Genomic DNA, 124,207 nt, shown 5'->3' on the forward strand with positions numbered 1-124,207 from the left:
ATCCTTTTTTTTCTTCTCTCCTCTCCACTCCTTAAATCATTCCTTTCTTCCACCCATCCTTTTTTTTCTTTCCTCTTTCTCTCCTCTACTCTCCTTCCATCGTTCCGTCCTTCCTTCCATCCTTTATTTCCTCCCTCTTTCTTTTCTTTCCTCTCTTTTCTCTTCTCTCCTCTCCACTCCTTCCATCTTTCCCTCCTTCCAAACATCCTTTTTCCCTCTTTCTCTCCTTTTCTCTCTTCTCCTCCTCTCCCCTTCCATCTTCCCATCCTTCCATCTTTTCCTCTTTCCTTCCATCCCTCTTTTTTCCTCTCCTCTTCTATCCTCTCCTTCCGTCATTCCCTCCTTCCTTCCATCTTTTCTTTTAAATCCTCTCCTCCCTACTCCTCTCCTTCCATCATTCTCTCCTTCGTTCCATACTTTCTTTCCTCCCTCTTTCTTTCCTCTCCTCTCATCCTATCTTTCCCTCCTTCCTTCCATCTTTTCTTTCCTCTCCCCCCCTATCTACTCCGCTCCTTCCATCTTTCCCTCCTTCCAAACATCCTTTTTTTCCTCCCTCTTTCTCTCTTCTCCTCTCTTCTCCTCCCCTCTCCTTCCATCTTCCTCTCCTTGTATATTTTCCTCCTTTCTTCCATCCCTTTTTTCCTCTCCTTCCATCATTCTCTCCTTCCTTCCATCTTTTCTTTCCTCTCCTCTCTATTCCTCTCATTCCATCATTCTTTCCTTCGTTCCATCCTTTCTTTCCTCTCCTCTCGTTCATTCTTTCCCTCCCTCCTTCCTTCCATCTTTTCTTTCCTCTTGTCTTCTTTCCTCTTACTCCTCTCCTTTCATCATCCCCTCCTTCCCTCCCTCTTTCTTTCCTCTCCTCTCCTTCCATCCCTCCCTCCTTCCTTACATCCTTTCTTCTCTCCCTCTTTCCTCTCCCCATTTTATCTCCTCTCCTCTTCACTCCTTCCATCTTTCCCTCCTTCCATCCATCCTTTCTTCTCTCCCTCTTTCTCTCATCTCCTCTCCTTCCATCTTTCCCTCCTTCCATCCATCCTTTCTTCTCTCCCTCTTTCTCTCATCTCCTCTCCTTCCATCTTTCCCTCCTTCCATCCAACCTTTCTTTTCAACTTTTTTCTCTCCTCTCCATCCTTTATTTCCTCCCTCTTTCTTCCTCTCCTCTCCTTCCATCTTTCCCTCCTAACTTTCATCCTCTCTTTCTTCTCCTCTTCTTCCATCCATCTTTTTTTCCCTCCCTCTTCTCTCCTTTCCTTTCCTTGCATCTTCCTTTTTTCCTTCCATCCTTTCCTTTCTCCCTTTTTCTTTCCTCTCCTTCCACCTTTCCCTCCCCTTTTTCCTCCTTCTTCCTTGTCTTCTTTTTCCCTATATTTTACTGTCAGTGGCTTTACATGGAAGTAAACCCTACATGGATAAAGAAGTATAATAAACAGTTGCCATATGTTTCTTCATTGGGTTTCCTGAAGGTGACAACGGTGGACCTTACCTGCAAAAGTCAGATATGAGCTTTTGGTCAGAAATTCTGGCCATGTGTATGCTCCATTGGACTTTTGCTGGCGGAATTCCCGCCAGCAAAAGACTGAGAGCAGGTTCTCAATTTTTCAGTCGGAAGAAGTTGCAATCGGAAATTCTGATCGTCTGTATGAGTTCCGACGTGCAAAATTCTGAATGCTCAGAAACAATTCAACGCATGCTCTGAAGCATTGAACTTAATTTTCTCTGCTGATCGTAGTGTTGTACGTCACCGCGTTCTTGACAGTCCAAAGTTCAGAGAACTTTTGTGTGACTGTGTGTATGCAAGCCAAGCTTGGGTGGAATTCCGTCGGAAAAATCTTGGATGGTTTTTCCAACGGAATTCCGCTCAAGCTTGGCTTGCATATACACAGTCCCAAATTCCACTCGTGTATATGGGGCATCAGCCTATAGTCCATGGACATGGAAATACACTTCACTCAAAGGGCTATCAGGTTGCTGAATGAAAGGTGACAGTTCCGGTTCACCTACATGGATTCCTAAAGCAGGAATAGAGCGCAGTACAAAGAACTAATATAATAACAACTAATGACACCTTTATTGGAAAGCAATATCCACCTATATGAAACCTGGAAAGTAGCATAGCAGGGGGGGGGGGGAAGTTAACCCGAATGATGGAATTGCTGTCCTTCACTGTACAGTGATTGGCGGTGTATGATGCAGTGGTTAGCAATAGATTCAAGGGACCCACATATAGATGGAAGGAGCCAGCACCTTTGTTTCTGTAACCCGGCTTAGCCTGCTCACAAAGTGTTTACTTCTAGGTGAGGTCTTGTAGGCAATGCATTTTCAAAAGGGTTGATCCTCTTTGTTGAATCTACTGAGTGGGGTCAAGAAGCACAGACATAAACAGACACAGAGTTGGGACAAGAGGTGGGCAGGGTGGGCAATTTACCTGTGCATAGTGGAATTATATGAGGTGTGGGGGGGGGGGCCATGAGGAGGTTGGGGGAGGGATTTCTGTTGAGTGGGAGAATTTGGAGGGGCAGCAGGGGGTGAGAATTCTTCTAGGAGGGTACATTTTGGGGGGGGTGCTTGGAAAAGTGATTTTGGGAGGATTTGTGTTGGGAGGGGGGATGGAGAAGATGATTTGTGGTAGGAGGGGGATTTGAGGTGTTTGTGCTACAAGAGGTGATATGTTAGAATGGGAGGGATTTGTGCTAGCAGGGATGATCGGGATTGTATTTTTGCTAGGAGGGGAAATGTGTGTGAGTGTGTGTGTTGAGGGGGGGGGGGATTAGTGCTACGAGGGTAGGGGGATTTGGAGTAGTAGTAATGGATGTGTGCTAGGAAGGGGCATTTCAGCAGGGGGGTGGATTTTTCCTGGGAGAAGGGAGAATTTATGCTTGGGGGTAAGCATGCTGACACATAGGGGTGGATTTACTAAAACTGGAGAGAGCAGAATCTGGCAATGCTGTGCATAGTAGCCAATCAGCTTCTAAACTCAGCTTGTTCAATTAAGCTTTGGCAATAAAACCTGGACTCTGACTGGTTTCTATGCATAACTACACCATAATTCAGAGCCGTCTTAATAAATGGGCATCCCTGGGCACTGCCCAGGGGCACCAGGTACATGGGGGTCCCATAATAATCTTGCATTACATTGTACTTTCCAACTGTCCTGGATTTGCCAGGATAGTCACAATTTTTACTAAGCTGTCCCAAGATGACCATGTCTCGGGCAGCATCCTGGAACCTGTACTGTGCCCCTCCTGATCCCAGTACTGTGTCCTCCTGACCCCCCACCTGTGCTGAACCCTTGGTGTTGATTGGTTTTTGACTTATGACATGTTTTGTTATTATTATGTTATTGCTTAAAATTTATTTTATTGAAAGCACTAATAAATATACATGTTAAATTCAACTATTTATACTTTCATTCTTGAGGGCAGGTGCATCAATTGGGGAGGCTGGTAGGGGCCCCAGTGCAGTACTTTGTCCAGGGGCCCATGATGCTGTTAAGACGGCCCTGCCAGAGTTTGCTGGAATAAGTGATTACAACTTATTATCTCTTATTATCTATATAAGAATCTAGCCAATGCTGATGCAGTTAATAACAAATGATAACAACTGTACTAAAAAATAAAGATCACATTTATTTATACAGAAAAGAAGCTGGACATCAAATCAAATACAATGAAATGTAAAGTAAGTAGTGTGAGGGGGTTCGCTCGGTAGCGGGTGTGTGTGACTCCCTGGATGGGTTCACAACACAAAGTCAGGCACAGCAGACAGCGTTGTAGGTGCAAAAAACAAAAGATCCGGTTTATTTAGGCTACATGCAGTGATACATATAACAGCCAAACAAAATAAAACAAGAAAATAAATCCTGGTCAGCTTGACCTCTAACTACACACGTAGACTCCCTGTCTAACAACTGGGTGCAGCCTTGTGCTGCCCCAGTCCCTGTCCCTATTGTAGGGGTTTGCCACACAGGCGTTAACTCACCACACAGAACAGAACAGATCTCAGACTCCCCAGTCTATACACACAAAACTGGTTCCAGGATGGAGCATCTCCCTATGCATGCTGGGGTTTTTTGTAGAGGTCTTAATGAGCCCACTTACTTCAGCTGGGCTCATTAACTCTTCCCCTCTAATTGTAAAAGTCTGCATAAAGCCTGAATCTAGGACACACATATTTCCCATCCTGAATACAACCAGGTGATTTTACCTGCGTGCTGCCACAAACCCCCCCCTCTTGTTTCAACCTTGGGGTTGTAACACAAGCAGCCAGACACGCATGTATCCGAGACAAAGCATCCACATTCCCCATTTTAACACCAGGGCGATGCTTAACTGTAAAGTTAAATTCCTGTAGGGCCAGGAACCACCTATTTACCCTTCTATTGGTCTCCTTGTTTTGAGCCATCCACTTTAAAGGAGCGTGATCAGTCACCAGGTCAAAGTGCCTACCTAGCAGATAGTACCGAAGGGAATCTAGAGCCCACTTCACTGCTAAACATTCCTTCTCAATCGTGGAGTAATTTACCTCATGGGACTTTAACTTCCTGCTGAGGTAAATGACTGGGTGCTCTTCCCCGTTCCAGACCTGGGATAACACTGCTCCTAACCCAACGTCTGACGCATCAGTTTTTACAACAAAGTCCTTAGAGAAGTCTGGTGAGTACAACACTGGCTGGCTACATAAGGCTGTTTGCTATTCCAACCTCAGGAACTAAGCAATCAGGCTGTACTTGTGACAAAGTCTCTGCGACTAGGGATTCCCTATCCCTCCAGGCTTTCAGCAGATTGACGTGATAGATCTGCTCCGGCTTTCGCCTTCCTGGCTGTCTAACCCTGTAGTTCACCTCACTAATTTTTTCAATTACTTCATATGGACCTTGCCATTTGGCCAGAAATTTGCTTTCAACCGTAGGGACTAGCACCAAGACCCTATCCCCCGGAGAAAAAGTATGTGTCTTGGCCCCACGGTTGTACACTCTCTGCTGTGCTAACTGCGCTTGGGTTAAATGTTCCTTTACAATTGGCATTACCTGTGCAATTCTATCTTGCATCAGGGCGACGTGCTCAATCACGCTCCTGTGAGGAGAACTCTCATTTTCCCAAGTTTCCTTGGCGATATCCAGCAGCCCTCTTGGGTGTCTCCCATAGAGCAACTCGAAGGGTGAGAAACCCGTAGAGGATTGGGGTACCTCCCTAATGGCAAACATCAGATAGGGTATTAGACAATCCCAATTCTTTCCATCTCTATCCACCACCTTCTTTAACATTTGTTTTAGGGTTTTGTTGAATCTTTCAACCAACCCATCTGTTAGGGGGTGATACACAGATGTACGCAATTGCTTCACTTTGTACAACTTGCATAATTCTTTCATAACCCGGGACATAAAGGGTGTACCTTGGTCCGTAAGCAGTTCCTTACAAATACCCACGCGGCTAAAAACAAGGGATAGCTCTTTGGCTATGGTTTTGGCCGAGGTATTTCGAAGAGGAATTGCTTCCGGATAACGGGTGGCATAGTCCAATATAACCAAAATGTACTGATGCCCCCTAGCAGACTTCATTATCGGACCTACCAAATCCATTGCGATCCTCTCAAAGGGGACCTCAATGATAGGAAGAGGTACCAGTGGGTTACGGAAATGTGGCATAGGTGCCGACTTCTGACACACAGGGCAGGAGGAACAATACTTTTCTATTTCCTTCATGACCCCAGGCCAATAGAATCTCTGCAATACCCTCTCTCTGGTTTTCTCTGTCCCCAGATGACCTCCCAGAATGTGTCCATGAGCCAATTCTAACACCAACTTCCTGTAAGGTTTGGGCACTACAAGTTGCTCAATGGTTTCTTCTGCCCTTTGAGCCACTCAATATAGCAGGTCCCTTTCCATAGTGAAGTAAGGATAAGGGCAAGTCTTATCTGGGTTCACTAACTCGCCATCTATTTTCACCACATTTTCCCGTGCCTTTATTAGGGTGGGGTCTTTTAACTGTTCTGTGGCAAAATTTTCCCTGTGAACCTCAAGATCCGAAAACTCCACAGACGGCATGTTTTCATCTGAGGATGTTGGCTCCTCCCCAGTTTCTCGAGTTTCCCCCGCCAATACCGACAAGGGAAATTCAGGAGAGTCCTCACCACTCCCAGAGGAATTCTGGTCATCTTCCTGGTTTATAGGGGCACCAATGGGGGCCTCAGGACAATCCCAGAGTTCCCAGAATTTTGGAAAATCCCTTCCCACAATAGCATCATGTGGTAAGTGAGACACTAACCCCACCTGATGAGAGAGGTTACCTTTGGGGGTCTCAAAAAACACTGAAGTTACAGGATACTCTCGGGTGTCCCCATGCACACAAATAACAGCCACCCTGTTCTTCCCAGAGACCTCTGTAGTAACTAATTCAGCTTTTATCAATGTTACCAGGCTACCTGAATCCAGCAACACATCAACATGTCTACCATTAATACACATTTTACATAAATGTTTCTCAGGTCCCCGAATGGCAGTGCATGCAACTGTCGCAAACAGCGACTGACGTCTCTCCCTTATAAAGTCACATTGCATAGGCTCATCCACAACGGGGCAATTGGCTGCAATATGTCCCTCTTGCCGGCAGCGGTAGCAAATAATTTTTTTCGCTGCCTCTTGCAGCATGGGCTTCCTGGGCTGCTCCCGCCAGACCTTAGGTAGAACTCCCACCCTCTCACTCTCTCCACCCTCACCCCTTGGAGTCATCTTACCCGCCACTGGGGATGATCTGGTCTTAGGGGGGAAAGTCCGTGAGTCCCTGGAAGAGGTGGTCAAGTTCTCTGTAGCCAAGTACCTCTCAACCAGATCCACAAGTTTATCTGCATTTTCTGGGTCTCCATGGCTTACCCATTTTTGGATGGCAGTAGGAAGAGCTCTCAGGAAACGATCCATAACCACACGTTCCACAATGTTTGGTGCGGTCAAAATCTCTGGCTGCAGCCACTTCCTGCTCAGGTGAATGAGATCATACATTTGAGACCTGGGAGGTTTTCCAACCTGAAAAGTCCAGTTATGCACACGCTGAGCCCGGACTGCCAGGGTGACACCCAGCCGTGCCAATATTTCTGCTTTTAGCACCACATAGTCTTTTGCTTGGTCAGGCTCTAGGTCATAATAAGCTTTCTGCGATTCCCCAGTTAACAGAGGGGCCACCAGTCCAGCCCATTGCTCCTTAGGCCACTTTTCCCTTTCAGCAGTCCTTTCAAATGTGGTCAAAAACACCTCCGGATCATCCTCTCCAGTCATTTTTGTCAGTAAACGGCTCACACCAAAGGTTGCGGTATTATTGTACCCACTTGCTTCATTGGTCTGCGGACGTTGCTGTATCAATGTCTCTATTTGCTGTTGAAAATTCTGCTCTTGCTTCTGCAACAGGTCTATGAAGCGGGCTTCAGATTGCTGCTGGGCTTGTTGCTGAGCTTCCAAACTCTGCTGCAAAGTTGCATTTGTCTGCTGCTGATTTGCATTTGCCTGCTGCTGGGCTTCCAAACTCTGCTGCTGATTTGCATTTGCCTGCTGCTGGGCTTGTTGTTGAGCTGCAAGGCTCTTTTGTAAAGCTGCATTTGTTTGCTGCTGGTTTGCATTTGCTAGAGCCAGCTGTCTCAGTATCTCCTCCATGCTGGCCTTAACAACAAAAAAAAAAAAAAAAAAAAAACTGCCAAAATTCTCCACCAACTGTGAGGGGGTTCGCTCGGTAGCGGGTGTGTGTGACTCCCTGGATGGGTTCACAACACAAAGTCAGGCACAGCAGACAGCGTTGTAGGTGCAAAAAACAAAAGATCCGGTTTATTTAGGCTACATGCAGTGATACATATAACAGCCAAACAAAATAAAACAAGAAAATAAATCCTGGTCAGCTTGACCTCTAACTACACACGTAGACTCCCTGTCTAACAACTGGGTGCAGCCTTGTGCTGCCCCAGTCCCTGTCTCTATTGTAGGGGTTTGCCACACAGGCGTTAACTCACCGCACAGAACAGAACAGATCTCAGACTCCCCAGTCTATACACACAAAACTGGTTCCAGGATGGAGCATCTCCCTATGCATGCTGGGGTTTTTTGTAGAGGTCTTAATGAGCCCACTTACTTCAGCTGGGCTCATTAACTCTTCCCCTCTAATTGTAAAAGTCTGCATAAAGCCTGAATCTAGGGGACACATATTTCCCATCCTGAATACAACCAGGTGATTTTACCTGCCTGCTGCCACAGTAGTAATACAAAAAATAAATAATGTTACAATGTAAAAACAGAATGTTACCAATACAACTACAGGAAAGAAAGTTACTGAAAAAACAAACAAAGGATCACGGTGATACGTTACGTAGACCTCCTCGTCTGAGTTCAGAGTTCATTAATTATGCTACCGAATGGCCAGAGAAGAGGCTTTTGTCAGAAAGCTCCCCCAGATAAAGTTCCATAGCTGGTTTATGGTATCCTTTTGTTTCTCAGAATGTCCAAACAGTGTTCTGAAATTTTAGAGTTATACTATAGGTCAAAAGTTCACTGTAAGTCACATTATTAATAATGCCTATCGATAATGTCATCTGAAGCTAAAAATCATTGTAGGCCTCATATTTCCCCAGTGGTTTAGTTGTCTTAGTGGCTTATACCTTGCATCTTTGAGGTTCTTGGTTATAATCCAGCCAGGACACTATCTGCATTAGGGATGAGCTTCGAGTTTTGCCCGTTCGCCGAACAGCGAACAAATTGGGGTGTTTGCGACAAATTTGAAAAGCCACGGAACACCCTGTAAAAGTCTATGGGAGAAATCGAAAGTACTAATTTTAACCACTTCCCGACCAGCGCACGACGATGTACGTCGACAGAATGGCACGGGCAGGCATATTGGCGTACAGGTACATCCAATATTCAATGCCGCCCTGCCATCGGGAGCGCTGGTCGGGAACCCCCGTGAGTCCGGTCGCGGGACCCGCAGACTCGATCGCCGCGGGCATCCCCGCGATTGTCTCACGGAGCGGCCGAATGGAGGAAATGCTGTATAAACAACATTTCTCCATTCTGCCTAGCAACTAGTGACGCTGATCTCTGCTCCACGTGATTGGAGCAGAGATCAGTGTTCACTAAATGAAAGCCCAACCCCCCCTCCACAGTTAGTAACACACCCCTAGGAACTGGTTAACCCCTTCACTGCCAGTGTCATTTACACAGGAATCACTGCATTTATATAGCACTGATTACTGTATAAATGACAATGGTCCCAAAAATGTCCGATGGGTCCCCCACAATGTCGCAGTCACAATAAAAATCGCTGATCGCCGCCATTACTAGTAAAAAAAAAATAATAAAAAATTATTAATAAAAATGCTATAAAACTTTCCCTATTTTGTAAACGCTATAACTTTTGCGCAAACCAATCAATAATCGCTTATTGCGATTTTTTTTACCAAAAATATGTAGAAGAATACGTATCGGCCTAAACTGAGGGAAAAAAAAAGTTTTTTTTATATATTTTGGGGGATATTTATTATAACAAAAAGTTAAAAATAATGCGTTTTTTTCAAAATTGTTGCTCTATTTTTGTTTATAGCGCAAAAAATAAAAACCGCAGAAGTGATCAAATACCACCAAAAGAAAGTTCTATTTGTGGGAAAAAAAGGACGTCAATTTTGTTTGGGAGCCACGTCGCACGACCGCGCAATTGTCAGTTAAAGCGACGCAGTGCCGAATCGCAAAAAGTGGTCTGGTCTTTGACCAGCAAAATGGTCCAGTCTGCAAGTGGTTAAAGGCTTATATGCAAGTTATTGTCATAAAAAGTGTTTGGGGACCCGGGTCCTGCCCCTGGGGACATGTATCAATGCAAACATTTTTTTTTTAAAACAGCCGTTTTTTCGGGAGCAGTGATTTTAATTTTTAATTTTAATGCTTAAAGTAAAACAATAAAAGTGAAATATTCCCTTAAATTTCGAGCCTAGGGGGTGTGTATAGTATGCCTGTATCAAGATGCTGTATCAGATCAGGCAGCGATTGCAATTGGTTGCCAGAGGTTACAGCAGATCAATACTGCTTACTGACTGATTGCTAGAGGTTACAGCACTCCTTAAGGCTCACTGATTAGTTGCTAGAGGTTACAGCACATTTCTGCTTGTTGATTGGCTGCTAGAGATTACTGTACAGTAATACTGCTCACTGGTTGCTAGAGGTTACAGCACATCTTCTCCTCACTGCAGGGGGGCATGATATACCTATGAATGCTGCTTTTATTTACATATCAATGCCGTTGGCCTCAGCTATTTACATATGCATGTCACTGCTATTTACATATGAATGCCAGTATTTACATGTAAAAACAGGGTCTGCAGGTGAGTCATCTGTACACAACAATAGAGCAGAGCTGGGCAGCATTAGTAGCAGCACTTCACACTGAGATGTCAGGACACAGCACAGGACTAAAACTTCAAGGGACAAGGGAATGTAAACTGGGATAGTTGGCAAGTATGAGGCAGCTGCTTTGGGCCCCACAACAATGACAGGGCCCAGGGCAGCTGCCCCTTTTGCCCTGCCTTAAAGACGGCCCTGATAGTTGTCCCAATTGATTGATACACAATCCGCCAATTGATTGATATACAATCTACCAATTAACTGATATTCAATTCACTGGGCATCCCATATTTCCCTTACCCCATCCAAGTTAAATTTCCTAATAAAAATAACAAAAATAAGCACATGGATTGAGGAGTGAACGTTGGGCTGGGCAGGGTGACAGGTGGGCCACATCGTTTAGCGGCCCCTACGGGGGTACTGCTACATATTGTACATATTTGCATGGGGCCATTAAGCAAGACAAGTTGTTTCTATACTGACGTCCTTCATAATGACACATTTTCAGCTCCATAGAAATGTTGTATTAATAGACTTGTTTCCAATCAATTTCACAATCATCCTTTCTTTGAAGGAGCATCACTATTATGATTATGCAGTAGCTCATTCATACATACAGGTCAACAGACTCTTATTAAAATGTTCAATTTCAGAGGCTTTTAAAAGCAGGTTGAAGAGGTCTCGCTAATGCCTGGACTGTTTTGATGACCTAGTTGGAGAATCAAGCACAAACTCATTCTCAATAAGAACATTTCGAAATGACAGTTTAAATTCGGCGTGCGATATAGTTAAAGAAATACGATAACATGGTAAGGCAAGGCAGTGAGGTCATAGAATCAATAAACAACATTTACCATGCATCTTGTTCAATATTGTCTGTGTCATAGGTTTTACTTGAGGGTGGTATAGATGGGAAACTGTATTTAGACCAGGGGTAGGCAACCCCCGGTACTGGTGCCACAAGCGACTCTCAAAGCCTCTTTTGCCGGCATTCAACTCCCTCCCCATCAGTAGAGCAGCGCAGGGAAGTGTCAGAGAGACACTAATGCATTCCAATTTTAGAATTCCCCACACCACACCTGCACTGGGGGGGGGGGGGGGGCTTTAGCTGCGATCGTCAGCTTTTGTGATAGGGAAGAGATTCAGTACAGTTCTGTTGGGGGGGGGCAAGTCCCTGTTTCAAGGAGGAGGAGGACTGTCACTGGCCACTGCTAAAGCCAACCACAGTCCTGCTAGCCCTGTCCACCATCTGGGACGAAAATATCTCGCTTTGGTTGCCACTACCAATCTCAGAAGGAAGGGTTTTCCCTGTGATTGAGAGAACCCCAATCATGTGACAGTTTGTGGAATTACTGTTGAGCTTTTGGGAACTTTGTTGAAATTATTCCTGATTTATTCCTGAACCTTTGTGTCACTTACTACGGGAACCCCGAAACTCTGTGTCCCTTTAAGCCACAACCAGGGTTCAGTGCAATGAAAATCACACCCAACTTTTCCTGTGGCACAGAGCGCCACACTTTTTCTCAGCTGCGGGGGCCCAACTTATGATCCTGGACACAGGCCCACTGTTTTCAGAAAATACCCCTGAGCTCATCATTGTGCATCCATTCCATATTCTGGTATGTGTCTTCACATACATTACATACATCCCATAAATCACATACATCACATACATCCCATACATCCCATAAATCACATACATCACATATATCACATACATCACATACATCACATACATCCCATACATCCCATACATCCCATACATCACATACATCCCATAAATCACATACATCACATACATCACATATATCACATACATCACATACATCCCATACATCCCATAAATCACATACATCCCATAAATCACATACATCACATACATCACATATATCACATACATCCCATACATCCCATACATCCCATAACTCACATACATCCCATACATCCCATACATCCCATAACTCACATACATCACATACAAGCATGTGGGTTGGATGCGAAAGGTAGATCCGCAGGATGAGTGTGCCGGGACAGGTAGATGTGTCTCATCTCTGCTTCCTTTCACCACACTGCCTATCATAGATGAGAAGAGGGTACAGCTGTGGGGAAAACGAGCAGAAGGGGTTCAGAGGGGGGACAGAAAAGCAGAAGGTACAGCAGTGGGGCAGAAGTGCAGTTGTGGGACAGATGAGAAGGGGGTTCAATGGTGGGACAGAAAAGCAGAGGGGGTAGAGCAGTGGGGCAGATGTGAAAGGAGGAGTATTCGTGGGAGATGAGCAGGAGAAACAGAGGTGGGACAGAAGAGCAGAGAATAAAGAGGTGAGACGGATGTTCAGGAAGTACATTGGTGGGGCAGATGAGAAAGTGGGTTACAGTGGTGGGGCAGATGAGCAGATAGGTTCAGTGTTAGGACAGATGAGAAGGTGATTCAGTAGTGAGACAGAAGAGCATTGGGGTACGGCGGTGGAACAGATGTGCAGGGAGGTACAGTTGTGGGGCAGATGAGAAAAGGGGAATGTTGGTGGGGCACATGAGCAGGGGGTTACAGTGGTGGGAGACAGAAGAGCAGGGGGTTACAATGGTGGGACATATAAGCAGGGGGCACAGAGGTAGGGCGGATGAGCAGGGGGGGGGGGGGGCAGTGGTGAAACAGATTTGCAGGAGAGACACTAATTTGAGGTGTGGAGTTTCAGGAATTGGGACTGATCTGAGGCGTGAGAGTTCAGGGTGTTAATTTCTCACTACTACTCAAGTCGTTTAAAGCATTTACTTTATAAAAAAATCCTTTTCGTGATTGAGAGTGTGAAGTTGACTTTTTTTGTTATAAAATCGGTCCTCTCAATTTCTTTGAATATATTTGTTCGGCATACTGTGCTCAAAAGATTGCCTAACCCTGATCTAGACCCATGGAGGCAGAAGACCCAAGATGACTACATTCTCTCTCAACATCTTTTATGTGCCAAAAATGTGCTAATTTGCACTCATTATAGGTTAGCCCCTTTGCACCTAAGGGTAAAACAAATCTTAAAGCCTAAGCCCTATTTTGCAAGTTTGACATGCGTTAGTAAAACTGGACATATCATCACAACTACTTTGTGCATCCCATTGGATTATACTGCATTTTTTTCAGGACAAATTGGGCTTTCATTTGGTGGTAAATGGTAGTGGACATCTCCTGATTTATTTTTTATTATCTAATAACGCGTACACACGGGCGGACTGTATGGCGTACTTAGTCCGTCGAAACACATTTCAGCGGACAATCCGCTCGTGTGTGGGCTTCAGCGGACTTTTTCAGCGTGCAGTCCGGAGTACTAAGAATTTCGTTTTTTTCCAAATTCTGTCCGTCGTACTTTGGTTTCAGCGGACAATACAGTCGTCAGTAGGCTAGTTCGACAGACTAAGAATGGCACATGCCCAGAAAGGATTTACACGGCGGAAGGTTGCATTGCTGTGTCTTGAACTTCCTATTTCTAGTCCCGTCGTACGTGCTGTACACGTCATCGCGCAAGCTTTCGACGGACTGTTTGTGTATCCGTGTGTGGTCAAGTCCGTTCAGTCGAAAGTACGACGGACTGTCCGTCGGATTGTATGACGGACTAAGTACACCATACAATCCGCTCGTGTGTACGCGGCATTAGGAAAACTGGCCCAAAATAGTAAAAAAATAAACTTAAAAAAAAATGTAAAACTGTATATTTTTTGTTACTACCAAAACCTACCACCAAAGAACAACACAAAATAAATTCTCCTGCTCCTGACGTTCGCATCAATACCACATATGTGTATGTTAGTTGACGTTTATACTCGTAGTACAAATATTGCACATTTTGCTTTTTTTCTATCCTACCTAAAACACACCGACACTGATACTAAAATCCTGCCCCCCCCCAAAAAAAATACTGGTCCTGACCTTTGACCCTGACCTTGACCTTTGGCCTTGCCCTACACACTAATCATGGGGCTGACCTAGATTTTTTTTTTTTTATTATTATTATTATTTATTCAAGAGGAAGTAAACCCTGATGGGTTTACTTCCTCTTTTTTTCCCTGCAAAGGTAAAGCATAATGGACTACTATGCATCACATAGTAGCTCATTATGTGTCACTTACCTGACACAGGAGCCAGCGAAGTCGCCGCTGTCCCCTGTAGTCCGCCGCATCCATGTTGCTTGTGGCGTCTCGCAGCTCCGACGAATCACAGCGGCGCAACCGCAATGACGTCACTCCAGCGCATGCGCACGGGAGTCGCGCCTCGCAGCTCCGCCGCTGTCATACGGCGAAGCCGCGATGACGTCACTCCCGCGCATGCGCACGGGAGTCGACAAATTTGGCAAATCCATTCTTGGATTTGCCGCATTTAGTGCGCCTGCGCGCCGCTGTCTACGGCGCATGCGCCGTAGACAGCGGTGCCCATTTTCGGGCAAATATCTCCTAAACCATATAGGTTTAGGAGATATTGCTTGGACCTACAGGTAAGCCTTAATCTAGGCTTACCTATAGGTCCAAGTTGTTTGGAAGGGTTTACTTCCTCTTTAAGTCTACACACTTTTTTCTATATCTGCAAGGACAGAGAAAGATACAATGTATCTGTCATGTCCATTCACAGAGACAGAAAACACGGGGGCGGACTTCACGGTGACTTATCACTGTGAGACAATTAGAGGATATCACAGTGATCAGTTGACCCAGAATGGGACGGTCCAGGTCCCGATCGTTCCGGTGCACTCACAGCACAAAGGCCCACATGCAAATAAACCCAATCCAGTGGGGGCTGCATATTTGTGTAAGGTAGACATGAAGGGGTTAAAATCAAACCATGATTTGTAGGCACAATATATGATAGAAACTATAACTATATGGAGTTTAACCATACTGACTCCTGTCCTGAGTTGTCCCTTATTACTGGGTATGAGGACATCTATGGGCCAAAAAGGGAATTACAAGGGGCCAGCTTTGTACCCTATCCTACAAATGCACATACACTATATTACCAAGAGTATTGGGACACTTTGCTTTACACACATATGAACTTTAATGGCATCCTAGTCTTAACTCGTAGGGTTCACTTTTGGGTTGGGCCACCCTTTACAGCTATAACATCTTCAACTCTTCTGGGAAGACCGTCCACAATGTTTAGGAGTGTGTCTATGGGAAGGTTTGACCATTCTTCCAGAATCGCATTTGTGAGGTCAGGCGCTGATGTGGACGAGAAAGCCTGGCTGCAATCTCTGCTCTAATTCATAACAAAGGTGTTCTAACGTGTTGTGCAGGCCACTCAAGTTCCTCCACCCCAAACTCGCTCATCAATGTCTTTATGGACCTTGCTTTGTGCACTGGTCCAAATAATTTGGTGGAGGGGGGTTATGGTGTGGGGTTGTTCTTCAGGGGTTGGGCTTGGTCCCTTAGTTTCAGTAAAGGGGACTCTTAAGGCGTCAGCATACCAAGTCATTTTGAACAATTTCATGCTTCCAACTTTGTGGGAAAAGTTTGGGGATGGCCCCTTCCTGTTCCAACATGACTGCGCTCTAGTGCACACAGCAAAGTCCATAAAGAGTTTGGGACGGAGGAACTTGACTGGCCTGACCTCAACCTAATAGAACACCTTTGGGATGAATTAGAGTGGAGACTGTGAGCCAGGCCTTCTCATCCAATATCAGTGCCTGACCTCACAAATGTGCATCTGGAAGAATGGTCAAAGCTTCCCATGAACACACTCCTAAACCTTGTGGATGGCCTTCCCAGAGTTGAAGTTGTTAAAGCTGCAATGGATGGGCCAACACAATATTGAATCCTACGGACTAAAGACTGGGATGCAGGGGCGTTGCTAGGTGGCAAAAGGACCAGGGGCTTCAGCCCAGAGTCCAAGCCGGAAACAGGGGGGGGGGGGGGTCGGGTGTTGTACGCGACACAGGTTTTTTTTGGCTGGGCCGTGACACTGACGGTAGTGACTTACATACACTAACCTACCTACACTGACGGCAGTGACCTACCTACCTGACCTACCTACACTGACAATAGTGACCTACCTACCCTCACCTGCCTGACCTACATACACTGGACATATACATACACCAACGGTAGTGACCTACCTACACTGACCGACATACCTACACTGACATTTACCTACACTGACCTACCTACACTGACATTTACCTACACTGACCTACCTACACTGACATTTACCTACACTGACCTACCTACACTGACATTTACCTACACTGACTTACCTACACTGACATTAACACACACTGACATTAACACACACTGACCTTCCTACACTGACATTAACATACACTGACCTACCTACACTGACATTAACACACACTGACATTTACATACACTGACCTACCTACACTGACATTAACATACACTGACCTACCTACACTGACATTAACATACACTGACCTACCTACACTGACATTAACACACACTGACATTTACATACACTGACATTAACACACACTGACCTACCTACACTGACATTAACACACACTGACATTTACATACACTGACCTACCTACACTGACATTAACACACACTGACCTACCTACACTGACATTTATATACACTGACCTACCTACACTGACATTAACACACACTGGCCTACCTACACTGACCTACCTACACTGACATTTACATACACTGACCTACCTACACTGACATTAACACACACTGACCTACCTACACTGACATTTACATACACTGACCTACCTACACTGACATTAACACACACTGACATTTACATACACTGACCTACCTACACTGACATTTATATACACTGACCTACCTACACTGGCATTAACACACACTGGCCTACCTACACTGACCTACCTACACTGACATTTACCTACACTGACCTACCTACACTGACATTAACACACACTGACCTACCTACACTGACATTTACATACACTGACCTACCTACAGTGACCTACCTACACTGACATTAACATCATACACTGATCTGTCTGAGCCGTGGTGTCACAGCAGCCAGTCCTCAGAGGAGGAGCCGAGGAGGAGAGGAGAGCGGCTTGCCCGAGCCTTCTGGAGCCAACAGCGCCTATGATGGACGTCACACGTCCCGCTGTCCCCGCATTGGACCAGTGGGACGTCCATCATAGACATGCAGACTCCAGAAGGCGGGACCTGCTCTGGCACTCGGCCGCACTCGGCCATGCTCGGCCGCACTTGGCGGCGCTCAGGATCAGATTGGTCCCGGCGCTCTCGCCTACCCTGAAGAGCTGACACTCGGGGCTATAGGGGGACACATTCGGGGCTTCAGCCCCCTCCCACCCACCCCTTCCCGACGCCCCTGCTGGGATGCCATTAAAGTTCAAGTGTGTGTACAGGCAGGCGTCCAATATTTATGGTAATATAGTGTAGCTTCATGTTTTTCTCCTTCAAAGATCCTGAAAGTATAGGACAGCTTTGAATTTCTGATGGGATCAACAGGTATTTTTGCACTTTTTTTAACAGATATAACAAAATGCTTTCAGTGGTGTGTTTAGCCCCTTCATGACAGCCTTAAGCCTCGTACACACGATCGGATTTTCGTCAGGGAATTGTGTGATGACACACTGTTGGCCTAAAATCCGACTGTTAGTACGCTCCATCAGACAATTGTTGTCCAACTTTCCACCAACAAATGTCGGGTGGCAGGTTAGTCAATTTTCGGCGGACAACGGTCTGTTGTCAGATTTTCCTATCGTCTGTACACAAGTCCATCACACAAAAGTTTAAAGTACAAACACACATGCTCGGAATCAATGCTCACCAAACACGACATTAGCAGAAGGTGCCCAAAGGGTGGTGCTCAAGAGCTGAAAGTCCTTGTAGAGCATCACTACGTTCGTGTTTGTTGGCCAACAATTGTGTGCCGTTAGTATGTGAGACAAGCTCCCGGCACACGCCCTTCGGACAAAAGTTTGATGCTTTGTTGGCCAACAATCGGATTGTGTGTATGAGGCTTAACTCTTATATGGGGCACCATTGGAGGTTGGCCTTAATGTGGAAGTGCCACATGTATACTTTGCTGTGGAGACATAGTCAATCGGCTTCCCATGAAATGGGACCGTGCTGCCACTAACAGCTCAGTCAACTACTGATAATCGGGAAGCCGGTAGGGCGGACTTCTGATGATGTCATCACAGCGCAGCCAACACCAGTGTCACATGATCCCAAGTCCCTCCTACCAGCCTTGGGCTTTGAACATTATGGCCCATTTGAAAGGACCAGCTTCTCCATCATAAAAGGATGAGAACGGGAGGAAAATAGAAATGTTCATTGTTTGGGTTTGCCTACACTTCAAGGTCAGGAGTCAGTTTCGGGATTACGGTAAGATACTTAGTCTTACATCTTCCATATACATTACATTTTGAAGTGTGATGACTTCACTTTTTTTGCTGTTGTCACCTCATTTTTCACATCAAGCTTCTTAGCTCAGGCTCATCTGCTCCCTGAAGTACATTTCCATTTTTTTTTTTTTTTGAAGACTATAAATAGCAAACCGGAATGAAGCAGGATTTCTCTTTCGTTCATATCCCTTTATTTTTTTTTTCAGTTATTTGCTGTTTAAGATTTTTTCAGACCTATAATTAGGGATTCGGTTCACCGAAAACTGGCGATCGAACCCAGAGAATTGTTGATTCAGCAATTATTGATTCTCTTGAATATTTACAACTGGATCCGTCCTCTGGAAAATTGCGCAATTTAATATTTCAGGGTAATGACATTTTTTTGGAATGGCAGGATTTTCTCCAGTTTGAACACGTTTGGAGATATATATATTAATATATAAAGTATATATCTTTTTTTTAAATCCCATTTGCTGATTTGCCTGTTTTTCGAAATCACTAGCTCGAAGCAAGTTTGGACTGTGTGATGAGCAGAACAGAACGCAGAGAGAACATACCTAAAAATATTTCCCAATCTGCATGAAGATTGTCCTGCTTGCTATGTGAAGGCCTGGAGGGGTCCTTTGGCCTTTTAAAGTTAACCACTCGCCGACCAGCCGCTGTCATCAGCCTTCCAGCAAGTTCGGCTCGTTCCCACGAATCGCTGTCATTGTACGGCGGCAGGTCGGCTCGCTCCCGAAAATCGCCATCATTGTACGGCGGAAGGTCGCTCGCTCCCACAAATCGCCATCATTGTACGGCGGCAGGTCGCCCGCTCCCGAAAATCGGCATCATTGTACGGCGGCAGGTTGGCTTGTTCCCCACGAATCGCCGTCATTGTACGGCGGCAGGTCGGCTCGCTCTCGCAAATCGCCGTCATTGTACGGCAGCAGGTCGGCTCATTCCCCACGAATCACCATCATTGTGCGGCGGCAGGTCGCTCGCTCCCACAAATCGCCATCATTGTACGGCGGCAGGTCGCTCGCTCCCGAAAATCGTCATCATTGTACGGCGGCAGGTCGCTCGTTCCCCACGAATCGCCGTCATTGTATGGCGGCAGGTCGGCTCGCTCCCGCTAATCGCCGTCATTGTACGGCGGCAGGTCGGCTCGCTCCCGCGAATCGCCGTCACTGTACGGCGGCAGGTCGGCTCGTTCCCACGAATCGCCGTCATTGTACGGCGGCAGGTCGGCTTGTTCCCACGAAACGCCATCATTGTACGGCGGCAGATCGGCTCGTTCCCCACGAATTGCCGTCATTGTACGGCGGCAGGTCGCTCGCTCCCGAAAGTCGCCGTCATTGTACGGCGGCAGGTCGGCTCGCTCCCGCAAATCGCCGTCATTGTACGGCGGCAGGTCGGCTCGCTCCCGCGAATCGCCGTCATTGTACGGCGGCAGGTCGGCTCGCTCCCGCGAATCGCCGTCATTGTACGGCGGCAGGTCAGCTCGCTCCCGCGAATCGCCGTCATTGTACGGCGGCAGGTCGGCTCGTTCCCACGAATCGCCGTCATTGTACGGCGGCAGGTCGGCTTGTTTTCACGAATCGCCATCATTGTACGGCGGCAGATCGGCTCGTTCCCCACGAATTGCCGTCATTGTACGGCGGCAGGTCGCTCGCTCCCGAAAATCGCTGTCATTGTACGGCGGTAGGTCGGCTCATTCCCCACGAATCATCGTCATTGTACGGCGGCAGGTCGCTCGCTCACGCGAATCGCCGTCATTGTATGGTGGCGGGTCGGCTTGCTCCCGCGAATCGCTGTCATTGTACGGCGGCAGGTCGGTTCGTTCCTGCGAATCGCCATCATTGTATGGCAGCAGGTCGGCTCGTTCTTACAAATTGCCGTCATTGTACATCGGCTTGGGAGCTCTATTTTGAGGGCGCGCACACGCCACCAGGGGTGCGCATGTGCACCCACTGGCCAGCGGGGGGAGCCAATCAGTGGGTGGGGCGGACTTGATGTTACCCGCAGTGACTGAGCGGGGATCTGCCTGTGTAAACAAGGCAGATCTCCATTCTGACAGGGGAGATCACACCGATCCAGTCTTTCTGCTATGCAGGAAGACGGATCTGTGTGTTTCCCCAAGCAGCCCATCCCCCCATACAGTTAGAACACACCTTCAGGGAACACACTTGATCACCTCTGATGTTAACCCCTTCCCTGCCAGTGTGATCAGTACAATAACAGTGCATACTATTAGCATTGATCACTGTAATAATGTCACTGGTGTCAGAAACCGTGAAATCAGACGAGACAGAAGTACAGTTGAATCACACTTGTTTAATAATAAAAGTAAAAATAACAAACGTAGTCAAAACATAGCCAAAGTTCAGTAATTGGGACGGATAGTCAGCCAAGCCAGAAATCAGGGATCAATGTAATGAAACAGCAAGCAGGATCTGGAGCCAGAAGGGATGTCAGCAAAGTCAGTCTTTAAACAGGAACGCAGGAGCTAGTCTCTGTGATGTTGACCAAGGCGAAGGCAGGGATCCTCTGGACTGGGCGGCTTAAGTAGGCAGGACTGACGAGCAGGATATCATCAACAACTGAGTAACTGTGGAGAGAGATAGGAGCTGGCAATTAGCCGACAGTCTAAATGTCAGTTAGGTGTCCAATCTGTTTGCTGCAATGTCGCAGTCCTGCTATAAGTCGCTGATCACCAACCATACTAGTAAAAAAAAAATAATAATAATAAAATGCCATAAATCATTTTCCTATTTTGTAGACGCTATAACTTTTGCACAAACCAATCAATATACGCTTATTGCGATTTTTTTTTTTACCAAAATATTTTTTTTTTTTCAAAATTGTTGCTATTTTTTTGTTTATAGCACAAAAAATAAAAACCACAGAGGTGATCCAATACCACCAAAAGAAAGCTCTGCTTGTGGGAAAAAAAAGGACATCAGTTTTGTTTGGGTGCAATCTCGCACGACCGCGCAATTGTCAGTTAAAGCAACGCAGTGCCAAATCGCAAAAAAAATGGCCTGGTCATTCAGCACCCAAATCTTCCGGGGCTGAAGCAGTTAAAGTGTTACTAAAACCACACCAGTAAAATCAGTCTGTATATGCAGTAAAGCGTGCTTGTTATACTCCCTGTGGGACCTAAGGGGTTAATCCTCCGCATTGTGTAAAAAGGCTCCCCGTCGTCTTCTCTGATCCTCCCCTTCCCCTTCTTCTGCAGTCCCCAATCTATCCCCTGATAAAACAGAGCCTTGGGGACACTCTGTACATGCTCAGTTTGCTGTGTATTGCTAGATTTTTTTTTTTGTTTGTTTTTTTGGGGAGGGTGCATGTGATCAGCACAGGGCCAATTAGCACTGTCCAGACAGAGGGTCAGGGTTCATGCAGCCTCACAGGACAGTCATAGTAGAATGAAAACTACTTCTACAAGCTTGAACCAGACACTGATAGAAGTCACAAGACTGCTATATACTGCTGAAGAGGAAAGATATTTAGCACTTTATTTTTAGTAAAATTATTGCATTTCCATATGCTATGTACTGTGGGAGACCAGATATAGTGAATGCAGAGTCCTGGGGAGAGCAGAAATGGTGAATGGAGGGTCCTAGGGGGACCAGATATAGTGAATGCAGAGTCCTGGGGAGACCAGATATACTGAATGCAGACTCCTGGGGAGACCAGATATAGTGAATGCAGGTTCCTGGGGAGATCAGATATAGTGAATGCAGGCTCCTGGGGAGACCGAATATAGTGAATGCAGGTTCCTGGGGAGATCAGATATAGTGAATGCAGAGTCTTGGGGAGACCGGATACAGTGAATGCAGAGTTCTAGGGAGACCAGATATAGTGAATGCAGCTTCCTGTGGAGATCAGATATAGTGACTGCAGGCTCCTGGGGAGACTGAATATAGTGAATGCAGGCTCCTGGGGAGATCCGATATAGTGAATGCAGGGTCATGGGGAGACCAGATATAATGCATTCAGGCTCTTGGGGAGACCAGTTATAGTGAATGCAGACTCCTGGGGAGAACAGATGTAGTGAATGCAGAGTCCTGGGGAGACCAGATATAGTGAATGCAGGCTCCTGGGGAGACCAGATATAGTGAATGCAGAGTGCTAGGGAGATCAGATATAGTGAATGCAGGCTCCTGGGGAGACCAGGTATAGTGAATGCAGAGTCCTGGGGAGACCAGATATAGTGAATGCAGAGTCTTGGGGAGACCGGATACAGTGAATGCAGAGTTCTAGGGAGACCAGATTTAGTGAATGCAGCTTCCTGTGGAGACCAGATATAGTGACTGCAGGGTCCTGGGGAGACCAGATATAGTGAATGCAGAGTCCTAGGGAGACCAGATATAGTGAATGCAGCTTCCTGTGGAGACCAGATATAGTGACTGCAGGGTCCTGGGGAGACCAGATATAGTGAATGCAGGCTCCTGGGGAGACCAGATATAGTGAATGCAGGCTCCTGGAGAGACAAGATATAGTGAATGCAGAGTCCTAGGGAGACCAGATATAGTGAATGAAGGCTCCTGGGGAGACCAGGTATAGTGAATGCAGAGTCCTGGGGAGACCAGATATAGTGAATGAAGGCTCCTGGGGAGACCAGGTATAGTGAATGCAGAGTCCTGGGGAGACCAGATATAGTGAATGCAGAGTCTTGGGAAGACCGGATACAGTGAATGCAGAGTTCTAGGGAGACCAGATATAGTGAATGCAGCTTCCTGTGGAGACCAGATATAGTGACTGCAGGCTCCTGGGGAGACCAGATATAGTGACTGCAGGCTCCTGGGGAGACCGAATATAGTGAATGCAGGCTCCTGGGGAGATCAGATATAGTGACTGCAGGCTCCTGGGGAGACCGAATATAGTGAATGCAGGGTCCTGGGGAGACCAGATATAATGAATGGAGGCTCCTGGGAAGATCCGATATAGTGAATACAGGGTCATGGGGAGACCAGATATAATGCATTCAGGCTCTTGGGGAGACCAGTTATAGTGAATGCAGACTCCTGGGGAGACCAGATGTAGTGAATGCAGAGTCCTGGGGAGACCAGATATAATGCATTCAGGCTCCTGGGGAGACCAGAAATAGTGAATGCAGGGTCATGGGTTTACACTTTAATTTCTTAGTTTTCTAATCTTTTCCTTTCTTTGGAACTCTTCTCTTTAGTTAATTAAACTTTTTTTTTTTTTTTTTAAACGAAAGGTTGTTGATTTCCTTATCATTGGTGATTTTTCTTTCCTTTACCAGAGTTGTCCTATAAATGAGCATTTGATTTGTGCCTTTGGGCTCCGGCGCTCTTCTTTCTTCCTACAACTGGAGAGCGGAGTCAGAAGAGTTCTGTATTATTTGCAAAATCAATATCAACTCTTGGCTTGCGGAGGAAAATGCATTAATTAATACGAGTGGTAAGAGAAGAATTCGCCATTTGTTTGGGTGCTCTCTGTTGTTTTTTTTTCCTCTATGCAATGCCTGAGGAAACATTTGAACGTCTAAACAGACTGAATTGCTGCCGATAGTTTGGGTCCACCGAGCGATTAATGTAATTGTTCTACGGTTCAAGGAGCTCAGGGCTCATTAGCAATCAAGAGTCAACGAGTCAGGATAGTAGAGGGAAAAAATAATAATTGTTATTAAGGAGATCATGAAATTAATTCATGAAAGAAAAAACAAATATATATTTACTATATATTGTATATATATATATATATATATATATATATATATATATATATATATATATATATATATACACTATATTACCAAAAGTATTGGTACACCTGCCTTTACAGGCATTTGAAACTTTAATGGCATCTCAGTCTTAGTCCACAGGGTTCAGTATTGAGTTGGCCCACCCTTTGCAGCTAAAACAGCTTTAAGGCTGTCCACAAGGTTTAGGAGATGTGTCTATGGGAATTTTTGACCATTCCTCCAGAAGCACATTTGTGAGGTCAGGCATTGATGTTGGATGAGAGGGCCTGGCTCACAGTCTCTGCTCTAATTCATCCCAAAGGTGTTCTATCGGGTTGAGGTCAGGACTCTGTGCAGGCCAGTAAAGTTCCTCCACCCCAAACTTACCCAGTGCACTGGTGAGCAGTCGTGTTGGAACAGGAAGGGGCCGTCCCCAAACTATTCCCACAAAGTTGGGAGCATGGAATTGTCCAAAATGTCTTGGTATGCTGACACCTTAAGTGTTCCCGTCACTGGAACTAAGGAGCCAAGCCCAACCCCTGAAAAACAACCCCCACACCATAATCCCCCCTCCACCAAATGATTTGGACCACTGCACAAGGTGTGATGGTTACAAGAAAAGTTGGAGTTGTAGTTACTGGGAGAGTTATTTTTAGGATAGCAGAAGGGGTTAGTGTTATAGTCACATATAGAATTAGTGTTAGAGTTACAGGGAGGGTTAGAGTTAGGCTGCTTTCACACTGGGGCGGGAGCAGCGTCGGCGGTAAAGCGCCGCTATTTTTAGCGGCGCTTTACCGTCGTTTTAGCGGCGGTGTGCGGGCGCTAGCGGGGTGGTTTTAACCCCCGCTAGCGGCCGAAAAGGGGTTAAACCCGCCCGCAAAGCGCCGCTGCAGCGGCGCTTTGCCGGCGGTATTGCCGCGGTGTCCCGTTGATTTCAATGGGTAGGAGCGGTATAGGAGCGGTGAATACACCGCTCCTTCACCGCTGCAAAGATGCGGCTGGCAGGACTTTTTTCACCGTCCTGCCAGCGCATCGCTCCAGTGTGAAAGCCCTCCGGCTTTCACACTGGAGTTAAAGGGGCCGGTTTTTTTCAGGCGTTACACAGGCGCTATTTTTAGCGCTGTAACGCCTGAATACCGCCCCAGTGTGAAAGCAGCCTTAGGGTTACAGGAAGGTTAGGGTTGGGATTACAGGGAGGGTTAGTATCATGGTTACAGGGAGGGTTGGTGTTAGGGTTACATGGAGAGTCAGTGTAAAGTTAACAAGGAGGATTAGTGTTAGGGTTACAGGAAGGGTCAGTATAAGGACTAGGAGTGGATTATTGTTAGAATTACAGGGAGGGTTAGTGTTAGGGTCACTAGAAGGGTAAGTGTAAGTGTTACAAGGAGTGTTAGGGTTAGGGTTACCGGAAGGGTCAGCATAAGGGCTGCGGAAGGATTATCGTTAGAATTACAGGATGGGTTAGTGTTAGGGTCACAGGAAGGGTAAGTGTAAGTGTTACAAGGAGTGTTAGGGTTAGGGTTACAGGAAGAGTTAGTATAAGGGCTACGGAAGGATTAGTGTTAGAATTATAGTGAGGGTTAGTGTTAGGGTCACACGGAGAGTCAGTATAAGGGGTACAGGGACGGTTAGTGTTAGGGTTACAGGAATGGTCAGTGTAAGAGCTACAGGAGGATTAATGTTAGGGTCACATGGAGAGCCAGTGTTATTGTTACAGGGAGGGTTGGTGTTAGGGTTACAGGGAGGGTCAGTGTTAAGGGCTATGGGAGGATTATTGTTATAATTACAGGGGGTAGTGTTAGGGTTTCAGGGAGGGTTAGTGTTAGAGTCAAAGGGAAGGTCAGTGTACGGGTTACAGGGGGATTATTGTTAGGATTACAGGGAGGGTTGGTGTAAGTGTTATTGGATGATTACTGTTAGGCTTACAGGGAAGGTTAGCGTTAGGGTCACAGGGAGGACTAATGTTAGGGTTACAAGGAGGGTTAGTGTTAGGGTCACAGAGAGGGTCAGTGTAAGTGTTATGGGGGGATTACTGTTAGGCTTACAGGGAAGTTTAGTTAGGATCACAGGGAGGGTCAGTGTAAGGGTTATTGGGGGTTACTGGGGGTTACATGGATGGTTAGTTTTAGGGTTACAGGGATGGTTAGTATTAGGGTTGCAGGGAGGATAGGTGTTAGGGTTGCAGGGAGGATAGGTGTTAGGGTTACAGGGAGGGTCAGTGTAAGTATTACAAGAGGATTACTGTTAGAAGTACAGGGAGGGTAATGCCGCGTACACACGTTCGGATTTTCCGGCACACTAGATCCGATGGAATCAGTCTGTCAAACAATCCGATCGTGTGTGGGCTAATCCGATTGTTTTTAGTTTAAAAAATCCGATGGACCTGGAAATAGAACATGTTTCAAAACTGTCCGATGGACTCAATTCCTATCGGAAAAACTGTTCATCTGTGTGCTGGTCAGACGGACCAAATACGACGCAAGGGCAGCTATTGGCTACTTACTATTGAACTTCTTTTTTTAGTCCCGTCCTACGTCATCACGTTCAAAACAAACAGACTTTCGAACAGACTTAGTCTGTTCATGTGTGGCCAAGTCAGTTAGTTGGGAAAGTCCGGTGGAAATCCGCCGAAAGTCCGTCGAGAAGACCATCCGACCTAGTCCGTCAAAGTCCGGTCATGTGTACGCGCCATTAGTATTAGGGTTACTGGGAGGGTTAATGTTAGGGTTACTGGGAGGGATAAGGTTAGGGTTACTGGGAGGATTAAGGTTAGGGTTACTGGGAGGATTAAGGTTAGGGTTACTGGGAGGGATGGTGTTAGGGTTACTGTGAGGGTTAGCATTAGGGTTACTGGGAGGGTTAATGTTAGGGTTACTGGGAGGGTTAGCATTAGGGTTACTGGGAGGGTTAATATTAGGGTTACTGTGAGGGTTAGCATTAGGCCGCGTACACACGCGGGGACTGTTCGCTCAACTTTGTCCGCTGAACAGTGTTTCGGCGGACAGTCCGCTCGTGTGTGGGCTTTCAGCGGACAGTTTCAGCGGACAGTCTGCTGAACAAAGTTTTTCGGAAATTCCGAAAAACTGTCCGCTGAAACTTTGTTTCAGCGAACAGTCCCCTCGTGTGTAGGCTTGTTCGTCAAACTAAGTTCCGCGCATGCTCAGAAAGGATTTACACGCCGAAGTTTGCATTGCAGTGTATAGGACGTCGTTTTCTAGTCCCGTCGTACGTGCCGTTCACGTCATCGCGCACGGTTTCAGCGGACTGTTCGTTCGTCGTGTGTGGCCAAGTCCGTCCATGCTAATTTTGAGCGGACTGTCCGCTGAAACTGTTTGACGGACAAAGTTGAGCGAACAGTCCCTGCGTGTGTACGCGGCCTCAGGGTTACTGGGAGGATTAAGGTTAGGGTTACTGGGAGGGTTAGCGTTAGGGTTACTGGAAGGATTAGCATTAGGGTTGCTGGGAGGGTTAGCATTAGGGTTACTGGGAGGGTTAATGTTAGGGTTACTGGGAGGGTTAAGGTTAGGGTTACTGGGAAGGTTAATGTTAGGGTTACTGGGAGGGATAGCGGTAGGGTTACTGGTAGGGTTAGCATTAGGGTTGCTGGGAGGGTTAGCATTAGGGTTACTGGAAGGGTTAATGTTAGGGTAACTGGGAGGGTTAGCATTAGGGTTACTGTAAGGGTTAATGTTAGGGTTACTGGAAGGGTTAAGGTGAGGGTTACTGGGAGGGTTAGCGTTAGGGTTACTAGAAGGGTTAGTGTTAGGGTTACTGGGAGGGTTAGCATTAGGGTTACGGGGAGGGTTAATGTTAGGGTTACTGGGAGGGTTAAGGTTAGGGTTACTGGGAGGGTTGGTGTTAGGGTACTGGGAGGGTTAGCATTAGGATTACTGGGAGGGTTAATGTTAGGGTTACTGGGAGGGTTAAGGTTAGGGTTACTGGGGGGTTGGTGTTAGGGTTACTGGGAGGGTTAGTGTTAGGGTACTGGGAGGGTTAGCATTAGGATTACTGGGAGGGTTAAGGTTAGGGTTACTGGGCAGGTTAATGTTAGGGTTACTGGGAGGGTTAGCGTTAGGGTTACTGGAAGGGTTAGCGTTAGGGTTGCTGGGAGGGTTAGAGTAAAGCCGCGTACACACGGGCGGACTGTATGGCGTACTTAGTCGGTCATACAATCCGACGGACAGTCCGTCGTACTTTCGACTGAACGGACTTGACCACACACGGATGCACAAACAGTCCGTCGAAAGCTTGCGCGATGACGTGTACAGCACGTACGACGGGACTAGAAATAGGAAGTCCAATACACAGCAAAGCACCCTTCCACCGTGTAAATCCTTTCTGAGCATGTGCCATTCTTAGTCCGTCGAACTAGCATACTGACGAGCAGATTGTCCGCTGAAACCAAAGTATGACGGACAGAATTTCGAAAAATCCGAAATACTTAGTACGCCAGACTGCACGCTGAAAAAGTCCGCTGAAGCCCACACACGAGCGGACTGTCCGCTGAAATGTGTTTCGACGGACTAAGTACGCCATACAGTCCGCCTGTGTGTACGCGGCATTAGGGTTACTGGGAGGGTTAATGTTAGGGTTACTGGGAGGGTTAGCATTAGGGTTACTGGGAGGGTTAAGGTTAGGGTTACTGGGAGGGTTAGCGTTAGGGTTACTGGGAGGGTTAAGGTGAGGGTTACTGGGAGGGTTAGCGTTAGGGTTACTGGAAGGGTTAGCATTGGGGTTGCTGGGAGGGTTAGCATTGGGGTTGCTGGGAGGGTTAATGTTAGGGTTAGTGGAAGGGTTAGTGTTAGGTTTACTGGGAGGGTTAGCGTTAGGGTTACTGGGAGGGTTAGTGTTAGGGTACTGGGAGGGTTAGCATTAGGGTTACTGGGAGGGTTAATGTTAGGGTTACTGGGAGGATTAGCATTAGGATTACTGGGAGGGTTAATGTTAGGGTTACTGGGAGGGTTAAGGTGAGGGTTACTGGGAGGGTTGGTGTTAGGGTTACTGGGAGGGTTAGCATTAGTGTTACTTGGAGGGTTAATGTTAAGGTTACTGGGAGGATTAGCATTAGGATTACTGGGAGGGTTAATGTGAGGGTTACTGGGAGGGTTAAGGTTAGGGTTACTGGGAGGGTTAAGGTTAGGGTTACTGGAAGGGTTAGCATTAGGGTTGCTGGTAGGGTTAGCGTTAGGGTTACTGGGAGGGTTAATGTTATGGTTACTGGAAGGGTTAGCGTTAGGGTTACTGGGAGGGTTAGCATTAGGGTTACTGGGAGGGTTAGTGTTAGGGTTACTGGGAGGGTTAGCATTAGGGTTACTGGGAGGGTTGGTGTTAGGGTTGCTGGGAGGGATAGCATTAGGGTTACTGGGAGGGTTAATGTTATGGTTACTGGAAGGGTTAGCGTTAGGGTTACTGGGAGGGTTAAGGTTAGAGTTACTGGGAGGGTTAAGGTGGGGGTTACTGGGAGGGTTAGCGTTAGGGTTACTGGAAGTGTTAGCGTTAGGGTTACTGGAAGGGTTAGCGTTAGGGTTACTGGGAGGGTTAATGTTATGGTTACTGGAAGGGATAGCGTTAGGGTTACTGGGAGGGTTAGCATTAGGGTTACTGGGAGGGTTAGTGTTAGGGTTACTGGGAGGGTTAGCATTAGGGTTACTGGGAGGGTTAGTGCTAGGGTTACTGGGAGGGTTAATATTAGGTTTACTGGGAAGGTTAATGTTAGGGTTACTAGGAGGGTTAGTGTTAGGATTAGAGGGAGGGTTAGTGTTAGGGTTACTGGGAGGGTTAGCATTCGGGTTACTGGGTGGGTTAGTCTTAGAGTTACTGAGAGGGTAAGCGTTAGGTTTATTGGGAAGATTAGCATTAGGTTAAGTGGGATGGTTAGTGTTAGGGTTACTGGGTGGGTTAGCATTAGGGTTACTGGGAGGGTTAATGTTATGGTTACTGGAAGGGTTAGCGTTAGGGTTACTGGGAGGGTTAAGGTTAGAGTTACTGGGAGGGTTAAGGTGAGGGTTACTGGAAGTGTTAGCGTTAGGGTTACTGGAAGGGTTAGCGTTAGGGTTACTGGGAGGGTTAATGTTATGGTTACTGGAAGGGTTAGCGTTAGGGTTACTGGGAGGGTTAGCATTAGGGTTACTGGGAGGGTTAGTGTTAGGGTTACTGGGAGGGTTAGCATTAGGGTTACTGGGAGGGTTAGTGCTAGGGTTACTGGGAGGGTTAATATTAGGTTTACTGGGAAGGTTAATGTTAGGGTTACTAGGAGGGTTAGTGTTAGGATTAGAGGGAGGGTTAGTGTTAGGGTTACTGGGAGGGTTAGCATTCGGGTTACTGGGTGGGTTAGTCTTAGAGTCACTGGGAGGGTAAGCGTTAGGTTTATTGGGAAGATTAGCATTAGGTTAAGTGGGATGGTTAGTGTTAGGGCTACTGGGTGGGTTAGCATTAGGGTTACTGGGAGGGTTAATGTTAGGGTTACTGGGATGGTTAATGTTAGGGCCGGTTCACACAGGGGGCGATGCGAGGCGACACGACTTGCCGCGACCTGACAAGTCGCCCCCGTTCTGTACAATGGAACCGTTCTAAGAGGAGCGACTCGAGTCGCTCCGACTCAGAAAAAAGGTTCCTGTACTACTTTTGGGTGACCTCGGGGCGACTTGCATTGACTTCTATACAGAAGTCATTTGCAAGTCGCCGCTGAGGTTGCGGCGAGGCAAGTCGTGTCGCCTCGCATCGCCCCCTGTGTGAACCGAGCCTTAGGGTTACTGGGAGGGTTAAGGTTAGGGTTACTGGGAGGGTTAGCGTTAGGGTTACTGGGAGGGTTAAGGTTAGGGTTACTGGGAGGGTTAGCGTTAGGGTTACTGGGAGGGTTAAGGTTAGGGTTACTGGGAGGGTTAGCGTTAGGGTTACTGGGAATGTTAGTGTTAGGATTAGAGGGATGGTTAGTGTTAGGGTTACTGGGAGGGTTAGCATTCGGGTTACTGGGAGGGTTAGTGTTAGAGTCACTGGGAGGGTACTGTAAGCGTTAGGTTTATTGGAAAGGTTAGCATTAGGTTTACTGGGATGGTTAGTGTTAAGGTTACTGGGAGGGTTAGCATTAGGGTTACTGAGTGGGTTAGTGTTATACTGCTTTGCACACTGCTTTCAGTCTAACAGTATGAACACGCTAGCAGGAGAAGAGAGTTGACCTCCTCAGTGTGCCCCTGGTTCCTCATTGTCCATTTGCAGGCTGTGGTAGATCCTGTAACTCACGCAGTGTTAAAGGGAGGTCCAAGACCTGGCTGCGCAGTGTGATAGAAGCCCCAAACAAATCAAAAATTAAAAAAATTAATCCTTTGGCAGGTAAAGAAGCTCATGATTAGTATTTAGCTTGTGTTCAGCTTTAAGTGTGTTTTCCTAGAGAGACCAGCAAAGCCTGGTCAGTGGTCGGGGATCGCCGGTGAAGTGTCATCGTATTCTGATCGTATTCTGATCGTATTCTGATCATATTCTGATCGCATTCTGATCGTATTCTGATCATATTCTGATCGTATTCTGATCATATTCTGATCGTATTCTGATCATATTCTGATCATATTCTGATCGCATTCTGATCGTATTCTGATCATATTCTGATCGTATTCTGATCGCATTCTGATCATATTCTGATCGCATTCTGATCGTATTCTGATCATATTCTGATCGTATTCTGATCGCATTCTGATCGTATTCTGATCATATTCTGATCGTATTCTGATCGCATTCTGATCGTATTCTGATCATATTCTGATCGTATTCTGATCATATTCTGATCATATTCTGATCGCATTCTGATCGTATTCTGATCATATTCTGATCGTATTCTGATCGCATTCTGATCATATTCTGATCGCATTCTGATCGTATTCTGATCATATTCTGATCGTATTCTGATCGCATTCTGATCATATTCTGATCGCATTCTGATCGTATTCTGATCGTATTCTGATCATATTCTGATCGTATTCTGATCATATTCTGATCATATTCTGATCGCATTCTGATCGTATTCTGATCATATTCTGATCGTATTCTGATCGCATTCTGATCATATTCTGATCGCATTCTGATCGTATTCTGATCATATTCTGATCGTATTCTGATCATATTCTGATCGTATTCTGATCATATTCTGATCATATTCTGATCGCATTCTGATCGTATTCTGATCATATTCTGATCGTATTCTGATCGCATTCTGATCATATTCTGATCGCATTCTGATCGTATTCTGATCATATTCTGATCGTATTCTGATCATATTCTGATCGTATTCTGATCATATTCTGATCATATTCTGATCGCATTCTGATCGTATTCTGATCATATTCTGATCGTATTCTGATCGTATTCTGATCATATTCTGATCGCATTCTGATCGTATTCTGAACGCATTCTGATCGTATTCTGATCGCATTCTGATCACATTCTGATCGCATTCTGATCGTATTCTGAACGCATTCTGATCGTATTCTGATCGTATTCTGATCACATTCTGATCGTATTCTGATCATATTCTGATCGCATTCTGATCGTATTCTGAACGCATTCTGATCGTATTCTGATCGTATTCTGATTCATTTTCGCCTACATGGAGGAAGAGGCGATTTTTTTTTCCCTTCTGCAGTCTGCATTTGAATGAAGAGTTATTTTGTCAGCACTAGACGGAGGGAGTGTCTCTGAAATTTGCTAGCGCTAGGCTAAAAAACACGGGGGACTTCTCAGGCGTGGATCCAGCCTGGAATTGATTAGTCTGCTGCAGCAGAAAAGACAACGTAGATATGAATTGTTCCTCTTCCCACAAGCAGAGATATCCCCCCCCCCCCCCCCCCAACACCTCGGCCTCCAAATTAACCAACTAGCACGATTAAATGGCGGGTGAACAAAATATTGTATTTTCACTTCACCGAACTTCTAATATATGTACTATATGCACTAGGGGGCCTTAATATATGGGGGGGGGGCAAAATAACACCAAACCACCCCCCCCCCCCCCCCCCCCCCGATGACAGAGGTGAATGAGGTGATGGAATCCCCTGCCACCCACACTAGATGGATGGGAATGCAATGATCGACAACCGCCCCCCACCACCCATGCGAGACGGACGCGCTTGTAGCAATTGACCCCCCACCACCCATGTGAGACGGATGGGTTTGGGGCGATTGACCCCCCAACACCCATGCAACATGGATAGGCTTGCCCGACCCCCCCACACGCAGCAGTGATCAGGGCCTTACCTTTGGAGTCAGGGGGAATGAAGAGCCGGACCGTTGAATCTCCAGGAAGTGTTTCTGAGACACGATTGGCCATGGAGTCCTAAGAATCCCTGGCCAATCGGGTAGCAGGAACTGCTTCCTGATTGGCCAAGAGAGGAGAATAAGGGAAGCCAATCGCGACTATTAATTCGCTAATGTTACACAACTGGGTGGACACACCTCCCAACATTCTGAGATGGGAATGAGGGACACCTATCAGCAAAAGTATGCAGGCATAGGACACACCCCTTACCACGCCCCCTTAAAGGAGAATTGTACAAAAAACCCACAAGTGCTTTTTTAAATACTACTATTCCTTTATATTGGCTTTTGAAATGTAAAAATGCAGCAATTTGGAAATCAGATGAAAGGTTTAGCGCTGGAAAACACTTTTTGAAAGATAAAAAGTGCATTTTATATACAGCTATATAGATCAGACCAAAATGAGGGACAAATGAGGAGAAATGAGGGACAGTGGGACATTGCTCCAAATCAGGGACAGTCCCTCGAAATCAGGGACAGTTGGGAGCTATGCTGGGTGGGCTCGGGGGGGCGTTAATGCTCTACGCTCCGAGCCCACCCTTTTTTGAAGCCAATAAGAACCTCAGACTCTAATCAGGTGCTTTAAAAAAAACAAAAAAACAATTGGAATCCATCAGCCCTGCACCCTGCATGTAAATTAGGAGCCAGGCAGGGATCAGGGTAGCCACCTGTCCGGGATTAACCCAGACAGTTCGGGTTTGGAATCTTGTGTCCGGGTTTCAGACTGCCTGAGACCCGGACACATTATTCAGACTGGACTTTGGCCTCCCAGCAGGGTTGCTGGCTGCAGTTGTCTAAAGTGAGAGTGTCTGTTATACTCTATTTCACACTGCCCAAAGTCGGCACTAATACCCCTTTCACACTGGGGCGTTTTTCAGGTGCTACAGTGCTAAAAATAGCGCCTGTATAGAGCCTGAAAAAATCTGGCCCCTTTCACTCCAGTGTGAAAGCCTGGAGCGGTGCGCTAGCAGGACGGTGAAAAAAGTCCTGCTAGCCGCATCTTTGGAGCGGTGAAGGAGCGGTGTATTGACCACTCCTAAACCGTTCCTACCCATTGAAATCAATGGGACATACCGCCGGCAAAGCGCCGATGCAGCGGCATTTTGCAGGCCATTTTAACCCTTCTTAAAAACGACGGTATAGCTGTGCTAAAATAGCGCCGCTTTACCGCCGACGCCGCTCCAGCCCCAGTGTGAAAGGGGCCTAACAGTTCCCCGCACATACAGAGGAGAGAGGGTTCGATCTGCTCCTCTTCCTCCCACCCCTACCCCTCTGTGTGTGCCCACACTCCAATATCCGGTGCTGTGCCTCAGAAAAGGGAAGTCCAGCAGCCTCAGCTACATCTGGATGAGAGGTGCCAAGGGCTGAGTAAACTCACTATCTATCCCTGTCAGAGTTCCCCTTTACACCAGTGGCCACAGAGTTCCCCCTTACATCAGAGTCCTCTCCATACATCAGAGTTCTCAGTGTTCCCCCTTAAGTCAGGGTCCCCAGATCATCCCTTATGTTAGAGTCCCCAGAGTTCTCCCTTACATCAGAGTCTAAAGAATCCCCCCTTACAGTGTATGGGAACTCTGTGGATTGAGAAGTAAAAGGGGAACTCTGCATATTTATATGTAAAAGGGGGACTCTGCGGATTCAGATGTCAAGGGGGAACTCTGCAGATTCAGATGTAAAGGGGAACTCCGTGGATTCAGATGTAAAAGGGGAACTCTACGGATTCAGATGTAAAGGGGAACTCTGTGGATTCAGATGTAAAAGGGGAACTCTGTGGATTCAGATGTAAAAGGGGAATTCTACAGATTCAGATGTAAAAGGGAACTCTGCGGATTCAGATGTGAAGGGGAACTCTGCGGATTCAGATGTGAAGGGGAACTCTGCGGATTCAGATGTAAAAGGGGAACTCTGCAGATTAAGATGTAAAAGGGGAACTCTGCAGATTCAGATTTAAAAGGGGAACTCTGCAGATTCAGATGTAAAAGGGGAACTCTGCAGATTCAGATGTAAAAGGGGAACTCTGCAGATTAAGATGTAAAAGGGGAACTCTGCAGATTCAGATGTAAAAGGGGAAATCTACAGATTCAGATGTAAAAGGGGAACTCTGCAGATTCAGATGTAAAAGGGAACTCTGCAGATTCAGATGTAAAAGGGAACTCTGCAGATTCAGATGTAAAAGGGGAACTCTGCAGATTAAGATGTAAAAGGGGAACTCTGCAGATTCAGATGTAAAAGGGGAACTCTGCAGATTAAGATGTAAAAGGGGAACTCTGCAGATTAAGATGTAAAAGGGGAACTCTGCAGATTCAGATGTAAAAGGGGAACTCTGCGGATTCAGATGTAAAGGGGAAATCTACAGATTCAGATGTAAAAGGGGAACTCTGCAGATTAAGATGTAAAAGGGGAACTCTGCAGATTCAGATGTAAAAGGGGAACTCTGCAGATTAAGATGTAAAAGGGGAACTCTGCAGATTCAGATGTAAAATGGGAACTCTGCAGATTCAGATGTAAAAGGGGAACTCTGCAGATTCAGATGTAAAAGGGGAACTCTGCAGATTAAGATGTAAAAGGGGAACTCTGCAGATTCAGATTTAAAAGGGGAACTCTGCAGATTCAGATGTAAAAGGGGAACTCTGCGGATTCAGATGTAAAAGGGGAACTCTGCAGATTAAGATGTAAAAGGGGAACTCTGCAGATTCAGATGTAAAATGGGAACTCTGCAGATTCAGATGTAAAAGGGGAACTCTGCAGATTCAGATGTAAAAGGGGAACTCTGTGGATTCAGATGTAAAAGGGGAATTCTACAGATTCAGATGTAAAAGGGAACTCTGCGGATTCAGATGTGAAGGGGAACTCTGCGGATTCAGATGTGAAGGGGAACGCTGCGGATTCAGATGTAAAAGGGGAACTCTGCAGATTAAGATGTAAAAGGGGAACTCTGCAGATTCAGATGTAAAAGGGGAACTCTGCGGATTCAGATGTAAAAGGGGAACTCTGCAGATTCAGATGTAAAAGGGGAACTCTGCAGATTCAGATGTAAAAGGGGAACTCTGCGGATTCAGATGTAAAAGGGGAACTCTGCAGATTCAGATGTAAAAGGGGAAATCTACAGATTCAGATGTAAAAGGGGAACTCTGCGGATTCAGATATAAAAGGGGAAATCTACAGATTCAGATGTAAAAGGGGAACTCTGCGGATTCAGATGTAAAAGGGGAACTCTGCGGATTCAGATGTAAAAGGGGAACTCTGCGGATTCAGATATAAAAGGGGAAATCTACAGATTCAGATGTAAAAGGGGAACTCTGCGGATTCAGATGTAAAAGGGGAACTCTGCGGATTCAGATGTAAAAGGGGAACTCTGCGGATTCAGATATAAAAGGGGAAATCTACAGATTCAGATGTAAAAGGGGAACTCTGCGGATTCAGATGTAAAGGGGAAATCTACAGATTCAGATGTAAAAGGGGAACTCTGCGGATTCAGATGTAAAAGGGGAACTCTGCGGATTCAGATGTAAAAGGGGAACTCTGCGGACTCTGATGTAAAAGGGGAACTCTGTGGACTCTGATGTAAAGGAGGACTCTTGTGATTAACTACATAGGATTAGAAATGTTAATTACAAAATATATGAATAGTTTATACTATAAAAAAAAAAAAAAAATTTCCGTGCGCCGCTAAACTGTTGGGGTTTGAATTGAAGAAATAGTGGCAACCCTACTGCCACCCTGTAGCAGTAAAATTGCTATAAAACGGTCGGCAAGTGGTTAATAAATACATCGTTGAGTTAAATTGGGGACGTTGTATTGCCCCATGTTTTGCCGAATGCAATCTGTCTGAAAGCACCTTTATAAACAGAGTTTCTCACCCCTTTTGCTCACCCGCCATGCTTTGTACGGTCCCCATCGTGTGCCCCCCGCCATTGATTTCCTCCTATCTTTGCTGTTGTTGTACATTTACTTACATGGAATCCAGTTGTATCATTTATCTCTCACATCACATCTCAGCTCAGGGCAAAGGTTCTATCTCACCATGTTTCCATTAGCATCTAAGTATTGATCTTTTTTTTTTTTTTATGCTATATACATTCCCTGCGAACTGTGCCGCACTAAACAAGTGCGCGAGGCGATATAAAAATAACCAGAAGCAAATTTATCGCAGCAGTGATGTAGTAAGGGATAATTTATCCGAAATCAAGTATTACATTGATAAACGAGTCTATAATGAATGTGTTACTTGGGAAATGTCACATGCATTAAAGATTATGTGCATGCCAAGTCGGCTAATAACTCATCCCGGTCCTGTGCAGACCTCTTATCCTCCTTGACGCCTCAATGATGCCCCCCCCTCCCCCCCCCCCCCCTCCGCTGAAGGGCCACATAAATTAGGAATATGTAAATACGATTTTAATTATGTTCATGGATAAATATGAAAAAAAAAATTTAAAATAAATACTCAGACATTTATCACAATGTGTTATATTTCACATTTTCAAAAAGATTTGTTCAAAAATTTGAATGAGCGTTTATCAATTTAAATGCCAGGATACCAAAAATATTCAAAAAAGGCTAAAAGAAATGGAAAAATTGTGCTTACTGGAAAATCATAGTCTGCGTTTTTTTTTTTACTAGCAACAGGAAAGAATGGCTCACTGTACATGACAGTTAGAATGTAAAACGTTGGTTCTTAACCACTGAGCCATTGTCCACTGTTGGGCCTGCAACCTCCCTTGCCCCGGTTCTTCAGCCAGCTGCTGAACCCCTAACTTCCCCACAATATGTCACAGAGGCCATAGTGAAATATATATAAAACTTTCTACTATAGTGCACAGACTCTCAAGACACATCGGATGTCGTCGCTGGCTCCTCCCCCGACGCGTTGCGTCACATGTCATGTGACTTTATCAATGTGTCTGTGTGTAACACACTGGATGCGGTGTGAGGATAGGAATTCGCTACGAGCGGCTGACTGCTCATATTAAGCTCTGGGCATTTCACAGAACACATGTGAGCGGATTTGCTTGTGGTTTTGATTGTGAGCCTAATCTCCTCTTCTCAAGAGAGAATAAATTCAGTTCCTCTAATCTTCCCTCATAGCTGAGCTCCTCCATACCTCTTATCAGTTTGGTTGCTCTTCTCTGCACTTTCTCCAGTTCCTGATATCTTTTTTGAGAACTGGAGCCCAAAACTGAACTGCATATTCCAGATGACTGTCAGTCTGGGGGTGGGGGGGGGTGGAGGTAGTGTTAGACCCTGCATGTCTCATTAAAGAGACTCTGCCACCTAAACATCACATAGGGGGCTTTATGCCCCCCATGTGATGAGAAAAAAAAATGTAAGCAAAAAAAAAATTCTTGCAAAAAAAAAAAATTCTTGCAAAAAAGAAAAATTCTTGCAAAAAAAAAAAAATCCTTGCAAAAAAAAAAAATTCTTGCAAAAAAAAAAAAAGTTTCACCCACGCCCCCTATAATTTTTTTTTTTTTGCGGCTCCCAAACTCCTCCTATATACACACATACAAACATGAACACATGTGTCAGGGGCGCCTACATGTGAAAACGTTGATTGAGATACACATGTTAAACATCAGTGAGAGAAAAAATTCTAGTACAAGACCTCCTTCATAACACTAAATCGATGACCTATAGGGGGCGTTCCAAGTGTCGCCTATAGAAAATACAGGGTACTAAAGTTTGTCGTCCATTTCACACGCGCACGCAAATTGAAGGCTTGACCAGTTGAGTATCTATTGACTCGATGTAACCTTGTCTTTTATATTTTACCTAAAATGTGCGGGTTTATTTAATTTGTTTACCTCTAAAATTCACTTTAGCGTGTTTGTTACTGAAAGTTTGTGTTTCCTAGACCTTTGTGAAAATCGAAAAATACCACTCTTTTAGTGTCTAGGATATCTGCTTTCAGAAAATATATATTGTTTGGGGGGTTTATGTAATCTTCAGGTCTAAAAGCAAGAGTCCAATGAGGGAAAGAGGAGCCCCCCGCTTGGCTCCATACCATTGGAGGGTCGGAAGCATCGTCAAACATTACTTCCGCCCAATGGTACAAATCATTAGTAAGACCTCATCTGGAATAATATGCAGTTCAGTTTTGGGCACCAGTTCTCAAAAAGGATATCAGGGAACTGGAGAGAGTGCAGGGAAGAGCAACCAAACTGATAAGAGGCATGGAGGAGCTCAGCTATGAGGAAAGATTAGAGGAACTGAATTTATTTTTTTCTGGAGAAGAGGAGATTAAGGGGTGAATACGATCAACACATACAAATATATAAGGGGTCCATATAGTGAACTTGGTGTTGAGTTATTCACTTTAAGGTCAGCACAGAGGACACTCTTTACATCTAGAGAAAAGAGATTTCATCCCCAAATACGGAAAGGTTTCTTCACAGTAAGAGCTGTGAAAATGTGGAATAGACTCCCTGCAGAGGTGGTTCTGGCCAGCTCAGTGGATTGCTTTAAGAAAGGCCTGGATTATTTCCTAAGTGTACGTAATATAACTGGTTACTGACATTTATAGGGAAAGTTGATCCGGGGAAAATCCGGTTACCTCTCTGGGGATCAGGAAAGAATATTTTCCCCTGCTGTAGCAAAGTGGATCATGGCTCTGCTGGGGTTTTTCTCCTTCCTCTGGATCAACTGTGGGTATAGGATTGGGTATATGGGATTTTATGATATTATTTATTTATTTATTTATTAATTTTTTTATGGTTGAACTAGAAGGACTTGTGTCTTTTTTCAACCTGACTAACTATGTAACTATGATCTTAAAGAGGATTTTTTTTTTTTTTTTTATTGGATTCAAGTATAAATGTGAGATCTGAGGTCTTTTTGACACCAGATCTCACATTAAAGAGGTCCTGTGATGCATTTTTTTTCTATTGCAAGGGATGTTTACATTCCTTACAATAGGAATAAAAGTGACACTTTTTTTTTTTTTTTTTTTAAATGGACAGTGTAAAAATAAAAAGTAAAATGAATAAGAAAAAAATAAATAAAAATTTAAAGTGCCCCATCCTGCTGAGCTTGAGAGCAGAAGCAAATGTCCCCTATGGAGATTTTTAAGGGTCAAAGTTTTTCGCCATTTCACGAGCGGGCGCAACTTTGAAGCGTTGCATGTTGGATATCATGGTTGGTAATCAGCGTAACATCATCTTTCACAATATAAAAAAAAAATTGGGCTAACTTTACTGTTGTCTTATTTTTTAATTATAAAAACGTGTATTTTTTTTCCCCAAAAAATTGTGCTTGTAAGACCGCTGCGCAAATACGGGTGTGACTTAAAGTATTGCAACGACCGCCATTTTATTCTCTGGGGTGTCTGCAAAAAATATATAATGTTTGGGGGTTCTAAGTAATTTTCTAGCAAACAAAAATTGCTTTAACTTGCAAACAACCGATCTCAAAAATAGGCTTCACCCTTAAAGAGGGATTCCACCTACAAAAAAAAATATTAAAATCCAGCAGCTATAAATACTACAGCTGCTGACTTTTAATAAATGGACACTCACCTGTCCCGGGGTCCAGCGATGCCGGCAGCCGAGGCCGATCGACCACTGGGCTCTCGGCTGCTGCCGCCACCATTCTAGGTGAGGGAATCAGGAATTCAAGTGAATCGGCTTCACTTCCCGGTTCCCTACTGCGCATGCGCAAGTCGTGCAGCACAATAGGAATTGTCCGCGCTGTCACTGGGACCCGTGTGTGTCCCAGCAGACAGCGCGGCAGGGCAGGAAGAGGCATAGACTCCCACGGGAGTCTATGCCCGGAAGTGGGTGAAAATACCTGTCTTTGACAGGTATCTCCACCCCCCTCCCCCCTGAAAGGTGCCAATTGTGACACCGGAGGGGGGGAGGGTTCCGATCAGCAGAGGTTCCACTTTAGGGTGGAATCCCGCTTTAAGTTGTTAAAACGTTTTACCAATAGACATTTGCAGTTTTTTTTACAGTTGCAATTTTGAGGCTTGACATATTTGTATCTGTTTCAGTCTCTTTCATATCCCTTTGCTTGTATTTTATATGTTACAAATATTGAGGGTCATATTGTGTTTGTGCATCTTTTCTTTTTTTTTTTTTTTTTTTAGTTATTATTTTTTTCCATTGTTATGTATTATAGATTTGATAAACAGTTGCAGAAATATTGTGTAACAAAAAATGAATTTATTTATTTATTTTTTATTCTACATGCAGCAGCCTTTGCTTTCAGCATATATACAATGTTTTTTATTTTTTTTATTTTAGCATATGTAAAAAAAAAATTGCTCAGAGAAAAAGCCTTAAATCACACCTTCCCTTTTCCTCTTCTCTCTTCCGGACTGATTTACATATAAACCCAAGTAAATAATCGGAATATCCACAATGTGTGTGCTTATGCAGAGGATGCTGTCTTCCAGGAGATAACTACAAGCAAACAAGAATTAATCTGTTTGCAGAGGTGTTTATCAGGGCTTGGTATTGATTGATGGTGAAGTATATATTTGTTTGTGACCAGCTGACGTTGTGTTTACTTCCTGCAACAATGTCCCTTTCCTAAACAGAATTTGTAGCCATGGATCTATTAAAGCTCAATGCATAGTTTTTGTTTTGTTTTTTTGCATTATTAGTATTATTATTATTTTTTATGGCCGGGATCTCATCTGCACGTTTACCAAGCCACTTATTCACAATCATGCTTTTTCTTGGTCATTGGGCCAACATTTCACACCCAACTTTTTGTCTCCCAGCTGTTAAAGTTTTTATATTATAAAATAAATCTAAAATCCAGCAAGGGTGACTGAATCCCCTCATAATGGGCACAGCAAGTGTACAGACCCAGGAACTGGGCATAAGGATGGTGGCAACCCCCCATAATGGGCACAGCAGGTGTACAGACCAGGGAACTTAGCACAGGGATCATGGGAACCCCTCATATTGGGCACAGCGGGTGTACAGACCTGGGAACTCAGCACAGGGACGGTGGAAACCCCTCATAATGGGCACAGCGGGTGTACAGACCCGGGAACTCAGCACAGGGATGGTGGGAACCCCTCATAATGGGCACAGCAGGTGTATAGACCTGGGAACTCAGCACAGGGATGGGGGGAACCCCTCATAATGGGCACAGCGGGTGTACAGACCCGGGAACTCAGCACAGGGATGGTGGGAACCCCTCATAATGGGCACAGCGGGTGTACAGACCTGGGAACTCAGCACAGGGATGGTGGGAACCCCTCATAATAGGCACAGCGGGTGTACAGACCTGGGAACTCAGCACAGGGATGGTGGGAACCCCTCATAATGGGCACAGCGAGTGTAGAGACCGGGGAACTCAGCACAGGGATGGTGGGAGCCCCTCATAATGGGCACAGCGGGTGTACAGACCCGGGAACTCAGCACAGGGATGGTGGAAACCCCTCATAATGGGCACAGCGGGTGTACATACCTGGGAACTCAGCACAGGGATGGTGGAAACCCCTCATAATGGGCACAGCAGGTGTACAGACCCGGGAACTCAGCACAGGGATGGTGGGAACCCCTCATAATGGGCACAGCGGGTGTACAGACCTGGGAACTCAGCACAGGGATAATGGGAACCCCTCATAATGGGCACAGCGAGTATACAGACCCGGGAACTCAGCACAGGGATGGTGGGAACCCCTCATAATGGGCACAGCGGGTGTACAGACCCGGGAACTCAGCACAGGGATGGTGGGAACCCCTCATAATGGGCACAGCGGGTGTACAGACCTGGGAACTCAGCACAGGGATAGTGGGAACCCATTATAATGGGCACAGCGGGTGTACAGACCCAGGAACTCAGCACAGGGTTGGTGGAAACCCCTCATAATGGGAACAGCAGAAGGACAGATTTGGGAACCCAGCGCGTGCGTGCGCTCCAGACGTAAGGTACAGGTACGTGATTTTGCGCTTAAGGACCTCTCTGGTCACAGTATATGTAGGTGGGATGGTCCTTAAGCGATTGAAGAGGAGCTCCAGGCCAAAAAATGAAAAGTCAGCAGCTACAAATACTGTAGCTGCTGACTATTAACATATAAGGACACTTACCTGTAAAATAAAGAAAAAAAATTGAAAGTGCCCCTATCACTCCATGCTCATGCGCAGAAGTGAAAGCATATGTAAAGAGTATTTGCTTATCAACTTTGGGTATAGTGATGTGTAATTATGTGATTTTTTTCCCGCTGTGATTGAACACATTGGGAGCCAATCAGTAGGTCTGGCGGACGTGATGTCCGTCGGGACCCATTGATCATCCTGAGGTACAATATGCACTGTTTATTAGGATATATATTGGTATATTGGTTGATACAGGCTGCTAGTGCTGTTTTATATATTTTCCAACTTTACTGTTTAGTGTTTTTCATGAAAGTGTATTTTTTTCCCAATAAGTTTGAAAGACCGTAAATACCCTGTGACATAAAATATTGCAACAATCACCATTTTATTCTTTAGGGTCTCTGCTAAAATATATATATATATATATATATATATATATATATATTAACAGGTTGAAACGCGTCAGTCTTGGTCATACATTAGACAAGTTTGTCATGTAATGTTATGTACATTTCTGTGTTTGCTACATCTGCACTTTTGAGTATACCCCCTCAAGAGCTCATATTTTAACTATTGTGGAAACATTGCATGCCAATAATTTTTAAATAACGAATATATTTTTTTTTCCAATTTATCTACCATTTATTTTATGGGGGTTCTAGTTTCTAGGGGAGAAAAAAAATGGATTTTAACTTGTAAGCAACAAATGTCAGAAATAGGCTTAGGCGTGAAAAGGGTTAAATATGACATCACCAGGTTATAGAGACAGCTATTTCTATTTTCTATCCTTGTGATCAGGAGCTGTGATCAGTGATGTCATCAGTGATGTGTCACATTTAGCCCCTCCCCCCTACAGTTAGAACACATTCCCTAGGACACACTTAACCCCTACAGCACCACCTAGTGTTAACCACTTCACTGCCAGTCACATTTACACAGTAATCAATGCAATTTTAATCGCACTGATCGCTGTATAAATGTGAATGGTCCCAAAATTGCGCCAAAATTGGCTGACGTGTCCGCCTTAATATCGCAGTCATGATAAAAAAAGTAAAAAAAAAAATGTATAAAAATGTTATAAAAAAATGTTATAACATTTTTTATAAAAATGCCATAAAATGATCCCCTATTTTATAGACGCTATAACTTTTGCGCAAACCAAACAATAAATGCTTCTTGTGATTTTTTTTTTTTTACCAAAGATATGTAGAAGAATACATATCGGCCTAAACTGAAGAAAAAAAATGTTTTTTTTATATATTTTTGGGGGATATTTATTAAAGCAAAATGCAAAAAATAATGCGTTTTTTTCAAAATTGTCACTCTTTTTTTATTTAAAGCGCAAAAAATAAAAACCGCAGAGGCGATCAAATACCACCGAAAGAAATCTCTATTTGTGGGGAAAAAAAAGGACCTCAATTTTGTTTTGGTCTCACGTCGCACGACCGCGCAATTGTCAGTTAAATCGATGCAGTGCCAAATTGCAAAAAGTGCTCTGGTCTTTGGCCAGCATAATAGTCCGGGGCTTAAAGCGGAGGTCCACCCTAAAGTGGACCTTCCGCTCATTGGAACCCCCCCCCCCCCTCCGGCGCCACAATTGGCACCTTTCAGGGGGGAGGGGGGTGCAGGTACCTGTACAGTACAGGTATCTGCACCCACTTCCGGGATAGCTCTCTGCGGAAAGGGGCGTAGATCTACGCCCCTTTCCGAAAGTCCCCCGCTGCCTGCTGGGAAACACAAAGATCCCAGAGGCAGCGGGGTCCATCCTTATTGCGCAGCGCGACTCGCGCATGCGCAGTAGGGAACCGGGAAATGAAGCCGAAAGGCTCCACTTCCTGATTCCCATACCCAAGATGGCGGCGGCAGCACCCGAGAGACGATCGAGAGATCGGCTTCGGGTGCCGATATCGCGGGCGCGCGCTGGGCGGGTAAGTGTCCTTATTTTAAAAGTCAGCAGCTGCAGTATAAAAAAAAAGAAAAAACGGCGGAACTCCAGCTTTAAGTGGTTAAATAAAGTCCACATTCTCAGTGGCAACAAAAATAGCCGTGACATAACCAAGGAGATACAGACCCCAGACGCCTATTAAATTTGACAAAGAGACCATGGAAGTGACTTTAGTATCGGAAAATAATGGCAGACTAAAAAGCTCTCCTCCCCTTGCATGCGTCTGTGACGTCACCGAATGCAAATGTGTGAAAACGAAAAAAAAAATAAATAAACATGATTGGGCCAAGAAAAGAACAAAACAAATGATTCACAAACAGGCAAAAAAGGTCATTATTCAAATTGGACATAGTGCTAACAAATGAAAGCTTTAGTATAAGGCGGGGGGGGGGGGGGGGTATCAATCATCATGCTGACTTGGCAGCTGAGCTGGTAAGATTTGCCGCAAAGCAGCCGCACTTAGGAAACAGAATACTGGGATTTGCTCTTTAATGGGGTTTATCGGTTGGTTAAATGTCATGTGTATCCAAATCTGCGCAGAGAGCGAAAAAGAAAAAGGAAAGCCTTTGTCCGCCGAGGACACACAACTCTTTCATAAAAACTGAATATTAAGGAAATTCTCCTCTATCTGCAGATTGAGCACGGAATACAAATTTCCAGTTTAACTCTGAAGGGATTTTATATTTTCCCTTTTGCTTTCCTTTCCCTTTCCAATTTCTAATAAATTTAGTTTTGTTGCAAAATTACAAATTTTTGTGAAACAATTAGCTGCTTAACAACATTTAGCTGCTTAACCACTTGCAGACCGGAACAATTTGCTGGTCAAAGACCAGACCACTTTTTGCGATTCGGCACTGCGTCGTTTTAACTGACAATTGCGCGGTCGTGCGACATGGCTCCCAAACAAAATTGACGTCCTTTTTTTCCCACAAATAGAGCTTTCTTTTGGTGGTATTTGATCACCCCTGCGGTTTTTATTTTTTGCGCTAAAAACAAAAATAGAGCGACAATTTTGAAAAAAACACATTATTTTTTACTTTTTGTTATAATAAATATCCCCCAAAAATATATAAAAAAAAACATTTTTTTCCCTCAGTTAAGGCCGATACGTATTCTTCTACATATTTTTGGTAAAAAAAATCGCAATAAGCGATTATTGATTGGTTTGCGCAAAAGTTATAGCGTTTACAAAATATGGATAGTTTTATAGCATTTTTATTAATAATTTTTTATTATTATTTTTTTACTAGTAATGGCGGCGATCTGCGATTTTTATTGTGACTGCGACATTGTCGGGGACCCATCGGACATTTTTGACACATTTTTGGGACCATTGTCATTTATACACTAATCACTGCTATATAAATGCAGTGATTCCTGTGTAAATGACACTGGCAGTGAAAGGGTTAACCATTGGGTGGCAGTGTAGGGGTTAAGTGTTCCTAGGGGTGTGTTACTAACTGTGGGGGGGTTGGGCTTTCATTTAGTGTACACTGATCTCTGCTCCAATCACATGGAGCAGAGATCAGCGTCACTAGTTGCTAGGCAGAATGGAGAAATGCTGTTTACACAGCATTTCCTCCATTCGGCCGCGCCGTGAGACGATCGCGGGGATGCCCGCGGCGATCGAGTCGGCGGGTCCCGCGACCGGACTCACGGGGGTCCCGACCAGCGCGGGAGCGCGCCGCCGCCGGCGCGCTCCCGATGGCAGGGCGGCATCGAATATTGGACGTACCTGTACGCCAATATGCCTGCCCGTGCCATTCTGTCTACGTATATCGTCGTGCGCTGGTCGGGAAGTGGTTAAGTTCATTTTTTTATTTATTTTTTTAAATACAAGATTTATTCACTTTTTTAACAGCTTCAGCCCCGGAAAGATTTACCACCTTCCCGACCAGAGCACTTTTTGCGATTCGGCACTCCGTCGCTTTACCTGAATATTGCGCGGTTACACCCAAAACAAAATTGACATCCCTTTTTCCTGAAAAATAGAGCTTTCTTTTGGTGGTATTTTGATCACTTCTACGGTTTTTATTTTTTTCGCTATAAAAAAAAGAGCAACAATTTAGGAAAAAAAAGCAATTTTTTACTTTTTGCTATAATAAACCCCCCCCCCCCCCAAAAAAAATATATTAAAAAAAATTTTTTCCTCAGTTTAGGCCAATATGTATTCTTCTTTTTGTTAAAAAAAATTGCATTAAGCGTATATTGATTGGTTTTTGCACAAGTTATAGCATCTACAAAATAGGGGATAGTTTTATGACATTTTTATTATTATTTTTTTTTTTTATTAGTAATGGCAGAGATATGCGATTTTTATCATGACTATGACATTATGGAGGACACATCAGATACTTTTGACACTATTTTGGGACCATTGTCATTTATACAGCGATCAGTGCTATAAAAATGCACTGATTACTGTGTAAATGACACTGACAGGGAAGGGGTTACACACTAGGGTGAAATCAAGGGGTTAAGTGTGTCCTGGGGAGTGATTCTAACTCTGGGGAGGGGGATGGGCTACCACTCACATGACAGCGATCACTGCTCCCGATGGCAGGGAGCAGTAGATCCCTGTCATGTTGCTAGGCAGAACAAGGAAATGCCTTGCTTACATAGGCATCTCCCTGTTCTGCGGCTCCATGACACGATCGCCGAGAGACTGGCAGACATTGAGTTTGCGGGTCCCGCTCGCACGGTCACGCTGTACGTGGTGGGCATACAGGTACGCCCATTTGCCCACCGCTGCCATTGTGCTGACGTATATCAGCGTGCGCTGGTTGGCTAGTGGTTAAATTACTACAAATTCTAAAAAATTTATTTTGTTTGGAAAATTACCAATACAGGTACCCCTCACTTAACGACCAGGTTCTGTTCCAAAGACCAGGCCATTAAATGAATTGGTTGTTGAAAACGAGGAATCACAAATCAAATCAATATTTTAAGCATTTTTAACTATTATACTGTAGTGTGAAAAAAAAAAAAAAGGTCTAAACACAAAACTCCAACTCAATAATGTTGTTTTAATTTGCATAAGTACAGAACACAAATGGAAATTCTGTACTGTACTTTACAATACAATGATGTATAGCAGGTCGTTCGGTTGGGGAGAGCTGGTTGTAAGTTCCAGCGGTCCTTAAACAGGTAAGTTGTTAAGCGAAGAGTATCTGTACTGGTAAAACTCTTCACACATTTTGCTGCTTTTTTGATTTTTTTTCCTTATTTGTATTACTTTTTTTTTTAATTGAAGGTTGTTCCTTTGTTGAGTGTCGTTTTTATTTTTTTCTTACTACACTACATTTTTTTAATCAAAAGTATTGGGACACCTGCCTTTACACACACAAGAACTTTAATGGCAACCCAGTTTTAAGCCCCATACACACGGTCGGACGTTCCGACAACAAAATCCATCTGATTTTTTCCAACGGATGTCGGCTCAAACTTGTCTTGCATACACACGGTCGCACAAAGTTGTCGGAATTTCCGATCGTCAAGAACGTAGTGATGTACAACTCATACGACGGGACTATAAAAGGGGAGTTCACCCTTTAGGTTCCTTCTGCTGATCTCGAGTTTATCGCTTGTTAGTAGAAGTTTGGTTAGAGACGATTCGCACTTTTCAGACTGGTGCTTCAGATCATTACTGCTCTTCAGTTTGTGCTTGTGGGTTTGTATCTGCTTATCAGTGTGTGTGGTCAGTTCGCATTTGTTTGTCATTGCATGCTATTTATAGTACCATATTTGATTTGCAGTGTGTTTTTGTCCACTCGTTGCTGATTTTCAGTTCGTTCTTTCAGGCCTTGCTGTTTTTCGGTGCTTTCTGTTAGTCCGTTCTGACCAGCCGACCGGTTTGAATCCATGTTGCGTGTACGTACTCATCGTAGAGTTCATGCTGTGCAGGGGCTTGGTGTTGGGCTTTTAGCTTTGACACAAGCCCGGTCTATGAACAGGGCGAGGAGGAGTTCATGGACCAAGAATTGGTTGCTCCAGCGTGACCAATTCTTGCACATGCCTTTGCTTCGTGAGATCCGGGAGAATAATCCTGATGATTTCAGAAATTATCTCAGGATGACGGACCCAGTTTTTCATTGTCTGTTGGCTTTGCTGACCCCTTATATCAGCAGGCAGGATACCTGCATAAGGTAAGCCATCACTCCGGAGCAGAGGCTAGTTGCCACGTTGCGGTACTTGGTGATAGGGAGAAGCCTGGAGGACCTCAAGTTCTCCACATGCATCTCCCCCCAGGCTCTGGGGATCATTATTCCAGAGACCTGTTCTGCCATTATTCATGTCCTGCAGAAGGACTATATTAAGGTAAGATTTCTCCTTTAACATCACATTCTATGTATTTAATGTTTGCTAATGTATTGTATTTCTTTCATCGTTCCCTAATTACCATGATTGTAATATGCTGTAATATGCTGTGCCCCTTTGTCCTCATGCATGCTGTAAGCTTTTAAAGTTCCTTTTTTTGTCCTTCATGCATATTTGCCTTCACTAACCTCCCAAGCATGCGCTTCTGGGCCCATATACACCTATAGCCTAGTCACTTAGCAATGTATTTTGTCAGCTCCACAGTAGTGCTTTCCCCTAAACACCCCCTAAAATGTGTTCAAATGTTATTTGTGTCCTTAAATTCATGCAGAGTGCCAGAGGTTTTTTTTTTTTTGGTGGGCCAAACTCATTTGGCCCACCAAATTTCATCCCTCATTTCATCCCTCCCCCCCAACCACTAAGTTAGCTGATACCAATCCTCTATCTGCTGACTTTGGCAACCCATACAAACTATACCTACCTCTTTTGTGGTCAGATTTATAGATGAATTCACCAAAGCATGTAGTGCAAGGGCCTGCCTCAATACTTTCAAATGCTACTGTTTTAAGTTTGTTTCTCATATTATTATATTGATAGGTAATAGCAGAATGTAAAAATGTGCTTCCATTTGTTCAGTGTGTATTTTGATTGTTTGTATTATGACACTTCTACTGTTCCTGTGTGTGAACGTGGCCAAATGTCGGATGGTGGAGTGATTGCACCGACGGAGTTCCACTGGCATCTCCAGAGTGGCAGTTTGTGTTTTCCACCTCCAGAGGAGAATGTGGAAGAACTCCCCTTTGCCTTTGTCGCGGATGAAGCTTTTGCGCTAAGGGAGCATCTTATGAGGCCATTCCCGATGAGGACCCTCACGTGGACCAGCGGGTTTTTAATTACCGGCTGGCCAGAGCCAGAAGAGTAGTGGAGAATACTTTTGGGATAATGGCCAGCCAGTTCCACCTATTTTTGACATTGATCCACATGGCAGAATATAAAGTGAACCATATAGTGCTTTTCTGCTGCATTTTGCACAATTAAAAAAAAAAAATACTCAACAAACTATGTGGCCTCAGTTGGGCCTGAGGCAGTCTTTCCTGAACTTGGCAACCTGATGGCATTTGAAGCAGGCCGTCCTTGGTTGCCCCCCAAAGCGCCCGTGAGGTCAGAAACCGATACATGGAGTATTTTGCGGGTAGGGGGGCCATTGATATGCCAGACAATTTCTGAGAGGCATTTTTTTAATAAATGTATCTTTCAAACTGCAATAATATTTAATTTCATTTCATTTACTGCTTGGGTTTTTTTTAGGTGTCTCCTAGGCTTTTAAAAAAAAAAAAATGTGGGCCTTTTTCTTCAACAGTGCAAACCAAATTTCTGGGCGAGATGAGGTGATAGTCTCACCCCAGATGACGACTCCATAGTCAAAATGCATTGGGTGGACTCCTTTGCAGACATTGCTTGCATTGATTTATGTATACAGTGGTGTGAAAAAGTGTTTGCCCCCTTCCTCATTTCCTGTTCCTTTGCATGTTTGTCACACTTAAGTGTTTCGGAACATCAAACCAATTTAAACAATAGTCAAGGACAACACAAGTAAACACAAAATGCAATTTGTAAATGAAGGTGTTTATTATTAAAGGTGAAAAAAAATCCAAACCATCATGGCCCTGTGTGAAAAAGTGATTGCCCCCCTTGTTAAAACATACTATAACTGTGGTTGTCCACACCTGAGTTCAATTTCTCTAGCCACACCCAGGCCTGATTATTGCCACACCTGTTCACAATCAAGGCATCACTTAAATAGGAGCTGCTTGACACAGTAAGGTCCACCAGAAGATCCTTAAAAGCTACACATCATGCCGAGACCCAAAGAAATTCAGGAACAATTGAGAAAGAAAGTCATTGAGATCTATCAGTCTGGAAAGGGTTATAAAGCCATTTCCAAAGCTTTGGGAATCCAGCGAACCACAGTGAGAGCCATTATCCACAAATGGCGAAGACATGGAACAGTGGTGAACCTTCCCAGGAGTGGCCGGCCGCCCAAAATTACCCCAAGAGCGCAGCGACGACTCGTCCAAGAGGTCACAAAAGACCCCACAACAACATCCAAGGAACTGCAGGCCTCACTTGCCTCAGTTAAGGTCAGCGTTCATGCCTCCATCATCAGGAAAAGACTGGGCAAAAATGGCCTGCATGGCAGAGTTCCAAGGAGAAAACCACTGCTGAGCAAAAAGAACATCAAAGCTCGTCTCAATTTCTCCACAACACATCTTGATGATCCCCAAGACTTTTGGGACAACATTCTGTGCACCGATGAGACAAAAGTGGAACTCTTTGGAAGGTGTGTGTCCAAGTATATCTGGCGTAGAAGGAACACTGCATTTCATAAAAAGAACATTATACCAACAGTAAAATATGGTGGTGGTAGTGTGATGGTCTGGGGCTGTTTTGCTGCTTCAGGACCTGGAAGACTTGCCATGATAAAAGGAACTATGAATTCTGCTGTCTACCAAGAGATCCTGAAGGAGAATGTCCGACCATCTGTTCGTGTACTCAAGCTGAAACGAACTTGGGTTCTGCAGCAGGACAATGATCCTAAACACACCAGCAAGTCCACCACCGAATGGCTGAAGAAAAACAAAATGAAGACTTTGGAGTGGCCTAGCCAAAGTCCTGACCTGAATCCTATTGAGATGTTGTGGTATGACCTTAAAAAGGCCGTTCATGCTCGAAAACCCTCTAATGTAACTGAATTAGGACAATTCTGCAAAGATGAGTGGGCCAAAATTCCTCCAGGACGCTGTAAAAGCCTCATTGCACGTTATCGCAAATGCTTGGTTGCAGTTGTTGCTGCTAAGGGTGGCCCAACCAGTTATTAGGTTTAGGGGGCAATCACTTTTTCACACAGGGCCATGATGGTTTGGATTTTTTTTCACCTTTAATAATAAACACCTTCATTTACAAATTGCATTTTGTGTTTACTTGTGTTGTCCTTGACTATTGTTTAAATTGGTTTCATGTTCCGAAACACTTAAGTGTGACAAACATGCAAAGGAACAGGAAATGAGGAAGAGGGCAAACACTTTTTCACACCACGGTATGCTGTTTTGATACCTTCAAAATGTGAGTGTTCATTTATACGCCTTATTTATTAAAGTCATTTGTGTGACAATATTACACTATGTTGGATTTCTATCTTTATGGTTCTATTTATGATATCATTACCCCATCTCTTACTGGATAACAATGAATCTTTGCCAAATTGATGTTGCGGTGTGTGCCGAATCTGTGGATTACTTTTGGGTTACTATTGGGTTGAATTCCATCCATAAGCCTACATGACTTGGGGTCATACACCTAAGTCCAAGTCTTCCGCTAAGCCTCCTCCAGTTTCATGGTGGTGGTGGTGTTGTATGCATGAAGAGTACACCTTGGAAGTTTTTATGCAATTTGGCACCGGATTTAATTTTTTGGGACTATTTCAGCACTTGCACTTTTTGAGAAAAAGTTGTGAATGATTATATTTGTTTTTTCACTTAAATGTTTGATTTTAATTTCTGCGTTTATGCAGCACAAGTGAATATGTTTTCCATTTATATGCTTTGAGCTATATATATATGTTGGCATGTATATCTTCAATCTGATACTTTGGCATAGCGCTACACATATATTTTTCCTTTTTTTTACGCTTTTGTCTAGAAGCTGTGTCGGTGGCTTAACCAAAACTCCTGTCACAGCGCAGTATACACCAATTCATTTTTCACTCTTGTATGACCACAGCCTGGGGACAGATATGCCATCTGTTGCTGTTCCTGATCTCTTGGACTTCTGGACCAGACTGTACTCCCTTATATATGGACTCCTCAGGCCACCAATTTTGCCTTGAAATAGTTGATGTGTGCCCTGGGGGCCAAAGGCTTCACCAATCTCACCAGTTTCTCCTGCGTTGCCTTCCTCTTTATTTGATTATGACACCTAATATTTTTTTTTTGTTAAAGAAATATTTGCCTATGTGTTTACTTTAAAAAGGACAGTTTATTTGTGAGTAGGCAGGTACATTTCAAAAATACAAAGTCAAATTAACAAGGGACACCAACAATAAACAACCTCCTCAAGATTAAAAAATAAAACAATAAAATAAAAATATAATAATGGTGTTGTGGTAAGTTGACACACAAAACACACAAAAAAATTACGATGACCAAAATTTTAAAAAAAGGAGGTCTTGATTAAAAAAGCAACCACAAAATTTTAAAAAATATTAAAACATAAAAATCAAAAATGATTCGGGAGATCTGACAAATAAAAATATTCTATTCATGAAATCAGGAGAACGAATAAAGAAAGAAGTTTGTGAGAAGTCTGTGTGAATATGAGCAGCAAAACAAGTTCATTCTTCTGGCATTGTAAAGAAAAAGAGAATGCGCTGCATTAAACAATTTTTAACATTGCATCGTGACGTATGTGCTATATCCATTACCAGTGGCGGAATTATAGGGGTCGCCAAGATCGCCATGGCGACCGGGCCCCTTGCTGCAGGGGGCCCTCAGGCCCCCTGTACTCTTCCGCAGGAGGGGAGGCTGAGAGGAGCTCCTCTACTGAAATCGGCTCTGTGCGGGAGCTCCTCACATTAGGGTAAGGTGTGTGCTCTTTGTCTCCCCCTACAGTGCAGTACCCAGCAGGAAGAGCCAAGGTACTGTAAATGTCTGCCGTTTTTTTTTATAAGACTAGCTACTGCATTTGTGTTTATATGTGTGTGTGAGCATGCTTGTATGTATGTGTGTGTGTGTGTGTGAGAGAGCATGCTTGTATGTGTGTGTGTGAGCATGCTTGTATGTATGTGTGTGTGAGCATGCTTGTATGTACGTGTGTGAGCATGCTTGTATGTGCGTGTGTGAGCATGCTTGTATGTGCGTGTGTGAGCATGCATGCATGTGTGTGTGTGAGCATGCTTGTATGTGCGTGTGTGAGCATGCATGTATGTGTGTGAGCATGCTTGTATGTGTGTGTGTGTGTGAGCATGCTTGTATGTGCATGTGTGTGTGAGCATGCTTGTATGTATGTGCGTGTGAGAAAGTATGCTTGTATGTATGTGTGTGAGCATGCTTGTATGTGTGCGTGTGAGCATGCTTGTATGTGAGTGTGTGAGCATGCTTGTATGTGGGTGTGTGAGCATGCATGTATGTGTGTGTGTGAGCATGCTTGTATGTGTGTATGTGTGTGTGTGTGTGTGTGAGCATGCTTGTATGTGCGTGTGTGAGCATGCTTGTATGTGTGTGTGTGTGTGTGTGTGTGTGTGAGCGTGCTTGTATGTGTGTGTGAGCTTGCGTGTGTGTGAGCATGCATGTATGTGTGTGTGTGAGCATGCATGTATGTGTGTGTGTGTGAGCATGCATTTGTGTGAGCATGCATGTATGTGTGTGTGTGTGAGCATGCATGTGTGTGTGTGTGTAAACATGTATGTGTGTGAGCATGTATGTGTGTGTGTGTGTGTGTGTGTGTGTTCATATATGTATGTGTATGTATGCATGTTTGTGTGCGCATGTATGTGAGTGTGCATGTATGCATATGTATGTATGTGAATGTGCATGTGTTTATCAGTGGCGGTGCATCCAAAAGGGTGCACAGGTGCCACCCCCTCTCTCCAGCCACACCCTCTATGACCAATGGATAGATTCATGCATAGCATAGCATGAATCTATCCATAGCCACCGTTGGCACCCCCATATTTAGGTGTCTGGTCCCTTTTGGGATGTCGGCGCCGGAATTACAGCGGCGGGGGGTGTTTTTGCAGCACCTGATTAGAGCCATGGGCTCTAATAGGCTTCAAAATAGGTGAACTGCGAGCGCCATGCTTGACGCTCGCAGTCTGCCCAGGTGTGTTAGAAAAGTGAATTAATATTCACTTTCCTAACACTGAACCGCCTCTCCACCAATCAGGTGTGCGGGTCTGTTACCCATCACCTGATTGGCTGAAACGATAGGCGCAGCTATTGGACGCCTATCAGGAGGAGAGGACAGGAGATGAGGATGGCAGGAGATGCATGGAGGACCCCGCTCATGGCCGTTACACGCTGCCCCACCCAGACAGGGTAAGTGGCGGGCAGACAGCGAGTGGGTGGTGGGGATTCACAGTGGCAGCATTTGATGGGCACACCAACAGCATTTGATGTGCACATTGGCGGCATTTGATGGGCACAGTGGCAGCATTTGTTGGGTACACTGGCAGCATTTGATGGGCACAGCGTGGCATTTGATGATGGGCACAGCGGCAGAGTTTGATGGGCACAGCGGCAGAGTTTGATGGGCACAGCAGCAGAGTTTGATGGGCACAGTGGTGACATTTGATGGTACAGTGGTGGCTCTTGATGGTACAGTGGTGGCGTTTGATGGGCACAGTGGCTTTAATTGATGTTTTTTAAATCGGTTCCTTTATATGCGGCCACCCACTTGGGACTGGGCCCTGGTGTTCCACCATCGGGCTCGGAGAAAAGAGCCCTGTCCGGAGGTCGGGGGGGGGGGCCCTCCAAGGTTTCCTGCATCGGGGCCCTGAAGGTTCTAGTTACGCCACTGTCCATTACGAATGCTAGTTTTACCAGACCGAGCGCACTTTGTGCGTCGGATTAGGCTACACAAAATCAGAATTTACGCAATCGGATTTTGTTGTCGGAAAATTTTAGATCATGCTCTCAAACTCTGTCAACTACTGATAATTGGAAGCCGGTAGGGCGGACTTCTCATGATGTCATCACTGTGCAGCCAATACCAGTGTCATATTATCTCGAGCCTCTCCTACCAGCCTTGAGCATCGTGGTCTATTTAAAGGGCCAGCTTCTCCATCATAAAAGGTTTACAATGGGAGGAAAATAGGGATGTGTGCCTGACCTCATAAATGCTCTTCTGGAAGAATGGTTCCCATAGACACATTCCTAAACCTTTTTGCATTATTTACAAGTAATGTAGTAAAGGTTACTTTTGGTATACTATTTCATTACATGGCAGAGATGAAGAATTTGATAGTCAGGTTAAGGGAACTCCCCAAGGAGTTTTTAATTTTTTATTTTTTTTAAGGAATAGTGAATTGTTTGTTAATGTTGCAATTTAAGTATTATTACACACTCCTTGCAAAATAGTATTTTATGTTTTCATTTTTACATGGATACACATCCCCTGGGCAGTGCCCCATGTACTTTATTCAGGTACTTGTCTATAAGTCTTAAAAAGATTATTTTTTTTACAGATTCAGGGTTCACTTTCATCATCTGATTTTTATATGTTAACCCTTTAAAGTCCACATTTTCAATGAGTTAGCGTGACTCAAAATGTGCTCTTCCGAACAGTGGAGCAGAACGTTACAGGGTTAAGCTGAACCATCCTGAGCTTAACCTGAACATTGGGTGTCTCACTGAGAACCCACAACTCCTATGCTGGAGAAGAGAATCCTGCTTGTTACTTGACTGAATATAATTGTCCTGGAACTGGATCATAGCCGGATCCAGGAGGGGTGTGGGGTGGGATGTACCTCCCATATTTCAGTTGCAATCTCCTCTCACCCCCTGCCCTGCTGATCTCCTATGCTTTCCCTGCTGACCCGCTGGTCACTACCCTACTGACTCCTTGTACACTGCCCTGTTAACCCACTGTACTCTGTCCTACTGACCCGCAGTACTCTGCCCTGCTAACCCACTCTACACTGCCTTATTGACCCACTGTACACTGCCCTATTGATCAACTGTACACTGTCCTAATAACCCACAATACACTGCCCTGCTAACCCACTGTACACTGCCCTATTGATCCATTGTACACTGCCCTACTGACCCACAGTACACTTCCCTGCTAACCCACTGTACACTGCCCTATTGACCCACAGTACACAGCCCTGCTAACCCACTGCACACTGCCCTACTGACCCACTATACACTAGCCTGCTAACCCTCTGTACACTGCCCTATTGACCCACTGTATACTGCCCTACTGACCCACAGTACACTGCCCTACTGACCCACAGTACACTGCCCTATTGACCCACTGTACACTGCCCTACTGACCCACAGTACACTGCCCTACTGACCCACAGTACACTGCCTTACTAACCCACTGTACACTGCCCTATTGACCCACAGTACACAGCCCTGCTAACCCACTGCACACTGCCCTACTGACCCACTATACACTAGCCTGCTAACCCTCTCTACACTGCCCTATTGACCCACTGTATACTGCCCTACTGACCCACAGTACACTGCCCTACTGACCCACAGTACACTGCCCTATTGACCCACTGTACACTGCCCTACTGACCCACACTACACTGCCTTACTGACCCACAGTACACTGCCCTACTAACCCACTGTACACTGCCCTATTGACCCACAGTACACAGCCCTGCTAACCCACTGCACTCCTGCCCTACTGACCCACTGTATACTGCCCTACTGACCCACAGTACACTGCCCTACTGACCCACAGTACACTGCCCTATTGACCCACTGTACACTGCCCTACTGACCCACAGTACACTGCCCTACTGACCCACAGTACACTGCCCTACTAACCCTCTGTACACTGCCCTATTGACCCACTGTACACTGCCCTACTGACCCACAGTACACTGCCCTACTGACCCACAGTACACTGCCCTACTAACCCACTGTACACTGCCCTATTGACCCACAGTACACAGCCCTGCTAACCCACTGCACACTGCCCTACTGACCCACTATACACTAGCCTGCTAACCCTCTGTACACTGCCCTATTGACCCACTGTATACTGCCCTATTGATCCACTGTACACTGTCCTACTGACCCACAGTGCACTGTCCTGCTAACCCACTGTACACTGCCCTATTGATCAACTGTACACTGTCCTAATAACCCACAATACACTGCCCTGCTAACCCACTGTACACTGCCCTATTGATCCATTGTACACTGCCCTACTGACCCACAGTACACTTCCCTGCTAACCCACTGTACACTGCCCTACTGACCCACAGTACACAGCCCTGCTAACCCACTGCACACTGCCCTACTGACCCACTATACACTAGCCTGCTAACCCTCTGTACACTGCCCTATTGACCCACTGTATACTGCCCTACTGACCCACAGTACACTGCCCTACTGACCCACAGCACACTGCCCTATTGACCCACTGTACACTGCCCTACTGACCCACAGTACACTGCCCTACTGACCCACAGTACACTGCCCTACTAACCCACTGTACACTGCCCTATTGACCCCCAGTACACAGCCCTGCTAACCCACTGCACACTGCCCTACTGACCCACTATACACTAGCCTGCTAACCCTCTGTACACTGCCCTATTGACCCACTGTATACTGCCCTACTGACCCACAGTACACTGCCCTACTGACCCACAGTACACTGCCCTATTGACCCACTGTACACTGCCCTACTGACCCACAGTACACTGCCCTACTGACCCACAGTACACTGCCCTACTGACCCACAGTACATTGCCCTACTAACCCACTGTACACTGCCCTATTGACCCACAGTACACAGCCCTGCTAACCCACTGCACTCCTGCCCTACTGACCCACTGTATACTGCCCTACTGACCCACAGTACACTGCCCTACTGACCCACAGTACACTGCCCTACTGACCCACAGTACACTGCCCTATTGACCCACTGTACACTGACCTACTGACCCACAGTACACTGCCCTACTGACCCACAGTGCACTGCCCTACTAACCCTCTGTACACTGCCCTATTGACCCACTGTATACTGCCCTACTGACCCACAGTACACTGCCCTACTGACCCACAGTACACTGCCCTATTGACCCACTGTACACTGCCCTACTGACCCACAGTACACTGCCCTACTGACCCACAGTACACTGCCCTACTAACCCACTGTATACTGCCCTATTGACCCACAGTGCACAGCCCTGCTAACCCACTGCACACTGCCCTACTGACCCACTATACACTAGCCTGCTAACCCTCTGTACACTGCCCTATTGACCCACTGTGTACTGCCCTACTGACCCACAGTACACTGCCCTACTGACCCACAGTACACTGCCCTATTGACCCACTGTACACTGCCCTACTAACCCACTGTATACTGCCCTATTGACCCACAGTGCACAGCCCTGCTAACCCACTGCACACTGCCCTACTGACCCACTATACACTAGCCTGCTAACCCTCTGTACACTGCCCTATTGACCCACTGTGTACTGCCCTACTGACCCACAGTACACTGCCCTACTGACCCACAGTACACTGCCCTATTGACCCACTGTACACTGCCCTACTGACCCACAGTACACTGCCCTACTGACCAACAGTACACTGCCCTACTAACCCACTGTACACTGCCTTATTGACCCACAGTACACAGCCCTGCTAACTCACTGCACTCCTGCCCCACTGACCCAATGTATACTAGCCTGCTAACCCTCTGTACACTGCCCTACTGACCCACTGTACACTGCCCTACTGACCCACAGTACACTGCCCTTCTGACCCACAGTACACTGCCCTGCTAACCCACTGTACACTGCCCTATTGACCCACAGTACACAGCCCTGCTAATCCACTGTACACTGCCCTATTGACCCACAGTACACTGCCCTGCTAACCCACTGTACACTGCCCTACTGACCTACAGTTCACTGCCCTGCTAACCCACTGTACACTGCCCTACTGACCCACAGTACACTGGCCTGATAACCCACTGTACACTGCCCTACTGACCCACAGTACACTGCCCTGCTAACCCACTGTACATTGTCATACTGACCCACAGTACACTGGCCTGCTAACTCACTGTACACTGCCCTACTGACCCACAGTACACTGCCCTGCTGACCCCTTTTACACTGCCCTGCTGACCCACAGTGCACTGCCCTACTGACCAATTGTACAATGTCCTGCTGACCACACTGTAAACTGACCTACTCATACCCTGCGCACTACCCTTTTACCTCTTTTACACTGCCCTGCTAACCTCCCATTTTCTCCCCCCCCCCCCAACTTTATTACTGCACCCCCACACCAGACAGGTTAGATCTGAATTATAAATGCTGGAATTATTTTATTGGATGTAAAGGAAACAGAGCTTTGGGGCACAGACAGCAAAAAGCTAGCATATGGCTTTCATTTTGTGACTTTCTCCAATTTTATTTATTATATTCGATTTGATTTAACTGGTAACTCAACATCTGTAAAAAAAAAAAAAAAAAAGTTTCCTGTTTGATTCCTATTATTTCTGCATTAATGGAGATAAAACATCATAGCACCTTCTTGTATGTGTGAAATAAAAAAAAAGAGCATTAAGCATTAACATAATTCAATTTGAAGTATAATTATAAAAAAAAAAAAAAAAAATTACACCTTAGAGAAATTGTTTTAACAGGAAAAAAATTTAATTGAGTATTGTCTGCTGGCTTATTATTTACAGATGAAAATGTGGCTGAATGGAAATGAATTGTGATGATTCATAGGATTATAAAATAAGGGGAATGAAAATGAGGACAAGAAAGCAAATGTAATTATGTGTTAAGCTTTGTAGAATACGGACTATGCTGTTATGTTGAAAACTATAATGTATATAAGGGTCCACAGGGGATACCCGGTCATATCAAAACACTCTCTTCATCAATCACCATTGTTTTGAGCAAGTTTGGGGCTGCAATGTTTCTCCTGGAGGAGAAGGGGTGGGGTGGCGGATGGAGAAAGAAGGGGGATGCAATTTAATATTGTAGTAGGGCTGTGGGCAAAAACAAAAAACAAAACATAAAATAAGAAGCCTGCCACTAACGTGAGCATTGTAGATCATGTTTTTTTTCTGAATTTCCCTATAAAATAATTTATTATCTTGATCCTGCCATTAGATCTGTTTACCCTTCCCTTAACCACTATACCCCGCTCATGACCAGGCAGTTTTGTATGTATGTATATATATATATATATATATATATATATATATATATATATATGTGTATATATATATATATATATATATATATGTGTGTGTATATATATATATATATATATATATATATATATATATATATATAATTTTTTTATTTTATTTATTTTTTTACGTTTTTGCTATAAAACATTTCCAATAAAAAAAGGTAAAAATCGAAATTGTTTATAATTCTATACCAACATGTATTCTGCTACATATCTTTGGTAAAAATAAAATTCCACTTAGCGTATATTGATTGGTTTTCATGAAGGTCTACAAATAATGGGATATATTTATAGAATTTTTTTTTAACAGTAATGGCGGCGATCAGCAACTTATAGCGGGACTTTGATATTGCGGCAGACAATCAGACACTATTTGACACTTTTTGGGGACCAGTGACACTTAGCCCTTGTACACACGGTCGGAGATTCCGACGGAATGTGTCCGACCGGAGCGTTTTGTCGGATATTCCGACTGTGTGTTCTGCATCGGACTGTTTCCGTCGGAATATCCGTCGGACCAAATTTTCCAACTTGTCGGAAATATTTTCTGACAAAATGCTCCGATCGGACATACACCGATCATGTGTAGAGAATTCAGATCGGACAAAGTGCCACGCATGCTCAGATCAAATTCCTACATCAAAGCTATTGGCTACTAGCCTGAACGTAGTCCCATCGTAACGAAATTACATCATCACGTTCTGAAAGATCGGATTTTCCGACAACTCTGTCCGACCGTGTGTATGCAACAGTTTCGGACAAGATCCGGCAGGCAAAATCCGACGGATTTGGTTGTCGGAATCTCCGACCGTGTGTACAGGGGCTAATACAGTGATCCGTGCTAAAAAATATGCACTGTCATTGTACTAATGACACTGGCTGTGTGCCTAGCCAGTAGGGATGGCCAAACGGTTTGCCCGGCGGTCGTTTTACGGTGAATTTCGGCTGTTCGCCGTCCGCCCTATCGGCGGACTATTGCCGCCGTTTGCCCAGGGAACTTCCGTGTTTACTGTGTAAAAGAACTTTGACCTATGATGACACATCCATCATGGGGTACAGGAGAGCCAATTGAGACATTACAGCACATGGACACTTGGACATTCCCCCTAACTTATAAATAGACCCGATCCGGCGGCCATTTTACATTCTTTCTTCTGTCACTATAGGGAGAGGTTGCTGTGTGGAGCAGGGAGAGACTGCAGTGACCCAAATCGCTAGCTATTTGGTCCACAAAAGTTCTTTTCAGGACTGGTATAGGTGTTAGGTGTAGTTCAGGATATAGGTTTGAGGCACTGCTATGCTACTGATTGTTGCAGCAGCCTGTCTCTTGTCAGTGTAGAGAGAGGGACAGGACACTGTGTGCTGCAGGGACAGTCAGTTTAATCATTAGCTGTTACTATTAGGTCCACAAAAGTGCTATTCAAGTCATTGTTCAAGCAGCCTCTGTTTTGTCAGTTTAAATAGGGACAGGCAGGAAGCTGTGTGTGAGGCAGTGAGGGACAGTCAGTTTAATCAGTAGCTGTTACTATTAGGTCCACAAAAGTTATTTTCAGGACTGGTATGGTAATAGGCTTGTACACGTAAAATATTCTTTCTTCCAAATATAGAAAGAATATTATACTTGACTGCTGCCCTTCTGCTGCAGTAGTCCTTTATCAGTATAGGGACTGAGGTACAGTCTGCTAATCATTCACAACCTATTTGTTCCACAAAGGTCCTTATAAGGACTGGTAAGGTATAGGGTACTACAGTACATAGGGTTGAGTGAGGTACAGTCTGCTATTCCTTAAGGACTGGTATAGGTCCACAATACATAGGGTTGAGGTGCACTACTGCTGACTGCTGCCCTTCTGCTGCAGTAGTCCTTTATCAGTATAGGGACTGAGAGTTTTGTCACAGGGTCATTTAAAAAATGACAGGCAGAGGAAGAGGCAGGCCCTTCCACAGGGGTGGTAGGGGTAGGGCAGGAGCAACAGGCTTGAGCCAAAGTGGGAAGTTCCAGAAGGTGCGTTCAATTACTTTAAAGGATGCACCAGACTTGGTTGAGTGGCTCACTCAGTCTTACTCTTCTGCACCCTCCTCATCCTCTCGATCTGCACCCTCTTCTTCACTCTCTGCTATGTGCACCCCCAAAGACACTACCACCAACAACACCACCACCATCACCACCACCACCACCACATACCTTCCGCTTGAGTCACAGGAATTATTTTCCGATCCATATCAAGACATTTCTGATGTGCAGCCACTCTTGGTATTGGATCAGGAAGAGGAGGTAGCAACAACCGCCACTCAGCAGTCTAACGACAGTACCCAGATCAGCCCAAGGAGGAGGTTGGTCCCCGCTGTTGCTGCCTACTCCGAGATCTCTACTTATAGCGGCGGGGAAGGTGACGCCGATGATGACGTGTCTAGTGATGTCCACAAGAGAGGAAGAGGAGGGGAGTTCAGAGGGAGATATGGACCAGCGGATAGGGAGGAGACGCAGGAATAACTTACATTGCACAGGAGGGACAAAGCAGACTGCAAATGTATCTGGAGCGAGTCATCGACCATGTACGGTCACATCTGGTGCTCCCAGGACACTGGCACATGGCTCCGCAGTGTGGGCTTTTTTTAACGTGTCCGCTGCTGACAATAACGTTGCCATCTGCTATCTTTGCAGTCAACGCATTAGTCGCGGTAAGCCCAACCTAGGGACGACCTCCTTAAGAAGGCACATGAGCAGCCATCACCGAGCCCAGTGGGAGCAACGGAACACACAAAGCCACACTCCAGGCTCTCACCATCCAGCCTCGTCTTCTACTTCTCCTTCTCCTCTCTCCTCACAATTGTCCTCCACTCCACCTTCCATCACGCCAAGCTCACGTTTTTCTGCAAAAAGGCAGGCTTCCGTGGGCCTAATGTTCGAGCGTAAAAAAATGATGATGCTGGATAACCCTCTTGCCCAACGGTTGACGGCTGGCTTGTCAGAACTGATAGCCTGCCAACTACTGCCATATAAACTGGTGGACTCGGAGGCCTTTCGCAAATTTGTGGCCATTGGAACACCACAATGGAAGGTCCCAGGAAGGAAGTATTTCTCAGAGAAGGGCATCCCAGAGCTATATGGCCATGTTCAGCGGCAAGTGAATGTATCTCTGGCACACAGTGTCGGTGCCAAGATACATTTGACCACAGACACGTGGTCTAGCAAACACGGGCAGGGAAGGTATATCACTTTTACTGCCCACTGGGTGAACCTTCTGACGGCCGTCAAGCATGTAACCCGTGGCACCCGTGTAGATTTGGTTTTACCGCCATGGATTGCATGCAGGCCTGGCTCTTCTTCTCCTCCTCCTCCTACTCCATCCTCCTCCCTCTCCTCCTCGGCTGACTCCTCCTTTTCCGCTGCTAGCGTCTCTTCCGCTGCGCCGCCCAAGCTCCCCAGAACCTATTCGACATGCCAGGTGAGACGTTGCTATGCTGTGCTGCGTCTGTTGTGCCTGGAAGCCAAGAGCCACACTGGCCCAGCACTCCTTTCAGCGTTGCGTTCACAGGCAGATCAGTGGCTAACACCGCTCAATTTGACAGTTGGTAAAGTGGTGTGTGACAACGGTGCCAATCTGCTTAGCGCATTGAAACAGGGCAAAATCATGTACGTGCCATGCATGGCACACGTCTTAAACTTGGTCGTGTAGCGATTCGTTGTCAAATACCCTGGGGTCCAGGACATCTTGCGGCAGGCAAGGAAAATCTCTGCCCATTTCAGAAGATCTGACATTCAGCGGCGACACAATCTGCCGGTCAGACGTCTTATTGGCGATTGCCCGACGCGATGGAACTCAACCTTCTATATGCTTGATAGGCTGCTCCAGCAGAAATGTGCAGTTAACGTCTACCTGTATGAACTCTGCGGCAGAACAGGTTCTGGGGAGCTGTTTTTTTTTCACTGCGCCAGTGGCTGCTCATGCGCGACGTATGCAGACTTCTGCCGCCATTTGAGGAGATCACCAAACTGGTAAGTCGCAGCCATGGCGCCATCAGTGACATGGTACCTTATGCCTTCTTTATGTAGCGTGCATTGCGTCGTGTCATTGATCAAGCTGTGGAGGAGCAGGAGCGGGAAGATGAGGAAGTCGCAATGCTGGATGAATTCCCAGGGGGGGCTACTCTATCTGAGACAAGTGAACAACAGGAGTCTGAAGAGGAGTCAGAGGAGGATGGTGCCGGGACGGATGAGGAGGAGCAAGAAGAGCATGCTTTAAACCTTTCTGGGATCCCTGTTGTGCGTGGATGGGGAGAGGAGAATGAAGAGGACAACATTATCCTGGATGATGAGCAGGAGCCAGGCCACCTCACCGCTTCCAGTTTAGTGCAAATGGGGGCCTTCATGCTCCAGTGTTTTAATAGGGACCCCCGTATAAAAAGCATAAGGATCAAGGACCAGTACTGGGTGGCAACGTACTTAGACCCCCGGTACAAACACAAAATGGCGGAAATGTTACCGCCGTCACAGAGGGCTGTCAGAATGGAGCACTTCCAGGCCTTGCTTCGAGAAATGCTGCATTCTGCTTTTGCGTGCGCTCACAGAGGAGCAATTCCCACTCCCAGAGAAGGAGTTGCGGGTACCAATCCAACAGCGCCTGCAAGAAGAGGCCGGTTTGAAGATGTGTTGGTGACTTCGGATACGAGGTCATTCTTTCAGCCGACCCATCGACAGGTGTCATCCGGATCCAGCATCAGGGAACGCCTAGACCGTCAGGTGTCCGACTACATCGGGTTAACGGCCGATGTGGACGCTCTGAGGAGTGATGAACCCCTGGACTACTGGGTGGGCAGGCTTGACCTCTGGCCAGAGCTTGCCCAATTTGCAATCGAACTGTTGGCTTGCCCCTCGTCCAGTGTCCTGTCCGAAAGGACGTTCAGCGCAGCAGGGGGGATCGTGGCCGATAAGCGCACTCGCCTAGCACACGACAGTGTTAACTACCTCACATTTCTAAAAATGAATGAGGCATGGATCTCGGAGGAATTCAACACATGTGACCAGTAGACCATGTATATGTCTATAAACAATTTTTTTAATCGAGCACAGAGACCTTCTTTCTTCATTTGGCTCACTTCCTTGTGCAAAAAAAGCACACCGTACTATATGCCCGTACCCTCCTGTTTGAAGAGGTTGAGCGGTGTCATATTTCTACTGGGGCTGCTTATTATGAGGGGCTCCCACCATCCCTGTGCTGTGCTGACTTCCACCTGGGGCTGCTTATTATGAGGGGCTCCCACCATCCCTGTGCTGTGCTGACTTCCTCCTGGGGCTGTACCTCTGCTGTGCATATTATGAGGGGCTCCCACCATCCCTGTGCTATGCTCATTATGAGGGGCTCCCACCATCCCTGTGCTGTGCTAACTTCCTCCTGGGGCTGCTTATTATGAGGGGCTCCCACCATCCCTGTGCTATGCTGACATCCTCCTGGGGCTGCTTATTTTGAGGGGCTCCCACCATCCCTGTGCTATGCTGACATCCTCCTGGGGCTGCTTATTATGAGGGGCTCCCACCATCCCTGTGCTGTGCTGACTTCCTCCTGGGGCTGTACCTCTGCTGTGCATATTATGAGGGGCTCCCACCATCCCTGTGCTATGCTCATTATGAGGGGCTCCCACCATCCCTGTGCTATGCTCATTATGAGGGGCTCCCACCATCCCTGTTCTATGCTCATTATGAGGGGCTCCCACCATCCCTGTGCTATGCTGACTTCCTCCTGGGGCTGCTTACATTGCAGGTGTCAGTGCTGTATATCACGGTGCTGGTGTCAGTGCTGTATATCACGGTGCTGGTGTGAGTGCTTTATGTCACGCTGCTGATGTCAGTGCTCTCTATCACGGTGCTGATGTCAGTGCTGTATATCACGGGGCAGGTGTCATTGCTGTATGTCACGCTGCTGATGTCAGTGCTCTCTATCACGGTGCTGCTGTCAGTGCTGTATATCACAGTGCTGGTGTTACTGCTTTATGTTATGCTGCTGATGTCAGTGCTCTCTATCATGGTGCTGGTGTCAGATCACTCTATCACCGTGCAGGTGTCATTGCTGTATGTCACGCTGCTGATGTCAGTGCTCTCTATCACGGTGCTGGTGTCAGATGACTCTATCACGGTGCAGGTGTCATTGCTGTATGGCACGCTGCTGGAGATCATCTCCTGCACCCTCTTCTTTGCCTACCCCGACCTTCCCTCTCCTCCATTGCCTTCATGCGCTCCACAGTCCTGAATTGTCACAACAATTTCACATATAAAAAAAGAATGCTTGTAGTTGTCGATCCCAGATTCACCTCATACATGTGTTATGTCATTGGCCATGTGGTGGGACTATGTTTGCACAGCTAGTAATTATTTTGTGGCTGCAAATTTGACCTGTAGGTTTGCAAAGTTCGCCTCCCATTGAGGTCAATGGGGCCCGCCGCGAACGTTACGGTTTCTTGAAACGTCCCGTCGGAAGTTCGTCCATCACAACTAGCCAGTGTTGTTGCCAGTGTAAACTGTATGCTGTATTAACTAAGGGAAGGTATGGATTTTGTTCCCACGGACACAAAATCCATCCCTTCTCCTCTGTCAGAACGGAGATCTGCCGTGTTTACAAAGGCAGATCCCTGTTCTTTGTATTTTACTGATGATTGATGGGCGCTGGGGGACATCCAGTGGCCGATGTCTTGTCGAATACTGTCCCCCATCGGATAGTGTCCGTCCTATATTGCGCTTGCACAGTAAGGAGGCCAAAGGAGACGCTAAAAGTCTCCGAAGATGAACAGCTGATCGTCAGCTCTACATGGCGCCTGCGCACTGAGTCCAGGTTCAGGCCCCCCCTTCCAAGTGGACATAGAGTTAGAATAAAAATATGCAGAGTGAAGCGAGGCCGTGCCCGAAGCATGGTGAGCGAAGAGAGCCCGCAAGGTGCCCTGTTACAAAGTGGTGACTATTAAGTGCGCAGGCGCCGTGTACAGCTGATGGTCAGCTGTTCAAATTCAGAGACTTTCGGCTTCTCCTTCTCCTCCATACTGCGCAATCGCTGCGCCTGCACAGTACAGGGCGGACACTATCCGATGGGGGGACACTTCTCGTCAGAACTCCGGCACCTGCAGATTGGCATCTGCTATGAATAATCACAGCAGAAGTGGCAAGCTTGCCCCCTGCAGGTGTAAGTGCAGAATCAAACATATATATATATATATATATATATATATATATATATATATATATATATATATATATATACCCAAAATTGCACTCTCTACTGTCAATCAAACTTAGTTAGCCAATCAGGGGAGAGAGGGGGTGGGGCCAAACCAGGGCTCCGTATCTGAATGCAGCTCAGCTCGGGTGTCCCCATAGCAAGCTGCGTGCTGTGGGGGCACTCAACAGGGGGGAGGGGCCAGGAGCTCAGAAGAGGGACCCGAGAAGAGGAAGACCAGGCCTGCTCTGTGCAAAATCATTACACAGAACAGGTAAGGCTCGGTTCACACAGGAGGCGGCACAACGCGGCACGACTTGCAGCGCCGCGACCTGCCGAGACCTCAGCGGCGACTTGCAAAATGACTTCTGTATAGAAGTCAATGCAAGTCGCCCGAAGTCATGCGAAAAGTAGTACAGGAACCTTTTTTCTAAGTCGGAGCGACTTGAGTCGCTCCTCTTAGAACGGTTCCGTAGTACAGAACGGGGACGTCTTGTCAGGTCGCGGCAAGTCGTGCCGCGGCTGGAGTGAACTGAGCCTAAGGATAACACGTTTGTTATTTTAATAGAAAAAAAAATAGACTTTACATTCACTTTAAAGGAGTCATAAACCTTTGTGTTTTTTCTCCTTAATGCAGCTTATGCATTAAGGGGAAAAAAACACCTGGCCGTCACCGGCACACCAGCCCCCCCCCCCCCATTTTACTTACCTGAGCCCTGTCATCTCATCGGCGGGGACGCGATATCTCTCTCTCCACAGGGTTCCCGGATCTTGATTGGATAGGTTGATAGCAGCGCAGCCATTGTCTCCTGCTGCTGTCAATCAAATGACGCAGGCACCGGGGGGGATGGGGAAGAGTCTGACATTCATGTCTGTGGATGCAAATGCTGGACTTGGGAGCACGCCCGCACGGAAACCCCCTCGAGAGAGCTCTTCTCCTAGTTAGTTATCTGATGTGGGGAGGAGCCACAAGACCCGCCAGGGGACCCCCAGAAGACGATGATCGGGGGCCCTCTGTGCAAAATGTGCTGCACAGTGGAGGGAAATATGACATGTTTGTTATTTAAAAAAAAAAAAAAAACAATCCTTTCCAATCACTTTAAAGTGGTTCTAAAGCCATTTTCACAATAATGAATTCTACATTTCGAAAAAAAATATATGTTATTCTTTGTTTCTGTTATAAAATTTTGTGAACAAATAATCTTTCTTCATAAATATAGGCCGCATTGTATTCTGCTACATTTCTTTGGTGAAAGTCCACAAACTATGGGATATATATCTGAAAATTGATCACACTTGATGTACTGATGACCGATCTCATTTCTTGAGGTCCTAACAAGGACAGTACAAATACCCACCAAATGACCCATTTTTAGAAAGTAGGCAGTCCAAGGTATTTAGTAAGAGGCACGGTGAGTTTTTTGAAGTTGCAATTTTTTTGTCACAATTATTTGGAAAATGAAGAAATGTATTAACCACCTCAATACCGGGCACTTTTGTTCCTTTCCTGCCCAGGCCATTTTTTAGCTTGCGGCGCTGTTACACTTTGAATGACAATTGCACGGTCATGCTACACTTGGGGGTGTGTGAGAGCAGTCCTTCTGGGAAGCCGTCATATGACCTAGAATGAGAGCCGCACTCTCAAATGATGGCTGGGCGGGCGGCAAGTGGTTAAATTGGTTTTCGTTCAGGGTTTTTTTCTCAATTTTTTTTTATTTTTTATTTTACATACTTTCAGTGCAGTACAGCATCATCAAAATACTTGTATGATGGTGATCAGGGATAATGGGAGGTCTGTTGAGCTGATGGATGAGCTCAAAACGATTGTAGGCCCTGTGATCCATCAGCTCAACAGACCTCCCTCTTCGTACTCCTCGGTCCCAAACTGTGACCTAAAGCCTTCTAGACTCAACTGTCATATGACTGTATGGGTCCAACTAAGTCGGTAAGAAGTATTTTATCCATTCTTCTCTGATGTTACAGTCAAGCAGACTCGCATGAATACATCCGCCCAGTCCAATTTCCCCCCTCTGTGACGGTTCGGCCACCCTTGGGCCTGCTACATAGTGGAATGTGCGGCCAATATTGGACTTTTCTTTAGGCATTCATATTTATATTATTTTTGCCTTTATTCATACAATTTATGCTGACCACATTCATTAGTGAAGCGCTACACTATTTGTATTATTTTGTTTGTTGAACTTTGTTTGTTTTTTGGTGTTGGCTGCTGTTTTTGGCTGTTGAGGCCTTTTTCCATATATACTAAATTGTAGCGCAGTGTTTTCCCCTTAAACTGGATCAGGGATAATGACTGGTGACATTATGTAAAAAAAAAAAAAATAATAATATTTTTTTTTTTTGTTTTATTAGAGTAGTTCCGTGTCACCATAATGACACTGTACAATTCTGGGGGGTGATCGGGCTTATATCGATGATGATCACTGTTATTAGCAATAGTTTTAACTGTCATGAATGGCTTTCATTCATGACAGCTTGCTTTCTATTGTGATCTGCAATTGGCTAAAGCTAATAACATGATACAGAGGGCTGCGATTAGCTCAGGTACCATGTGATAGCTGTGGGCCAATCACATTATGACAATAGTAAGAAAGCAGTCATTATTTCATGTAATCATGTGATCGCTATGATTGGTCATAGCAATCTCATGATACCCACGACCAGTCGCTGGTACACAGGCTAGGTTCACATATGCCCAGGGCTAGTGCAAGGATTTTTGACACCCTAGGCGAAACCTCATTTTGCCACCCCATTGGCTCTGCCCCTGACTCCACACACTTTGTCCTGCCCATATAACATATGTGACCTACCTGACCCCTACAATGACCTACCTGACCATTACACCAACATACCTGACCATTACACTGACCTACCTGACCACTTCCCTGACCATTACACTGATCTCAAAGATATATAGTATACCGTATCCGTACCCTTGTTACCCCGCATATACTATATTGACAGCGCTAAAACAAAAAAGGAAAATACTCAAAAATAAAATATAATAAATATATAGAGGATAATAACTCTATGTTTAGAAAGAGTCACTAGCAAGTGTCCATAATATCTCCAAACATATAAGTCTCAATTTTCAATTGAGCTATCACACTTTGAAAAAAGTTCAGAAAAGAAGATCAATCTCCGAAGAAGAGAACACCAGTGTGCGAAGAGTCTGACGGCCGGTGACACCCCTTATGGTAATTCACTCACCAGAACCCAAAGGGTTAACAGGCACTTCACTACGGCTGTGGAAGTAGTCCCACTAGTGTCCCTCCGGAGAATCTTCTTATCACACCACCATAGGCTCCTCTCTCTCGGGCTCCCTGCTCTCTCACCGATCAGAGTTCACTTGATTCTCATTAACAGCCCCAGATCCACATATAGAAAACAATGAAATATAGATTCCATAGTGCAAAACAGCTTTATTCATAAAACCACTCATGCGCTTAAAATCATACGTACACAGTGTGCACAGCAAAATGTCACATTTAAAATGTCACTGGCAGCGATATCGAGGTGGTCTCACCGCAGTCCTGAGCGCGTTTGATCGAATACCGCCTCAGCTTCCACGGCGGGTCCCGGGTAACCACTCCGAATAGCCTGCTCTGGTGACGTATAGCTGCCTGGTCACGCCCATACGCGTTTCGTCATCACGTCTTCGTCCGTGGGCGTGGCCAGGCAACGCAGCTAGTCCATTTAAATACCTTGCGGGGCGGGAAGCACTGATCTCCCTGACATTACACTGACCTGCCTGTCCCCTACATACACTAACGTACCTGACCATTACACCAACCTACCTGACCACTACCCTGATCATTACACTGATCTACCTGCCCCATACACTAACCTACCTGACCATTACACTGACCAGCCTGCCCCCTAGACTAACCTACCTGACCATTACACTGACCTGCCGGCCCCCTACACTAACCTTCCTGGCAATTACACTGACATACCTAACCCCTACACTAACCTACCTGACCATTACACTGACCTATCTAACCCTTACACTAACCTACCTGACCATTACACTGACCTGCCTGCCCCCTACACTAACCTATCTGACCGTTACTTTGACCTACCTGACCCCTACACTCACCTACCTGACCAATACACTGACCTGCCTTCCCCGTACACTAACCTACCTGACCAGTACACTGACCTACCTGACCCCTACACTGACCTACCTGACCAATACACTGACCTGCCTGACCAATACACTGACCTGCCTGACCAATACAATGATCTGTTTGCCCCCTACATTAACCTACCTGACCATTGCACTGACCTACCTGACCCCTACACTGACCTACCTGACTAATACACTGACCTGCCTGCTCCCTACACTAACCTACCTGACCATTGCACCAACCTACCTGACCACTACCATGACCATTAAACTGACCTGCCTGACACATACACTGACCACTACACTAACCTACCTGATTTCTACTTCCTGCAGTACTCACACTCCCACCCCCTCCCAACACACACACACAGCTGGATGTAGATCGGAGGATCCATCCTCCTCCTTACCTCTTTTTTGCTTCATCATCTATCTCATCAGGGCTCTCCTCAGCAGCGGCTGGCAGTATTGTTTAGAAGTTCCTGCCAGCGTCATCCAGCTGCTCCTTAGTCAGCTAACAGCCGCTGCCTGCACCTCTCCCAATGCTCCCATGATCTCCACTGATCCCTGCTCCTCCACTGTACTTACACAGACACAGGCCACACCAGGGGGACAGTCTGGAGCAAAGGAGTCCCGGGGCTAATGCTGTCGGGTATTACTGTGAGGAGGAGATGTGACAGCGGGACACATTGGGGAATTGGCGGCACCTGCTGTGGGTGTGTTCTGGCAGTGAACAGGACTCACAGTGACCAGGAGAGGAGAGCCAAGCTGGGGCTTCACGGAGACAGAGGCTGTGGCTGCGCCCTAGCTGGTAGTGTGCCCTAGGTGGCTGCCTAGTTTGCCTAGTGGTAGCTTCGGCCCTGCACCTGAACCAGACAAAGAAATTGCACAGGACTCTTTTCAAAAACGGACTGTGGCCGCCCTGGACATGTGTGAACCGGCTCCATTGAAAGGTGGTCCTGTTCAAAAGTTATACGAATCGGATGCCACTTGCAGTAAAAGTACTGTGGGTGGGCGGCAGGCTGTGTAGTATTAAAACCAAAAATTTCATATTTTACAGCTTACCAATAATTAGATGTGGTGGCTGCATTTGTTTTCTTTTTTTGTTTTTGTTCTGTTTTCACCTGGTGATCTGGCCAGTAACACACCTCCTGTATTAGGGAGACACAACTCTGGAGGTATGAGGACATGAGGCACAGCATGCAGCATCAGCATTGCCAGTCTCGGGAAGGGGGTGTTAAATGTATTAGCAGATTTAACCGCTTGCCGACTAGCCGCCGCAGGTTGGCAAGGCTGTGAGAATCGTCTTAGCTGTACATTGGCCACTTTAAGAGCTCTAGGGGGCGTGCATGCGGCCGGAGCCGATGTGCGCCGCCGGCAGCTGCGATGTCCGCTGGCAACCCACGATTGCTCCTGAGAGAGACAGATCAGGGATCTGTCAATGTAGACAGACATATCCCCGTTCTGTCAGCGTAGAGAGGCTAGTGATCAGGAACAGCGATCTGTCTCTACTACAAAACAGTCCCCTCCCCCCACAATTAGAAACACCTCCCTAGGGAATACCTAACCCCTAACTCCTTGATCGGCTCCTAGTGTTAACCCCTTCCCTGCCAGTGACACTTATACAGTAATCAGTGGCTATTTTTAGCTCTGATCACTGTATAAATGTCAATGGTCCCAAAAAGGTGTAAAAATGTCCGATATGTCCGCCGCAATGTCGCAGTCCCACTAAAAATCACTGATCGCCACCATTACTAATAAAAAAAAAGAATAAATGCCATAAATATATCCCCTATTTTGTAGACGCTTTAACTTTTGCTCTGTCAGAAACCATGAAATCGGAATGAGACAGAAGTACAATTAAAGCCCCATACACACTATCAGATTGTCTGCTGATTTTTTTCCTTCAGGTTTACCAAAACCATGTAGTACAAGGGCCTGCCTGATTGCATACACATTGAAACCCCTAAGGTTTGACCTCATATTATATGGTTTTGGTAAATCTGATGGAAAAAATCTGCAGACAATCTGATAGTGTGTATGGGGCTTAAATCACACTTGTTTAAAGCGGAGGTCCACCCTAAAATGGACCTTCCACTCATCGGATTCCTCCCCCCCTCCGGCGCCACAATTGGCACCTTTCAGGGGGGAGGGGGGTGCAGTTACCTGGATAATCCAGGTAACTGCACCCACTTCCGGGCTAGCTCTCTGCGGAAAGGGGCGTACATTACGCCCCTTTCCGCAAGTGCCCGCCCCCTTCCGCAAGTGCCCCGCTGCCTGCTGGGAAACACACAGATCCCAGAGGCAGCGGGGACCGTCCTCATTGCGCAGCGCGGCTCGCGCATGCGCAGTAGGGAACCGGGAAATGAAGCCGAAACGCTCCATTTCCTGATTCCCATACCCAAGATGGCGGCGGCAGCACTCGAGTGTCGATCTAGAGATCGGCTTCGGGTGCCGACATCACGGGCGCGCTGGACAGGTAAGTGTCACTATTTTAAAAGTCAGCAGCTGCAGTATTTGTAGCTGCTGACTTTAAAAAAAAAAAAAAACGCGGAGTCCCGGCGGACTCCCGCTTTAATAATAAATGTAAATAGAACAATTGTAGAAAAAACATAGCCAGAGTTCAGGAACCGGAACGGATAGTTAGACAAGCCGAACGTCAAGGAGCCGGAGATGAGGGTAGTAAAACAGCAAGCAGGATCTGGAGCCAGAAGGGATGTCAGCCAAGCAAGTCTTTTAAAAGAAATGCAGGAGAGTGTCTCTGTGATGTTGACCAAGGCGAAGGCAGAGCTCCTCTGGACTGGACGGCTTAAGTAGGCAGGACTGACGAACAGGATATCATCAACAGGTGGTGAACCATGAAGAGATAGGAGTTGGCAATTATGTCGACAGCTGAGGGGCCAGCTCAGAGAAGGAAGAGCTGAGCCCAGCCCTGAAATGTGCAAGCCAATCAATATACGCTTATTATATTAGATAATATTAGAATACATATTGGCCTAAACCGATGAATAAATTAGTTTTTTTTCTTTATGTTTTCGATATTTACAGCAAAAAGTCATAAATATTGTTTTTTTTTCCCCAAAATTATCACTCTTCTTTTGTTTATAGCGCAAAAAATAAAAAACGCAGAGGTGATCAAATAACACCAAAAGAAAGTTCAGACACAGAGCTGAAGTTCAGTCCCGCCCCCTCTCTCTACTGCTTGGCTAACTGAGTTTGTTTGACAGCAGCGGGAGCCAATGTCGCCGCTGCTGTGTCTCAGCCAATCAGAAGGCAGAGTGGACTGATGAGGCACTCGTTGAGATCACTGGTTCGAAATGGGGCTCAGGTAAGTATTGGGGCGGAGGGGGGGGGGGGGCTGCTGCACAGAAGGATTTTTTTTATCTTAATGCACAGAATGTACCTTTTGACTTTACAATCACTTTAACCTTTCATCATATCCAAAACTAACATTATGGATGCTTTAAATGATAAAAGCTAATATAGCAATTATTTCTGTCAAATCTTTTTTTTTTTTTTTTCTAGGCAAATAAAATTTAATTTTTTTTTTTTTTTTTTTAATAGACTGATGTTATCGATGTTGAGTAGTGGACATCATTCATTATGTCATATCGCAATGACCTCATTGTGCATCATCATGCCGATAATATGACTAGTGATGGACGAACTTCCGACGGGACGTTTCGCGAACGCGAAACGCGAACGGACACAAACGTTCGCGAAAACGACCGTTCGCCGCGGGCTCCATTGACTTCAATGGGAGGCGAATTTCGCAAACCTTTAGGTCGAATTTGCGGCCACGGGGTAATTATTAGGGGGTAGCACGTAGTCCCACCACCTGGACAATAGCATAATACATGTATGAGGTGAATTTGGGATCGATAACTACAAGCATTTTTTTTTTATTTGGGAAATTGTTCTGACAATTCAGGACTATGGAGCTAATGAAGGCAATGGAGGAGAGGGAAGGTCAGGGACCAGGGTAGGCAAACAAGAGGGTGCAGGAGATACAGAGCACTGACAGCAGCACCGTAATACAGAGCACTGACATCAGCACCGTGACATACAGCGCTGACAGCAGCTCCGTGACATACAGCGCTGACAGCAGCTCCGTGACATACAGCGCTGACAGCAGCTCCGTGACATACAGCGCTGACAGCAGCTCCGTGACATACAGCGCTGACAGCAGCTCCGTGACATACAGCGCTGACAGCAGCACCGTGACATACAGCGCTGACAGCAGCTCCGTGACATACAGCGCTGACAGCAGCTCCGTGACATACAGCGCTGACAGCAGCTCCGTGACATACAGCACTGACAGCAGCTCCGTGACATACAGCGCTGACAGCAGCTCCGTGACATACAGCGCTGACAGCAGCACCGTGACATACAGCGCTGACAGCAGCTCCGTGACATACAGCGCTGACAGCAGCTCCGTGACATACAGCGCTGACAGCAGCTCCGTGACATACAGCGCTGACAGCAGCTCCGTGACATACAGCGCTGACAGCAGCTCCGTGACATACAGCGCTGACAGCAGCTCCGTGACATACAGCGCTGACAGCAGCTCCGTGACATACAGCGCTGACAGCAGCTCCGTGACATACAGCGCTGACAGCAGCTCCGTGACATACAGCGCTGACAGCAGCTCCGTGACATACAGCGCTGACAGCAGCACCGTAAGCAGCCCCAGGAGGAAGTCAGCACAGCACAGGGATGGTGTGATCCCCTCATAATAAGAACCCCCAGGAGGAAGTCAGCACAGCACAGGGATGGTGGGAGCCCCTCATAATAAGAACACCCAGGAGGAAGTCAGCACAGCACAGGGATGGTGGGAACCCCTCATAATAAGCAGCCCCAGTAGAAATATGACACCGCTCAACCTCTTCAAAGAGGAGGGTAGGGGCATATAGTACGGTGTGCTTTTTTGGGTCAGGGAAGTGAGCCAAATGAATTAAGAAGGTCTGTGTGCTTGATTCCAAAAATTGTTTATAGACATATACATGGTCTACTGATCACATGTGTTGAATTCCTCCGAGATCCATGCCTCATTCATTTTTAGAAATGTGAGGTAGTTAACACTGTGGTGAGCTAGGCGAGTACGCTTATCGGTCACAATCCCCCCTGCTGCGCTGAACGTCCTTTCGGACAGGACACTGGATGAGGGGCAAGCCAACAGTTCGATTGCAAATTGGGCAAGCTCTGGCCAGAGGTCAAGCCTGCCCACCCAGTAGTCTAGGGGTTCATCACTCCTCAGAGCGTCCACATCGGCCGTTAACCCAATGTAGTCGGACACCTGACGGTCTAGGCGTTCCCTGATGCTGGATCCGGATGACACCTGTCGATGGGTCGGCTGAAAGAATGACCTCATATCCGAAGTCACCAACACATCTTCAAACCGGCCTCTTCTTGCAGGCGCTGTTGGATTGGTACCCGCAAATCCTTCTCTGGGAGTGGGAATTGCTCCTCTGCCAGCGCACGCAAAAGCAGAATGCAGCATTTCTCGAAGCAAGGCCTGGAAGTGCTGCATTCTGACAGCCCTCTGCGACGGCGGTAACATTTCCGCCATTTTGTGTTTGTACCGGGGGTCTAAGTACGTTGCCACCCAGTACTGGTCCTTGACCCTCATGCTTTTTATACGGGGGTCCCTATTAAAACACTGGAGCATGAAGGCCCCCATTTGCACTAAAGTGGAAGCGGTGTGGTGGCCTGGCTCCTGCTCATCATCCAGGATAATGTCGTCCTCTTCATTCTCCTCTCCCCATCCTCGCACAACAGGGATCCCAGAAAGGTTTAAAGCATGCTCTTCTTGCTCCTGCTCATCCGCCCCGGCACCATCCTCCTCTGACTCCTCATCAGACTCCTGTTGTTGACTTGTCTCAGATAGAGTAGCCCCCCCTGGGAATTCATCCAGCATTGCGACTTCCTCATCTTCCCGCTCCTGCTCCTCCACAGCCTGATCAATGACACGACGCAATGCACGCTCCAGAAAGAAGGCATAAGGTACCATGTCACTGATGGCGCCATGGCTGCGACTGACCAGTTTGGTGATCTCCTCAAATGGCCGCAGAAGTCTGCATGTGTCGCGCATGAGCAGCCACTGGCGCGGTGAAAAAAAACCCAGCTCCCCAGAACCGTTTCTTTCGCAGAGTTCATACAGGTAGACGTTAACTGCACGTTTCTGCTGGAGCAGCCTATCAAGCATATAGAAGGTTGAGTTCCATCGCGTCGGGCAATCGCAAATAAGACGTCTGACCGGCAGATGGTGTCGCCGCTGAATGTCAGCAAGGCGAGCCATGGCCGTGTAAGATCTTCTGAAATGGGCCGAGATTTTCCTTGCCTGCCGCAAGATGTCCTGGACCCCAGGGTATTTGACAAGGAATCGCTGCACGACCAAGTTTAAGACGTGTGCCATGCACGGCACGTGCGTGATTTTGCCCTGTTTCAATGCGCTAAGCAGATTGGCACCGTTGTCACACACCACTTTACCAACTGTCAAATTGAGCGGTGTTAGCCACTCATCTGCCTGTGAACGCAAAGCTGAAAGGAGTGCCGGGCCAGTGTGGCTCTTTGCTTCCAGGCACAACAGACGCAGCACGGCATGGCAACGTCTCACCTGGCATGTGGAATAGGTTCTGGGGAGCTTGGGCGGTGCAGTGGAAGAGACGCTAGCAGCGGAAAAGGAGGAGGCAGCTGAGGAGGAGAGGGAGGAGGATGGAGTAGGAGGAGGAGAAGAAGAGTCAGGCCTGCATGCAATCCGTGGCGGTAAAACCAAATCTACACGGGTGCCACGGGTTACATGCTTGACGGCCGTCAGAAGGTTCACCCAGTGGGCAGTAAAACTGATATACCTTCCCTGCCCGTGTTTGCTAGACCACGTGTCTGTGGTCAGATGTATCTTGGCACCGACACTGTGTGCCAGAGATACATTCACTTGCCGCTGAACATGGCCATATAGCTCTGGGATGCCCTTCTCTGAGAAATACTTCCTTCCTGGGACCTTCCATTGTGGTGTTCCAATGGCCACAAATTTGCGAAAGGCCTCCGAGTCCACCAGTTTATATGGCAGTAGTTGGCGGGCTATGAGTTCTGACAAGCCAGCCGCCAACCGTTGGGCAAGAGGGTTATCCGGCGTCATCATTTTTTTACGCTCAAACATTAGGCCCACGGAAGCCTGCCTTTTTGCAGAAAAATGTGAGCTTGGCGTGATGGAAGGTGGAGTGGAGGACAATTGTGAGGAGAGAGGAGAAGGAGAAGTAGAAGACGAGGCTGGACGGTGAGAGCCTGCAGTGTGGCTTTGTGTGTTCCGTTGCTCCCACTGGGCTCGGTGATGGCTGCTCATGTGCCTTCTTAAGGCGGTCGTCCCTAGGTGAGTATTGGGCTTACCGCGACTAACGCGTTGACTGCAAAGATTGCAGATGGCAACGCTATTGTCAGCAGCGGACACGTTAAAAAAAGCCCACACTGCGGAGCCATGTGCCGGTGTCCTGGGAGCGCCAGATGTGACCGTACATGGTCGATGACTCGCTCCTGATACATTTGCAGTCTGCTTTGTCCCTGCTGTGCAATGTAAGTCATTGCTGCTTCTCCTCCCTATCTGCTGGTCCATATCTCCCTCTGAACTCCCCTCCTCTTCCTCTCTTGTGGGCACCCACGTGACATCACTAGACACGTCATCATCAACGTCACCTTCCCCACCGCTATAAGTAGAGTAGGCAGCAACACCGGGGACCAACCTCCTCCTTGGGCTGATCTGGGTACTGGCGTCAGACTGCTGAGTAGCGCTTGTTGCTACCTCCTCTTCCTGATCCAATACCAAGAGTGGCTGCGCATCAGAAATGTCCTCTTGATATGGATCGGAAAATAATTCCAGTGACTCAAGCGGAAGGTATGTGGTGGTGGTGGTGGTGGTCGTGTTGTTGGTGGTAGTGTCTTTGGGGGTGCACATAGCAGAGAGTGAAGAAGAGGGTGCAGATCGAGAGGATGAGGAGGGTGCAGAAGAGTAAGGCTGAGCGAGCCACTCAACCAAGTCTGGTGCATCCTTTAAAGTAATTGAACGCACCTTCTGCAACTTCCCACTTTGGCTCAAGCCTGTTGCTCCTGCCCTACCCCTACCACCCCTGCGGAAGGGCCTGCCTCTTCCTCTGCATGTCATTTTTTAAATGACCCTGTGACAAAACTCTTAGTCCCTATACCGCTGAAGGACTGCTGCAGTATAGGTGAGCGGTCAGCAGTGGTGCACGTCAACCCTATCTATTGTGGACCTATAGCGGTCCTTACAGAACAGCAGACTGTACCGCACTCAAGCCTATGTACCGTAGCACCCTATACCAAGTTACCAGTCCTTATAAGAACTTTTGTGGACCAAGCAGGTTGTGTGTTAGTGTTTAGCAGACTGTGCGTCAGTCCCTATACCGCTGAAGGACTGCTGCAGTATAGGGCAGCGGTCAGCAGTAGTGCACGGCAACCCTATGTATTGTGGACCGATAGCGGTCCTTACAGAACAGCAGACTGTAACGCACTCAGGCCTATGTACCGTAGCACCCTATACCAAGTTACCAGTCCTTATAAGAACTTTTGTGGACCAAGCAGGTTGTGTGTTAGTGATTAGCAGACTGTACGTCAGTCCCTATACCAATGAAGGACTGCTGCAGTATAGGGCAGCGGTCAGCAGTAGTGCACGGCAACCCTATGTATTGTGGACCGATAGCGGTCCTTACAGAACAGCAGACTGTAACGCACTCAGGCCTATGTACCGTAGCACCCTATACCAAGTTACCAGTCCTTATAAAAACTTTTGTGGACCAAGCAGGTTGTGTGTTAGTGTTTAGCAGACTGTGCGTCAGTCCCTATACCGCTGAAGGACTGCTGCAGTATAGGGCAGCGGTCAGCAGTGGTGCACGTCAACCCTATCTATTGTGGACCGATAGCGGTCCTTACAGAACAGCAGACTGTACCGCACTCAAGCCTATGTACCGTAGCACCCTATACCAAGTTACCAGTCCTTATAAGAACTTTTGTGGACCAAGCAGGTTGTGTATTAGTGTTTAGCAGACTGTACGTCAGTCCCTATACCGCTGAAGGACTGCTGCAGTATAGGGCAGCGGTCAGCAGTGGTGCACGTCAACCCTATCTATTGTGGACCGATAGCGGTCCTTACAGAACAGCAGACTGTACCGCACTCAAGCCTATGTACCGTAGCACCCTATACCAAGTTACCAGTCCTTATAAGAACTTTTGTGGAACAAGCAGGTTGTGTGTTAGTGATTAGCAGACTGTACGTCAGTCCCTATACCAATGAAGGACTGCTGCAGTATAGGGCAGCGGTCAGCAGTAGTGCACGGCAACCCTATGTATTGTGGACCGATAGCGGTCCTTACAGAACAGCAGACTGTACTGCACTCAGGCCTATGTACCGTAGCACCCTATACCAAGTTACCAGTCCTTATAAAAACTTTTGTGGACCAAGCAGGTTGTGTGTTAGTGTTTAGCAGACTGTGCGTCAGTCCCTATACCGCTGAAGGACTGCTGCAGTATAGGGCAGCGGTCAGCAGTAGTGCACGGCAACCCTATGTATTGTGGACCGATAGCGGTCCTTACAGAACAGCAGACTGTAACGCACTCAGGCCTATGTACCGTAGCACCCTATACCAAGTTACCAGTCCTTATAAGAACTTTTGTGGACCAAGCAGGTTGTGTGTTAGTGATTAGCAGACTGTACGTCAGTCCCTATACCAATGAAGGACTGCTGCAGTATAGGGCAGCGGTCAGCAGTAGTGCACGGCAACCCTATGTATTGTGGACCGATAGCGGTCCTTACAGAACAGCAGACTGTAACGCACTCAGGCCTATGTACCGTAGCACCCTATACCAAGTTACCAGTCCTTATAAAAACTTTTGTGGACCAAGCAGGTTGTGTGTTAGTGTTTAGCAGACTGTGCGTCAGTCCCTATACCGCTGAAGGACTGCTGCAGTATAGGGCAGCGGTCAGCAGTGGTGCACGTCAACCCTATCTATTGTGGACCGATAGCGGTCCTTACAGAACAGCAGACTGTACCGCACTCAAGCCTATGTACCGTAGCACCCTATACCAAGTTACCAGTCCTTATAAGAACTTTTGTGGACCAAGCAGGTTGTGTATTAGTGTTTAGCAGACTGTACGTCAGTCCCTATACCGCTGAAGGACTGCTGCAGTATAGGGCAGCGGTCAGCAGTGGTGCACGTCAACCCTATCTATTGTGGACCGATAGCGGTCCTTACAGAACAGCAGACTGTACCGCACTCAAGCCTATGTACCGTAGCACCCTATACCAAGTTACCAGTCCTTATAAGAACTTTTGTGGAACAAGCAGGTTGTGTGTTAGTGATTAGCAGACTGTACGTCAGTCCCTATACCAATGAAGGACTGCTGCAGTATAGGGCAGCGGTCAGCAGTAGTGCACGGCAACCCTATGTATTGTGGACCGATAGCGGTCCTTACAGAACAGCAGACTGTAACGCACTCAGGCCTATGTACCGTAGCACCCTATACCAAGTTACCAGTCCTTATAAGAACTTTTGTGGAACAAGCAGGTTGTGTGTTAGTGATTAGCAGACTGTACGTCAGTCCCTATACCAATGAAGGACTGCTGCAGTATAGGGCAGCGGTCAGCAGTAGTGCACGGCAACCCTATGTATTGTGGACCGATAGCGGTCCTTACAGAACAGCAGACTGTAACGCACTCAGGCCTATGTACCGTAGCACCCTATACCAAGTTACCAGTCCTTATAAAAACTTTTGTGGACCAAGCAGGTTGTGTGTTAGTGTTTAGCAGACTGTGCGTCAGTCCCTATACCGCTGAAGGACTGCTGCAGTATAGGGCAGCGGTCAGCAGTAGTGCACGGCAACCCTATGTATTGTGGACCGATAGCGGTCCTTACAGAACAGCAGACTGTAACGCACTCAGGCCTATGTACCGTAGCACCCTATACCAAGTTACCAGTCCTTATAAGAACTTTTGTGGACCAAGCAGGTTGTGTGTTAGTGATTAGCAGACTGTACGTCAGTCCCTATACCAATGAAGGACTGCTGCAGTATAGGGCAGCGGTCAGCAGTAGTGCACGGCAACCCTATGTATTGTGGACCGATAGCGGTCCTTACAGAACAGCAGACTGTAACGCACTCAGGCCTATGTACCGTAGCACCCTATACCAAGTTACCAGTCCTTATAAGAACTTTTGTGGAACAAGCAGGTTGTGTGTTAGTGATTAGCAGACTGTACGTCAGTCCCTATACCAATGAAGGACTGCTGCAGTATAGGGCAGCGGTCAGCAGTAGTGCACGGCAACCCTATGTATTGTGGACCGATAGCGGTCCTTACAGAACAGCAGACTGTAACGCACTCAGGCCTATGTACCGTAGCACCCTATACCAAGTTACCAGTCCTTATAAGAACTTTTGTGGACCAAGCAGGTTGTGTGTTAGTGATTAGCAGACTGTACGTCAGTCCCTATACCAATGAAGGACTGCTGCAGTATAGGGCAGCGGTCAGCAGTAGTGCACGGCAACCCTATGTATTGTGGACCGATAGCGGTCCTTACAGAACAGCAGACTGTACTGCACTCAGGCCTATGTACCGTAGCACCCTATACCAAGTTACCAGTCCTTATAAAAACTTTTGTGGACCAAGCAGGTTGTGTGTTAGTGTTTAGCAGACTGTGCGTCAGTCCCTATACCGCTGAAGGACTGCTGCAGTATAGGGCAGCGGTCAGCAGTAGTGCACGGCAACCCTATGTATTGTGGACCGATAGCGGTCCTTACAGAACAGCAGACTGTAACGCACTCAGGCCTATGTACCGTAGCACCCTATACCAAGTTACCAGTCCTTATAAGAACTTTTGTGGACCAAGCAGGTTGTGTGTTAGTGATTAGCAGACTGTACGTCAGTCCCTATACCAATGAAGGACTGCTGCAGTATAGGGCAGCGGTCAGCAGTAGTGCACGGCAACCCTATGTATTGTGGACCGATAGCGGTCCTTACAGAACAGCAGACTGTACCGCACCCAAGCCTATGTACCGTAGCACCCTAGACAGACCAAGTTACCAGTCCTGATAAAGAGCTTTGTGGAACAAGTGAGTTGTGAATGATTAGCAGACTGCAGCAGAAGGGCAGCAGTCAAGTATAATATTCTTTCTATATTTGGAAGAAAGAATATTATACGTGTACAAGCCTATTACCGTACCACTGATACCAGTCCTGAAAAGAACCTTTGTGGAACTAATAGTAACAGCAAGTCTTTAAAATTATCCTCACTGCCTGACACACTGCTTCCTGCCTGTCCCTATACAAATTGGCAAAAAAGAGTAGGCTGGAACGATTAGCTGGAACAGCTCTTTTGTGGACCTGATAGTAACAGCTAATGATGATGATGATGATGATGATGAAGAAAGACTAATCTGGCTGAGCTGTCCCTAAAATAGCAGCATACAGCGCTCTGTCCCTTTATCTAAACTGACAAAAGAAACTCAGGCTGCTGACCTAACACCTATACCAGTCCTGAAAAGAACTTTTGTGTACCAAATAGCTAGCGTTTTCTCTGTCCCTACTCCACACAGGATCCTTTCCCTACAGTGACAGAAGAAAGAATGTAAAATGGCCACCGGATCGGGTGTATTTATAGGTTAGGGGGAATGTCCAAGTGTCCATGAGCTGTCATGTCTCAATTGGTTGTCCTGTAACACATGATAAACGTGTCACGAAAGGTTAAAGTTCTTGTATACATTAAACACGTAAGTCCGCCGGGGCGAACGACGGAAAAAGGCGTTCGAACCCGCGGACGGCGAAAGTCGGAAATTCGCCGCGAAACGACCGCCGGGCGAACCGTTCGGCCATCACTAAATATGACTAATATGACCCGTGTTCCTGCACAGCGCCGGCTGACACCGATGCTGTAAGCTAATCACATTGCTGACTCTGGCTTTTCTCGGGGCAAGAAGTTAATAGGAGCCATCAGTAATGATAAACCGCGGCACTTTGCAGCTTTCCCAAGTGAGGCCTCTCCCTCTGGAGACCTCCGTCACCACGCAGTCATACAGATACGTCTTCCAGTCGGCTGACTGTAAAAATCTACCACCGGTCACCTCTTTTTATCTTTTCATATGTACTGTATATTCATAATAGCTCCAGCTAACACAAAGTGTAACTCCAGAGCAAGCTTTATTTTGAAGTGGTTTTAAAGTTTCGTTTTTGTTTTGTTTTTTGTCTTTTTTTTGTTTTGTTTTTTAATAACAAACATTATATCTACCGTTATATCTACCTACTCTGCCCAGTGGTTTTGCACAGAGATGTTCTGGTCCTCTTCTTTTCAGGTCCACTGCTGATGCTCCTGGCTCCTCCTCTTTGACCAGTGCCCACAGAGAAAGCCGCTTGCCCCAGGGGCAACGCTGCACACTCACTCCCGAGCCGCGGTTCTATGCGTCCATAAGACACATAGAGCTGCGGCTTGGCCCCCCCCCCCTCCCAGAGGAAGTCACGAGATATGACAATACTAGTAGGAGGGGCATGGAGGGCTAACGTACGAGGAAGTGACCAAGAAATTTTGTCTGAGTGTGACAGACGGAGGGAACACTGATGACCGGAGCTGCAGAGCTGGTTCCAGGGTGATACCATCACAGGTGAGTGATGAGAGTGGAGGTCTCTGGTAACTATCTGGAAGGCGCATTCCAAAGTGAAATCGGCTATCTGAGTGATATACCAAAGGAAGGAGAAACAATAGGTGGAGTACCCCAAAGTATTTACTACTGCCACAAGTGTTTTTTTTTTTTAAGCCTTAAGGTGAAGGCACATACGGTGGAGGGCAGCACAAGGATTGCTTTGCTATATGCACAGAGGTAGATCAGAGTGAAGATTTTGGGTTCACAGCATCTATTTCTATTCACCATATATTGGACTATCATATTGTTCACAGTCACTATAGAGTGGACTATTGAGCACCAATTGATTGTTTTTTTATAAGAATATTGTTTTAGTAATTGCATTTTTCTTTCATGATTTACTTTATGATATTAGGAATTTATGCGGATGTCATGGTTATGCAGTGATCTTCCTGTGTTTACTTACCTCCCCTCATGTGTTCAGACTAAGAGGCCAGCGCCAGCCACTTCCACCTGGTGGTTTTTATAACCTCTCTTCTAAGCATGGCTCCACCCCAGGCCCTATCAGAGAGCCCTATATTAACCTGTGCACTGCAGGCCATCAGTGCCGATCAACCATTGTGTATTCATTGTGTGTTTAGCTTCCTGTTACCTGCCGTGTGCTCTTCTGTTGTTCCGTTACCGACTTTGGCGTGTCCTTGACTATCCCTGTTTGCCTGTGATCCTGACCTTTTGGCGTGTCCCTGACTATTCCGTCTGCTTGTGGCCCCGACCTTGGCTTTGTCCCTCACCATCCCTATCCTCCTGTTGCCTACTGTGGGTGTGAGCTGGGGGACCCTGGGGGTCGCGACCTGGAGCCAGTTGCAGCCAAGTCCATCCTCACCACTCGAGGCTCTGGTGAACACCTGCTGGCTCTTAGATTCTGCGCCCCAGGGAATCTTATGCTCTAACCCCGGTGGGACCTGTCTCCCGTCCGCAGCAGTCAGCTGTAGGGTCCACAACCTTGCGGTGCACTCCTGATCCCTACGGTGTGCATCTGTCACATCGCCTCAAGGTGACCTGACAGCGGAGTTCAGAGTACTTGCACTTTCAGGATTAGTAGATTGTATTAAGCACTTAATATAGTTGCTATCGACTTTAGGAGGGTCATATATTATTATATTCATTGGCACTTTAAGTTTATTGTTCCCTCACGCCAGGGTACTAGGTATAATCCAAAACTCTGACTCCTTTCAGCCCCAAATCCAATTGTTGTCAAAAACTTGTAGACTTCACCTCCGTAACATCTCTAAAATTCGCACCTTTTTTAACTAATGAAACTACCAAGCTCCTCATTCACTCCCTTGTTATCTCTCACCTTGACTATTGCAACTCCCTTCTCATTGGCCTGCCTCTCCAAATGCTGTCCCCTCTTTAGTCTATAATGAATGCTGCTGCCAGACTCATCTACCTTACCAACCGCTCAGTGTCTGCCACCCTTCTCCGCAGATCCCTACACTGGCTTCCGACTGCCTAGGGAATTAAATTCAAATACTAACAACAACTTCCACATACATTTACAACTCTGCCCCGAGCTACATCTCCAAATATCACCCAATATCACTCCTGCCCTCAAGCTCCCTTGTTTCCTCCTAGTAGGTGAGGTTGAAAAAAGACACAAGCCCATCCAGTCCAACCTATGTGTGTGATAATAAGTCAGTATTACATATATGTATTTTCCTGTATGTTGTGGTCGTTCAGGTGCTTATCTAATAGTTTCTTGAAACTATTGATGCTCCCCGCTGAGACCACCAACTTTGGAAGGGAATTCCACATCCTTGCCACTACAGTAAAGAACCCTCTACGTAGTTTAAGGTTACACCTCTTTTCTTCCAATTTTAATGAGTGGCCACGAGTCTTATTAAACTCCCTTCCACTGAAAAGTTTTATCCCTGATGTGGGGTCACCAGTACGGAATTTGTATATCGAAATCATATCCCCTCTCAAGCGTCTCTTCTCCACAGAGAATAAGTTCAGTGCTCGCAACCTTTCCTCATAATTAATATCCTCCAGACCCTTTATCAGCTCTGTTGCCCTTCTTTGTACTCGCTCCATTTCCAGTACATCCTTCCTGAGAACTGGTGCCCAGAACTGGACAGCATACTCCAGGTGTAGCTGGACCAGAGTCTTATTGAGTGGGAGAATTATTGTTTTATCTTGGGAGTTCCCCTTTTTAATGGCAATATTCTGTTTGCTTTACTTGCAGCAGCTTGGAATCGCATGCCATTGCTGAGCCTATCATCTACTAAGACCCCCAGGTCCTTTTCCATCCTAAATTTCCCCAGAGGTTCTCCCCCCCAGGGTATAGAGTGCATTCATATTTTTGCCACCCAAAGGCGTCATTTTACATTTTTCTACATTAAACCTCAATTGACATTTAGTCCTCCCATGCTTCCTTGTCTCCTCCTCCCATGCTCCCATGTGTCCTCCTCCCATGCTCCCTTGTGTCCTCCTCTCATGCTCCCTTGTGTCCTCCTCTCATGCTCCCATGTGTCCTCCTCCCATGCTCCCTTGTGTCCTCCTCTCTTGCTCCCATGTGTCCTCCTCCCATGCTCCCTTGTGTCCTCCTCTCATGCTCCCTTGTGTCCTCCTCTCATGCTCCCATGTGTCCTCCTCCCATGCTCCCTTGTGTCCTCCTCTCATGCTCCCTTGTCTCCTCCTCCCATGCTCCCATGTGTCCTCCTCCCATGCTCCCTTGTGTCCACCTCTCATGCTCCCTTGTGTCCTCCTCTCATGCTCCCTTGTGTCCTCCTCTCATGCTCCCATGTGTCCTCCTCCCATGTTCCCTTGTGTCCTCCTCTCATGCTCCCATGTGTCCTCCTCTCATGCTCCCTTGTGTCCTCCTCTCATGTTCCCTTGTGTCCTCCTCTCATGCTCCCATGTGTCCTGCTCCCATGCTCCCTTGTGTCCTCCTCTCATGCTCCCTTGTGTCCTCCTCCCATGCTCCCATGTGTCCTCCTCCCATGCTCCCTTGTGTTCTCCTCTCATGCTCCCTTGTGTCCTCCTCCCATGCTCCCTTGTGTCCTCCTCTCATGCTCCCTTGTGTCCTCCTCTCATGCTCCCTTGTGTCCTCCTCTCATGCTCCCTTGTGTCCTCCTCTCATGCTCCCATGTGTCCTCCTCCCATGCTCCCTTGTGTCCACCTCTCATGCTCTCTTGTGTCCTCCTCCCATGCTCCCATGTGTCCTCCTCCCATGCTCCCTTGTGTCCACCTCTCATGCTCCCTTGTGTCCTCCTCTCATGCTCCCTTGTGTCCTCCTCTCATGCTCCCATGTGTCCTCCTCCCATGCTCCCTTGTGTCCTCCTCTCATGCTCCCATGTGTCCTCCTCTCATGCTCCCTTGTGTCCTCCTCTCATGCTCCCTTGTGTCCTCCTCTCATGCTCCCATGTGTCCTCCTCCCATGCTCCCATGTGTCCTCCTCTCATGCTCCCTTGTGTCCTCCTCCCATGCTCCCATGTGTCCTCCTCTCATGCTCCCTTGTGTCCTCCTCCCATGCTCCCTTGTGTCCTCCTCCCATGCTCCCTTGTGTCCTCCTCCCATGCTCCCATGCTCCCATGTGTCCCCCTTCCATGCTCCTGTGTGTCCTCCTCTCATGCTCCCATGTGTCCTCCTCCCATGCTCCCTTGTGTCCTCCTCTCATGCTGGTCTCCAGGACTTCTCCAGAGTGCCCAGTCTGTCTGTCTTTATTAAATTAACCCCCCTAGTGTCAGGGACTTCATGCTGGCCATTGGAGAGGTTGTCCATCAAACATGTGTGCACATATTTTCGGGCATTGGAGCTTAAATAAGTAAAGATATACAATGAACATATGCACCATGGCTGTCTGTTCACAACAGATCATGGCTCTTGATGGCCTATTTAAACCTATGGTCTACATGGGATCATCACTGGATGGTCTTTCTCTGAGAACCTGAGTTACCTATCCTCAATGATGCTAGCTCTCTCATCTCGGGAATACTGTATAAGTAAAACATCAGACAAGTGTCTTCTTTGGAACCTAACTTTTTAAAAAATATGTGCTTCATCATTAATTTCAGTTCACTTTTTTATTTGTCATTTACATAGTAATCTGGTTGAAAAAAGACAACCGCCCATCCAGATCAACCAACAGAGGAAAAAAATTAAAAGAAAACCCACACATTCACTATATATGCACTATCCAATACCCAGATTTGTCCTAAAATGTCATTTAAAGTTGAGGAGCTCCCAAACTTGAAATGTCCTGGGGCCACCCAAGGTTTAAATTCGGCACTGTCCTTCCAATGCCCTACCAGTTCTTGTTTCCACCACCAGGGGTGAATGGATGGGAATTGTGCAAGAAGCCACCCTCATCATCTTGAGCTCCACAGAGGGATATGTGACACCAAGTAATGACTTCACTAATTTCACAAGCTTAAAGTATATAAGTATAAGTATATGTAGCCATATGTATCTCTATATGCCCCCCTCTTTCCCTCTGCATTCCTCTTGCCTCCTTGCTAGCTATGTTATTGGGTTGGGGGGTTGGGACTCTATCCAACCTCATAGCTAGGCCTACAAAACACACTGCAAGAAAAATTGAAGGAGAAAAGAAGAAAATGATTGTCTTCGGGTGAACTCTTTTCTTCTTAAAGTATCTGTTGATCCTGGAAAAAAAAAAAAAATGTTGATCCTGCCAGAAACCCAAACAGATAACTGGTAGTGCTTACCAGCTCTGCCGGCTGTTATCAGTTATACGTTTTCTCAGATATCTATATCTAGGATTACAGGACACCTCTTGTATGTGTTAAAGAGAGGGGAGAGGAGGTGGTGTTTTGTAGTCCTAATACACTTGCTGCCCTAGGGTGACAATGCTGCTCTTCCATAGGCACAGTGCAGTATAGTGAGTGAGTGCTGTCACTGATGGACAGGCAGCGGTGTTACTGGCAGGATCACCAGGTGAAAATAAAGGGGAAAAAAAAACAAAAAAAAAAAACAAATGCAGCCAATACATGTAAGGGCGGGTAATCAGAAAGTTGTCACATTTTTGTCCTTGGGATTAATTGCATTTTCCACATTTGAACCCTCTTTAACTACTTGCTGACCAGTCGCCATATATCGGTTTGGCTCCCCTGCACAAATTGCCGCAGCTGTACTGAAGGGCACTTTAAGAAGCATAGGGGGTGCGTGCATGCCTGCCGCGACCCTGAGGCTGATGCTCATGAGCCGATTGCGTGTCCGCTGATGACCCGCGATCGCTCCTGAGAAAGACAGAACAGGGATCTGTCAATGTAAACACACAGATCCCCGTTCTGATAGGGAAGTAGAGAGAGAGAGAGATCTGCTGTTCCTAGTGATCAGGATCAGCGATCTCTCTGTACTGCCAGTCAATCCCCTCCCTCTCAGTTAGAAACACCTCTCTAAGACACATTTGACCCCTTGATTGCCCCCTAGTGTTAACCCCTTCCTGGCCAGTGACATTTATAAAGTAATCAGTGGCTATTTTCAGCTTTTTTTTAGCTTTGATCGCTGTATAAATGTCACTGGTCCCAAAAAAGTGTCACAAGTGTTCGATCTGTCCTCGCAGTCTCACTAAGAAATCGCTGATCACATTATTAGTGAAAAAAATAAAAATTCTAATAAAAATGCCATAAATATATCCCCTATTTTGTAGACACTATAACTTTTGCGCAAACCAAATCAATAAACGCTTATTGCGATTTTTTTTTTTTAACCGAAAATATGTAGAAGAATACATGTCGGCCTAAACTGATGAAGACATTTTAAATTTTTTTAAGGGACATTTATTATAGCAAAAAGTAAAAGATATTGTGTTTTTTTCAAAATTGTCACTCTTTGTTTGTTTATAGCGCAAAAGATAAAAAAATCGTAGAGGTGATCAAATACCACCAAAAAGAAAGCTCTATTTGTGGGAAAAAAAAGAACGTCAATTTGGTTTGTGCACAGTGTCGCACGACCGTGCAATTGTCAGTTGAAGCAACACAGCGTCGAATTGCAAAAAATGGCCTGGTCACTAAAGGGGGAAAATTTTCCGGTCCTTAACCACTTTCCGACCGGACCAATTTGCTGGTCAAAGACCAGACCACTTTTTGCGATTCGGCACTGCGTCGCTTTAACAATTGCGACAATTGCGCGGTCGTGCGACGTGGCTCCCAAACAACATTGACGTCCTTTTTTTCCCCACAAATAGAGCTTTCTTTTGGGGGTATTTGATAACCCCTGCGGTTTTTATTTTTTGCGCTATAAACAAAAATAGAGTGACAATTTTGAAAAAAACGCATTATTTTTTACTTTTTGTTATAATAAATATCCCCCAAAAATATATAAAAAAACGTATTTTTCCCTCAGTTTAGGCCGATACGTATTCTTCTACATATTTTTGGTAAAAAAAAATCGCAATAACCGATTATTGATTGGTTTGCGCAAAAGTTATAGCGTTTACAAAATAGGGATAGTTTTATAGCATTTTTATTAATCATTTTTTTGTATTTTTTTTTTACTAGTAATGGCGGCGATCAGCGATTTTTATTGTGACTGCGACATTGTGGGGGACTCATCGGACATTTTTGACACATTTTTGGGACCATTGTCATTTATACAGTAATCACTGCTATATAAATGCAGTGATTCCTGTGTAAATGACACTGGCAGTGAAGGGGTTAACCAGTGGGTGGCAGTGTCGGGGTTAAGTGTTCCTAGGGGTGTGTTACTAACTGTGGGGGGGGGTTGGGCTTTCATTTAGTGAACACTGATCTCTGCTCCAATCACATGGAGCAGAGATCAGCGTCACTAGTTGCTAGGCAGAATGGAGAAATGTTGTTTACAACGGCATTTCTTAATTCGGCCGCTCCGTGAGACGATCGCGGGGATGCCCGCGGCGATCGAGTCCGCGGGTCCCGCGACCGGACTCACAGAGGTCCCGACCAGCGCGGGAGCGCGCCGCCGGCGGCGCGCTCCCGATGGCAGGGCGGCAAATTTAAAGGGACGTACAGGTACGCCCATTTGCCTGCCCGTGCCATTCTGTCGACGTACATCGTCGTGCGCTGGTCGGCAAGTGGTTAAAGAGGCACTGCAGTCTACTCACATAATTTGTAATAAAAACATCTTTGCCATTCGGAAGCTTCCCTCCAACCACTTTGCATATTATTTTATATATACTGAGATTCTGTACTTTCCAAATATGCTGCAGAAATCTCCCTCCACTGAGTCTGGCTGCATCCATTTTAACTGTGGGCAGCTGAAGCTACTACCTGTTCACTTCCTGGATTTACACAGATACGTAGAGGCACACCTCCAGCTCTACAGCTCTCATTGACCCTCTTATGACTCCACCACCACCCCTCCCTTCCTGGTAAATTCTCATGAGCGTGAGAGAGAGAGAGCTGTACATGATGTCATAAGCCTAGACTAATGACCAGACAAGAAACAGGAAGTGGGCTGTACAAGGCAGTGATCAACCCTGTCCTCGGGACCCACCAACAGGCCAGGTTTACAAGATAATGGAAATACATCACAGGCAATATCATTTGCTGCTCAGTGATTGCCGTATTCTGGTCTGCATCTCTCCCAAGGTAATACATAAAACCTGCCCTGTTAGTGGCCCCTGAGGACAGGGCTGATGTCCACTGGTATAAGGTATTTACTGGCAGAAAAAAAACAACGTTTTACTATCCAAAGTTAAAACAACAACAAGGCAGAAGATTTAATAGATGTGTAGCGATGACACTTTGGACAAGGTGTCTTTTTGTTTTTTTCCTCAGAACAGTAAAGGGGTTCTGAGGGTTAATTATGTAGGTTTAACTTTGACATCAGTTTGGCCGGGCTGTGCTAGGGTTCTGCCTGGTCATGTGTACAGTGAGGTGCACATGACAGGCTCAGAACCAGGCCTGGTTGGACATTTTAGGTATCAGCTTTCCCGGAGCCAATCAGTGGGCGTGCCAGGCCCCGCTGAGGAGTCTGGGGAAGGGGTACTTAACCACTACAATACTGGGCACTTTCGCCCCCTTCCTTCCCAGCCCAATTTTCAGCTTTCATCGCTCTCACGATTTCTGTGACAATTGCGCGGTCATGCTACACTGTACCCAAATGAAATTTTTATCATTTTGTTCGCACAAATAGAGCTTTATTTTGGTGGTATTTATTCACGACTCCGTTTTTTATTTTTTGCGATATAAGCGCAAAAAAAGCGGAAATTTGGAAAAAAAAACAATATTTTCTTTTTTCTATTTTAAAAGAAATCCAATAAAAATCAAATTTTGTCATAAATTTAAGCCAAAATGTATTCTGCTACATGTTTTTGGTAAAAAAAAAATCCGTTAAGTGTATAATAATTGGTTTGTGTGATCACGGACATATGTACGCAAATGATCATGTACATATGTGTGCAGGTGATCACGTACATATGTGTGCAGATAATCATTGGGACATGTGATTTTAATAGGACATATGTGGGGGACATGTGTTTTTTTATTTGGGGACATGTCTTTTTATTATTTGGGGACATGTGTATTGTGGTGACATGTGTATTGTGGTGACATGTGTGTTTATACTGTGTGGTGTGTTGTGTATTACACTAGACTGGTGATCAGTGAGTAAAAAGCTGTAAAAAACAGCTCATACTCACTGATCATCAGCCGGCTGCAGCGATCTGCTCTCCTCTCCTCAGCGACGACTTCTGTGTGAGGAGAGGAGGAGCTGATTGCCTAGCAACCGGCTGTTTGTTTACATCACATGACGGCCGTGATTGGACACAGCCGTCATGTGATCAGGAGGGCCAATCACAGAGCCCTCCTGCCGATCCGAGATGCGCCGTTTCCGGGTGACACGAGCACATCAGGATCACGGCGCTGCGCGGGCACGCGTGCGCACGATCCCCCTCCTTCTGAAGGACGTTCCTGAACATCCTATCAAAAGTAGACGGCTCCCACCCGGCCGTATATGTGCATTGGCCGGGTGGGAAGAGGTTAAGATGTTGAAGTCACGTGTTCGAGGTTCGTTCGGGAGGCCCTAGCAGTCTGTTCCTGATTCTGGACTGGGACACCGTAGCTCTTGTAAGCGATCGGGAGAGGACTCTCTGGAGGAGGGCCAACAAGTTGGCATCCTGAGAAGTGCCTGGTTGCTGAGTTGTGAAGGACACTGACGAATCCACGCTTTTTCCAGTACTGCCAAGGAGACAGAGAATGTTCCAGGTACTGAGGAAAAAGGTTTCTGTTCACTTCTGTTACCAGTTACTCAAGGTTAAGGATTTCACAAGTTCTGGATCAAAGTGCTGACTGCCATAATCTCTGGCTATAGATTTGTTCAGCCTTGAAGCGCCCAGCTGTGAGTGGCTACTCTCTGGGTGGAATTAGAGACTTTCTGATATTAGCAGTTCAAGGTGCCCGAGTTTCTTCACCCTTGCCCTCTGTTCCTATATGAGACTGTGTTGTTGGATTTTACCCCTGCAAATAAAAACCTTTTCTAAAGGACTTTTATGGTGTCAGCATCCAAAGTAGGCAGAACAGGTGTAGGGTGTAGGAAATCGGCTGGCTGAATAAGCCGATATCTGAATGATGCCTGTAGCTGCACCCATCATTCAGATATACCCGCACAAACTCAAGGATGTCGTATGACGGGCGGTGGGCGGGAAGTGGTTAAGTGGTTATAAACCCTTACAAACCACTTTGACTTACAGTGGTGTGAAAAAGTGTTTGCCCCCTTCCTCATTTCCTGCTCCTTTGCATGTTTGTCACACTTAAGTGTTTCGGAACATCAAACCAATTTAAACAATAGTCAAGGACAACACAAGTAAACACAAAATGCAATTTGTAAATGAAGGTGTTTATTATTAAAGGTGAAAAAAAATCCAAACCATCATGGCCCTGTGTGAAAAAGTGATTGCCCCCCTTGTTAAAACATACTCTAACTGTGGTTGTCCACACCTGAGTTCAATTTCTCTAGCCACACCCAGGCCTGGTTATTGCCACACCTGTTCACAATCAAGGCATCACTTAAATAGGAGCTGCTTGACACAGTAAGGTCCACCAGAAGATCCTTAAAAGCTACACATCATGCCGAGACCCAAAGAAATTCAGGAACAACTGAGAAAGAAAGTAATTGAGATCTATCAGTCTGGAAAGGGTTATAAAGCCATTTCCAAAGCTTTGGGAATCCAGCGAACCACAGTGAGAGCCATTATCCACAAATGGCGAAGACATGGAACAGTGGTGAACCTTCCCAGGAGTGGCCGGCCGCCCAAAATTACCCCAAGAGCGCAGCGACGACTCATCCAAGAGGTCACAAAAGACCCCACAACAACGTCCAAGGAACTGCAGGCCTCACTTGCCTCAGTTAAGGTCAGCGTTCATGCCTCCACCATCAGGAAAAGACTGGGCAAAAATGGCCTGCATGGCAGAGTTCCAAGGAGAAAACCACTGCTGAGCAAAAAGAACATCAAAGCTCGTCTCAATTTCTCCACAACACATCTTGATGACCCCCAAGACTTTTGGGACAACATTCTGTGGACCGATGAGACAAAAGTGGAACTCTTTGGAAGGTGTGTGTCCAAGTATATCTGGCGTAGAAGGAACGCTGCATTTCATAAAAAGAACATTATACCAACAGTAAAATATGGTGGTGGTAGTGTGATGGTCTGGGGCTGTTTTGCTGCTTCAGGACCTGGAAGACTTGCCGTGATAAAAGGAACTATGAATTCTGCTTTCTACCAAGAGATCCTGAAGGAGAATGTCCGACCATCTGTTCGTGTACTCAAGCTGAAACGAACTTGGGTTCTGCAGCAGGACAATGATCCTAAACACACCAGCAAGTCCACCACCGAATGGCTGAAGAAAAACAAAATGAAGACTTTGGAGTGGCCTAGCCAAAGTCCTGACCTGAATCCTATTGAGATGTTGTGGTATGACCTTAAAAAGGCCGTTCATGCTCGAAAACCCTCTAATGTAACTGAATTAGGACAATTCTGCAAAGATGAGTGGGCCAAAATTCCTCCAGGACGATGTAAAAGCCTCATTACACGTTATCGCAAACGCTTGGTTGCAGTTGTTGCTGATAAGGGTGGCCCAACCAGTTATTAGGTTTAGGGGGCAATCACTTTTTCACACAGGGCCATGATGGTTTGGATTTTTTTTCACCTTTAATAATAAACACCTTAATTTACAAATTGCATTTTGTGTTTACTTGTGTTGTCCTTGACTATTGTTTAAATTGGTTTGATGTTCCGAAAAACACTTAAGTGTGACAAACATGCAAAGGAACAGGAAATGAGGAAGGGGGCAAACACTTTTTCACACCACTGTATAAACCCTTACAAACCACTTTGACCTACAGGTAAGCCTAGATTAAGGCTTACCTGTAGGTCCAAGCAATATCTCCTAAACCTATATGGTTTAGGAGATATTTTCCCGAAAACGGGCACCGCTGTCTACGGCGCATGCGCCGTAGACAGCGTCGCGCAGGCGCACTGAGCGCGGCATTTCCAAGATTGGAGCTGCCGCGCGTGTCGACTCCCGTGCGCATGCGCGGGAGTGACGTCATCGCGGCTTCGCCGAATGACAGCGGCGGAGCTGCGAGACGCCACCAGCAAGATGGATGCAGCGGACTACAGGGGACAGCGGTGACTTCACTGGCTCCTGTGTCAGGTAAGTGACACATAATGGGCTACTATGCGATGCGATGCGATGCGATGCATAGTAGTCCATTATGCTTTGTCTTTGCAGGGAATGAAAGAGGAAGTCAACTCATCAGGGTTTACTTCCTCTTTAACGTGGAACTAAAGTCCTTTTTATTGGGCTGCCCTAAATGAACCGAGGTATAAATATGTGGGGATGCACAAAAAAATGAGCACACTCAGACACACCTTATAATGTGAACAAGCCCTAAATCCTAAATGCCTTTCTTAGATTGCCCTGACCATAAATGTACCACCTATTCTCAACGTCTTAATACAAAGGATATACGGAAGTGCAATACGATACTTGCATAATGTGTCTCTTTCCTCTTATTATCCGTGGTGCACACGTACGTTTTTTTTCCCATAAAAGATGTACACAGTAAATGACATTGCCCCAGAGCTTTCCTGTTCCAAAACTTCTATTGATCTGTTGATATAAGCATTGTCCTCTCCCGGACACTGTAATTTACTGCAGCATCCCAGAGGACAGCAGATACCACCAGTGTCACAGCTGTCATTGACTCCAAGAATGAAATAGTCACACTGTCGGCCTATATACTGTGCAATATGCTCAACATATGCCAAATTTCGAAACTTGAAGAGACTAGTAAAATATATATATATATATATATATATATTTTTGGGGATTTGCTGACATTGAGATCTGATAGATTGGCAAGGCTCACTGGAAGGGGCACAGGGTCATTCCTCTACGTAAGCAAATCAGCTTGGCTGCAGAAAGGTATTATGTTTGATTATAGATTGTCATTTGTTTAATTTCCCCTTGAAAGACATTTTCCCTGATGAAGGGATCAATAGTGAAATCCTGAAATGCGTCGGTCAAACTACAAAGGAGACCAACAGTTCTCAACCATATGAACTGTATTTTTTTTTCCTTCTTCTAATTTTATTTCCTAATTGGTGATGTATGCACCTAGTAGTTTTTTTGTAAATATTATCACTATAAATGTTGTTAATTTTTTTCTACATATATCGTGATCTCTTTATCAAGTTGCCTTAACCGCTTCAGATTTGACCCCCTTCCTGACCAGAGCACTTTTTGCGATACGGCACTGCGTCGCTTTAACTGACAATTCCATGGTCCTGTGACATGGCACCCAAACAAAATTCGATGTCCTTTTTTTCCCACAAATAGAGCTTTCTTTTGGTGGTATTTGATCACCTCTATGTTTTTTATTTGTTGCGCTTTAAACAAAAAAAAAGAGTAACAATTTTGAAAAAAAAAAATGCAATATTTTTTACTTTTTGCTATAATAAATATCCCCCAAAAATATTTTTAAAAAAAATAATTTTTCCTCAGTTTAGGCCGATACGTATTCTTCTAAATATTTTTGGTAAAAAAATCACAATAAGAATATATTGATTGGCTTGCGCAAAAGATACAGCGTCTACCAAATAGGCGATAGTTTTATGTCATTTTTATTATTATTTTTTTTTTACTAGTAATGGTGGCAATCTCTGATTTTTATCGGGATTGCGACATTATGGCGGACACATCGGACATTTTTGATAAATTTTTGGGACCATTCACATTTATACAGCGATCAGTGCTATAAAAATGCACTGATTACTGTAAAAAACGTCACTGGCAGGGAAGGGGTTAACACTAGGGGGCGACAAGGAGTTAACTGTGTTCCCTAGTGTGTGATCTAACTGAAGGTGGGAGGGGACTGTGTAGGGGAGATGACAGATCGCTGTTCATACTCTGTATGAACAGATAATCTTTCTCTTCTCCCCTCAGAGAACCGGAAACATGCATGTTGTGTCAGCAGCGATCGCGGGAGTGTCCGCAGTGATCATGACTGCTGTGCACTCGCATCAGCTCCGGGGATAGTGCAGCGGGCACACGTGCGCACCCCTAGTGGCCACAGGGTGAAGTGACGTAACATAACGCTGTGCCATTCTGTCGCAGTAAAGCTGCAGCGGCTGGCTGGCAAGTGGTTTGAAGTCCCATGTTCCTGGGGGGGGGGGGGGGGGGGTACTCTTGCCTTGTAGAATTAACTTTTTGGGATTTCGGCAAGAATTTGGTCTTTCTAGTAAAACCCCCTTTACAGGGCTGTTGGCGAAGGATCTCTAATTCAATAGAAATCCACTTTACAGAAAATATGTCAGGTCTATCTCCATCTCCTTTCCGTGTTGTGGATTTCCTCTGGTCAGAGACTTAAGCCTCGTACACATGCTTCGATTTTCGGAAGGGGATTGTCCTTTGACAGACTGTTGTCCGAAAAATTCTTACGCCGTGTACACACGATAGAAAATTCAGCCAGCAAAAGACCGATGAGAGCTTTTGGTCGTAAAATGTGACCATGTGTATGCTTCATCAGACTTTTGCTGGTGGAATTCCCGCCAGCAAAAGATTCAGAGCGGGTTCTCTATTTTTCGGGCCGGGAAAAAGTTCCGATCGGAAGTTTTGATTGTCTGTAGCAATTCCGACATGCAAAATTCCTACGCATGCTCAGAAACAATTAGACATAGCATACTCGGAAGCATTGAACTTCATTTTCTCGGCTCGCCGTAATGTTTTACATCACCGCGTTCTTGGCGGTCGAAAGTGCGGAGAACTTTTGTGTGACTGTGTGTATGCAAGCCAAGCTTGAGCGGAATTCCGTTGGAAAAAAAACATCCAAGATTTTTCGGATGGAAATTCCGTTAGTACGCTCCTTTTGACAATTGTTTTCCAATATTTGGACAACAAATTTTGAATGACAGGCTAGTAAATTGTTGTCAAACGACAGCTCTGCGTCAGATTTTCATATGGTCAGTACACAAAAGTCCAAAGGACGGGCTCCACTGCCGCCATACACATTACCAAAAGCTTGTCCTTCTAAAATGTGAGATTTTAACTTCATTAAATGTTATACTTTTTAGACGGAATCTTGCTATGTGGCCCTTTTTGTTCTCCTCTCTTTAACTATACATGTGAACATATGGGAGAATCTATCCATTTCTCTTTATGAAAATATCTTCCATGGAGACTACTACCCTAATAACCACATGAAGACCTGGCTCATTTGTCTAAGGTCTCTGGATCTGGTGTTTCCAACTTTGGCGTTCACCAACACAAGCTCGTTTGATTCATAGAACGTACATCCTTTTGACATTCAAACCATCTGGTAAGCCTTTCGTCCTATCAGTGGCAGATTATGCCGCGTACACACGAGCGGACTGTATGGCGTACTTAGTTCGTCATACAATCCGACGGACAGTCCGTCGTACTTTCCACTGAATGGACTTGACCACACACGGATGCACAAACAGTCCGTCAAAAGCTTGCGCGATGACGTGTACAGCACGTACGACGGGACTAGAAATAGGAAGTCCAATACACAGCAAAGCACCCTTCCACCGTGTAAATCCTTTCTGGGCATGCGCCATTCTTAGTCCGTCGAACTAGCATACTGACGACCGTACTGTCCACTGAAACCAAAGTATGACGGACAGAATTTCGAAAAAACCGAAATACTTAGTACGTCGGACTGCACGCTGAAAAAGTCAGCTGAAGCCCACACACGAGCGGACTGTCCGCTGAAATGTGTTTTGACGGACTAAGTACGCCATACAGTCCGCCCGTGTGTACGCGGCATTACTCACCTTCACGTATTGTCTCATTATATATCCACTATTTTAATGTCAAAATGATGTTATGAACACTTGGTGTATGTCCCTTCAAGGGTCATTTGGTTACACCACGTTTTTGGTTTTTCATTTCACTCATGGACTTTATGTTTATATATATTTTTTTTATCTTTGATTATTTTTTCATAAAAAATCCCTGTTCAATTAGAGTTCCACATTGTTTGTATTGATCATTGTGAGATTCATCCAGTGGTCTTTGTTCACTTGGTTGGCCAACGATCATACCGTGTGTACAAAGCTTAAGACCCCATACACACTGTGACAGACCTATCCGGGACAGAGGCTGTTGGAGGGGACAGATTGTGAGCCTCTTGCCTTGTGATTATGGGCCCTCGCATTTGGGGTAACGGTGCTCTTTGTGAGCCATATGCCTGGGGACCCCTGAGGTGGTGTTACTTGGATTCAGATCCATGTCCCCCCCCCCCCAAGACACACAGACTCTGGATATGTATTTGCCATATTAGCAATAAACTGAATCACACTGTTGGGACACAAACTGTTAGATGCTAATGTCATCAACTCCAGCCACCTGTCTGTTGGGTAAATAAGTCTAGTCTGGCTTGTAGGAGTATTCACACATTGTTGTTTGTGCTAATTAACCCTGTGTTTATGTTTATGGTCATGTGTATTGAATAGTCAATCAGTGAGCTAGGAGACAAAGTCTTACCCTGAAAAGTCTTATCTCTCAGACAACTAGTCTGGGTCGATGATTAGATAATTAGCTCATGCTAATTAGGTTAGGTTTTAGTCTTCTACTGTATTATAAATACTTGTCATTTTGGTTCTAATAAATGAGTCCATGTTGAGCAGCTCAGCAAGTGTCGTCTTGTTTTGTGCTTGTGAGCGGTTGGAATATCTGCTATCTATATTCAGACTTAGGAAGCGGTATACTGACGGAAGCACTCAATCGGAGTGTGGGATTGGTTCCGTCACACACACTATACAACTTTTGTTGTCTGATTTCCTTTAGATTTACCAAAACTATGTAGTGCAAGGACCTGCCTGATTGCATACAAATTGAAACTCTTAAAGCGGAGTTCCACCCAAAAATGGAACTTCCACTTTAAATACTGGTGACCCCCCTGACATGCCACATTTGGCATGTCATTTTTTATTTTTTTTGGAAGGGGAGAAGCAGGTACACTGTTTTTACAGGCACCCAGCACCCACGTCCTCCCCTGGCACTGCGGTGCACCGGAAAGGAAAATCACCTCCCCCCACTTCCACCCTGCAATCTTCTGGTACACGTCACAGGACCCAGAAGATTGCCCGGTCATTCACAGTGCGCAGCGCTGCTCGTGCATGCGCAGTGTGCGGCCAGCTGTGAAGCCACATTTAGAATTCCGGTGCCGCAGAGAGGAGGGGGAGAGGATCGGGGCTTTGTGCGCCCGCATCGCTGGACCGGGGGACAGGTGAGTCTCTGATTATTAAATGTCAGCAGATAGACTTTTTGTAGCTGCTGACTTTTAAATGGGTGGAACTCCGCTTTAAGGTTTGACCTCCAATTATAAAGGAAAAAGAAAACTTAAGAAAATTGTATGGTGTGTATCCAGCTTAAATGCACCAATAGATAAAAGCTTTTACTGTTCGGAACCATAGAAGTGATAGTTGATTTTTTTATTTTTTTTAACACACACAGCTCAGTCAGATCTCTGTCATTCTTCAATAATGGCTTCCGCATTGCATGTATGAGTATACCTGTGTAGGGAAGTGTTCTTTTGTACACTGTCTGTGAGGTTGTTTACATTCTTGTCCGGTACCTATCATAGGAGAGGAGGTGAAGATCGCGCTGGACTGACTCAATCAGACACTGCTGTAGCTTATGTAGGTTGTGGGCAGAAGGGAAGAGTTGGTCTTGAGGTTCGTGCCCGGTTAAAGGAAAAGGTGGTGGGGAGCCCTTTTAGGGCCTGGGCTGCTATCTCGGGGTACGGCCTTGTGGTTGACTTTGCATTTGCTTGGAAAGAAGTGAAAGAAAAGGAGCACCCGGGAACCAGTAAAATGCAGGCAATAAAGATTTTTTATTTGAAGTTGCAGCAATAAAATGAGGCAAACGCGTGTCGGAGGACTAAGGACTCCCCCTTCATCAGGGCTGCTAAAAAAAGTTGTTAAAAAATGGTCTTGTTTCTCTTGTGAAAAAAAAAATTGACTTACTGGGGGGGTGCCTTCGGCACATAGATCTCCAAACACTGATGTGTTCAGAGGCAACATGCAGCGTTTGGATATCTATCGGTCCGATTTTTATTGTGTTGGCCTCATTTTATTGCTGAAACTTCAAATAAAACATCTTTAATACCTGCATTTACTGGATACCAGGCGCTCCTTTACTTTCACTTGGTACCTATCATAGAGTTCTTGTTATTACAAATGGATTCTTCCTGTTAAAAGGTTGTTTCCTGCCCTTGGAGACCCCTGAAGGATATATATGGGGCTGTCTTAGCCCTTGTACACACGGTCGGAGAATCCGTCAGAATGTGTCCTATCGGACCATTTTGTCGGATAATCCGACTGTGTGTGGTCTGCATCGGACTGTTTCCGTCGGAAGATCCATCGGACCCAATTTTCCAACTTGTTGGAAATATTTTCTGACCAACTGGTCCGATCGGACATACTCCAATCATGTATAGAGAATTCCGATCGGACACGCATGCTCAGATCAAATTCCTACACCAAAGCTATTGGCTACTAGCCTGAACGTAGTCCCATCGTAACGAAATAATGTCATCACGTTCTAAATGATCGGATTTTCCAACAACTTAGTCCGACCGTGTGTATGCAACAGTTTCGGACACAATCCGTCGGACAAAATCCGTCGGACAAAATCCATCGGACAAAATCCGTCGGACAAAATCCAACGGATTTGGTTGGCAGAATGTCCGACTGTGTGTACAAGGGCTAACAGGAAGTGAGAGAGAGAGTGGCCAGACACATGCTAAGCAAGCCTGAAGATGATGCAGGCTGATTTTGTTCTGTATCCATCCAGACTGAAAAAAGGGAACAGTAGGCAAGTGTTACTGCACTGTGTAGCTCACTGCTTGTTATATTAGGCCGCTTTCACACTGAGGCGCTTTACAGGCGTTTTAGCGCTAAAAACATTGCCTGTAAAGCGCCCTGTAAATCGCCTCTCTTGTCACTCCAGTGTGAAAGCCCAAGTGCTTTCACACTTGGGCGGTGCGCTTACAGGACACTAGCAAAAAGTCCCGCTAAAAAAACACAGACACCCCCCACCGTCTCAGTGTGAAAATGCCCTTACTGTCACTCCTGTGTGGGAATCAGAGATATCTGTTGAGGCTTCACTGGTTTGTGTTGAAGTTTATATCTACCACCCATTATTTAAAGCAGTGGTGTCCCTTTTTGGTCTGGGGTGGGGGGTCCCAAGCTAGTATTAGCCTAGGGAATGGTAAACAGCTCAGAGTAGCAACAGGATAGGCTCCTGATGGCCATTTCGATAGGTATTGGTCCAATAGCATTGATAGCCTATAGTCAGGTTAGGGACCAAGAGATCGGCTAGATGGGCCTGATTTGCCTTGCAGGTGGCGTGTTCCATACTTCTTCACCCATCTGTGTTTTCATCTGTACAAGCATCCCCAGGAAGCCACCGCTCCACAGATGCAGTCTGTTTTATGTCTTGCAAGCTAGCTCATCAGGGGTCCCTGCAACTGAACTGTACCACAGTGCCTAATTGGAGGTATTGGGGTTAAAGGCCTTTAGTTCTACATCTGGATATATACTGTATATATATATATATATATATATATATATATATATGTATACACTGTTCTTCTCAGACATATGTACATTCTTCCTGCTATTGCTTTGGTTGTATGTAATGCCATCACTTTATCATATATAATGGCACACTAATCACCTGCTGGTATGTCTGCGTATCTTTACTCTTATGCCACGTACACACGACCAGACTTTTCGACGCACTACGTCCAATAGTCTTCCCGGAGGACTTTTCGGCAGAGGTCAGACGGACTTTCTGAACGAGCGGACTTGGCCACACATGACCGGACTAAGTCCGTTTGAAAGTCCGTTCATTTTGAAGGTGATGATGTAAACGGGACTAAACAAGGAAGTTCAATAGCCACTAGCCAATAGCTGCCCTTGCGTCGTATTTGGTCTGTTGGACTAGCACTGATTTTTAGTCCATCGGATAAATTTGAAACATGTTCTATTGCTAGGTCCGTCTGATTTTTTTTTATAAAAAGCAGTCAAACTAGCCCACACACAATCGGATTGATCCCGTCATACCTAGTCTGCCTGAAAGTCCGGTCGTGTGTACGCGGCATTAGAAATCTATGCTGGGTGTATTAGCACTACTGCTCTCAGTTATTTCAGGTGAGTTACTAGTAATTTTTTTTTAGAAAGGGATCATCTCTACATACAGTGGAGCCCTGTTCTAGGTGGAGGCACTGCCAATTATATATTCATAGTCCGCTCTTCCTTTAGCAAAGGCTCTGGCTCATTTGGTTACATGCAGGTTAGTAGCTTACTGGTTGTAAGTCATATTCAACTTTTCTGTGCCACATCTTCAGTTCTAATGAGTGTCAGGAAGTACCCCACCATTTACTTCTATACAGGTACTGTACATTGACACCTTCATCCAATCTCCATGGAATGTGCCAAGGCAGATATTGGCTATCCTAGTACAGGACGGGTGGTGCGAAAGTTCTAGAATTCTGTTATAGTTACATCATTCCATACTTGATGTCAGAAAGTCTGCATAGGCACAGAGAAGTTGAACATGACTATGAATGTGGCACAGAGAAGTTAAACATGACTTACAACTATTAGCTATGCCATAATCAGAACAATTGAGAACATTCACAGACTTAATCTGATGACACAGTCACTCTTAAATTGTGGGGTTTTGTTGGGCTGTATACTGTTTCCGGGCCATGAAATCCAAAGGCGATCTGCACAGAGGTCTTCTTTGTTATTGCTGCTTTATACCAGTGGTCGCCAATCTGTGGCCTGGATGTGGCCCTTTGCTTGTCTTTATCTGGCCCATGGACCACTATTCTAGCAACTGACTCCAACAATGGCCCTATTTTTCCCATTGATACTAACAATGTGGCACTATTCCTCCCTTATACAAGTGGTCTCTGAACTGAGGGCTGGGGACCGGATGTGGCCTTTTGCCTGGCTCTATCTGGCCCATGGGCCACTACTCCACCAACTGACACCAACAATGGCACTATTGTTCCCATTGATACTAACAATGTGCCACTATTCCTCCCTTATACAAGTGGCCTCTGAACTGAGGGCTGGGGACCAGATGTGGCCTTTTGCCTGGCTCTATCTGGCCCTTGGGCCACTACTCCACCAACTGACACCAACAATGGCACTATTGTTCCCATTGATACTAACAATGTGGCACTATTCCTCCCTTATACAAGTGGTCTCTGAACTGAGGGCTGGGGACCGGATGTGGCCTTTTGCCTGGCTCTATCTGGCCCATGGGCCACTACTCCACCAACTGACACCAACAATGGCACTATTGTTCCCATTGATACTAACAATGTGGCACTATTCCTCCCTTATACAAGTGGCCTCTGAACTGAGGGCTGGGGACCAGATGTGGCCTTTTGCCTGGCTCTATCTGGCACTTGGGCCACTACTCCACCAACTGACACCAACAATGGCACTATTGTTCCCATTGATACTAACAATGTGGCACTATTCCTCCCTTATACAAGTGGTCTCTGAACTGAGGGCTGGGGACCGGATGTGGCCTTTTGCCTGGCTCTATCTGGCCCTTGGGCCACTACTCCACCAACTGACACCAACAATGGCACTATTGTTCCCATTGATACTAACAATGTGGCACTATTCCTCCCTTATACAAGTGGTCTCTGTACTGAGGCCTGGGGACCGGATGTGGCCTTTTGTCTGTCTCTATCTGGCTCTTAGGCCACTATTCCACCAACTGACACCAATGATGGCACTATTTTTCACATTGATACTAACAACGGGGCACTATTCCTCCTTTTAGAACCAATGATGGGGTATTGTCTATGCCCACTGACATTGAGGCAGTTTTTACTTCCACTGGACACAATCTGGCCCCCCAAAGCCTGAAGGACAGCTAAAGAGGAAGTAAACCCTGATGAGTTTACTTCCTCCTTGATTCCCTGCAAAGGTAAAGCATAATGGACTACTATGCATCGCAATGACGTCACTCCCGCGCATGTGCACGGGAGCCACCACTCACGGCATATCGCCGTTGACAGCGGCGCGCTCAGTGCCACTGTCAAATTTTTTTTCAAGCTATCACTGAACTACTTTCCAGGGAGTGGAATCACCTACAAAACCAAGTAGGATCAACTTTGTCATCCTGAAACGAGCACGCAGTTCATCAACCAAAAAAATGGTCAGACTTTCCGACGGGAAATGTTCAATGACAGGCTGTTTGTGGTAAATCCGACCCTTTGTACAATTGTTGTCGGATTTTCCGCAAACAAATGTTGGCTATCAGGTTTAAAAATTTTCCTCTGACAAATGTGTTTTGTCGGATTTTCCCAGCATGTGTACACAAGTCCATCGGACAAAAGTCCAAAGTACAAACACGCATGATCGGAAGCAAGGATGAGCTGGAAGCGGTTGGTCTTGTAAACAAGCGTTCGTAATGGAGAATTAACATTTATGACGTGGCAAATTATGAAATCTCGAAATGCAGTGCCAATTCTCTTCTTTTTTTTGGGATAATAATGAAGCTGCTTTGCTGGTGATACCGATGGAGTTATTGCAAAATTATTTTCAACAAACTGAAAAGCGCAAACTGAAAAGTGCTAAACGAAAAGCACAAAATGAAAAGCGTGAATCAACACTCACCAAAATCCTACTAACACAAAATTAGCAGAAGGAGCCCAAAAGGTGGCGCTAAAGAGCTGAAAAACAACGTAGTACGTCACTACGTTCATAACTGCTGGCCAATAATTGTGTGGCCATGTGTATGCAAAAAACTGAAAAGCGCAAACTGAAAAGCGCGAAATGAAAAGTGCAAAATGAAAATCCTGAAGTGAAAAGCGCGAATCAACACTCACCAAACTTCTACTAACAGGAAATTAGCAGAAGGAGCCCAAAGGGTGGCGCTAAAGAGCTGAAAAAAACAATGTAGTATGCAGGGGTGGACTGAAAACTCATGGGGCCCCCGGGCAATAGAAGATTATGGGGCCCCCAGGCAATCAGAGATTATGGGGCCACACAGTGGACACAAAAACACGCACACACAGTATACAATCACACAGTATACACAGACATGTTTCTATTGGCTGAGAAGGTACTGGAGAGGTGGGGCAACTATGATCTCTGAATTTTTAGGCCAAAAGGTTGCCGGTAAGGGACATTTTAGAGACAGATGTAAAAAAAAAAACACACACATTTTTACATACTGTCCCTGTTTTTACTGAGGCTGGCAACCCTGATGGGGCCCCCTAGTGGTATGGGGCCCTCGAGCAGTGCCCGAGTGGTCGAATGGTCAGTCCGCCCCTGGTAGTACATCACTGCATTCGTAATTGTTGGCCAACAATTGTGTGGCCGTGTGTATGCAAGACAAGTAGACAAGTTTGGGCCAACGCCCTTCGTGCAAAAGTCTACGGTTTTGTTGGCCAACAATCCGATCGTGTGTACAAGGCTTACCCAAAATCCTATTAACACAACTTAAATCGTCCCATCTTGATAAATACACTGGTGTCCATTTGCTTTTCTACCTGCAACATAATGCCACTTGACTTCAATGCAATTTAAAATAAAGAATAGTGATGGACGAACTTCCGACGGGACGTTTCGCGAACGCGAAATGCGAACGGACCCAAACGTTCGCGAAACCGACCGTTCGCCGCGGGCCCCATTGACTTCAATGGGAGGCGAACTTTGCAAACCTTCATGTCGAATTTGCGGCCACGTGGTAATTATTAGGGGGTAAAACGTAGTCCCACCATCTGGACAATGACATAATACATGTATGAGGTGAATTTGGGATCGATAACTACAAGCATTTTTATTTTATTTGGGAAATTGTTCTAACAATTCAGGACTATGGAGCTAATGAAGGCAATGGAGGAGAGGGAAGGTCAGGGACCAGGGTAGGCAAAGAAGAGGGTGCAGGAGATGATCACCAGCAGCGTGACATACCGGAATGACACATGCACCGTGATAGAGGCATCTGACAGCAGCACCGTAATACAGAGCACTGACAGCAGCACCGTGACATACAGCGCTGACAGCAGCACCGTGACATACAGCGCTGACAGCAGCACCGTGACATACAGCGCTGACAGCAGCACCGTGACATACAGCGCTGACAGCAGCACCGTGACATACAGCGCTGACAGCAGCACCGTGACATACAGCGCTGACAGCAGCACCGTGACATACAGCGCTGACAGCAGCACCGTGACATACAGCGCTGACAGCAGCACCGTGACATACAGCGCTGACAGCAGCACCGTGACATACAGCGCTGACAGCAGCACCGTGACATACAGCACTGACAGCAGCACCGTAAGCAGCCCCAGGAGGAAGTCAGCACAGCACAGGGATGGTGTGATCCCCTCATAATAAGAACCCCCAGGAGGAAGTCAGCACAGCACAGGGATAGTGTGATCCCTTCATAATAAGAACCCCCAGGAGGAAGTCAGCACAGCACAGGGATATCATAAGCAGCCCCAGTAGAAATATGACACCGCTCAACCTCTTCAAAGAGGAGGGTAGGGGCATATAGTACGGTGTGCTTTTTTGGGTCAAGGAAGTGAGCCAAATGAATTAAGAAGATCTGTGTGCTTGATTAAAAAAATAGTTTATAGACATATACATGGTCTACTGGTCACATGTGTTGAATTCCTCCGAGATCCATGCCTCATTCATTTTTAGAAATGTGAGGTAGTTAACACTGTGGTGAGCTAGGCGAGTACGCTTATCGGTCACAATCCCCCCTGCTGCGCTGAACGTCCTTTCGGACAGGACACTGGATGAGGGGCAAGCCAACAGTTCGATTGCAAATTGGGCAAGCTCTGGCCAGAGGTCAAGCCTGCCCACCCAGTAGTCTAGGGGTTCATCACTCCTCAGAGCGTCCACATCGGCCGTTAACCCAATGTAGTCGGACACCTGACGGTCTAGGCGTTCCCTGATGCTGGATCCGGATGACACCTGTCGATGGGTCGGCTGAAAGAATGACCTCATATCCGAAGTCACCAACACATCTTCAAACCGGCCTCTTCTTGCAGGCGCTGTTGGATTGGTACCCGCAAATCCTTCTCTGGGAGTGGGAATTGCTCCTCTGCCAGCGCACGCAAAAGCAGAATGCAGCATTTCTCGAAGCAAGGCCTGGAAGTGCTGCATTCTGACAGCCCTCTGCGACGGCGGTAACATTTCCGCCATTTTGTGTTTGTACCGGGGGTCTAAGTACGTTGCCACCCAGTACTGGTCCTTGACCCTCATGCTTTTTATACGGGGGTCCCTATTAAAACACTGGAGCATGAAGGCCCCCATTTGCACTAAAGTGGAAGCGGTGTGGTGGCCTGGCTCCTGCTCATCATCCAGGATAATGTCGTCCTCTTCATTCTCCTCTCCCCATCCTCGCACAACAGGGATCCCAGAAAGGTTTAAAGCATGCTCTTCTTGCTCCTGCTCATCCGCCCCGGCACCATCCTCCTCTGACTCCTCATCAGACTCCTGTTGTTGACTTGTCTCAGATAGAGTAGCCCCCCCTGGGAATTCATCCAGCATTGCGACTTCCTCATCTTCCCGCTCCTGCTCCTCCACAGCCTGATCAATGACACGACGCAATGCACGCTCCAGAAAGAAGGCATAAGGTACCATGTCACTGATGGCGCCATGGCTGCGACTGACCAGTTTGGTGATCTCCTCAAATGGCCGCAGAAGTCTGCATGTGTCGCGCATGAGCAGCCACTGGCGCGGTGAAAAAAAACCCAGCTCCCCAGAACCGTTTCTTTCGCAGAGTTCATACAGGTAGACGTTAACTGCACGTTTCTGCTGGAGCAGCCTATCAAGCATATAGAAGGTTGAGTTCCATCGCGTCGGGCAATCGCAAATAAGACGTCTGACCGGCAGATGGTGTCGCCGCTGAATGTCAGCAAGGCGAGCCATGGCCGTGTAAGATCTTCTGAAATGGGCCGAGATTTTCCTTGCCTGCCGCAAGATGTCCTGGACCCCAGGGTATTTGACAAGGAATCGCTGCACGACCAAGTTTAAGACGTGTGCCATGCACGGCACGTGCGTGATTTTGCCCTGTTTCAATGCGCTAAGCAGATTGGCACCGTTGTCACACACCACTTTACCAACTGTCAAATTGAGCGGTGTTAGCCACTCATCTGCCTGTGAACGCAAAGCTGAAAGGAGTGCCGGGCCAGTGTGGCTCTTTGCTTCCAGGCACAACAGACGCAGCACGGCATGGCAACGTCTCACCTGGCATGTGGAATAGGTTCTGGGGAGCTTGGGCGGTGCAGTGGAAGAGACGCTAGCAGCGGAAAAGGAGGAGGCAGCTGAGGAGGAGAGGGAGGAGGATGGAGTAGGAGGAGGAGAAGAAGAGTCAGGCCTGCATGCAATCCGTGGCGGTAAAACCAAATCTACACGGGTGCCACGGGTTACATGCTTGACGGCCGTCAGAAGGTTCACCCAGTGGGCAGTAAAACTGATATACCTTCCCTGCCCGTGTTTGCTAGACCACGTGTCTGTGGTCAGATGTATCTTGGCACCGACACTGTGTGCCAGAGATACATTCACTTGCCGCTGAACATGGCCATATAGCTCTGGGATGCCCTTCTCTGAGAAATACTTCCTTCCTGGGACCTTCCATTGTGGTGTTCCAATGGCCACAAATTTGCGAAAGGCCTCCGAGTCCACCAGTTTATATGGCAGTAGTTGGCGGGCTATGAGTTCTGACAAGCCAGCCGCCAACCGTTGGGCAAGAGGGTTATCCGGCATCATCATTTTTTTACGCTCAAACATTAGGCCCACGGAAGCCTGCCTTTTTGCAGAAAAATGTGAGCTTGGCGTGATGGAAGGTGGAGTGGAGGACAATTGTGAGGAGAGAGGAGAAGGAGAAGTAGAAGACGAGGCTGGACGGTGAGAGCCTGCAGTGTGGCTTTGTGTGTTCCGTTGCTCCCACTGGGCTCGGTGATGGCTGCTCATGTGCCTTCTTAAGGCGGTCGTCCCTAGGTGAGTATTGGGCTTACCGCGACTAACGCGTTGACTGCAAAGATTGCAGATGGCAACGCTATTGTCAGCAGCGGACACGTTAAAAAAAGCCCACACTGCGGAGCCATGTGCCGGTGTCCTGGGAGCGCCAGATGTGACCGTACATGGTCGATGACTCGCTCCTGATACATTTGCAGTCTGCTTTGTCCCTGCTGTGCAATGTAAGTCATTGCTGCTTCTCCTCCCTATCTGCTGGTCCATATCTCCCTCTGAACTCCCCTCCTCTTCCTCTCTTGTGGGCACCCACGTGACATCACTAGACACGTCATCATCAACGTCACCTTCCCCACCGCTATAAGTAGAGATCTCGGAGTAGGCAGCAACACCGGGGACCAACCTCCTCCTTGGGCTGATCTGGGTACTGGCGTCAGACTGCTGAGTAGCGCTTGTTGCTACCTCCTCTTCCTGATCCAATACCAAGAGTGGCTGCGCATCAGAAATGTCCTCTTGATATGGATCGGAAAATAATTCCAGTGACTCAAGCGGAAGGTATGTGGTGGTGGTGGTGGTGGTCGTGTTGTTGGTGGTAGTGTCTTTGGGGGTGCACATAGCAGAGAGTGAAGAAGAGGGTGCAGATCGAGAGGATGAGGAGGGTGCAGAAGAGTAAGGCTGAGCGAGCCACTCAACCAAGTCTGGTGCATCCTTTAAAGTAATTGAACGCACCTTCTGCAACTTCCCACTTTGGCTCAAGCCTGTTGCTCCTGCCCTACCCCTACCACCCCTGCGGAAGGGCCTGCCTCTTCCTCTGCATGTCATTTTTTAAATGACCCTGTGACAAAACTCTTAGTCCCTATACCGCTGAAGGACTGCTGCAGTATAGGTGAGCGGTCAGCAGTGGTGCACGTCAACCCTATCTATTGTGGACCTATAGCGGTCCTTACAGAACAGCAGACTGTACCGCACTCAAGCCTATGTACCGTAGCACCCTATACCAAGTTACCAGTCCTTATAAGAACTTTTGTGGACCAAGCAGGTTGTGTATTAGTGTTTAGCAGACTGTACGTCAGTCCCTATACCGCTGAAGGACTGCTGCAGTATAGGTGAGCGGTCAGCAGTGGTGCACGTCAACCCTATCTATTGTGGACCGATAGCGGTCCTTACAGAACAGCAGACTGTACCGCACTCAAGCCTATGTACCGTAGCACCCTATACCAAGTTACCAGTCCTTATAAGAACTTTTGTGGAACAAGCAGGTTGTGTGTTAGTGATTAGCAGACTGTACGTCAGTCCCTATACCGCTGAAGGACTGCTGCAGTATAGGTGAGCGGTCAGCAGTGGTGCACGTCAACCCTATCTATTGTGGACCGATAGCGGTCCTTACAGAACAGCAGACTGTACCGCACTCAAGCCTATGTACCGTAGCACCCTATACCAAGTTACCAGTCCTTATAAGAACTTTTGTGGACCAAGCAGGTTGTGTATTAGTGTTTAGCAGACTGTACGTCAGTCCCTATACCGCTGAAGGACTGCTGCAGTATAGGGCAGCGGTCAGCAGTGGTGCACGTCAACCCTATCTATTGTGGACCGATAGCGGTCCTTACAGAACAGCAGACTGTACCGCACTCAAGCCTATGTACCGTAGCACCCTATACCAAGTTACCAGTCCTTATAAGAACTTTTGTGGACCAAGCAGGTTGTGTATTAGTGTTTAGCAGACTGTACGTCAGTCCCTATACCGCTGAAGGACTGCTGCAGTATAGGGCAGCGGTCAGCAGTGGTGCACGTCAACCCTATCTATTGTTGACCGATAGCGGTCCTTACAGAACAGCAGACTGTACCGCACTCAAGCCTATGTACCGTAGCACCCTATACCAAGTTACCAGTCCTTATAAGAACTTTTGTGGAACAAGCAGGTTGTGTGTTAGTGATTAGCAGACTGTACGTCAGTCCCTATACCGCTGAAGGACTGCTGCAGTATAGGGCAGCGGTCAGCAGTGGTGCACGTCAACCCTATCTATTGTGGACCGATAGCGGTCCTTACAGAACAGCAGACTGTACCGCACTCAAGCCTATGTACCGTAGCACCCTATACCAAGTTACCAGTCCTTATAAGAACTTTTGTGGAACAAGCAGGTTGTGTGTTAGTGATTAGCAGACTGTACGTCAGTCCCTATACCGCTGAAGGACTGCTGCAGTATAGGTGAGCGGTCAGCAGTGGTGCACGTCAACCCTATCTATTGTGGACCGATAGCGGTCCTTACAGAACAGCAGACTGTACCGCACTCAAGCCTATGTACCGTAGCACCCTATACCAAGTTACCAGTCCTTATAAGAACTTTTGTGGACCAAGCAGGTTGTGTATTAGTGTTTAGCAGACTGTACGTCAGTCCCTATACCGCTGAAGGACTGCTGCAGTATAGGGCAGCGGTCAGCAGTGGTGCACGTCAACCCTATCTATTGTGGACCGATAGCGGTCCTTACAGAACAGCAGACTGTACCGCACTCAAGCCTATGTACCGTAGCACCCTATACCAAGTTACCAGTCCTTATAAGAACTTTTGTGGACCAAGCAGGTTGTGTATTAGTGTTTAGCAGACTGTACGTCAGTCCCTATACCGCTGAAGGACTGCTGCAGTATAGGGCAGCGGTCAGCAGTGGTGCACGTCAACCCTATCTATTGTGGACCGATAGCGGTCCTTACAGAACAGCAGACTGTACCGCACTCAAGCCTATGTACCGTAGCACCCTATACCAAGTTACCAGTCCTTATAAGAACTTTTGTGGAACAAGCAGGTTGTGTGTTAGTGATTAGCAGACTGTACGTCAGTCCCTATACCGCTGAAGGACTGCTGCAGTATAGGGCAGCGGTCAGCAGTGGTGCACGTCAACCCTATCTATTGTGGACCGATAGCGGTCCTTACAGAACAGCAGACTGTACCGCACTCAAGCCTATGTACCGTAGCACCCTATACCAAGTTACCAGTCCTTATAAGAACTTTTGTGGAACAAGTGAGTTGTGAATGTTTAGCAGACTGCAGCAGAAGGGCAGCAGTCAAGTATAATATCCTTTCTATATTTGGAAGAAAGAATATTATACATGTACAAGCCTATTACTGTACCACTGATACCAGTCCTGAAAAGAACCTTTGTGGAACTAATAATAACAGCAAGTCTTTAAAATTACCCTCACTGCCTGACAACACTGCTTCCTTCCTGTCCCTATACAAATTGGCAAAAAAAGAGAACGATTAGTGGTTACTGGAACAGCTCTTTTGTGGACCTTGATAGTAACAGCTAATGATGATGATGATGATGATGATGATGAAAGACTAATCTGGCTGTCCCTGTAGCATACACCGTCCTTTCCCTTTCTCTAAACTAACAAAAGACACTCAGGCTGCTGCAAGAATCAGCAGCACAGCAAACCTATCAACACCTAACACCTATACCAGTCCTGAAAAGAACTTTTGTGTACCAAATAGCTAGTGGTTTATCTCTCCCTACTCCACACAGGAACCTGTCCCTATCTTAACAGAAGAAAGAATGTAAAATGGCCACCGGATCGGGTGTATTTATAGGTTAGGGGGAATGTACAAGTGTCCATGTGCTGTCATGTCTCAATTGGCTGTCCTGTATCACATGATAAACGTGTCACCAAAGGTTAAAGTTCTTGTATACATTAAACACGTAAGTCCGCCGCGGCGAACGACGGAAAAAGGCGTTCGAACGTGCGGACCGCGAATGTCGGAAATTCGCCGCGAAACGACCGCCGGGCGAACCGTTCGGCCATCACTAATAAAGAAAGGCGAGGGCCAGATGTATCAATATAAGATAACATAATTGCAATTGGAACAAAAGAAAGCTCAGATAGAAGACACAAGGTTCCTTTTCTGGAAAAAAAGAATTATGAGCATTCGGCTCTGCAGCGACTTGTGTTCAATACCTGACACTATTGTTTTTTTTTTTTTTTTTGTGGTGTATACAGAGTTTGACAGATAGACCAAGGAAGATGCGAAAGAGCCTACACAGGCCGTTATAAGTACAGAGTCAGGTTGACACGATGGCCATTATGTGGCGGTGGCTTTAGATAGATGGGGCTGCGTGACGCAGTGCCAGGAAGGCCAGAAAACAACAATAAACATAACTGGGCTAAATCTATGAGATAAAGAAAAATAACATTTTTTTTTAGTGTTGCTCTGCACATTGTTAGGCGTTGGGCGCCGCGATCTGGGACTGAGCTATCACTTGACTGCAAAGCCTCTCATGTTCAGTTGCCGAATGACTCACAGCTGATGATTTCTGCTTTTTGTTACAATTCTCTTCCTCTCAGATCTCCTGAACAGACATATATACAGCTAATTGTGAGGGATGAGCAGTGTTTTTTTTTTACAAAATTGCTTTCAGTGTCGCCAAAGTGTGAGCTCTCAGTTTTGTTCACCGGGCTGCATAGGTTACTTGAAAAAAAAAATTTTTTTTTCATCAATTTGCTACGGGGGCCTTCTTATTCTTTATTTTTTATTTTATTTTTTTGAGGGGGGGGGGGGGGGGTGTTAAGGTAGTTTAATGAATTTCAGTGTGAATTTCAGTGTGTTTTCTTTTCTCATGTTTGTGTGTATTTGATTGTTTTTGGTGTATTGTCAATTTGACATGTTATTTTTGCTTTTTTATTTTTGTTTTCAGACTTTTGTTTCTGTAAAGGTAAAAAAAAAAAAAAAAAGTTAAATTATGAGCGATGGCGGCTGATGCTCAACATTTTTGGGAGGGCACAAACAAACTGAAAAAAAAAAAAAAAAACATCAATTGCAACTACTGTTCCATCAAATGCAACCACTATGCCATCAAATGCGGCTACTGTGCCATCAAATGCGGCTACTGTGCCATCAAATGCAGCCTCTATGCCATCAAATGCAGCTACTGTGCCATCAAATGCAGCCTCTATGCCATCAAATGCAGCCACTATGCCATCAAACGCAGATACTGTGCCATCAAATGCAGCCACTGTGCCCATCAAACACAGCTACTATGCCATCAAATGCAGCTACTGTGCCATCAAATGCAGCCACTATGCCATCAAACGCAGATACTGTGCCATCAAATGCAGCCACTGTGCCCATCAAACACAGCTACTATGCCATCAAATGCAGCTACTGTGCCATCAAATGCAGCCACTGTGCCCATCAAACACAGCTACTATGCCATCAAATGCAGCTACTGTGCCATCAAATGCAGCCACTATGCCATCAAACGCAGCTACTGTGCCATCAAATGCAGCCACTATGCCATCAAACGCAGCTACTGTGCCATCAAATGCAGCCACTATGCCATCAAACGCAGCTACTGTGCCATCAAATGCAGCCACTATGCTATCAAACGCAGATACTGTGCCATCAAATGCAGCCACTGTGCCCATCAAACACAGCTACTATGCCATCAAATGCAGCTACTGTGCCATCAAATGCAGCCACTATGCCATCAAACGCAGATACTGTGCCATCAAATGCAGCCACTGTGCCCATCAAACGCAGCTACTATGCCATCAAATGCAGCTACTGTGTCATCAAATGCAGCCACTGTGCCATAAAACGCAGCTACTGTGCCATCGAATGCAGCCACTGTGCCCATCAAATGTAGCCACTGTGCCCATCAAACACAGCCACTGTGCCATCAAATGCAGCCACTGTGCCCATTAAACGCAGCCACTGTGCCATCAAATGCAGCTACTGTGCCCATCAAATGCAGCTACTGTGCCCATCAAATGCAGCCACTGTGCCCATCAAACGCAGCCACTGTGCCCATAAAACGCAGCCATTGTGCCATCAAACGCAGCTACTGTGCCCATCAAATGAAGTCACTGTGCCCATCAATTGATGACACTGTGCCCATCAATTTCTGCCAGTGTGCCCATCAATTGCCGCTACTGTGCCCCATCAGATGCTGCCAGAGTACCCATCAATTGCCGCTACAGTGCCTCATCAGATGCTCCCAGTGTGCCCTATCAGATGCCGCCAGTGTGCCCCATCAGATGCCGCCAGTGTGCCACATTAGTTACCGCCAGTGTGCCCCATTAGTTACCGCCAGTGTGCCCCATCAGATGCCACCAGTGTGCCCCATCAGATGCAGCACTTACCTGTCCCGGAGCAGGTCAGCGGCAGTCTCCTGCACATCCCCCATGTCTTCTTCCGGCCTCTCTCAGGCATCCAATCCAATCACAGCGCCTGACATTTCGTAGCAGGTGACCGGTAACAGACCCGGCAACCTGACTGGCTGAGAGGCGGATTCAGTGTTAACAAAGCGAATCCTTCCATTTGCTAACACACAGCCGAGTGAACAGCAAATGCACAGCATTGCGTCCGCTGTTCACCTTTTTTGGCTCCTATTAGAGCCTATGGCTCTACTCAGGTGCTTCCAAAAAACACCCCCGCCACTGTAATTCAGATGCCCGGCACTCAAAAATGGACCGGGCACCTGAGTAAGGGGTGTCAGCAGCCACAATAGATTCATGCAAGCATGAATCTATCTATGGTGATTAGAGCAGGGGTCAGCGCTCCTGTGCCCTTTATGGACACAACGCCACTGATTATAAAGGGGCAAAAGAACAGGCCCAGGGCAGATGAAAGAAGCTTCTATAAACCTCAGAATCCATTAAAAGCTCATCATGCCCTAGAAACCACTTTAACAGGGAATGCACCCTAAAGGCATTTTTTTAACCACTTCAATAACGGGCCATAGTCAAATGACGCCCACAGATGGGATCTCCCATACTGGGTGAGCGTAATATGACGTCCTCGGGCCCGCAGCGCGGCGATCGTGGATGAGGTGTGTCCCTCGGACACAGCCCATCCTGATCTGTGTGATTGCCAACCCCATCCACCCCCCGATACACGTGACCAGCCATGTCCAATCTCAGCCGGTCACATGTACTGTGCACATTCACAGCACTCGTGCACGCACCTAGGGCGCGTGCAGAGTGGTGATCGGGGATGCGGCTTGTCACTTTGACACAGCTCAACCCTGTCACAGCCCATCTGAGTACCCGAGTATCTGAGTACCTGTCAGCCCATCTGAGTCCCCGAGTACCTGAGTACCTGTCAGCCCATCTGAGTACCCGAGTACCTGAGTACCTGTCACAGCCCATCTGATTACCTGAGTACCTGTCCCAGCCCATCTGAGTACCCAAGTACCTGTCCCAGTCCATCTGAGTACCCGAGTACCTCTCCCAGCCCATCTGAGTACCCAAGTACCTGTCCCAGCCCATCTGAGAACCTGAGTACCTGTCACAGCCCATCTGAGTACCTGAGTACCCGTCAGCGCATCTGAGTACCCGAGTACCTAATTATCTGTCACAGCCCATCGGAGTACCTGAGTACCTGTCACAGCCCATCTGAGTACCCAAGTACCTGTCAGCCCATCTGAGTACCTGAGTATCTGTCACAGCCCATCTGAGTACCCAAGTACCTGAGTACCTGTCACAACCCATCTGGGTACCCGAGTACCTGAGTACCTGCCACAGCCCATATGAGTACCTGTAACAGTCCATCTGAGTACCCAAGTACCTGTCAGCCCATCTGAGTACCTGAGTATCTGTCACAGCCCATCTGAGTACCAGAGTACCTGAGTACCTGTCACAACCCATCTGTGTACCCGAGTAACTGAGTACCTGCCAGAGCCCATATGAGTACCTCTCACAGTCCATCTTAGGTACCTGTCACAGTCCATCTGATTACCCGAGTACCTGAGTACCTGTCACAGTTCATCTGAGTACCTGTCACAGTCTATCTGAGTACCTGAATACCTGTCACAGTCCATCGGAGTACCCGAGTACCTGTCACCAGCCCGTCGGAGTAACGGAGTACCTGTCACCAGCCCCTCGGAGTAACAGAGTACCTGTCACCAGTTCGACCATGCCTCCTAGAATACACGTTGAGGTGTTTGATTTCCAAAATGGGGTCATTTTGGGGGTGATTCCATTGTCCTGGTGCTCCAGGACCTTCAAAAGTGTGATAGGTACTGTAGGAATGAAATGAGATGTGTAATTTATGCTCGTAGAACGCCTGAAGGTACTACTTCAATGTTGGACATCTATATATGGCCAGGCTGTGTAAAAGTCTCACACATGTGGTATTGTCATACTCAGGAGGAGTAGCAGAATGTGTTTTGGGGTGTAATTTTTGCTATATACATGCTATGTGTAAGAAATATCTTGTAAATGGACAACTTTGTGTAAAAAAAAAAAAATATTTTCATTTTCTTTCCACGTTTTCTGAAGACTTGTGTAAAAAAAAATAACCGTTCAAAAGACTCATAATGCTTCATAGAATATACTTTGGGATGTTTGTTTTCCAAAATGGGGTCATTTCCTGGGTAATTCCATTGTCCTGGTGCTCCAGGGCCTTCACAAATGTAATAGGTCGCTAGGAAATTGGAGGTGTCATTTATGCTCCTAGAACCCCTGACGGTGCTCCCTGCATGTTGGACCTCTCTGTGTGGCCACGCTGTGTAAAAGTCCCACACATGTGGTATCGCCATACTCGGGAAGAGTTGCCAAATGTATTTTGGGGTGTAATTGGAAGTATGCATATGCTGTGTATGAGAAATAACTTGTTATTATGACAATTTTGTACAAAAAAAAAAAAACATTCTTCTTTTTCCCAAGAATTGTAGGAACAAATTACAACTTCAAAAAAACTCACCATGCCTCTTACTAAATACCTTGGACTGTCTACTTTTCAAAAAGGGGTCATTTGGGGGGGGGGGGGCATTTGTACTTTCCTGACATTTCAGAGCCTCAAGAATTGAGATAGGCCATCAGTGCATCAGGTGTGATCAGATGTGATCCATTTTCAATGATTTGCACCATAGCTTGTAGACTCTATAACTTTCAAAGAGACTAAATAATATCCACTAATTTAGGTTATTTTTACCAAAGAGATGTAGCAGTATAAATTTTGGCCCAAATTTATGTTTTTTTTTTCAATTTTTTTTTCACTTATGTCGCAAAATATAAAAAACCCAGCAGTGATTAAATACCACCAAAAGAAAGCTCTATTTGTATGAAAAAAATGATAAAACATTTTCTTTGGGTACAGTGTTGCATGACTGAGTAATTGCCATTCAAAGTGTGAGAGCATTGAAAGCTAAAAATTGGTCTGGGAAGGAAGGGTGTATAAATGTCCTGTACTGAAGTGGTTAATATGTGAATAAACAATATATACAATAATATAAAATGCAATAAATGCAGATAACAGTTACTACCCACAGTCCCAAAAACTTGTTGAAAAGATAGAGTCCCAACTTAGGGGCTACCTATGTGTGCCCCCAAATATTATGAATCCTTATGCCTTGTACACCCAGTCGGACTTTCCGCCAACAAAACTGTGGAACTTTGTCCGAAGGGAGTTGGCTCAAACTTGTCTTGCATGCCCATGGTCACACAAATGTTGACAATTACAAACGTAGTGACGTACTAGACGTACTATGTGGTTTGTCAGCTCTTTAGCACCACCCTTTGGGCCCTATCTGCCAACTTGTGTTAGTAGAAGTTTGGTGAGTTTTGATTTACAGTTTTCTTTTTGCATTTTTCATTTAGCGCTTTTCAGTTAATTTCTGAGTGGCCGTTCGTCAACCAGCCATGTTGAGGAATCGAAGGAGATAACGTGTTATTTATTATTGGCCTTGGAGTTATTGCTTTGACATAATTTTTTGGGTTGAATAATAATGATTTGATTTGGTATACTTTCTATATTTTTGGATGCATAGAATGCACTTTTGGGTTAAGTTCTATTGGCAGATAGCATGCTTTTTTTTTGTTTTTTAATGCACAATAAAAAGATTTTGTCGAATAATACTTGCAGGACTGGAGTCCTGCGGGAACGCATGGGAACGATGTTCCTGCACTTTTTCCACAGCAGGAACGTTGTTCCCGTTAGCAGCAGGGCCCCAGTCTGGCACACAGAGTCCAGCCTGGCTGTGGTCGGAGTGATGTGTGCGGCGGCTCCTCCTCTCTCAGCGCTTGGTTAAACTGTGCAGCTCTCCGCTACTTCCAGGTTTCCTCACACTGGGGTCGGCTAGGTACAGCGGTGAAGTAGGAAGCTGCGGGGAGAAGGCTACTGGCTGCCTCAGAGGGACACATGAGACCAGAGAACAGGAGGCTGAGCCGTGAGGAGGCAGAGGGTGAGATGAGCTAGGCGGTGCTGTGGCTGCTGGGAGGGAAAGTGAGGCTGGTGCACAGCAAGCTGTCTGTGTGATGTGGCAGGAGCTGGGTGCTGCTGTGCATGGTGTGTGCTGTGTATTATATGTTACTGGTCACACTGCTCCACCCACCCTATTGCACTGTTCCCCCCTCCCTGTCACACTGCTCGCCCTCTCTGTCACACTGCTCCCCCTCCCTGTCACACTGCTCCCCCTGCTCCCCCTTCCCTGTCACACTGCCCCCCTCCCTGTCACACTGCTCCCCCTCCCTGTCACACTGCTCCCCCTGCTCCCCCTTCCCTGTCACACTGCCCCCCTCCCTGTCACACAGCTCCCCCTTTGCTGTCACACTGCTCCCCCTTCCCTGTCACACTGCTTCCCTCTCCCTGTCACACTGTTCCCCCTCCTTGTCACACTGCTCCCCTCTCCCTGTCACACGTCCCCCCTCCCTGTCACACTGTTCCTCCCTTCCCTGTCACACTGCTCCCCTCTCCCTGTCACACTGCCCCCCCTCCCTTTCACACTGCTCC

The 124,207-nt window shown here is 46.2% G+C and overlaps 1 protein-coding gene across 1 annotated transcript; it reads right to left on the reverse strand.

The window, feature by feature from the left end:
- Window positions 1-14,918: 14,918 nt before the first annotated feature.
- On the reverse strand, window positions 14,919-119,660 carry LOC143956609 (uncharacterized). The gene is made up of 4 exons (XM_077466821.1): window positions 119,617-119,660; window positions 31,153-31,418; window positions 29,418-30,079; window positions 14,919-14,924 (listed from the first exon to the last, which is right to left on the reverse strand). Exons 1-4 carry the CDS (start codon window positions 119,658-119,660, stop codon window positions 14,919-14,921), a joined length of 978 nt encoding a protein of 325 aa, XP_077322947.1.
- Between the last annotated feature and the right edge of the window lie 4,547 nt (window positions 119,661-124,207).

Source organism: Lithobates pipiens, unplaced genomic scaffold (assembly GCF_037356315.1).
Source record: "Lithobates pipiens isolate NorthernLeopardFrog02 unplaced genomic scaffold, aLitPip1_a1.2 Scaffold_37, whole genome shotgun sequence".
Classification (NCBI taxonomy): Eukaryota; Metazoa; Chordata; class Amphibia; order Anura; family Ranidae; genus Lithobates; species Lithobates pipiens.

What these genes read in the sequence shown, in the direction of transcription:
- LOC143956609 (XM_077466821.1), bottom strand. Translation starts at nt 119,660, where the DNA reads ATGGGGGATGTGCAGGAGACTGCCGCTGACCTGCTCCGGGACAG. An exon ending in GCTGACCTGCTCCGGGACAG is followed by an intron (nt 31,419 to 119,616) that starts GTAAGTGCTGCA and finishes TAACGCTTACAG; the next exon opens with TACCCTCCCAGTGACTCTAA. An exon ending in CCCAGTAACCCTAAGGCTCG is followed by an intron (nt 30,080 to 31,152) that starts GTTCACACAGGG and finishes CAGTAACCCTAG; the next exon opens with CACTAACCCTCCCAGTAACC.